The following is a 140,000-nucleotide window of genomic DNA, read 5'->3' as shown; positions in this document are numbered from 1 at the left end:
TCACTCTTAATTGGATAAACTTGGCTTCGGCTGGAATAGAATACTAGAGTTGCCTTGATCGTGAAAGGGTTAAATGACAGAAAAAAATTGATCCGTCTACTGCAATGAGTTTTTTTTATATGCACATTTTAACTATGTCATCTCCAGGTGATTTTATTCACTTTAGAAAAACTTTACGAACTGGGGAGGATATACACATAACAGCAGAAGTTAAAAAAGAAGAGAAAGCCTTGGGGAAAAGAAAGAACAGTGAAGTAGTAGGAAAATGTTGGAGAGAATGCAATAGACGAAGAGAGAGAGAAAAGGCGGGAGGAAAAGGAAAGAGGGAAAGCAATAGGAAAAGAAATGAAAATAAATCAGGGGAAAAAGAAAGAAGAATGTTATTAAATAGTGCAGGTGGAAAAACAGAAAAAAAGGTAAAACAGAAGAGTGAAGAAGGGATCAAGGAAAAGAAAAGTCAGAGATCGAAAAAATAAGAAGAAGAGATAAAAGAAGATATAATATGGATTAACAAAAAGAAACAAGAAAGCACGAGAAAAAAGTTATAGAAGAGGGAGGATAAAAGGAGAGAATATCAGAGAAGGAAAGAAAGATAGGAAAAGGAAAGGAGGGGAAAGAAAAAAAGGAAGGGAGAGAGAGTGTTAATGAGGACGAGAGGGAGGAAAGAAGAGAAAGACATGTGGGAAACAGGGGAAGGGAGAGACTATATGAGGGAGGTAAGAAAGAAGGGAGAGGATTCATGAAGGAATTGAGGAAAGAAAATATACTAAGACAAGAAAGGGTGCGAGGGAGAAACAGAAGAGGGAGGGAGGGGGGAATGGTAGGAAGAAAGACGGAGGGAGGGAGAGAGGAAAAGACAATAGCAAGACAAAAGGAAAACAAAGAGGGACGAAGGGAGAAAAATGAAATGAAGAAAAAGAAAAGGAAAGTAAAGGAGAGAGAGAGAGAGAGAGAGAGGAATGGAGGAAAGACGGGAGAAAATAAATGGAGACAGAGTGAAAGGAAGGGAGAAAATAAATGAAGGAGGGAGGGAGAAAGAGAGAGAATTAAGTAAGGGAGGAAGAAAAGGAAAGTACGGGAGGAAGGGAGAGAGAGAGAAGGGAGGAAGGGAGGGAACTTCATAATTACCATAAATAGGGGAATAAATCAATATGTTTATCCTGTTCATCAAGGTCCCTGCACCTGACCCCCTCACACACCTGCTCCCCCCACACACACCTGCCTACGTGTGCATTACTTCACTCACCTCACATCCAGTCCTCCTTTTAACCTCTCACCTCACACTTATCCACTTCATAGTTCACACACCTCACGCTTATCTCTCATTTCAGTCCTACGCCTTACGCTTATCCACTTCACACTTCACTTCACACTTGTCTCTTGTATCCTCCTCACACTTACTCGTATCTCTCCTATTCGCGCACATCGCACTCATCCACTTCACACTTCACATTCATCTCTCATCTCATCCTCTCATTTTACACATATTCATCTCGCACTCCACTCACTTCACACCTACCTCCCGTCTTATCCTTGCATCTCGTCCCTATCCACTCTACACTTCACTCACCTCGCACTCATTCCCATCTCATCCTCACACTTAACAATTATTCACTTCACACTTTACCATCATCATACCTACCTCTTTCCATCATCACATCCCTTCCACCTGCCTATCCATGCTTGCCTAACCATACCCGTCTTTTCACACCTGTTTGTGGGTTCCTAACTATTCATACCTGCCTGTCTGCATCTGCCTGTCTGTCTATATGTGTTTGTGGCTATTCGTACCTGTCTATCTGCACCTACCCTCCATATACACCGTGTCTGCCTACCCATGTCTGCTTCACATCTCCATTATTTCCTCTCTCTCTCTCTCTCTCTCTCTCTCTCTCTCTCTCTCTCTCTCTCTCACACACACACACACACACACACACACACACACACACAACTACCTCATACACATACAGCCTCACAACTTCCTTACACTTGTCTCTCTCACATCTGCCTCACCAGTATTCCCCTTTACACCAGACATACCTGTATTATACTTACCTTCCTTACACCTACTTATACCTACCTACCTCACATCTGTCAAACTAGTATACCTCCCTCACCAGACTTATACCTACTTACCTCACACCTGCCTCACCAATATCCCCCTCACACATGCCTTATCCACACCTGTCATGCACCTGCCTAGCTAATACCTTCCTTACACCTATCTCATACCTGCCTAACAATACCCTTTTCACCTTAACTCGATCCACATATTTGTCTCGGCTTACTGAACGTAGCTTAGTGGCAGAGAAAGACAACACTCCGGTTCGTCACCCTTTCTGCAGTTATCCTTTATAGAGCCACATTTTAGAATTAATCGATTGTTAAAACTCGGTCCTCAAGATTTGGAGATAGCAGAGTTGGGCCAAGTTACAGTAAAAAGAGCACAGAATCCCTCTTACGCCTGATATACGCCTACCTAACACACACCTGCTTCACACATGACCTACCTTGCACCTTCGTAACACATGTTTTACTTACGCCTGCCACAAACATGTCTCACCCGTACCATAAACCTGCCTCACACCTGACATAAACCTGTCTCACCCGTACCATAAACCTGCCTCACGCCTACCACAAACCTGCCTCACACCTGACGTAAACCTGCCTCACACCTGACATAGACCTGCCTCACACCTGACATAAACCTGCCTCACACCTACCATAAATCAACCTCACACCTACCATAAACCTGCCTCACACCTACCATAAATCAACCTCACACCTACCATAAACCTGGCTCACACCTACCATAAACCAACCTCACACCTACCATAAACCTGGCTCACACCTATCATACATCTGCCTCAGCATTACTATAAACCTGCCTTACCCCTACCATCATCCTGCCTCACATTTACCACACACCTGCTTCACACCTGCCATAAACCTTCCTCACATTTATCATACATTTATTTTTTCATTTTTGGTTGATTCTGGGCATAGGCATCCGAACCCATTCTCACAGACCCAGCAGTCCCTCTACGTACAACACACCTTCACATACCACCACTTCGACAGTAACACCCACAGTAATGGTGAGTGTTGTGGATAATGAGTAAAGTTTGTTCTGGCGAAATTCAACTAAGATTGTTTCCTGCCCCAACCTGCTATCGAACTTCCATCAGTAAAATAAAAATAAAAAAAAGTCTTATCATTTGGCCATCACTTCCTCTATATCAGCCTCATAATACCAAACATCTACCACACCAAGATCCCCTCAATCCTGCCTCACACCTGCTTGCCTACCCCACTCCTGCCTGGCATCCTCCTAAGCACCACCATCTGGTTCACCCCCTTGCTATTACAGGCAGCCGGTCCTTTCATTACACTTGCCTCATTCATATCCCGTTGCTTACACCTGACACATACCTGCTTACCACACATCTGCCTTCCTACATCTGTCTGCTACAACTCTCTTTCATCGGCCTTCCTACACCTGTCTCCTTACATCTGTCCTCTATACTTGTCTACCTACACCTGTCTTCCTACAGTTGAGTTATACCTGCCTCCATACATCAGTCTCCCTACACCTGTCATCCTACACCTGTCCCCCTGCACCTCTCCCTACACATGTCCTCCCACAACTGTTCCCCTACACCTGTCAGTCTACACCTGTCACTCTGCATGTTTCCTTACACCTGTTGTCATACACCTGTCTCCCTATATTTATCTCTCCACATGTGACTCACTACACCTGTCTCCTTACACCTGCCTCTATACTTGCCCCTTTACCATTGTCTTCCTACACCTGTCCCCCTACACCTGTCCCCCTATTTCGCAGCACCTGCCGTCCTTCTCAATATACCTGTGACACCTGCCTTTAATTCCTCCCGCCTGCCTTACCTCACACCTGCCACCACCACCATCTGCCTCTCCTCGCTACAGTTACAGGTCCCTCCCGTTACAGCCACCACAAATTACAAAACACACTCTCATTCGCCACAGTCAAGGCTGCAATAATTGTACCAGTTACGAGATGCAGTGCAATTGACAGCGGTCCTTGTTTTCAGTAACGAGGCAAGTAAAGCAGGTATAAAAGTGAAATGACAAGGTTCCTTTTAGATGGTTCGATGATGGCAAGGATGAAGTACTGAAGTCGTCACCGCACTGAAAGGGTAGGAAATGAAGTCGATAGTGAAAATAAAATATGATAGAAATGAATAACTTACATCAACTCCTTCACACTGAGGTCTCTCCTAGAATGAATAAAAAGTCTGCCCGTATCAAGCACCTATAAAGACGTTATCGTACTGAGTGAGGTCGTAGTGAAAGTTGTAACTTAATATGCACAAAATCGTATACGACGGTGGTAGAGGTAGAAGTAAACTACATCATCGTATTGAAGGAATTAATAGTGAAATTGGCATGAAAAGCGAAACTTATGAACTAACGCAGCTACTCCTTTCAAGCCCTTCGCTACGCTGACTAATTTATTTCCGTTGTATTTGCAGTACCTCCAGACGATTTCATTCAATTTAGGGGGAATTTTATTAACGCGTTCACACTACAAGTCCTTCCAAAACTCAATAAACTCTCCTGGTGGCAGTGTGATTAAATTAATTATATCATCTTGGTGAAAGGGTTGTGTAATATATAAGTGAACATCCAAAGAAATTTACTATGAAACACATATCTCCATTAAATAACGATCTGATTGAAGAAAAGTCATTAAAAAAATATAAATCATAATAAATAATGGAGATCGGACCCAAATATCCGAAGACTTCATATATATATATATATATATATATATATATATATATATATATATATATATATATATATATATATATATATATATATATATATATAAATGAACGAATTAAGAAGGCCAAGGAGTATTATGAGGATGTTATGTGTTATTGTAGCGATGCTGTAAATTACTTAGTGTGAGATGTTGCTTGTGTAATTTTTTTTGTGTAATTGTCTTGGAGACGATGCGAGAGAGAGAGAGAGAGAGAGAGAGAGAGAGAGAGAGAGAGAGAGAGAGACAGACAGACAGACAGACAGAGACAGACAGACAGACAGACAGACAGACAGACAGTGTGTGTGTGTGTGTGTGTGTGTGTGTGTGTGTGTGTGTGTGTGTGTACGTACATAAGATCACGTACCAATAGGACATAATAGTGAGTCACATGATACCTGTACCAATCCTATGCTGTAACTCCTTCTCGTCCTTCCTCCTGTCCCTCTCAATTCTTCTGTCTTTTCTTCCCCCGTTTCTCTCTCCTTTGTTCCTCTTTCTCTCTCCCTCCTTCTATCTTTTTTTTTCCTCTCTCTTTCTCCCTCCTTCTCTCCTTTCTGTCCCCTCCCTCCAGCTCTTCTTTCCTCTTCTCTCTCTCTCTCTCTTTCCTTATATCTTTGCAGTCGTTATTATCCCTTCCCTATCTCCCTTCTCCTTCACTTTCTACTTCCTTCCTTCCTTGTCACACCTCTTCCTTCCTCTTTCCTTTTCCTTCCTTTCTTCCTTATTTCTTCTTTCTGTACCTCCCTTCCTTCTGCCTTTCTTTTTTCCCTCTCCTTCCTTACCTCCCTTCTTCCTTCCTTCCTTGTTTCTTTCTTTCTCCTTCCTTACGTCCCTTCTTCCTTCCTTTTTTCTTTCCATCTCTTTCTTTTCTTCCTTCCTTCTCCATCCTTACATCGTTGCGTCCTTCCTTTCTTCTGTCCTTACCTTCCATCTTTCTGCCTTTCTTCTATCCTTCTTCTACTTTACCTCAATCTTCCTTCCTTTCTTCCTTCCTTCTCCTTCCTTACCTCCCTTCCTAAAGTCCTTTCATACTGCCTTCTTCTTCTTTCCTCCTCTCTCACTCTATCCATCATCATTAATCCCTTTTTACCTCCCTTTCCATCTTCCCTCCTTTCTTTTTCCCTCCCTCCATCCCTCATCAGTCCCCCCCCTTTCTTCCACTTTCCCTCCATTCCTCAGCATTCCCTCTCCTCTTCCACACTTCATTAACGATCATTCCCTCCTTTCCTCCTTTCTCTCCCCTTCTCCAACATTCCCTCCTTTCCTCTTTTCTCTCTCCCTCCATCACTTATTATTCCAAACTTTTCTCCTTTATACATTATCCCCCTTCATTCTTCCTTTATCCTCGTCATCTCTCTCTTCTTTTGCCTTTCTGCAAAGAGAGAGAGAGAGAGAGAGAGAGAGAGAGACGTGGACAGAAATACGTGGGAAAGAGAAACACGAGAAGATCGGGTAAACAGGAAAAGGACGAGTTAGATAAGGGAGAGGGAGATGAAGGGAGGGGGGGGGAAGAGGCAAGTGAGGGAGAGGATGTAGGGGGGGAGGATGAAAGGATAATTAAGCTGTAAGAGAGAGAGAGAGAGAGAATATACTTTTCCCATTAGCTAAAGAACAAAGTAACTTTCTCTTCAAAACACGTAGTTAGGATAAAAGCAGCGATACAGCAAAAGGGCAATGAAGTGCATGAGCCATTTGCATAATACCCATGCCACATAAACTAGTCTTTAGGTATATGTGTCTGTAGCAAGAGGTGTAATCCTTTTTTTTTTTTTTTTCTTTTATATACTGTACACTTACTAGCATTTTTCTCGTTAAAGAAAATAATAATAATAATAATAAAATCCAGTCTCGTATAGCCCATCCATGGTGTAGGGGTCCAAGGTTAGGTTTTCGTTGTCCAGAACACGTATGGGCAGGTGACTAGCCTCTTCTTCCTCTCTCTCTCTCTCTCTCTCTCTGGTGGCATTACACGGACGAAAAACCTCCAGTCGCCACTTGGGGACTCGAACCGAAGGCAAAACTTATCACTCTCAATCCTACGGGCATCTCAGACCACCAGACCACAAAACCGTAAGTCATGTACATCGTGTAGTCATGTAGATTTACCCGGTAATGTGTAAAACGTACATACACTTTCATATACATGTAGTTTTTTATATGTGTGTGTTGTCAGGACATAGTTCGCTCCATACGTTCATCTGTATTACATCTATGATCATACATATTTAGCAGACAACCCTAAATATACACATTCTCATGCATATATTCATCAGAACACACACACACACACACACTCTCACACACAACCTACTTACTCAGCCACCCGACGTCACCTCACCCACACCTCAGCATACCAACATACCTTACATAAACAAAGCTGCACATACATACCTGTCCGGTCATGTATCCATGCCACCCGTAGGCCTAATCAAGTCTACACATACTCACACATCCAGAAATATTTGCGGAGCTCGATAAATCCAAAGTTTCCAGTTATATCCTTGCATATTTGTGAATCCCGACTGTTTCACAATTTTCCAGGAAAATACATAATACCTTGGTCCAGTGTCTCGTCTTCTGAAAATAATTATTCATTAACACACAAATATATATATATATATATATATATATATATATATATATATATATATATATATATACACACACACACACACACACACGCACACGAATACCTGTGAGTGCTGATGACTGCAGATATTCCCAGCGAAGTGCTTTAAAAAGCTTCATTGTTTCCCGTCGTCCGAAACAGAAATAATTCGTTTAAAAAAAAATTCCACAGATCCGTGAAAACTGTGAATACCAGCTGTTCCCGAATATTCCACCTGTGCGCCAAAAACTTGTCATTTTCCCGGTCATTCGGAGGGGAAAAATAGTGCACAAAAGCTCAAAAATACTTTTAACTACTGGTACTTCCAATATTTTGCGCAGATGTGACAATAAGCTTCTTCGAACTTTCCCGTCTTTCGCGAAAAAGTATAAAAAAGTTCAGTGGTCGAGAAATCCGACATTGCCCGACCAATGAGCTTTCATTTTCACCTCGTTTCCCCGTCAGTCGCCGTGACGGAATTCCTTCACGTTCGTACATAAAAGAAAAAATAAAATTGAAAGCAAACATTCACTTTTCTTGGCCAGGATTTCCCACCTCATTTTCACACGAATTCACTCGACATAACTTGATTTGGGTGAGATCTTGTTGATATGCACTAAATTTTTAAGTTACTTAATATGTTGGTTAGTTTTCAATGCACCAGATGTTTATTTTGTGAGGTAAACACGAACTAGAAATTAAAGTACATTTACCCCTTGACATTAGCCATGAAGTTTGCATGCCGAATCTAACAGCAAAAAGTTACCCAAATTTCACACTTCACTGGGGAAAGGGGTTAAATGACGCCCACAGTCTTTGCAATGCTGTAGAAGGGCACATGAAGCCAGAAACCAAAATACATTTACCCCCTGACATTAGCATCCAAGTTTGTCTAGTAAATTCCATAGCACAAAGTTAGCTAGATTTCATTCTTGGGAGGAATAAAGCACCGAGTCTGAGCTAAGGTGTGTAAGTGAATAATTTGTTAACGGGATTCCAGGTAAGACAGACTGGAATCAGGTATTTGGGTTGAGGGATAGACTGGAAAGCGAGAGAGGGGGAGGCGCTGAACCTGAGACGACACCACCACTCAGTCCCACGGTCTGACCAATACTGCCTACCTCTCTCCGTCCCTCGGTCCCTTCCTCCCTACCTCCCTCTCTCCTGTCTCTTTTCTCCCACCCTTCCCCCTCCTGTCTGTCTGTTTATGTGTTTTCCCGTCTCTCCTGTTTCTTTGTTCATCGTATGTCTTTCTCCGTCCTCCCTCTGCTTCTCTCTCTCTCCAATCTCCTTTTCTTCCACCTTTTCATCTCTCATTTTGTTCATCTCCTGCCTTCCAACTCACCTATCTTCTTCCCTCTTGTGTCTCTCTACTGCTCCACTTCGATCACCAGTCTGTGTGTTTCTCTCTCTCTCTCTCTCTCTCTCTCTCTCTCTCTCTCTCTCTCTCTCTCTCTCTCTCTCTCTCTCCTAATTCTTCATTCATCTTGTCTCCATTCATCTTTTCTATCTCTGTCCTGTCTCCCTTGTTTCCTCCCTACCTCTCTCCTTCCAATTCCTTGCTCACTCTTCTCTCCCTGTCTGCCTTCTCTCTCGCTTCCCCCCTCCCCACCTAATCCTTACTGTGTCTTCATTCATCTTGTGCCTCTTCGTCCTTCCTCTCCTCTCTGTCTCACTTTTCCCCGCCTTCGTCTCTTGTATCTCTCAAACTTCTCACTTGTCTCATCGCTCCCCTTAATGCATCTCCCCCCTCTCTCTCTCTCTCTCTCTCTCTCTTTCTCTCTAAATCCTCCAGTCTTGCCACATACTAGGCAACTGCAACTGCTTCCAGAATGTTAAAGCTTGCAACGATTTCCTCACGAATTGCAATGGAGAGAGAGAGAGAGAGAGAGAGAGAGAGAGAGAGAATTGCAATCAAAAATTAACCATACGGAAACGCAAGGTGTGATGACACAAATATCAGGTTAGCGTTAATCATGCTTAACCTGCCCCTTCAGAGAGAGAGAGAGAGAGAGAGAGAGAGACTAAATTCGATGCAGATATCAACTTAGCATTAACCTCAGCTTCGATGACGTAACATTTGTATTTTTGCTTCTCGAAGATAGTTTTATTTACCACACGGCAGCTTCTTATTGGTAAATGGGAAAATAAAAAACACAATTAAGCTCTCTAGCTCATAAAGTCTCTCCCAAACTGAAATGAATCGCCTGGAGATATTCATAATTATAATACACTAAGAATACGTCATGCAGTTGAATAGTTGGCCAGTCTTTTAGCTCCTTCTGACTTGCATCCTTCACACTCTTTGACGAGGGAGAACGTGACCCGACGCTTCTGACAGACAATTGCAGAACAGAACTTAAAAACTCGTTACAATAATCTCTCTCTCTCTCTCTCTCTCTCTCTCTCTCTCTCTTCTACGTTGTGAGCCGTCAAGCATAAAAATGAGCGGCGCGTGTTTCTCTCTTGTTACTGGGGAAAACTTTGAATTAAACCATCACGTCTCCCACACCAGCTATCCGACAGCATCCATCTCCATAGGATATGATGCACCCGTCCCACCCTGCCACCCATCACCTTTTCCGCCCATCCCGCCTACTCCTCTCCACCGGCCTCATCCTTTTTTCTATCCTCACGCAGAATTTCCGTGACTAACACCTTCCATCCATCGACGCCTTCCCCTCTGCAACATTAAATTTCACAGTTTGTACTTGCCCCTCCCTGCCCCACCACACACCACCATCTTCTCCTACTCCATCCACGCCATGCACTCTTTTTGTCCACCATACCAAATTTTTGCCCTCCCCCCCACCTTTTTACTTACACCTTAGCTATCTGTCTACATCACCACTTTCACAGCACAACCTCCACCCCCCACCACAAACCCAGTCCATCCCACCTGATGCTCACCACACCACTCCCCCATGATTTCTGTTTTGATCAATGTCCACCCCGATAATCAGCCGACCTACAGCGCCTACATTCACAGGGTGTACTTTCTCCTTTGTGACCCGCCTCCTATGCTATCTCATCCTATCTAGTCCACTCGTCTCCATCCACCCCACCCATCCCTGGAAGACCCTAAATTGACGTACCAGCAACCATGTCACTCACAGGGCTGATTATGGACACACACCGCTATAGCCGTGACCTGAAATAAACTGACTTGATCATATACCCAGAATGGTAAGTGATTCTATGCTGCTATGAAAGGACGTGACTAGACTTTAACTGATATGACTGAGTCCGCTTTGACGCGACTGCTCGGACTGGACCAACTGGACCAGCTGGACCTAAATGGCGCTGACCGTACTTCAATAGATATAAAGGACTTGAATGGAACTGGCGTAACTGTATGGACTTAACTGAATCTAAAGGGACCTAACTGGACCTGTCTTGCCCCCCCAAAAAAGCCCCAACGTCCTAAAATAACCTTGCATCGATGTATCTAGGTCTGACTTTTGGCAAGAAATGTAACACCCTTTTCTTGCCTGTTTATTTCTGTAACTGGTATGTCAGTATTTTCTTATGCACTCCCTGTTGATATGAAGAAGATGAATAACATGCAGGAGAACTGTAAGATGTAATACGCAAAATATACCGTTAAGGAAGAGATGCTGGAACTTTGTAAATTCCGTAACACCTCATCCTTAGTTATTTATTCTGTAGATTACCCCATTGGTATCCTCTAGAATGTTTTTGATGCAAACTAAGGCAGAATTAAAATGATATCGATAGCATACAGTAAAAGATTAACCTTTAAGTTGTAAAATGAATCGCTAAGGAAAAGGTGTTAGGAAATCTCCAAACATAGAATACGGGGATGTGGGGAAGTCTGGTCTACGCTGCCAGATTCTCACTTTCACTCCGGCTGGGCACGCTGTTACCCACTTCCTCCGCCCATGCCCACACCGCTCTCACTTTCACTGCACTGCTCTTTCCTCACCTCTGCAACTACCCTCACTCTCACACTCATATACTTTCCTCACCACCACTACCCTCACTCTCACACTCATATACTTTCCTCACCACCACTACCCTCAGTTTCACATTGATGCACTTTCCTCACTTCAGCCGTTTCCCTCACTTTCATATTCAGACTCTCCTCATCACATCCACTAGCCTCACTTTCACATTCTCACACTTCACAGCCTCCACCACTACCCTCATTTTCACGTTCATACACTTTTCACCTCTATAACCACCTTTATTATCAACATCTTCACCAGTACCTTAGTTATCATATTTCAGCATTGCAACTTTGCACTACATGCTCTTTCCTTACCACTGTCTCCACCCTCACTTTCAAATCTACACAATTGCACTCCACACTGCTATTTCTTTACGTATACTGCCACCTTCACTCTCATGTTCACACACTTTCACCCCACACAAGCTGCTCTTCCCTTACCTCTGTCACAAGCCTTAATTTCAGGTTTGCTCTTGGGATTCTCACCACCCTCATTTTCATTCCATAGATCTTTAACTGCCTACACTCAGTTTTACTCTGAAAGCGCATTTCGTCATCTTCCCCGCTCTCCTTGTATTCACGTTCACTAAAGACTTGTCGTTTCTCACCTTCACCGCCCTTCCCATTTAGACACACCGTTCTACACTTTCTCCATATTATCACTTTCAAGCACGTTTTTCACCTTCTTCGCTTTTCTCCCCCTTCGCATTCACTCTCTTCACCTTCCCTTCTATTCTCAACACACTCACGTTCACCCAGATTACGCCATTCCTCATTTTCCTCGTCCTTGCCCAAATTCTCACCTTCTCCCAACAGATACGTTCACTCTTACAACACACTTACTTCAGTCACTTCACTCACAACACACTTACTTCATTGACCTCACACTTACAACACACTTACCTCATGGACCTCACTCCTATAACACACATACCTCATGGACCTCACTCTTATAACACACATACCTCATGGACCTTACTCTCACAACACACTTAAACCAACGACATATTGCAGGTTGTCCGCGTATATGTCTTTTATGCGCCTGGGCAAGAAATTTCAAGATCATTTTTCACCTCCCCTACTCCCTGGCCCTCATTCTCACCTTCATTCCAGGCACGTCGAGTCACTAATCTTTTCCATGTGCGTCACACCGCCAAGTCACCATACCGGGAATATATTCAGAAAGGATTTTAGTCAGTTTCTGCAATTAACAAGTCTCCGGATGAAATAACTTAAGAAATCACGTAGCTTTGCCATCCTTTCACGTTATTTTTCATTCTGATTTATTTTCAAGTGTCCGATAACTTTATGAAATAAAAGCGATAAACAAGTGTAAGCAAGTTAGCGAAAACGGCTCCATCACTGGCCTTATTAGCAGGTTGTGTGGGAGTGTCGCCAAGGGAAGGCAAGTGAAGGTCGCTGTGTTTCTCATTTCTAAATCTTGAGTCCATTGTGACCGTAATGCAGCCCCTCACACCACAGCACACTCACTCACCTCATGCACCTCCACTCACTTCATGCACCTCACTTTTACCACACACTTGCCTCATGCGCTTCACTCTTACCAATCACTTAGCTCATGCACCTCACTCTCACAACACATTTGCCCCATGCACCTCACTCTTGTATTCACTCACCTCATGCACCTCACTCACACACTTACTCACCCCATGCACCTCACTTTTACAACACACTTACTCGCCTCATAAACTTCACTCTCACACTCACTCACCCCATACACCTCACTCTGACATTTACTCCCCCCATACACCTCACCCTCACACTCACTCACCCCATGCACCTCACTCTCACATTTACTCACCTCATGCACCTCACTCACAACACACGCACTCACCTAGCTCACCTCAAACCACAACACACCTACCTACGCTATGCAGCTCACTCTCATAACAATTATTTCGTCAGCATAAGTTCAACAAAAGTTCTCTGGGAGCGCCCGGCTTAAGTGCTCAGTTTTCTACAGTCCACCGAGTTTACGTCCAGATGAGCTTCTGACCACAACAACAACAACAGCAACAACAACACCTACTACTACTACTACTACTACTACTACCTCATGAATCAAATGGCTTATTCTACTGATTTATTCTTGCTAATTATGACGATTATACTCTTGTAGTGAAAGGGTTAGAGAAGGCTGCATCTATCCATCAGTTATAAACGTCCTTTCAATCTAAAAAAAAATAAAAAATACCTGGAGATAGTAAGAAAAAAATTAAACAGTACATCACAGGGCTGAAGTGGTTAATTGTTTTAGATATAAAGAAAACTACACTACTTTTTATTTTTGCTTCCATGTAGTTATAATACGCAGTTATAAGTGGCTCTGTGTCCTCAAGAGCGTTAAATCAGGAGTCCAGTAACCTTTCCATATGATCAGAAATTTTAACCTTTGTAATTATCTCAAAGTCAGATGATTACATTCAGCTTGGGCGTGGTTTTCCGCCTCTGAGGATTGATATGTCTTGTTTGTGTCGAGATGGTAAGCATAACGCATCGTCCACAATCGCTGCTCACTGTACCGTTCCCATAAATGTGTTTCTTTTTTCATCTCATTTTTCTGATTTTATTCATACCTCTCTCTCTCTCTCTCTCTCTCTCTCTCTCTCTCTCTCTCTCTGATATTTTCCTAGTTTTCCGTTACTGTCAAAACCGCGTCGAGTTCTTCATTAACTTCTCGCTGATCAAGTCTGCCCTTCTATTAACACCCTTAGTTTCCTAGACTCACTTGTAGCTGAATGAAATCGTCTGGCATTACGTGGAATAGAATGCGGAGTTGTCCCGACCATGAGAGGGCTGATGGTACTGTACACGTATCATCTCTGTCCCCTACGACCCACTTTCTGGTGAATAAAATAGTCTGTTGTTAGCTGGACAAACATACCAGAACTGTACCGAGCATGACAGGGTTAACAGAAGAGAAAGAATAATCAAATCTGAAAAAGTTACACGAGAGAGACGGAAAGAATTTTATGGAAACTCTGACGAAAAGGAGAACGCAGAACACAGGTTAAACCCTTCACTGCCAGCTTTCTCTCCTATCCTGAAAAAAACCGTATGACAGCAGCAGAGGAGTACATAGAAGCTTTTCTGCTGAAGATGGTAAAACGCAAAGTATTTATAACCCCTTCGCCATGAGTTGTTTCCTTTAAGCGTAAGAAAATCATCCAGGATAATGATAGCACGAATTTATACAAACACACACACACACACACACACACACACACACACACACACACACACACACACACACACACACACACACACACACACACACACACACACACACACACACACACACACACACACACACACACACACACACACACACACACACACACACACACACACACACACACACACACACACACACACACACACGCCATCGGCAAATTAACCCTTGCACTTCGATTATATCTTTTATTTGTTTGTGCGCTTAACTTCCGGATGATTTTATTCAGCTTAGGAAATCCCACTACTTGTAAATAAGTTAATGAAAGCTATTTTCATCCTCTTCGATGAAAAGAAAGTCCAAATTCAATAAACTTATTTTTTAAAAGCAGAAAAAAAAAAAAGTCATCATGCTGATATATTTAATAATTATCATGAATTAGATGTACATAAAAAAAGTACTTGTTGGTTTGCATATATATTCACTTCACTCTGAGGACATACATTTCACCATGCTTTTGATACCATTAGACGATTTTATTCAGTTTAATAAGTATCAAACCTGGGGGGTTAGATACAGCCTTCCTTAACCCCTTCACAGCTAGATGTCTTCTCAGAGTTGAAGAAAATCGTCTTGCGAGAGATCGAATTAAATAAAAAAAAAATACGTCACCGGGTTGCTGATGAACGGTAAAGCAGAAAAAAGAAAATGTGAAAAAAAAAAAAAAATGAAATGCCTGTCTCTTCTTACCTGACTGTCTTTCTACCTGTTTCTCATGCTACGAATCACAGGTCTCCCTTGTCTATCTTCCTACTAGTCTCATATTTTCATACTTCTCCATCTTCCTGTCGCTCTTTTTACCAGTTATATTTCTTTTAACCTGTCAATCTTTCTAACTATATCTCCCCTAAACAATCATATATCTTACCTGCCTATCTTCCTATCTGTCTCTTCCTACGAATGTATTTATTTTACCTGTCCGTCTCCTTACCTGTCTTTCCTCCCACTAGTTATATTTTTTCTAACTTGTACATCTTCTTACCTACCTCTCCTCCAACCAGTCTTATACCTTTTCTTAACCTTCCATCTTCCTAACTCATCCTTACTCCAAGCGAAGACTTTACGAGAATGATAGTGACCCAGTGTTGACATGGTAAACGCCACGTCAGAGTCAACAACAGTTCATTCTCACTCCCTCCAGCAATGATGACATACCCAAGTAAAAAACAGGGTTTGTAAATTAGTAAGATAACTAATTACTACAAGTTAGCACTCTCTTTTCTTTCTTTCTTTCTTTTTTGCTAAGCAATTTGGAGAAAGACAAAAAAATTTTGATACTGAATGTCTTGCGTTCGTATTTCTGTACGATTTTCTGTTAAGTAATTCAATAATCCCTTTAATAGAATGACCAACTTAAGAGTTATTTTTCCTGCTGATATAAATTTGGGGAATATATCTTACAGTGAGTATGTTAACTAATACTATATGTAATCCTTCCAGTTCAAACCGTTGCCCCTAAAGTAAAAAAATGACGGTAGATAGCAAGAACAAAATAAAAAATGTGTAATCGGATTTAAAATTTTAAAGTTAATGTCACATAATCTTGATGTTAGAGTTATTCAGAATTACCAGCCAAACCAAAGCACATGGAGAAACATCGATCAGGCACAGTACAGTACCGTGAAACCTATGAGTAATTATACTTATTTACGCTATTTTCTCTGGCTGTAAATCCCTATATTGTCTTGATTTTAACTTGGCCTGCTATTACTATCTCTCCATCTTCAAAGCCGAGTTACAAAAATAGATTAACATTAATATATGGTGCTGAAATTTACTTCCAGCTGTTTTAGTCCTTGCGGACCTATAACATATAGTTTAATTTATTATTGCTATTTTTCTAAACGATTTTATTCGGCTCAGGAGAGATTTTTTTCCAACTGCAGTGGATAGAGACAGCCTTCCATAACCCCACCAGTACTGAACATTATTTTGAAACTGAGTAAAATCATTTGGAGGTGGCAGGGAGATGCTACAAAATACATCACCCGATTCACTCTTGAATTCCTTGACGTCATATTATATTTATTCTTATTACCTCCAGACGATTCTACTTTTTTTAAGAAACTCCTCATATGCAAGGGATTAATGGAGACTATACCTAACTCCTCCAGCTCGAAAAGTCTTCCCTAATCTTGAGAGAGAGAGAGAGAGAGAGAGAGAGAGAGAGAGAGAGAGAGAGACTGATGCTCGCAATAATAGACTAAATATACCTAATAGTACTGAAGGGCTTAGTGGGGCAGTTTGAGATATTCTTGTCCATAAAACAGTTTCGATCATCCGCCATCATGTCCATCAGCATATTATCAGAATTATCCGCTAATACCGTGACTCCAGTAATCAAGGCAATTTTCCTGATTCAATGACGGGACAGACGGTGAAATGTCCACTGAGTCATGTACAGTATGTGAATATGACGTGCAGTTGTTGGCGTGTAAGCAGAACACCGGACCTTCGAGATGATCTGCACACACACACACACACACACACACACACACACACACACACAATGATGCTGCATTGACGACTAACACACAAAAACTAGATGACAGGCCAAGGTAACCATACTGATACTTTAGCTGCAAGTTTTTATCCCACTAGCCGTAAGGAAATTCCCTCATCTGAGTAAAGTCATTTGTAGTTATCCAAAATGATGGATCAAGTTTAGCACAATGCACTGAGAGTTAAATAAAGCTATGTAGGCTGTTTCCTTCATTCACAGTTCTTTGACGAATACATTAATACCATAATATTAGGTGGTCCACAGTAGCTGAAGTCCGAGGCCTGGTTTGGAAATATTGTTCACATAATACCACTCGCGGTGAAGCGACTGGTCACTTTTGCTCTCTGAATATCATGGCCTGGTAGCCTAACCCTGGGCCCTTACGCTCTAGATGAAGTAATATGGGCGAGATAATAAAAGATGTATGAAATTAAAAACCAACCTGAGAGTAAGTTGACAGTATCCGTAATTGAAGGGGTGATTCGAAACGGCAACCAGGAATTTGTGTTATACTCAAGACTGACGATCCTGCAGCCCCAGTGACCACCATCCTTGCCGACCACCGTCCACTCTGTCCACTCTGTGCATACATAGTCAAACAATGACCCACCAACTTTCACTTGTGTGTTTGTGAGTTTAGCGAGTGCTGAAGCAATACGACCACTGCTGCCAACATAATATGCTAACTCACTCTCTCTCTCTCTCTCTCTCTCTCTCTCTCTCTCTCATGGGTACAAACTAGACAACACGTCTGACCACTAAACCATTGGTAAATTGCCAAAGATTCTGCAGGTAAATTGAACAGCAAAATATAACAAAAAAGCTAGAATTGAAATCAGTTCATTTCGAGAAGCTTAGACATATTGCGTAAAATAAGGACGTTCTTCGATCGTGTGGCTTGCGTCGCGCCCGAAAGACGTCATGTGGGGAGGAGTGGGGATAAACAAACATGTGTGGTAAAGTATACCCTGTGAAAATGGGTATTGTAGGACTGGCAGATCTGAATGCAATGAAAGGTTTAATATATGATACCTTCCAAGAGGGAAGGTATGGTGAGGGAGGTGAGGAAGAAATGGGCGTGGAGGACAAAGAAATAGGTGGGATTTGCCGGAAATGAGATGGAGGTGGGAAGGGGTCATGAGAACATACCCAGCGCAAATGGGGGCTATAGGATTAATAGTTTGAGAGCTGTTTCAAAGTTTTCTTCACTAACAACAAGAAAAGTTCACACTGCTCTCATTCGGATGCCTTTTTGCGACGCAGGCAAAAAAAATAGACGTCATGGGCTGAAGGATTTTTTTTTTTTTTTTTTTAGTCACCGCATTTTCCTTATATTAAAGCACTGTATAAACTCAGAATAAGAGACGGAAGCAAAGAGAAAGATCGCTCATACTAAATTTCGTGAAACCTATTGCCAACGGTGCCGCTTTGTTGATCGCACAGTTGCAGTTGGTAATTCCTTTACACGCATCGATACAATGTCAGGGGATAATGAGATCTTAGTAACCTTTGGACGACGGGAGTTTTGCACGTGGCTAGTAAGATCTTGCAACGTTAGCCAGGGAAAAATACAGAAGCTGTCGATCGCCGTTTTAAGGTTAAATTAATCACTACTAATCTACGTGACTGGAGTCTCGTTTTTTGAGTTTTGAATCCCGGAAGTATTACTGAACTACTGATCAAGACTACGTTATACTCAACTGTGTTAGTTATAACTGTCACCAACCTAAGTATTCATCATCCCTGCACGCAGCATTGGTAGTAAGAAGGAATGTTTGCTGTCTCTTTCCATGTAGACACTTCAACATACCGTTCACCCACTCCAACAACGGGACGCACAGAGTAAGATGTCTGCAGGGAAGTGGTAGTTCCCTTTATACCCACAGACGATGTTGGTGCGGAGAATGGAAGAACTCAAGGACGAGGATTAGCCAAGAGTAGGCTGCTGAAGGGGGGAGTGGGTTAAAGGCACGTGTGTACCCATACGAATCGAAGTGTACCTACAAAAATCAGTGTTTTTACAAGATATTGCTCAGTCTGTACATCGTCAAATTGATGATAAAACGCAATTGTGGGCAACCTCCAGGTGTCTCTTAACTGAGCTACGAGGCAAATATTCTCGTATCCAAGGAAACCATTTACTGCATCTAGTGGTAACCATAAAATCAGATGAGCACCTGATGGGTTAGTGGGTTAAGTCGCCCCAACCTAACGTGACTCGAATGTGGCTCCAAGTAGTTGGTGTTTGTTGCTCAGCTACTTCTGTTTATGGGTGGCGACTTACCACTCTTGCCTGAAATGTCTGGAAAGTAGCCTAGCTAAAATGCCCGCGGCAGGACCTTCCGCCCCGCCACCCCCCACACCACCACCGGGCCACCACCACCCCACCACCCGAGGAGGAGATAACGGACAGGTTAATGACCCAGGACAAGTGGGTCATCCAACCACCACTGACCTGAGCCCCTTCTTCCCGCAACTGCCCCAACGCCAGGTGAGCCTAGATCCGCAACAACTTACACGGCGGGTTGACCATCGTAGTCTTGTGGTGACGACCACAGCTTCACCCCAACGGGACAGGAGGTCCCTAGGTGAGCCACGAGGTGTTTACACCTACTGCCACCGCGAGCCACGGGGAAGTACCATCCTCTGCCACAACCACAGTGTTTGAGTCTCTACACTGTGGCCGCAACAACCCTGGTGAGCCACGAGGGCGTAATACCCTCTGCCACAACCAGGACAGGAGGTCCTTTGACAAGGGAGGAGAACCCTCTATAACAAATAGGGCAGGAGGCCCAATAGTGGATTGTACGGGGCTCACGCCCCTAGCCACTCTAAGGGTAAGAGACCCTCACACACAGCCACAAGTGGATCCCAGGACCGATCAACCTGGTGCCACGGCAATTGTAAAGACAAGAGAGAGAGTCGCCTCTGTGCTACCCTCCATAAGTGCAAGAGAGACCACGGCCTCCGTGTGTCCTCTAGAGTCAGCTAACTCCTGCAGGAGTAGCTGGACACCACCCGGGGGAGTTGCCCCTAAAGTGTCACCTGAACAGAGGCCCGGTCCCAGTCGGGACCTACCTCCCACCCCCGGGAAATTCTTGTCTTCCCCAGGTACCAGCAGGAGACGAGGCCGCAGCCCACACCTGACGGCGCGTCCCCCAGCAGACCTCCGCAGCCCTCGGACCCCCAGGCGAGCCCAGCAACCCGTCGACGCCGACCTCCCCCTGCCGCAGATCCTACGATGTCAGGCCCGTCTGCTACACTTGTTTGGCCCCAGTCCCTAGGGCCAACACAGACAGGCCTCCCTTCACAGTGACCAGAGGAGGGCCTACAACAGGTCGAGACCCCAGGCAAGAGGGTCTCCCTGCACCGTGACCAGAGGAGGGCCTACAACAGGTCGAGACCCCAGGCAAGAGGGTCTCCCTGCACCGTGACCAGAGGAGGGTCTACAACAGGTCGAGACCCCAGGCAAGAGGGTCTCCCTGCACCGTGACCAGAGTGAGGACCTACACCTTATAGCGACAAAGTGATATCGCCCCAGAAACTCGGGCAAGAATAGTGACTTTCCCCTTTCCTGTAGTGAGACAGAGATAGTGACACAGTGACAGAGTGAACCAGCGGGATTACACCAAAAGTGTCCGTAAATACCTTCCCCTGGAAAAGACTATAAGTTCTGGGTTCATACGACTAGTGCTATCCCCAAGTCCAGTCTAGAGTAGTCCCCCCCTTGTCAGTGTACGCGCGGGCGAGAGTTGCCGCGCCGAGCCCAAACAGTGAATTATAGTGCTCTACTCCCCTTGTTATTTTATAGTAATAATCCCTCCTCGGCTCATCAAGCCCAGACGTCTCTATTGCCCCAGCACACTAAGACCTTTTGGACTTTAATGCAAGTTAGTCTCATCCACTTATGGACTCTTAACCTATGGTAAAGCATAATTATAGAGTGTGTGAACACCACGTGTTGTACTAACGTAACTTTGTATATCTGTATCCTCTGCCCATAATATCATTCTATGTAATATTGTCAAGGTGTTAGAATTAAGGTAATAGATGTGTTAAAGGTGGACTGCCTAGTTTTTATGTCCTGTTCCTTTGTTAGTGCATTACTTCCGGTCCGGAAAGAGGACCCCGCTCAGTAGCTAGTGTCTTTAGCACGAGGAGTCGGCCTAAAAACACTCAGCATAACACTGGTGGCAAGCGGTGGTTCTGGATCCGAGTAACGCACGGAGGAACGTAAAAGGAAACTTGTACAATGGCAGCTAAACCGCACATTCAATTACCAAAATTCAACCCGGACCAATGTGACATGGATGTTTATTTGGACATGATCAAACCCCTTTTAGACATAGGGTTTGACTCAGATAAGGAGAAAATTGCAGTCACACTACCGAATCTGGGGAAAATTATCACCAATGTCATACCAAAAGTAGTCCCAGAACTGTCATGGGACCAGTTCACACAAATTGTGAAACAGGCAGTGACGCCATCTCTGGGCACAGTTGTAGCCTTATCGCAACTAGACGCCCTCACATACGACGGAAGCCTCAATGACACCTTCATCCAGGCTAGGCGGCTCTTCACCGCTGCGTACCCGGGCACAGACGCAAAAACCCGGGAACAACTCATATTCCACAAACTCCTCAGGATCCTCCCCAGTTTCATTAAAGACCACTTCACAATACATGAACCGACGGGAGACCTGGATAAAGAAATCAACCAAATAAGGCGCCTTCTAGCCGTCCACTCCTCCCCCAAACGCATCGGCGACATCACACAATTCCCCAAGGACCTCATCCCTGTAAATCCGTGGGAATTTTCTCCTTGCTGCCCGGAGTGCCCAATCCACGACATTTGTGAACAGCTAAAAGCTGCCAGGCACAGCACAGCAACACAAGAGCGCCTACAGGCCTCCCCACAATGCGCCGATTGCCCCAAGCCTCACAGCAGGAAAGCGGAACGAGGAAAGCACAGAAGGCGCTCCTTCACTGCCCCCGTGTCCCGCCGTAATGACGGGGGCCACCTCACATCTCTCCCAGTCTATGACAGGGAAAAACATCATCTTTCCTTTTCCTCTCCTCTCACTGCCTCTTCTATTCTGCCCTCCCCTATTCCTAACCTTCCCACCTCACACACCACTTTCTCCACTACTACCGCCTCCCCCCTGCCTATTCCTCCCAACACAAAGCCTGCCTCCCCCTTCACAGACCTCCTAGAACCCTTACCTCATCTTCCCCTAACCTACTTCCCAAAACCGCCTCCTCCTGTCTACTCCCTCCCACCTACCACCCCACACCACCCGCCACCATCACTTCCCCGCCAACACAGCCAACTCATTCGCCTTCCCTATCACACCATCCTCCTCCTCACTCTCACCTGCCTCTCCTCGCTCACCTCCCCCACCCCACCCTCAACCTCACCATACCCACAAACCCCTTCCCCCACTTCACTCTTACCTGACCCACCACCACCTTCCTCCGATTCTAATCCTTCACCAACCTCACCTCCGCCTGCATCTCCTCCGGCTACCCCACCTCCTCCAACCCACCACTCTCAATCACCGCCCGCTACGCCCACCACCAACACTGCACCACACCATCCATCACCAACTCCCACCTTCACCGAGGCGGAAACAACCACCACCACCGTACCACCACAACCAGAGACGAAAATTGAGAGGGTGCTATAGCGCCACCACGACCGCCCACCTGTCAGAATCCGAGGGACCCCCCACCTTCTCCGCCTCCTACGCCCATCCTCCCTTCGGCTCACTCTCAACCCCCATCAGGAGCCCAACACCACCACCCACTGGGTCAGCCTCCTCCAACACCTCACCCCGGCCCACCAGACATCCACCTCCACCACCTACCACCTCCAGTCACAGGGTCGTGACTTTTACAAAGCGGAGGGTGGTAAAATGCCCGCCGTGCCCGCCGCCGGACCTCCCACCTCACCACCCCCCACCCCACCACCGGGCCGCCAACGCACCACCACCCCAGGAGGATACAACATTGGGGTTAGTGACCCCGATCAAGAGGGTCACCAGGACACTAAAATCCTGGGCCCCTGTTCCCCGCAACCGCCCCAACACCAGGTGACCAGGGAAAGGCAACTACTTTGCGGGCGGGACAACCATCATCAGAAAAGGGGTGGGACTGAACTAGCTTCAGTCCCAGGTAACACCGTATTGACGGCAATTGTTACACCCTCTAGGGAAGGAGGCCCAAGACTACGGCCTAATAAAGTGTACGAGGGTAAGGCGACCCAAGGCTCCGGCCTTAGTACACCCCAGAGAGAGAGTTGCCCCAGTGCATCCCTCTCCTGCTGTTCTCCCCTACAGGAGCAACACCGCGCCTACAGTCTCTATATGTGGCGGGGAAGGAGCGGCCTTGTACGCCCTTCAGTTGCTTCTGGTCGGAAAGATCAGCTCCCGGCTACGGCCAGAGTACGTACCAGGGAAAAGAGCCCCTGCTATCGTACGTGTAGCTTTTCCCTACCACGGGAGCAACACCGCGCCACATTAACACTTTTTTCGATTTTCATCTTTCTTCCTCCAGACGATTTTCTTCAACTCTGGAGAGAAATTTCGTACTGGAGGGGTTAGATACAGTCACCATCAACCCCTTCACTACGTGGGGATCTCCTAAGCTGAATAAAATCGTCCGGTTACCTAGAACAAAGTAACTAAGTCATTCTCTGTCTGAAGGGGTTATTGTGTCTGTCCCATCATCCCGAGAGGGTTTCTTTAAGCTCCAGGAAATCGTCTAAAGGTAGCAAAGTGTAAACATGACGTCAGCACTTGGTCTAGGCGCCACAGATCGAGTCCCGGAGGTGAACAAAGGTTTTTATATCATATAGACGTTTTATATTTTATATTTTGCAACTTTCAGAGTCATTTACTCAGCTTTAGGAGTCTTATGGATAGGCTTAATCAAACGTATCGAACCTTCCATGTTAGAAAAAATAACTTACAGAAATGCGTCCTCGTACTGAAGGGACGGAATGGACAGATCGAGTGACTAAGATATTGAATTATGTATATGACTGGTTTTGTTGTTATTTCTATTATTATTATTATTATTATTATTTCAGGCAAATGTCCCAGGCTTCTAGACTGGCTGACTAGCGAATATTATTAAGTCTCCCGTGGCTCCGTGCTCCTTCCACTCAAGAGCCTGCACTTCACGCATTCCACGCACAAGATGGCGCCACCGCTGCATTCCTGCGAAGACGAGAGATCAAGAGGACGACACTTGCTTTTTGTTTGTTTGTTTACTGTAATTGCTTAAAGTTGTGATCCCTCCAACTTGAATGCTCAGTTGTAACTATAGATAACTAGAATACGATGCTAGACACGAAGAAGGGCTATGAAAAGATAAAGAGCTCGTAGTATTGGCTGGATGAATCACTCTTGCGTGATAATCAAAGACGGTGAATAAAACCCACACTTGTAGACGAAGAATATAATTACCAAACAGTTTCGGTGGACACTGCCACCATCTTCAGTGGTCAAGATAATGAGAGGGAGTGACTTACTGAATATACAAGGGTTCCTTTTTATGCGTGTGTGTGTGGAAGGGTGGGGTAATGGTGAGGTGGGGTGGGGTAGATTGTAAGCGGGGATTAACCCAAGGGGGATTTTGGGGGGGACATTACCGGACAGGTCAGGTGTAATTCCTGTCTGACCCTACACAGGTAAGGTCAGATAGGAATTACACCTGACCTGTCCGGTAATGTCCCCCCCAAAATCCCCCTTGGGTTAATCCCCGTTTACAATCTACCCCACCCCACCTCACCTTTACCCCACCCTTCCACACACACACGCATAAAAAGGAACCCTTGTATATTCAATAAGTCACTCCCTCTCAGTCTCTCACTATCTTGACCACTGAAGATGGTGGCAGTGTCCACCGAAACTGTTTGGTAATTATATTCTTCGTCTACAAGTGTGGGTTTTATTCACCGGCTCGTAGTATTTTTTCTTTTAACTAAGATACATGAAATAAGCTGCAAAAATACGAAAATACGAGCTTGCTTAATGTAAATGAATTATAGTACGTTCAAGATGGAGGGAAGGCATTTTGTATTTTGTTTATGATGTTATAGTGTCTCTCAGGATCCTAGGATCCTCTCTCGGCTGAACCAAATTGTCTGGCGTCAGCTGGAACATGATGCTAGAGTTATGTCGGTCGTGAGGGGGTTAATGGTGACGGTATTGACACTGTCAGGCTCCTATGACTCACTCAGTCGAATAAAATCGTCTGAGTCAGCTGAAATGGGGTACTAGAGTTGTCCCGAGCATCACTCAGGGGGTTAAGATTCTTAACCCTCTGGTGCTTGGGACAACTCTAGTATTCCATTCCAGCTGACAGACGATTTTGTTCGGCTGAGTGAGTCATAGGAGCCTGACAGTTACTACACTGTCACCATTAACCCCTGCATGACCGGCATAACTCTGGTATATCATGTTCCAGCTGACGCCAGACAATTTGGTTCAGCCGAGTGGGTCTGGGGCCTGGGGGGCACTAAATGAAAATATCCAAAAAATATTAAAGGGGGGGCTATCAATTTTGCCACAGGAGTTATACCGAAATTGGACTTTTTTAATAAAACCCCCTCCTCTCTCACTCCCTGTGTTTTGTATATGTCCCTCACTGTCTGGTGTCTGCCTGTGGTGTGTCTGTCCCACCCTCTCTGTGTGTGTGGTGTGTCTACTGTGTGAAAGTGGCTGTGTACGTGTCGTGTGTGTGTGTGTCTTGATGTGTGTAGTGGTGTGTGTTTACGTCTTGATGTGTGTATGTATGTAGTAGTGTGTGTGTGTAAGTGTCTTGATGTGTGTAAGCTGAAGTGTCAGTATGGGGCCTTGTGGTTTTAAGGAAAGCCTGCTACGCAAACTTCCCTCAACCACATTTTAAAGAAACCTCTATTACACCGGGATTTGAACCCGGGTCTTCCTGATCATCAAGCCAGCACCATGCTGACCATGCCACTGCGCCCCCATCAGTTTACCGGCTAAAACTTCTACTGTATTTTATTTCTTTACATGTTACAAAAAATGGTAAATTGAACAACATGCACAGACTAAACTAAATTGTCATGTACCTATTAATGTCGCTTTAGGAGGAGATATCTCGAAATTTCCTGAGCTACTTGGAATACCTAAGCCTGCAGTTTAATGCTAATCATGAATAAGTGCTATGGAAAGAATATAGAGCAGTTGCTACTTATATAAAGGGAGAAAGTAAAAACTGCAACTTAGACTGCTATCCAACGGCAGGACTTAAACGATTAACCATATATTACATAAACTTAACACACTGAGTGACACAGAAACTAAACATATGATACAAATTCTTTAATGAAACTTATAATAAGAGTACAAATGACAAAATATACACTGCACAGGAAGACAGTACAGTACTCAGTGGTAGGCCTACCTTCTGTGAGAACTCTGAGAATGAAAGCCTATCTGTTGTACCGATTTATAAACGGAAGAGATGAATCGCTAAATTTGATCCACAGTAAAAAATAATAATAATAATAATAATGAATACATAAAACAATAAAGACAAACCATATAGACTACATGTCCACCCTAAACTGACAAAAACCTGGCATCTCTCCACCTTGAATGCTGAGCTGTTTCTAGAGATAAAGACTAGATTATCATGCAAATCGCAATGAAGATCTATGGGGAGGATGCAAAACCATAATACTGTCTTATTCTGCCACTTAGATACAGGAACTAAGCAGCAGAAGGACTTAAATTTGTCAAGGTGAGCCAACTACAATGACACAGATGAAGTCTGAGATTATAAAATGTGTAATCATGAACTGATTGCATCATTCAGTAAAGATTACAAAAGGAAACGCTATCAAATCTGAAAGTGTAAGTACTGTACAAGATATGATTAACCTTGTACATCCATATTCTGATATATGCTTCCTATATCAAAGCCTACACACAAATTCATCCCCCTCAACTGTAATGGTATATTCCTGCTGTCTCCTGACTTCCAATCAACTTATGAAACCTCTCTCCTATTTACAGTATAGTAATATGTTAATGAAGGCTGCTAGTAATTACCTTCAGTATGATAATTCTTATTTAAAGGTAGCAGCAATGGTTAATGAAGGATGTAAGGTATGCAGTCCTTCCAGTTCAATATACTATATCTCCAATCAGGCTTTATCCAGTGTCTCTCCTACACATGTTAAAGAATGTCATATGGGACTCTAAGTTTGAAAAGTCTCTCCTATGCTGATTAACATAGTTTAAAGGTAACAAGAATGGCTTAATGAAGCCTGTCCCTAACCCCTTCAGTCCAAAAGCTCTCCTATCAACCTTTAATTTCTTTCCTACTGAACAGGTTCCTGAAGGTTGTAATGTGACCCTTCCAGTTTGAAAAGTCTTACCCAAGCTGAATAACAGTCTTAAATTACCAAGAATAAAGGCTAATCATTGGAGCAGTTTGTGCCCTGTAATCCAAAAAATGTAGTTATATTCTCATTTTACTATCTATTTCTACCACCAGACCATCATATCTAACTTGAGACAGACATATAGTACTGTATTAAAGGGATTAATGGAGGAAGAACATGACTGAAGAGTATTGTATTGGTGCTGTAATAAGAAGGGGTAGATTGAATGATGGGGCATGTTGAAAGGATGGAGGATGGCAACTGGACACAGAAAATGGCTTGGAACAAGGTCATAGAGTGTGACATCAGGGATAGGAGGCTGATCACAGAGGTTGCCAGAGGACTAATCCCAACCAGCTAGGACCAATGGACCACATAGCTCTAAAGGGCAAGGAGAGACCTCGTATACGCTACCCTGGTGGGGGCTCGAACTGTCAACTTTATGGTTGTGAAGAGCAAGCGCTACTACTGAGCTACTGCAATCGAGCAGCATGGAAAGTCACCATTAGGTGACCAAAGCCAATGCATGCAAGCATGTTGGAACCTTCATAAATGATACGATGTAACCCCTCCAGTTCAAAGTCTTTCCCATGCTGAATATCATCTGAAGGAAGCATGAATAAAATCAGTTCATCTTTCAAGTGTTTGGTTAAAACTGAAATCCATCCATCCATCCATCATCCAATCCTATGTTGCCTCATGAGGCGCATAGGAGCCCGGGGCTAGGCAGTTGGTCCTGACATTTAAGATGAGAGAGACCAACCTCACTCATTCCTGAGAAGCATTACGTGAGCAATAAACCCCAATCATCCCTTGGATATGAACCTTCACCGGCTTATGGTTTCCTGGTGTACAGGAAACCACTTGGCTTGTCACTCAGTGTAAAGTCACCCACAGGCAGAAGGAAGAGGAAAGAATGAAGGAATGCAAGACAGAATTGGGAGTGTAAAGTCATCCGTAGGCAGAAAGACGAGGAAAGAATGAAGGGGCAAAAACTGAAATAAAATACTTAATCCATGGGTCTTTGCATCTGGTATTGTATTTTAATCCTGTTAATTCTAAGTAATATCATTCAGCTTAGGAAAGAGTACATGAACTGGAGTGGCTAAAGCCTTGATCAACTTCTTTACTACTTGGAGACTCTTCCAAAGGAGATTAAACTTGCTTACTGGCCTAGTTCTACCAGAGGAAACAATGGCTAATGGGGTCTCTGAAGATTATTAAAACTGTCTACAAGTTATTTTTTCTAGCCTGAGAGATCTCCAACCCTTTCAGATTAGTTGATGGCAAGTGTGGCAAGACTGCACAGATGATAAGACTAGTAACCAAGGAGATATCATATGAAGAGAGACTGTGTGAAGGGAACTCCTAAGGTGATCAAAATTGCCTACAGAGCATTAATTCTATCCTAACATAAATTCCTAATCTCTTGTAATTGAGCTGATGGCCAATTGTTGTTAGACTGGGTGTCAGTATGAATGGTAACCCAGGAGACTTACTCCTTCCTTACAACTATGACTCATTCTAAGCAACCACAAACTGGTATTTGAATTGTATGAGTGTCCCAGGTCCCTCATATTAAAACAAGTTATGTAATTACAACCGTCTGAATGTATATGTGTGGGCCATTTCACTAACCATGATGTACTGTTGATAGTCCTTTATATTTTTTCATTTTCATTTATTTATTTTTTCTTACCTGTTGCTGAATCATATCTCACCCTTCTTTTTTATTGAGAATTAGGTTCTGGTTGATACTGGAGAGGGATGCCTTCACATGGTGGCACCAATATCACCAGGCAATAGAGCTGGCTATATTCTATCTATCTATTGCCAGACGCCTCAATCCCGTTTGGGGTGGCCACAAACAAATCGCCTCCTACAATAAAACCTTCTCCTCTCCATATCGACTATTGAGCCAGAAGGGTCATATCAACCACACATACGCTTTGAGGTAAAACAGGGTGAATTTCATGAATATTAGTAACTCAGTCAGTACTATGATTATCTGATTAAATGCTGGAAGTTTTATGCAGGGGTTCATTGGCAAATTTTGAGGTGCAAGATTTTCAGGAAAATGATGGCCAATATTATATTTAATCTACCATTATCAAATTACGCCATGGCCCCCCAAAAATGAACTACACAACAAACTCCAATCGCCAAGTAATACAGGCCATGACACTGAATTATATAATGAAATGGAATCAAGAAGAAATGGCAATAAAAAGGAAACAGCAGCATGAAGAAATGTTACATAAAAGACATTACTAAAAGACCTTAAAATTGAACAGTAAGTGAAATACAGTCAGGAGGTAGAATGATTGCCTCAAAAATGTCAAAACTTCTGAAAATTGATATAGCTCCAAAATACAGTAATTCTGAAGGGCTTATGAGAAAATTCTCCTGTGGCCACAGGGAACGGGGTACAAGATTTATTTAACTCCTTCAGTATGATGGGACCCTCACTCTGATGGGTCAAGTCTCAAAGCCAATGCCTGGCAGATCTGATCTTCTGAATCACAGTGGCTTAATGAACTCTACTTGATTTAACATAATAGAATTAATATACTCATTCTAACTTATTTGCTTTAACCTACAACACTCAACTTACTGTACTTAGTTTAACCTACTAGATTTAACTTACTACATATAACATTTAATTTAACCAGCTCAATATTACCTCAGTTTAACCAATTCCAAATTACTTTAATTCTTATGGGGTACATGGGGTTGAGGGCTATAAATCTTATGAGGGATTCACAACAGCCTTAGGATCAATTTCATCTCATAACTAAGAGACGGGTTAAATTCAGTTCTCTCTTCTCCTCGTCCAACTTGAAAATAAGAAATCACAGCTATGGCAGAAAACTGATCATAAATCCATCTGAAAGTATATACTGTACAATTTTTTTTATACTGTTTCATACATTTAGCCAGTCCTCTCATAAGTCAGGGATCACGCTAAATTATCAGAACTTTTCCCATATCAGGCAGCAATGTTTGAAAATATTACAAACTTTTCCATTCAACTCATACTGTAAATCAGGAGAAACAAGATCAGATCAGATATACATGAACCAATGGTCACTCTGCCATTAAATGTCTGGACTGAAAACACTAGCCTCGTACTCCTACGCTTCTGAAGGGGTACTAAAGGACTGCATAAGATTTTTTTTTTTTTTTACTGTCATGAAACAGACTGATGTACCAATTTTGTTTCCTTGAAAACTTTCAAAATACACTACTGATAAATAACACCTTTTTTCCTGTTAAAATTGCTTGTCATTCTTCATAAAGTTGCTTTGTTCTGTTGTTTTAGATTTGCCTTTGGCTTTTTAGCCTTCCTCATGAATCTAACACATCTCTAAGGTACTTCACTTAAAGCAGAAATTTGCCTGCATGCATCCCAGACTTATAAAGAGGATTTATGGCCATATTATTAAAACTAAGAGTGCAATGTTATGGATAAGGATCATCAAATGATAATTTCCAAGCCATGTCATGGTGACATAACATATCCGATCCTTCTGTACTAATGCTGACTACACTCTGTAATGTGGGCTGCAAGTTGATTATCTAACAAGTACAGGTGATCTATACTGTACATGTCTATTTATGGCCAGATACCTTAATCCCAAAAGGGGTGGCCACAAATGAACTGCCTTCATGTCACCCTGTCCTCTGCCATCAGGCTGCCCTTTCTCCAGCAGATACCCCATCACTCATACAAATTTTGGGTTTTCTGATGCTTCTGTACTTTCAGTTTTAATAATATGGCTCTGACTGCATAAAATTACTTAAACATTAGTACATATGTCATGTGGTGTAAAATTTTAATAAAACCACATCTAGGCTAACTCTTCCTGACCCCCCAACCCCTCACAGCATATATGGTTCCCAATAAATATCTGACATCTGTGCAAAAAATGTACATAGGGTTAACAATTAGTATAATTCTTATTATTTCAATGGCTGAACCTAGTACTGCTTTCTAGTTAACTCCTGATGATTAATGTGAACCTTAGGCCATTTTCCCTAAGGCATTAAAAAAGATTTGGCAAAAGACCAGCACAAAATATTCATGATCATCATCCCAACCCTAATTCCCACACAGAAGCAAGGTAGGATCCAGAACCAAGGAAATTGAAACTATCACACAAGTATGTGAGCTGTTGTCATCATCATCATCATCATCATCATCATCATCACCATATTCATCCTCACTATAATTTCCACCTAATAGATAAGGTGGGCTGCATTAATAATAAAAATAATAATAAAAGTACAAAACTAGAAGAACTATCAACAGTATTACATTTGCTTTTATCATTTTGAGGGACTTGGCTATGCCTCCACATGCAAGCCTTTAATAACCTGTTGATGGCATCTACAGTATACATGTACTGTAATGTGTTTAACCTAACAAAGATCCCTAAACCTTTTCAGCTCAGTTGATGCTTGAATGTTGTCTCTTCCCAAACTATGACAACTGCATAAATTTGGTTGAGTTCCTATAGTGTGTTTAGCCTAACAAAGATCTCTCAACCTTTTCAGCTCAGTTGATGCCTAACTGTTGTCTCTGCCTAAACTACGACAACTGCGTACATTTGATTGAGTTTCCTGCCTGAGTGTCGTGTTCAGTTAACAAATCCAACCTATCCCTAATGAACAGATTTTAGTTTTGTACAAGAGACATACATGTATAGCAGTCTTATCAAGTACTCTGACAACTGTGTAACTGTGGCTGAGGTCTCCATCTGGGATTGTTGTGCAAGGCCAGGTACCAGGATTCTGTTCCCACACCACTCACATGGTAGCACCTACCAGGGATAATGTTCCCAACCATCTACCACCTAACAAACTACCAAGTGGATGTCTAGTGGAATGGAACTATTATTCAAGCATTCAAAATCTTAGCTTCACCTTACAGTACAAAAACCTATAACTAAGACCTAACTGAACAACACTTATTAACTATCAACATCATGCCCAGTACAATGGGACAATCATTCAAGCATCCAAACTCCTAACTTCACCATACAATGCAAAAACCTATAACTCAACCTAACCCCTTCACCATCAGGCTATTCTTCTAAGATGAATTAAATAGTTTGGAAGCAGTAAGAAAAAATAAAATAGTAAATTTTACAAATGAATATACCTTTCAAGTACAGTATAAAGGCTGTGGAGAATTCCTAACACCTCTTCTTTAGCAATTTATTCTATACACCTTAACACCCTCTTAAATTAGTTGATAAATTTTATGTGGAAAAAAATAATAATATAAAATATACATAAGAATGTTTATATGTACTGTACCATCATCCACTCACTTGATGTAGTGCTGCCTACTTCTTCCTTAGCCTTTATGATTCTTTTTCTGTGCCTCCCCTCCTCTCTTCCTATTTCTCCCATCTTTCCTGTCACTTCTTATTGCTTTTCTTTCCTTTACAGGTGGCTTTACATTGAGTGACAAGCCAAATGGTTTCCTGTAAGCCAAGAAACCATTTACAACGCTGGGTGGTAACCATATAACCAAACCATACGCGCTCCCTACGTGTGAACAAGTGGGTTGGTGGAGGGTTAGCGCCCCTCCCCTTAAAACAAATAACTCAAAGTCAAATGGCCACCCCTTAAGGGATTATGGTGTCTGGCAATAGACAGATAGAGAGACTGTGCTATAATAAAGAATAATAATATAATAATTTGGTTTTACGCCAGGTATCCCCGAAGGGCTAAGGTGTTGCCCCTGGGTAGAGGACTTTTGGACTGGAGCGTGTAGCATTTTATGACCGGATGCCCTTCCTGATGTCTACCAATGACCCTTGGGTGGATTCGATCCTCCGACCCTTCGGTCAGTGCGGAGCATTCTAACGCACTGAGCCATGGCTGGTAGCAATATGTAAAGTAAATGAGTAAGGTAGAGGTGCCAAGAAATCTCGTATGCACTAGTGTCCCCCAGTGCACTGAATTAGTTAGTTGAAGAACATGGTGCAAACAGCCTAACTGCTTATTTACACATACAAATATTCATCATAACATATTCTAACATCCTAGTACACTGTACAATTGCAGCATTGATATTTTATACCAGTAATGTGATCCTTCCAAGGATAAGAGACTGAATAGGGAGGCTTCCAGACATTGAGAAGTGTGGAGAGCCACCATTAATTGGCCAAGGACAATGCATGCAAGCATGATGTAGCCTTAATATATGATATGAAAGGACCAGGTGCCTGGTGGTTTAGTGGTTAATTATTGTGCTCCAGTCGGATTGAGCCAGTGAAGGTTTATATCCTAGGGGTGGTTGGGGTTGATTGCTCATGTAATGCCACTCAGGGATGAGTGAGGCTGGTCACTCTCATCTTAAATGTCGGGACCAACTGCCTAGCCCCGGGCTCCTATGCTCCTTATTGGGCAATGTAGGATTGGATGATAGATGGATGGATGAAAGGACTTTGGGCTATGTTTGGTGTCCACTGTTTAGTAACTCTGCAAGTGTATTCTGATCATTACTTGTTCGCTTTAACACAAGTCTGCCTAAGGAGTCTTTCGTACTGTACACATGGTGCTAAGAGGGACTCCTTCGTGTGGTGGGACTGATATAATCATGTGGCTTAACTACAGTACAAGGTAATACAAAATTATGTCCCTCACCACCCTCTTTTTCCCCCAGACCAGTTTTGGCGCCAGCAGTCCACCAAATTCACAATCAGATAAGCCTACGGTTACTACTGCTGGTTCAGTACAACCTGCCAAATCCGAACATCCAATTTCCAAAATATTTTTTCATGATATAGAGGGGTGTTGATATCATGTCCTCACACATTCAAGGTATAACTGAAGCCTGAGTTCTTTTGTGGACATGTTTAAGAGCAGATAATAAGTTACTAATGCAAGTGCTTCAGTGTACTTATTGTTCTCAATTGCCTTGACTACATTATTTGTTTCACAAGTTCATTTCTCACAGCTGCCATTATGATTCCACTTTCCAAAATGTTCCATTTTGCATAATGCCTTTGGACCTAGGCATTTTGGATCTGAAAGGTTGTACTGTACACCTACTACTACTGTTCTTCTTAGATGGATACAATAGTTTACATATCTTTTATCATTATCATAAAAAATACAGTCTCATCATACTTCTTTCACGGTGTAGGATCCTGTGGCTAGGCTAACCTAGTCCAATACATGTAAGGGCAGATGACCTGTCTACATCCCTTGGTGGTGTTATAAAAAAAAAAAATCCAATTGCTTCTCGGGGACAAAGCCATGCATGGATGTCATTCTGACTGGGCGTTCTAACCCCTAGATGTCCTTTTCCGGCCACATGCCCTTACTGGCACCAACCTGTGTCATTGTAGGGTATGGGGTATGACGCATAAAGTGCATGTATGATAGTGAAGAGCAGGTAGTTATAAAAATGTTTGGCAGGGTATGCTGGCCTACCCTCTATGTTAGTGACACTGAAAAATGTCAAGGGGGAGCTCCAGCTCTCCCTATCACCAGCTTTTCCACCTTCCTTGAGAGTACAGTACTGCCCTCACAGGCTGGTACCATACTACAGCCTGCTCCCGATAATAATTATTTAATAAAAATACTAATACTAATAATAATAATAATAATAATGCAGGTGGGGAAGGCACCAGGTGTGTCTGGGTTGACTGTTGAAACACTGAAAGCCTCAGGAGATACAGAAGCAAGGTTAGTAACTGACCTGATAAATACGATTATAACTGAGTGTGTTCTCCCAGATGATTGGCTGAAGAGTGTACAGTAATTGTAAATGTCTACAAGGGGAAGGGTGATGCCCTGGAAAGAAGAAATTATAGAGGCATAAAGTTTTAGACCAGAAAATGAAGGTAATGGAGAGAGTTCTAGAAGGTATGTACTGTCACCTCTGCGATCCAGACTTTTACATGGTCAAAAGGGGTAGAAAACAAGTCACTATTGATGACCAATCTGTGCTGAAACGATCAGGAACTCAGATTGATGGAGACTCTCTCCCATTAACGGCCTCTTCAGTTGCGTTTATTACATTTCAAGTGGCCAAGTTAAGAGTGATAGCATGCCAAGATGACTGGGCCAGTCTCCAACTAGGCCAACCCAAGCCCAACCTTTGCAGTTTCCCAGAATGCTTCTAAGTTGTACATCAATAAACTACTAGGTAAGCTCTACACCACCAGTTCTCAAGGATTATACAAACAATAAGGTTCGAGTGGGAGGGAATGTGTATTAACAAGACCAAAAAGTAGAAATCTTCCCCAGCTACTTGCTTTACAGATTAAACATGAATCAGCTGGAACAATGTTCAAAAAATATATACCTATATGGTCCTAATATCAAATGCACAAACCTTAGCTCCTCTGTCCCAGTCCAATGTGTTTATTCACAATTGTCCCTCTGAGCACAAATTTCACTGGTACAGTCCTCTGCCACTGCCGACCTTGACCCCCACACTTGGGACCTTGACTCACTCACTGGTGCATAGACCTCCACACTTGAACTTTGACTCCCTCAGGTACTTCGACCTCCACACTGGGACCCGATAGAAGTTAATATGAATAATGAATAACTATTCCTCCCAATGCAAGTAATCCCTTCACATGATCAGGAAGGTCTCACAATAAAGAAACATGAGTTACAACACTCAGCATCTCAAGTAATAACAGAATAACACATGGCACTACAGACACATAGGTCTGCTCAAAATAATACTTATTGTAGGAATAACATGGAAGAAAAAGTACTGTAACAAATACAGTAAGCATGAATAACCGTAAAGGCTCAAAGTAAATGCAGATATTACTAAAGTGATGGTGTATAGGGCTGGTGGCAGTACTGTCAAAGAAGAGGGAGAGTGGCCATGTGAGATCTGCCACAAGGGCGTGGAAAGTAATTCCATCTTGTGCAGTCTGTGATAAGTCAGTGCATAAGATACGTAGTGGTACTAGAGGTAGACGCAAGATAATGCTGATTTCATGTGTGCCGTGTGTTGGGGAGAGCAGGTGAAGCTTGTCAGGCATGGAGGGACTGACCTTGTTGGTGAGTCTCTCGAGTATGTGGAAGAGTTTTGTTATTTGGAAGACATGTTATGTGCTGGAGGTGGGGCTGAAGCTAGCTCTGTGGCTAGAGTGAGGAGTTGTTGGAAGAAATTCAGTGAGCTGTTGCCTCTCCTGACACTGAGAGAGCTTTCCCTCTGTGCTAAGGACCTCTGTATGTGTCATGTGCCAGGAGTGCAATACTGTATGGTAGTGACACTTGGGCAGCAAAGGAAGAGGATATTTGCAGACTTAAACATACAGAAATGACAATGAGTGGGTGGATGTGCAGTGCGTCCTTGAACGCGAGGCCTTGGGGGGCTAGGTTTATGACTGAAGAGTTGAGAGCAAGGATGGGACTGGAGTGTGTTGTTGTGATGAGGAGGTGCTGACTGAGATTGTCTGGACATGTGGAAAGGATAGGAGCTGACAACTGGGCGCAGAAAGGGATGTGTAAACGTTGGGGGTAGGGTTGCGAGCGGCAGACCAAAGAAGAGCTGGGATGAGGTCAAAAGAGTGTGACCTCAGGGATAGGGGACTGCATAGGGAAGTTGCCAAAGATCTAGCAGCATGGATATCACTATACTCCTTTCGCAGCAAGAAGTCCGTTCAGGGTGTGGCAGAAGTTGGAATTCCCCCGAGTGCGACGTTGCCAATTTGACCACCAATTATCGGATTATCACTCTGTCTCCCTACCTACCCCCATCTCACCTGTTTCTCTCTCTCTCTCTCTCTATATATATATATATATATGTATATTGTATATATTTATTATTTATTTTCAACTTTTTTTCCACACCACCTATGAGGTAAAAGTCTAGGCGCGTTTTATTTTTAAGAGGTTTCCCCTATAGGCCTAATCCTCTCTCTGATCTTTAATCATAATCTTCTTCGTCATCAGAACTTTCTGTTATATTGACGAAGAATGACTCTACGAAATGTTCAGCTGCTATGTCTTGTTGTGCTAGACAGGGAGTGACACTGGGTCCCTTGCCGACCTCGGCGTGGCAACATGGGAAATAAGTGCTGCCACGTGTCATATAATTCATTCAAATCATTGTTATAATTCTAAAAAGTGATACTCAATGTACTATATAGCTTCCTTTACTATATACAGAATATAAAAAACAATTTCAAATAGCACATAGATGGGAAATAAGAGAGAGAGAGGCATGTACTACGGTTGATTTGGCAGCATCGCTAGAGGTGATTCACCAGGTGGGCCCCACCCTGAACGGACTTCTTGCGGTGAAAGGACTATAGCACTCAGAAATTTTATGCTATCCTTAACCATGCTATACCTAGATCTAGGTTTGGCTGCAATTATTTGGAGAGGGAACAAAATGATGAAAATTCCAAACCTCAACACTGACAGAAGAGCCAAACCCTCCTGTTTTGTGCCCATTTTGGGCCTGTCTGAACCTGAATCCCTGGGTTACCCACAGCACACCCTACCAACTCAGTTGCCTGGCCAAAGCTACAATTCCCTACATCGTCATCTGGGATCCACTCGCACATGGCTCTGGTACACCACCTGCTCCAATGTGCCATTTCACTCAACCTGTAAAAAAAAATATCATTAATATCATCATCAGCATTTGGGATTCATCTGCTTAAGGTTTTGGAATAACAGGTACTCCTAACGTGCCACAGCAACAATAATAACAACTATGAGGTATTGACATCCTTGTAATAAGGTTTGCTAAAATTACAAGCAAATTCATGAGCAACACCAAATGATAAAGTGAAAGGAAGTTGTGGTGCTAATGATGATGTGCATGAAAGCATTAGGAGGAATACTCTTGAGATGGTCTGGCCATATGGAGGAGCAGAAAGTAAGAGACTGGCTGGAAATGTGCATGTGTGGGAGGGGAAGGGGCAGACTGATGATGAGATGGAAGGAGGGAATGGAGAGAGATTTCAGAAAAGGTGTAAACTGGATGAAGGGCAACCAAAAGCCAGAGGATATGGTAACACAGAGGTGATCCATTTGTGGTGATCATTTACAGTATTAAGATATCTCAAGACAGACAAATAGATAAACAGCTAAACTGATAAATAAACAGAGAGACAGACTGACAGGCATACAGATTCATAGTCTTGCTTACCTCACCTAAACTATGTACAGTCGCCAAACTTTCCACCTGGGCCACCCCGCCACGAGAGGTGGGTAAGGGGTGCTGGCAACAGTGTAGGCTATCTGTTTGTTAGTGTGTACATGCTTGATGAAAGTTCGGATCATCAACTCTCGTTTTCCTTAGTGAACCTCAGTCAAAGTTCATCCCAGTAATCAGTCAACAATTTTTAGGCGATAGAATTTCAAAGGAGCTTCTTGAAAGTGTTGGATAATGCAAGTATTGAAAACAATAAGTAAACTAATTCAAAAGGCCGCATCTTTACATATATTATATATTTAAAAAAGTATTCTTTTTCATTATTACATGATAAACCCATGGCTAAAAAATGTCTACTGCATATTGGGGGGGAAGAACCGTCATGTGACCGGCTCTTATGGTTGAAAAGTAGATACCTGTGTCTGACTGTTTGTTTTGCATTTAGCCAGTCCTGGGCCGGTCTCGATTAAACCTACTGAAATACCATTCTTGATCCGAGACATGATTAGACAAGTTAGGTCATTACTCATTGGGAGGATATTGGGAGGATATTAATTTAAACTAAGTAGGAGAGTTAGGAGCTGTAGATGTCGGAGGTTGAAACTTGTTCGTTGAGGCAGAATACTGCCTTGAGTCAGCTAGTCATGAGTCAACCTTTCGTTAACAATAGAAAACCTAAGCATCTCATCACTTAATCATTACGTGGATCTCTGTGCTTGCAGTGCAAACATGGCAATTGTTTTAATAGTTGATATATATTAAATATCTGAAACAGTACTGTGGGTGACGTGGTAGTTAACGCTTCCGCCAGGTGATCCGTGTGACGTGGTTCCACCCCCGTCAGGAGAGATGGGTTTCTCCTATTAAACACCAAGCCCTTGTCTTAAGACCTAGGTCTTGGTAGCAGCCAGTCAGCAACCAACATCACATATCCTCGCACTCCGGACCTCAGTGATGGGGGCTAAAGCGAGGTTTGCGGGATATATATATATATATATATATAAAAAAAAAAAAAAAAAAAAAAAAAAAAAGTGTTCCAGCCTGTAATGATAATTTCATGTTCGTTATGTTGCATTTACCAATCACATAAGTAATATCACAGGCAATGGTGATATAAATGTCCAAACAATTCATGAATCAATAAAATTGAGCTTAAAATGACTGGAAGCTTTTGCATACTGTGGTGAAGAGATGGTGTCTTCATCTTGCTATAATGTGAGATAATGTTGTTCGGTGAATAGTCGATGAGCATGTAAATGTGTGACTGCACACATAAGCGGCACCGCTCACAATCAGTTTTCCTTGCAATGTGTAATTCAGTCATACATTAGACGAATGGACTATAAAGATGTGCTGTAATGATCATAGTCATATGAAAAATGGTACGGTAAATCATTATCATAGCTGATATAATAACCACATTCGACAAAAGTATGCATAAATTCTCTGCCTGCTGAGGTGACAGTATTTTAATCTCCTACCTCTTCGTGGTGCACCACAGAACACATGAACACATCTGCCTGAAGTACTACCAACGAGGAAATAAGCAACCGTTAACAGTGTCTGAACATCATCCTAATGTTTATTGGTCAGTGTCATTCATGATGTGAATATGGCAGGCAATCTTTCTTGTAACTGGACGTAGATGTTAGGTAAATGCATTCATCTTCAACCTATACTGATAATGGTATCAAGTGATAACCCTATGAAATGGAATTACTGATATAATAAGAGAGTGTGAGAGAAAGGCTTGGAGTGATTCCAGTATTTAGTGCATTAACATGTTATTGTAACAATGTAAAAACAACATAGAAAATAACATGTTTAGTATTGTTAAAAATGTAAATATTTGGTAGATTGCCAATGGATCTCAAAAACTAGTTCGGCAGCTATTGTCACTGGCGGTATGAATAATGTAACCCCCTCCCCTCAACGTCCTGCACCTGCCCTGGACTTCACTATGCCAAGCTCCCCCCTTAAGCAGCTCTCCGACCGGCTCGACCAGTTGCAGGACACCGGTTGCATGGAATTGTTGCATGTCACAGGTTGCACGGACCAAGGCCAAATATGTATAGTATAATATATATTATTGTATTATAAATAAAAGTTTATATTTATATAAGAATATTATTTATGTTACTTTATTATAAAATTTATATAGTCATATATCTTTGGCCTTGGTCAGCGCGACCTGTGGCACACAATAATTTTCCATGCGACCAGTTTCATGCAACTGGCTGAGCCGATGGGAGAGGCGCGTTACTCCTGAGACATTTTTCTCACCACCTAACTCCGTACCCAGCCATCTATGGGATGAACTCTGACTCTGACAGAGGTTCACTATGGACGAAGAGAGTTGATGATCCGAACTTTCGTCGAGCACGTACACACGAACAAACATATACACTGTTGCCAGCACCCGTTACCCACCTCTCGCGGCTAGGTGGCCCAGGTGGAAAGTTTGGCGACTGTACATTTGGTGCCCTCTCCCCCACCCATCCCACAGCCTACTGATGATTTCTCTAGCACTGCACTAAGCTCACTTTAACCTGACCCAAAATTGCCCTCTCCCCACTCTCAATGCTGTTTTAACAATAAGAGGAAACTTCAAAATTACACTAGTCATGAAGAAATGCTGTGAGAGAGAGTGTGGGGCTGTAGCAATGTCCTACTTTGCCACTTAGCTTCACAAAACAGGCCCAGGGCTAGGCTACTGCAGTCCAGTACATTTAAGGGTAGATAACCAGCTAGCTTCCCTTGGTGGCATTACATGACTAAAAAGCCTCCAGTCACCACTTGGGGATAGAACTTATGCAATTCTGTCACTCCATATGGGGCATTCTAACCTCTAAACCACCACATACCATAACTACAAATAAACCATGCTTAACCCATTGATTACGCATTTACCTTTCTTTATCCCACCCATGGCGTGAAAAAAAAAAAAAAAAATTGTTTATTATAAACTTGGAGATGAACATCCAGGGCATCATCTGGTGAAAAAAAAATCTCTCTCTCTCTCTTTCCATTTTTGCATAGCACCATGCATAAGTCTGCATAGGGGGAGTGCAGTGAAAAAATTTAAAAAAAAAATTGTTAGTTTTTGTTTATTATAAACTTGAAGAGAAACATCCAGGCCATCATCCGGTGAAAAAGAAAAACTCTCTCTCTCTTCGTCTTTGCATAGCGCCATGCGCAAGTCTGCATGGGGGTGGAGTAGTTAGCACTGATGCACGGCCACTGGAAGGTTAGCACAGCCTGAGCTGTGGCTTGCAATCCATGGGTTAATTATACTATACACTTTTACTCTAACTCAGTCTAAAATTTCCATCATTCCATCTTAAGCACTGACCTGTAACAAGATATCAATACTAAAAGATGATGCTAGTCACAAAGAAGTGCTATGGAAAGGATGCAAAGCTGTAACATTGTCTTACTGTGCTGGTATGTTATGTGAAGTAAGTTGCAAAAGGACAAAAATCTGGGCCAAGCTATGCTAAAAGGACTGGCTTTAATACAGGTCAATACATTTTGAAAGGAAATTTATAAAGACCACAATACCTTCCTGATCTGATGCTTGAAGAGAAGATGAATAATGTGCATGTCTTTGTATTCCAGTGGAGGGATGGACCTCTCCAATTTACTGGGTTGCACTTTGGAAACCAACACTAGTCTCGCACAGCACACTGGTACAGTCCTCTAACCCTCTTATCCTCAAGCTTTAACATCCAAGTACAGATCTGTAAGGAAAAATACCATAAGGTACTTAAACCCTTTCACCTCTATGACATATTTCAATTTGAGATTATTTTATTCAGCACGATTAATATAGCCTTCATCAATACAGTCCCTCATACCACCTCAGCATAGTCCTGTAATCCTCAGGTTTTAGCTTCTGATATGATGTCAACATGGAAAGGTAACAAACTTTAACTCTTTCTGTTTTACCAAATATTTAAATTTGTCTTGAGAGACTGGTACAACCCTGCACAATAGTCTCCCACAGGACACTATTACAATCCTCTAACCCTCTTCTCAAGCTTTAACATTCACCCTCAGATCAGTAAACAAAAGACAGCATATCAAACCTAACCCTATCAGCTCCACCACATCTTTTGATTCAGTAAGATTTTATTCAACTTGATTCGTATACCCATCAACAATGCAGTCTCTCAACAGCTTCTTATTCAATCCTCTAATCCTCTAATCCTAAGACTTTACCTCTGAAGCTTCACATACGTAGAAAAATCATTCAAATTTAACCCTATCAACTCTATTACATCTTTTAATTCAAGATTACTTTATTCAGTGTGAGAGACTGATATAACTTTCGACAATACAGTCTCTCACAAAACACTGGTTAAGTCTTTTTACCTCTAATTCCTCAAGGCATTACCTTCTAAGATCAGACCAGTAGTAAAGCAATAAAACTTAACACATTCTACTCCACCACACTGATTAATTCAAAATTATTTACTCTGCTTGAATGAGTATTATAACCTTCCAATAATACCATCACTCAATAGCACCTTGACATACTTCTCAAGCTCTCTAATCCTCAGGCTTTGCCTTTGAAGACCACAACTATAAGGAAAAATAATCAGGGGAAAGATTTATGAAAAGTTGAGATCGAATGGGATACAAGGGTTTGAGAGTAAATACGGATTAAACAAAAGTGATGACGTCTAGGGCTACTGGTGGTACCGTCAAATCGGAGGGAGTGGCCAGGTTCGGCTCACCACAAGGGTATGGGAAGTAACTTCATCTTGTGCAGTATTTGTAATAAGTGGATGCACAGATGTGGTGGTATTTGAGGTCGACTGCGAGATAATGCTGATTTTGTGTGTTTGGTGTGTAAGGGAGAGCATGTAAATTGTCAGGTATGAAACGATTGATCTTGCTGGGGATTTTTGAGTGTGTGGAAGAGTTTTGTCATTTGGGGGACATGTCATGTGCTGAACATGGGGCTGGAGAGCTAAGGCAAGGAGTGGCTGGAGGAAGTTCAGGGAGTTGTTACCTCTCCTGCCATTGAGAGGGTTCTCCCTCCACACTAAAGGATCTCCGCATGCAGCATGAATTAGAAGCATAATGCTATATGGGAGCAAGACCTGAGCAGTAAAGGAAAAAAGGGGATTACTCCCTGAGCTAGACCTCATCAGATCATATACTGTAGCCCTGCTAGGGTTACAGGAGAGCGCTACCCCTCCCAGCACAGCAGCCACTAGGCGGGGTGCAAACTCGCAGCCTCACGATTACGAGCCCAACACCCTACCACCGAGCTACCGCGCTCCCCGAGCAGTAAAGGAAGAGGGCAATGATTAGATGGATGTGTAATGCATCACTGAATATGAGGCATGGGGGGACTAGATTTAAGATTGAAGAATCGACCAGATGGTATATTGTGAACTGCCATTCTGCATATATTTGTCAAACATTATGGCTATATTAACTTAAATTCACTGTCATACCCACTGCAATTGACCTGGGTGTGGTAATCCAAAAGGAAACCCACCTTTTAGACCCGCAGCAGCAAGGTGGCTATGAGGCCTCACTCATAGAGGTGTTTAATTGACCAGTTGGTACTCTGCAGGCTGAAAGAAATTAAATACATTACTTCCTCAAGTTTTTCTTTTATACCATATTACATGAAAAACAAAATGTGGCAGGTGTTAGGGATGAAATTCATGCATTACAGTACAGTCATGCCTACATAATACCCAATCCTCTAGCATGAAACTCACATAACACAGGAGGCAAAATTTTATTTCCAAATTTAGTCACAACATGAAAATGATAGACATTATGCAGACAGAGGAAGCTGCCCAATTATTCTAACACTTTACTATGTGGTGAGAATTGACATGTTGCGGCAAGAGGCCCCAAATTATCGTTCATATGGTCATAACACGGCAAACTTGGGTCATGACATGGTGGGAACAGACACAACGTGGCCAGTGATCATCACAGCACAGGTTGCATCAGCCTATGACATATAGCTGTCATGTGTCTGCGTGGGGTGTCGTCACAGGCGACTGATCATTCCTACCCCAGTTGAGCCTACCCTCTCCCCACACTCTGGCTGCACTCATGCTCTGTGTGATCATTATGACCAGTAAGAGTCCTTACTATGCAGTACTATTGATGTCACTAGTGAAGGTGTCACTCCAGTACCAAGATAAACTAACATATTAATACTTGTTCAGTGAAGGGGGTTAATAAATTGTGATTCCCTGGTTCCTTACACCTAGAGGGGCAGTCTGTGAACTCAGAGGGTGAGCGTGGGCGTTATACAGCATGTGTCTGGGAGGATGGCAACTGTCACATGAAAGCCAACAGTGTGGCTGGATATCGCACCACCTCAGACCCAACACCCACACCAGCAGGATTTCAGGTGAAATGGACTCCTCACACACACACACACACACACACACACACACACACACACACACACACACACTGTACCCATCTACAGTATATAACCTTTATTATATATTCTTACTGTCAAACTGAACGTTTTACTGACTTATCCGTATGTTATTTCCTGTCCTTATTGTCAGGCACAGTGTAAGGCTGTCTTTATTTTTATTCCATGATTTCTGAAGCCACAAGTACTTTATTAATGTTTTTCTCTTGAACTCTTCTCAAATTCCACATGTTTTACATAATATTAATTTTAATCCCCGTGTTGGCAGAATGAATATTAGGTAATACAGAAATGTGCATACAGTACTTCTTTCCATGCATGAACTTCCATTTTTTTCTGTTAAAGAAGTAATCTCTCAGAAATGTTAGCAATACTGTAGATGTAAACGTAATACAGTAGATGTAAACATAAGCAGTTAGGTAGATTATTTTCTGGTCAGGAGGGCTGATAGGAGGTTAGTGAGGGATGTTAAAGTTATAGGTGAGGAGTGTGTGCAGCAGCACAAACTATTGATTTGTGATATGGTGCTTAAAGAGTGAGTGATGAAAAAGAGGACTTATGTACCTAGGAGGAAAATATGGAAGCAGGGAAACCAAGCAGTAAGGGATGCCGTCTATAGCGAGATGAGGAGAGTGGTGGCTGAACAGGGAGCTGTGGATAGAGGCGTTAATGAACAGTACAGTGCCCTCAAGAACAACCTCTTCAGAGTTACTGATGAAGTATGCGGTTGGACAAGAGGCCCACCAAGACATAAAGTAACTTGGTGGTGTGATGAGGGTGTAGAAGCTGCAGTTAAGGAGAAAAGAAGGCTTTTCCGGGAATGGAAGAAGGGTGGTAACAAGGAGGAATACTTGGCTGCCAAGCATAGGGCTAGAAGAGAGATATGCAGGGTGAAGTCTGAGTCACAAAGACTTGATAACCTAAATCATGAGGAAGGGAAAAATATGATATTTAAGGTGGCAAATCAGATGAAGAGGGATAATTGGGATATTATAGGTGAGCAGTGTGTGAAGAATGATGATCGAAGGGTTGTGGTGAACAGTGGGAATATTAAAGGTGCAGTTTCCTGTAAGCCAAGAAACCATTTACAACACTGGGTGGTAACCATATAACCAAACCATACGTGCTCCCTACGTGTCAAGTGGGTTGGTGGAAGGTTAGTGCCCCTCCCTGTACAACAAATAACTCAGAGTCAAGTGGCCACCCCGTACGGGATTATGGCGTCTGGCAACAGATAGATAGATAGATAGAAGAGTCCTGCCCTGCCTCAGGACCCCGTTCCACTTCCCTCTAGCAAGCCCACAACCTCTTCCATTCAAGGCAAGGAATCCTCCAGTGTTTATATGTACAGTAATCCCTCAATTAGCTTGATGTCCATTATCCAGACCCTGTGATCTGGTTATTCAAAACCAATAATCGTACATTTTCCATTTTATTTGGACAAAATGCTTGCATCCAGGTGGACATTATGGCTGAGCAAACATTTTCCCCTGGCAGAGCCATTTCTTTTTCATGTAACTGCAAGGTATGTCCCTGCAGTGGTGATTGCTTGTCTGCTTGATGAGTCTGTTTGACCACAGTAATTGCTTGGCTGTGGTTTATAGGTCTCCTTTACCAGACAAAGTAATGTAAAAAAACAGAAATTAGTGCTGTACAATTTTTTTTTTTTTTTTTTATGCGAGGAAGAAGGAACCAAAGGCCATGAGCCCGCAGTAACAGTTCCCTCCAAGAGAAAAACAAAATACAATAGAGAGCCAAATTCAAGATCCGATCATTTTGAGATGCCTGGACACACTGCGTTTGAAAGACTGGAGATCATAGGCAGCAGGAAATACAGACAGAGGGAAACAGTTCCAGAGCTGACCTGTTGCATAAATGAAAGACTGGGAGTAACGGTTAACTCTTGCATTAGAGAGTTGGACAGAAAAGGGATGAGAGTTTGCTGCCAGACGGGTGCTATGCGCCCGTCGTAGAGGTGGAGGAATGCAAGCAGACAGTTCAGAGGAGCAGTGACCATTAAAGTAGCGATAGAAAAAGAGATAAAGATGCAACAGTGCGGCGAAGAGACAGAGGTTGAAGGGAGTCAGTAAGAGGAGGAGAGTTAATGAGACAAAAAGCCTTTGACTCCACCCTATTGAGAAGAGCTGTATGTGGGGAGCCTCCCCACACATGAGAGTTGTACTCCACACAGGGGCGGATAAAACCCCTGTATAGAGTCAACAATTGTGCAGGGGTAAAGAAAGAGAGGAGTCGGCTTAGCACACCCAATCTCTTGGAAGCAGATTTTACTATCTATCTATCTATTGCCAGACGCCTCAATCCCGTTTAGGGTGGCCACAAACAAATCGCCTCCAAGTCACCGTGTCCCCCGCCATTTCACTCCCCTGCTCCCAACTCACACCCCCCTCTCTCATATACCTCTCCACCCCATCCCTCCATCTCATCCTCGGCCTCCCCCTCCCTCTTTCCCCCTCCACCTCACTCACATACACTCTCTTCGTCAGTCTATCACCCTCCATCCTCTCCACATGGCCAAACCACCTCAGTGTGTTCCTCATAACGGTTCCTATCACATCCACATCAACACCACAACGCTCCTTTATATCCTCATTCGTCAGCCACCATAGTGTTTTTAGTAAGAGGAGTCGGCCTAAAAACACTCAGCATAACACTAGCCTTTGGCCCCTACGCTGCTGACAGGGTAAAAAAAAGGACTGGGTGATAGTTACAGATATAACATTTAAAAAAATATTTTTGATTAAATACTGTTATGATCAGTTACTTCATTCTCATATCTGATTTAATAGTTTGGATTTGAAGAAAGCATATGACACAGTGGATAGACAAGGCATGTGAAAAATTATGGAGAATAGGTTTTAGGAAAGGAAGAGGTTGAGTTGATCAGATAATCATTCTTAGGTCTTTAGTGAAGAAGTTTCTATAGAAGGGAAAGAAGCTGTATGCGGCCTTCATGGATTCGGAGAAAGCATATGAAAGGGAGGGCAGACAAGAAATGTGGAAAATTGTGGAGTAAATGAGAAGTTGTAGCATGCCATGAAGAGTATGTATGACGGGGATAAGGATGCAGTGCGTGTGGATAGTGAATTGAGTGACTTTTTCTATTTGAATGTTGGACAGAAAAAGGGATGTGTCATATCTCCATGGTTGTTCAGTCTGTATATGGATGGGGTTATAAAAGAGATACAAGGTAGGGCAGTGGATGCTGGAGCGGCTGTCTTGAGAACAACGTTTGAAAACTCCTTGTACTATTGTTTGCAGTTGATCCTGTACTGTTAAAGCCGCATTTTGGCGGCCCAAGCTACAGCTTCGGATTCGAAGCTCGTCTAGGGGCGCTTGGTTTCTGTCTGCCAAAACAGAAAGCCGAAAAATTACACTTGCCCATTGCAGTGTAAACAGACCACAATCTCTTCTTAACATGAACTGGTCATTTTCCATAGAGCACAGGACAAGTATTTTACCACCATAAATATGCATTTAGACCGAAAAACCTATGATGAAAACCCCGCTCACTTAAAAACTTATAAAAGGGTGGGAAAAAAGGTACACAACTGTGTTGAACTTAACAATTACCTGTTGCTTTACCCAAATTTTTCTCTTTTACCATGTTAATAATTGGAGTGAATTCCCCTTCCTGTCCTTTTTTATATCTACCAAACTTTTGGTGTTTTCATTAGACGTCCACCCAGCCATAACAATGTTTCACCTATTCTTACCTGTACTTTCATTCTAGAGATTACACCAGACCTGCATTAGGCAAGACCATCACAGAGAGTTTCTACAAATCAAAATTGTTTTTCATTCCCCTGCAAGAGTGGAAATATCTCGAGAATTAACCTGCTTGATGTGATATTAATTCACAATTCACAGTCTGCCCTTTTAATTATATCAACTGAACCTGAATCGGTAGAGAAGCGGCCTGCAGTCCTAATGGACCCAGGATCGAATCCCGGCTGGGGCAGGGAACAGTTTAAGGATTTGAATTTCCTAAAAAGCAGACTTTCCTGATCTACCTGATGACTCGCCGACATGTAAAAATACCCCCGCTAATACCAATACACCAGTCCTGTATGAGACAGCCCTAGCATGTATTCAATATGGACGGTGGGTGTTAGCGCCGAAGTGGTGACATGTGGAGGTGTAGGAGGACTACTGGGCCTTGGGATAGGTGACTGCCCCCAAGAAATAGGCCCTGAGCCTTTGCCCAGAGTCGGACACGTAAAAAAAAAAAAAAAATGTTGGTATTTGTCACCAGCAACCAGATGTAAGTATGGATAATTTCATGATATATTTACTTGTCATTGCTGGCCATTGTGAATTGCTACACCAGAGTCTTCTCCTTCTTGTTTGTCCACCAAGACTGCTCCCAATCACGCTTCGGTGAGATACGAAGACGCGCTTGGTTTCTATGGCCTTGGATTGGGCCGAGCTTCGTATCCTTTGGTCCGCCAAAACGGGGTAGCTTGGTTTCACCGTAGACCAGCTTCGAATCCGATCCGCCGCTTGGTCCGCCAAAATAGAGCATAAGTGAAGACGAAGGGGATCTGCAAGGCTTGGAGGATGAGTCTGGAAGTAAGAAACGTAATCTGATGGTGAATGTAGGGAAGAGCAAAGTTATGGTCTTCGAGAGAACTGAAGTCACTGGATGTACAGTGAGCGCCAATAGTCGTGTCGTGAAATTTGAAGAAAACATAAGCTGACGGGCTAAACATGGTGCATTCCGTCGTCTGTCATACGGAAGGTGCATAATGTTTCACGAGTTACATTTAATCTTCGGACAAAACTGCGACACGACTATTATTGCTCACTGTACACCATGAGGATGGATGATGAGGAAATGGAAAATGTGAGTGTATTTTAAGAACTTAGGTAGTGTGATGAGTAAGGATAGAAGTTTGGAGAGTGAAGTGCTTGAAATGGTACAGCAAGGAAGAAAAGTTGCTGGTTCTTCGAAAGCTGTGATAAAATACAAGGAAGCGAGCATGGAAGTAAAAAAGTCGCTGCATGCAAGTAGTGTGATACAAACTCTAACGTATGGAAGTGAAGCTTGGACCTTTGTTGGATGGAACAAGTCAAGAATTAAGAGCGAAATTACCATCCATTTCAGACCCTATGAGGCATCGTTTTTCGCAAATATGTTCTAAACAAACAGTTGGATCAATATGACATTTTGGCACAGCTTGTTTGACACCGTCCCCTAATTTATGGCACTACAGTGCATTGCCAAGTGTGTTTCATTAAGGAGTTTACTCTTGGCTTTGAAGGCGAAGCTGGCAAGAGCCGAGAAGATATTCGGACAGGGGAAGACGGGAGTGGAGGGAGAGGTGGTGGAGTGATACACGTCATACGTCACGTAAAACCTTCCCCTGTCCGAATGTCTTCTCGGCTCTTGCCAGCTTCGCCTTCAAAGCCAAGAGTAAACTCCTTAATGAAACATACTTGGCAATGCACTGTAGTGCCATAAATTAAGGGACGGTGTCAAACAAGCTGTGCCAAAATGTCATATTGATCCAACTGTTTGTTAAGAACATATTTGCGAAAAACGATGCCTCATGGGGTCTGAAATGGATAGTAATTATAGGCCAGTTATAGAAACTAATATATCTCCAATAATTAAGAGCAAGTCGCATTAATACTGCAAAATAATGATAAGTAATGGTAGCATCTCCAACTAACGTTTTATCTATGGATTGACGCGAATGAGGACGTCGACCGTGACGTCACCATCAGCTGAGCAACCAAAACAACAACACGGCGCCGGGTCCCATCCAATGTTTGACGTGGCTTGTGAACATATTTTAAAACAAAAGGACAGCTTACAGCAACTGCATGCCCGTTCCATACCCATTGTTCCTGAAACGACGGTCCAATGAACCTTTCGTAGGGCTTGTGTTGGCGAAATTGGAGACACAATACCCCCAAACTGTTTAATAAGGCCTACGGATTTTTCATCATGAAGGGTGTGTTGCTGTCTTTAAGAAGAATGTTTACTTGTTTCATAACACATTATAAATGGTAAAGATGGAGAGTGTGATTGCCTCGAGGTCTATGTTTATGAAAAAATAAACTACAAGGGCGTGGGTCTTCCATATATACTAGGGTATTGTAATGGAACTTTCACAGGATGTGTTATGTTTCATAAATTATCCTAGATCCTAGGCAGTTTTAACATTTTCCTGTGAAATACATGGATTTTAAAATTTTACCTGGGAAATCCATAGACTTGTTATATCACACATAGCGCCGCACCGATGAAGTTACATCAGAAACTACAAGTACACTTTCTGCCAAGCTCATACTGCATATATTACAGTACTTTTGTCATAATTTCATATAACTTACTGATAGGTTTGGTTATTTTGGTTGATTAAATTAGGTTTTTAGGATGGGATCCATTAGGGAAGATAAGCTAAGGTTTAGTAAGTTAACTTGGTAGACATGGTACCATAGGTGAGTTGGTAGGTTCCTTAAATACTCAAAATATAGTCATATTTTGTATTTCTATCTATCTTCTCTCGCTAGACGCCTCAGTTCCGGAAGGGGTGGCCACAAACAAATCACCTCCATGTCACCCTGTCCATTGCCACTTCACTGCCTTGCTCCCAGCTCACATCCCCCTCTCTCATTTACCTCTCCACTTCATCCCTCCACCTCATCTTTGGTCTCCCCCCCTCCACCTAACTTGCATACACTTTCCTCGTTAGTCTCTTGCTCTCTTTCCTCTCCACGTGGCCAAATCATCTCAGTGTATTTCTGCTACCGCTTTCTGTCACATCTACGTCCACACCACAGTGCTCCCTCACTTCCACATTTGTCAGTCTGTTTCCAATTCACATTTTGTAGTCTGAAATGAACAGGTAACTATCTGTGTAGCATACTATATATACTAAAATTACTTTCCTAAAGATTGTGAGACTGTAAAAAGCCTGTTGGAGTCACTGCACCTATGTGATAAGTTTTGGCCAAATCTTTTAAAACTTACTTTAAGACATCAAACAGGAATAACCTGCATATTATATGACAGCTTTCACAGTGAGAATTATTGATATTTATATAATGATTATATACAGTAAGATATGGAAAAGACTACCTACAGTACATAATTACTTCATTACTCTTTTACCACATTGTCACTGGTTTTCCAAAGTTCAAGTGAAGTCGAAGTTAAGAGTCATCATCCAAAGGAGCTTACCAATAATTCCTTTTTTTTTTCTTTCTTTTTTTTTCCATAAGTAGTTGTAACAGTATTTTTTGTTTGTGAGAAGTTAATTATTTAATAATACTTGTATCTGACCTCTGCTACCGTACCACACTGTGGTACCAGTAGGCTGTTCTTGCATCCACTGCAGGCACTGTAGTTGAATGAAGCTGTTACATCCCTGTCAACAAAAGAGCATTGCAGCACCATGGGATAATCATTTACTCATTCAAGTCTTTCTATCTTGACAGTTGTTTCAGGTATTAACCATTTGGAAAACCAACTCATTCTAATCTGACCTAACCTAGCTTAATCTGGCCTGTCACAAGAAAGAAAGGATACAAATACAACACATGAATTCTGTAACTTAAAACAATGCTCTTCTGTTTTATGAAAGCATAATAACCATAGAGAATCTCTCGTCTGTGATATGTCATAGAGGCTGTGAGAAAAACGTGGTGAGAAAGGTCAGTTATGATTATTGTAGAAAATAATCTTCTCTTAAACAAGAAGGAATCAGCAGTAGCTACAAAATATGGTACCTGTACTCAGAAAGACACAAGAAGAAACCAGTAAAGAGATTAAAATGATCAGTATGTTATGCATCTGGCTATGCCTCTAAGCTAATATTGTACCAGTTTCCTATAGAAATGGGTCTTCCATAGGTTATTTGCCGTTACATTGATTATCACAGATATTAGCATTTTAAAGTTTTCAGAAATTGTGTGTGTGTGTGTGTGTGTGTGTGTGTGTGTGTGTGTAATGTCATTTATTTTGTACTGGTGTGTTTAAAGTAGCCGGATGAATAAAGTAGACTTTGGAGTGATCTGCAAAAGGAAGAGCTATAATGGTAGAGATTAGGAAGGAGCTGCATTCTTGATGTCCAATAGAGTGAGAAAGTGAGTTTCATTATTTATATTTGTTAATGCCAGGCTTGTGTGATATGGTCATGATTGTTAATGTCTTCTGAAAATTTTCCAGTGAGGATTTTACATCTCAGATGTTTCATATTTTCTCCTAAGTTAATGGTCGGTGGAGAGTCAGTGCCTCTCCCTGGAAAGCAACTACAGTAACCCAAAGACAAATGCCTACCCCTTATGGGATTATGGGATCTGGCTATAGATAGATGGATAAATAGATAGCTAATGGTTATGGTATCTTTTCTTCCTATTCACCCAGATACCATGAGCCCGAGTAAGAGTACCAGCATCAACATTGGAGAGGCTGGTAATGCATCATCTAGCAATAATACCATCAACCTCTTTGGGCTGCCAATATCACACCTCCCTGCCACGATTCGCTTTTTATTACTGGCCGTGGCAGTCTTTGTTTTCTACCTTGTCTATGGATATATTTTGGTGAGTTGTTGTGGAATTTGGTGTATTTATTTATTAAGGATACATATTGAAATTGTAGTTTTTTTTTTACACCTGGTGGTCTAGCAGTTAGAGTGTCCCCATTGGTTATCTACCTTAAATGTAGTGCACTGCAGTAGTGTAACTGTGGCCTCTTACACTGTGAGGGAGATAGTGTGGTATTGGCTTTAGCTATTTGCTGATGTAATTGTTCACCTCTAGGTGGGATCAAACACAGGACAAGAAGATTGATACATGCATGGATAATCACCCTGACTTCTAGAGGCACAAGTCATCATATTCACAATGTAATTTTTTGTATGAACAATTTTCACTCAGTCTTCCTTGAGCATTTGGTTATTGATACAAGGTCTCTCCAGCATTCCCTTTTTATTATAATAAATACAGCATCTAATGCCCGCCATTTCTGCTTTCTCTAGCCATTGTCAAAAGACCATGCTTTATTTGTACATTTATCTTCTACATGAGCTCCATATCCTCAAAAGCAAAGTGTAATGCTGTTTGGTGGCAAAATATGGGCAATACAAGAGAGAAATTTTTGCAGACATGATTACAGTGAAAAGAGGTAAAGAGAGTTAGACAGGGTGATAAAGAATAAGTCAGGGAGTGAAAGATAAAAATGGTATATTGCTAGTGGAGAAGGGTGAAAAAGTGAGCAGGTGGAGAAAACCTTTCAGAAATTGTTGAATATAGAGAATGAAATTAATGTGAGTGCAAGTGGCTGGGGAATGGCTGGGAGGGGGAGGGAGGTGAGAAGACAAGAAGGAAGCAGTAGGATGGCAGTAGTGGAAGCAATGAACAAAGTCGAAATGGAGAGGCCCCAGGAATTGATGGAATGTGTGATGAAGGGCTGAAGTGTGGGGGAGAGATAGTAGTAGAATGGATATGGAAGATATGCAGATTGGCCTTGGAGGAAAGTAGAGTCCTGGAGGATTTGAAGTCAGGTATAATTATTCCCTTGTACAAAGGAGTTGAGAGGTATATGAGGGAGGGGGGAGTGAGTTGGGGGAAGGGTAGTCAAATGGTGGGTGGCATAGCGACTTGGAGGCATTTTGTCTGCGGCCACCCTTTGTGGGATTAGGGCGTCAGGCTATAGATTGATAGATAGACAAAGGAAAAGGAAGTGTGTGGTAATAATAGGGGCATTTATCTTCTTAGTGTAGCTATTAGGAAAAGTATATGGCCGAATACTTGTTGACTGAGTTGGGGAAATAACAGAGGAATTAGTTGGAGAAGAACAGAGAGGTTTTAGGAAGGGAAGAGGTTGTGTAGATCAGATATTCATTCTTAGGTCCTTAGTGGAAAAGTTCCTAGAGAAGGGAAAGAAATTGTATATGGCCTTCATGGGTTTGAAGAAAGCATATGATAGGGTGGATAGACAAGGAATGTGGAAAGTATTAAGGGTGCATGGAGTAAATGGGAAGTTGCTGAATGCCATGAAGATTATGTATGAGGGTGCTAAAGCTGCAGTGCATGTGGATAGTGAACTGAGTGAATTTTTCTATCTGAATGTTGGATTGAAACAGGGATGTGTCATGTCCCCATGGTTGTTCAGTCTGTATATGGATGAGGTTATAAAAGAGATACAAGGTAGGGCAGTGGACGTTGGAGCGACCCTAATATGAGAGGGCAGTGTTTGGAAACTCCCTGTACTGTTGTTTGCAAATGATTCAGTACTGTTAAGTGAAGATGAAGGGGAACTGCAAGGATTGGTGAATAAGTTTGGGAGTGTGTGTAAGAAATGGACTCCAAAGGTGGATGTAGGGAAGTGTAAAGTATGGTCTTTGAGAGAAATGAAGTCACTGAATGTAAAGTGAGGCTGGATGGGGAGGAAATGGAAAAATTGAGTACATTTAAGTACTTGGGTAGTGTGATGACCAAGGATGGAAGTTTAGAGGGTGAAGTGCTTGAAAAGGTACAACAGGGAAGAAAGGTTGCTGGTTCTTTGAAAGCAGTGTTAAGGAACAGGGAAGTGAGCATGGAAGTAAAAAAGTCAATGCACGACAGTATTATGATAATTCTAATGTATGGAAGTGAAGCTTTGACCTTGTTGGAAGGACGCAAGAGTGAGAGCAATGGAAATGAGTTATTTTAGAGGAGCATGTGGAGTTACATGGAGAGAGAGACTGACCAATGAGGTAGTGAAGGAGTGCCGTGGTGTGGATGTGGATATAAGTGTGATAGAAAGCGTTAGGAGAAATACATTAAGGTGGTTTGGCTATGTGAAAAGGATGGAGAGCGAGAGACTAACAAGGAGGGTGTTTGCAAGTGAAGTGGAGGGGGAGAGAGGGAGGGGGAGGCCAAGGATGAGATGGAAGGATGGAGTGGATAGGTATATGAGAGAGGGGGGATGAGCTGGGAGCAAGGCAGTGAAGTGGCATTGGACAGGGCGATATGGAGACGATTTGTTTGTGGCCACCCCTTACGGGATTGAGGCATCTTGCAGTAGAGAGATAGATAGAATGCAGTGAAGTTAGAATAGTGATATAAGAATGTACAATAGTGTCTGTCTGAGGGGCAGAACAACATTCACAGATATTTAAAAACACTGGGAACTGAAAATGTTTGTGAGGCGATCTGCATGGGTTGAATGAGATGGTTTGGAAATGTGGAGAGAATATATAGAGTAACTAGGTGGATTACTGCTCATACATGAACATTGAAATCCAAGTCCCTTTGAGCAGAATTTAAAAAAAAACAAAATGAGATGGAGTCCTGAAAGGAGACCTCAAGATTATGTGATATAACTTCAGTGTTGCAGGAAACCTTGAAACTTGATAAGAAGCCAACAAATGCACAATAACTGATTTACGCAAGCATGGAATATTACCTTTACAAATATTTTGTAACTGTGTATTGTCTAGAGTGTGTGTGTGTGTGTGTGTGTGTGTGTGTGTGTGTGTGTATTTCCATTTCCATTATCTTACATGTTTATTTATTCACAGGAACTGATATTCACACTGAAAGGGATGAAGCCATATGGATGGTACCTCACACTGGTCCAGTTTGCCTACTACTCAGTGTTCGGTGTTCTCCAGATATTCTTTAGTGGAGAGAATATTGGTAGGAAGTAAGTACTCTGAAATATTTCAGTTATTTTTTTATGCACACAGAAATTATACCAGTACAAGAACCTTCGTTACTATATCTGACCTGTTGTGTTCCCTTACAACCAGTCACTGGATTAGATATTGAAGCATACATAGGTATGATCACCAAGAAGTTATTATTTTTGGTCATGCCACCAAGGGAAGTAGGCTAGGTATCTACCCATAAATGTACTAGACTGCAGTAGCCTAGTTTTAAGCTGTTGCGCTTCAAAGGCAGTAAAGTGGTATGGTCTTTGTGTGTGTGTGTGTGTGTGTGTGTGTGTGTGTGTGTGTGTGTGTGTGTGTGTGCAGGTGTGTGTGTGCTTGTGCATGTGTGTGTGCATTTGCATGTGTGTGTGTGCATGAACAGAGAGAGAGAGAGATTCATGCTGTGTATCTGGAACAGCAGAAAGGGATTCCTTAGGTGTGTTTATTTATACAAGTACAGGTGTACCTTGATATACCCCACCCTTAGATGCGATACCCCAGCTTAGAGATGAGGGTAGAACTATCACCTTACCCTGCTGGATGATGGCTGCGCCCTGTTTTAACAATGGGCCCTCCGAGGTCGTGTCCACGGGTGATAGGCTGAAATTTTGAATCACACATGGAGCAAATGGGAAGTTGTTGAATGCCGTGGAGAATATGTGTGAGGGTGCTAAGGCTGCAGTGCGTGTGGACAGTGAACAGCGTGAATTTTCCTACTTGAAATGGATTGAAACAGGGATGTGTCATGTCTCCATTGTTGTTCAATCTGTATATGAATGGAGTTATAAAAGAGGTACAAGGTAGGGCAGTGGATGTTGGAGCAGCCCTAATGAGAGAGGGCAGTGTTAGAAACTCTCTGTACTGTTGTTTGTAGATGATACTGTGTTGTTAAGTGAAGACAAAAGGGAGCTGCAGGGCTTGGTGAATGAGTTTGGGAGTGTGTGTAAGAAACGGAATCAAAAGTTGAATGTAGGGAAGGGTAAAGTTATGGTCTTCAAGAGAAATGAAGTCACTGAATGTACAGTGAGGTTGGATGAGGAGGAAATGGAAAATGTGAGTGCATTTAAGGATGGAAGTTTAGAGGGTGAAATGCTCAAAAGGAAGAAACGTTGCTGGTGCTTTGAAGGCAGTGATAAGAAACAGGGAAGTGACCATGGATGTGAAAAAGTTACTGCATGACAGTATTGTGATACCAACTCTAACATATGGAAGTGAAGCTTGGACCTTGTTGGGGGAACGCAAGTCAAGAGTGAGAGCAATGGAAATGAGTTACAGGACCATGTGGAGTCACATGGAGAGACAGACTGACAAATGAGGAAGTGAAGGAGCGTTGTGGTGTGGATGTGGATATGATAGGAAACATTAGGAGAAACGCATTGAGGTGGTTTGGCCATATGGAGAGGATGGAGAGCGAGAGACTGATGAGGAGAGTCTATGTGAGTGATGTGGAAGGGGTTGGAGAGGGAGGGGAAGGCCAAGGATGAGGTGAAGGGATGGAGTGGAGAGGTATATGGGAGAGGGGGGTGTGAGCTGGGAGCAGGGCGGTGAAATAGCGGGGGACAGGGTGACATAGAGGCAATTTGTTATTGACCACCCCAAATGGAATTAAAGCATCTGCAAATGAATAGATACTGGTAGCTAGGATACTGGAGTATGGAAGCTCAACTTACTACTGGTATAGTGCGATTAAGAACATAACACACTGGACCATAATAGATGCACCACAGGTATACTATAATTTAACAGGTTTTGCAGATAAACTTCATCAACATGCTTTGGTGCATTTATGATGTATGGCCAGACTTTATTTATTTATTTTTTTCTAATTGATCTGATATCCTTCTACAGAATTCCAATAAAGACATACTTCGTCATCGCCATACTAACTGTGGGCACTATGGGCTTCTCTAATTCATCTGTTGGTTACCTGAATTATCCAACTCAGGTGGGATGGAACTGTGATTTTTAATAGTGAGATCAGTACTTGTTACAGCAAATAACAAGTGATTACAAAATTTTTGTACAAGCTTATGTATTGATCAGTTTATACAGTTCTAGAATTTTAGTGCATATATATATATGTGTGTGTGTGATTCTGTATATGGTACGTTTATCCTAGGCATTGTTAAATTTCCATTCACCAGAGATGGTGAGGGGGGGGGTGGTTATGATTTCATCTTTTTGCTTCTATGTCTTTCCCCAGGATTGTTGAAAATATATACAACGTGAAGGCGCACTTGCAGGGTGTCCCTGTAGCTGTCCTGGCAGGGTGCCCTGAGGTCACTGCCACAGCCACTGACCACGGCTGATGGGCTATGGGTCCCTAATCCCCTGCCTGGATGTGGGACTATGTGGGCAAGTGGGGCCTGTGGCCCATCTCCTTTTTTTTTAGCCGACTTTACAAAAATTAAAAACAAAAGCCCAATCAAACCTGTGGGAACCTAATCACATAAGGAATTCAGAGTGGTATCGTGGAATGTGAGTACTGTAGTTTGAAGGGTAGAAGGGGGGAAGTGGTGGTGACTCTGAGTTGGAGGGGGGGTAGATGTTTAATGCCTACCAGAATTCAGGTTCAAGGGAGGGTCAGGATGGATGATTGTTGTGAATTACTGTAAATATAATCTATTTTGGTAGGGAAGTGTAAACGGATATGGTGGTGTGGGTGTGCTGGTCAGGGAGAAACGGTTGGAATGTGCCATGAGTGTAATGATAGTAAATGAAAGAATAATAACAGTGAAAATATTGTTTGATAAATTCATAGTTTCAGTTATATCAGTGTTTGCTCCACAGGTGGGCTTGGATGATGAAGAAAAAGGATGATTCTGGGATGACTTGATACATGTGGATGGCAATATGGACGATGATACTGTATTGTAGTTTTGGATCGAGATTTATATGGTCATGTGAGTGAAGCAGCTCAAGGATATGAAGGGGTGCATGAGGAATGTACACATGGTACAAGGAGTGCAGAAAGGGAAAGGATACTCATATTAGGAGAGGCAGTGAACATGATTGTGTGCAACATGCATTTTAGGAAACGAAGGAGTTGGCTGAATAAATGTGTTTGAGGGTAGTAGTAGCTAGACTTACCGTACTGTTTCCTGGTCAGGAGTGCTGATAGAAGGTTAGTGTAGGATGTTGAAGTTACAGGGAGTGAAGGATGTGTGCAGCAACATAAATTACTGATATGTGAAAAAGTGCTGAAAGAGTGGGTGGTGAAGAAAAGACCTATTCACCCGGTTGAAAAAACAAGCAGTAAGAGATGCCTTCTATAGCAAGATGAGTAGCGTGGTCACTGAACAGGAGACTGTAGGCAGAAGTATTGATGAGCAGTACAGTGCTTTCAAGAAAAATCTCATGAGAGTTATTGATTTAGTGTGTGAATGGACATTGGACCCTCCAAGTAATAAGGTAACATAGTGGTGGGATGAGGGTGTAGAAGCTGCAGCAAAGGAGAAAAGAAAAGTTATCTGGCAATGGAAAAAGGGTGGTAACAGAGAGAAATGTTTGGCTCCCAAGTATAAGACCAGAAAGGAAATACACAGAGAATTTTACAACATAACCGAAATGGTGTTGAAAGGAAGAATGTAGTATTTAAGGATTTAAGGTGGCATATCAGATGAAGAGGGAAAACAGGGATATCACAGATGAACAGTGTGTGAAGAACTATGAAGGAAAGGTAGAGGTTGACTTAAGGACACTAAAGACACCTAGAGGGAACATTATAACTGGCTGCTGAATGTGACCGGAACAGGGAAGGTTTGGAGTCAGTGGATCCAGTGTTTGGCCCTTGGCCTTTGTTTGATGTTGCTACTGTGAGCAGGGCAGTAGACAGGATGCAGTTGGGTAAGGTGGCAGGTGTGTCTGGGTTGACTGATGAAATGGTGAAGGCCTTAGGAGATATAGGAGTGGATTTAGTTACTGATTTAAGTTTTATTATGTTTGAATCTACTGTCCCAGATGACTGGCTGAAGAGTGCAATTGTAAATGTGTGCAAGGGGAAGGATGATGCCCTGAAAAGAGGAAATTATAAACCCATAAAACATTTGCACCAGATAATGAAAGTAATGGGGAGAGTTCTAGAAGGTGTGATTGGAGAAAGAGTGAATACTGATGAACTGCAGTTTTGGCTTATACCAGGCAAAGCGACCACTGATGCCATATTCATTGTTCAACAGCTTCAGGAAAAATATATAGGAAAGAAAAGGGATCTTTATACTCTGTTTTTGTTGATTCAGAGAAGGCCATTGACAGAGTCCCTTGGGAAATGGTGGAGTGGGCAGTGAGAAAGCTTGGGATTGTGGAGTGGCTTGTTAGAGTGGTTCTGTCTGTGTATATGGGTGCTTGCACCCAGGTGAGAGTGAATGGAGATTTAAGTGATGAGTTTACAGTGAATGTTTGCAAGCATCAAGGGTCATTCTTGAGCCCCTTACTGTTTTGTCATGGTGCTGGAAGCTCTCACATGACTTCATAAATGGGCTTCCATGGGAAATGTTTTATACTGATGACTTTGTGTTGACTGCAGAAGACGAAAGGGAGGTGGAGGAAAGATTTAGGAAGTGGAGAGATGGACAGGGCACAAGTTTGAGAGTAAATGTGGATAAAGCAAAGATGAATATAGGGCTGATGGTGGTACTTTCAGGGCAGAGGGAGTGTGGCTATGTGCAGTTTGCCACAAGGGAATGGGAAGTAACTCCATTTTGTGCAGTGTTTGTGATAAGCGGGTGCCTAAGAGATGTAATGGTATTAGAATTAGGCTGCAAAATAATACTGATTTCATGTGTGTGGGGAGAGCCTGTAGAGATTGACAAGTGTGAAAATATTGTCCGTGCTGGAGAGTCTCTTGCATGTGTGGGGTTTTTGCATTGGGGAACTTGTTATGCTCTGGAAGTGAGGCTGGAGTTAGCCTTGTGGCAATGGTAAGAAGTGGTTGGAGGAAGTTCAGGGAGCTGTTGCCACTCCTACCATTTTAAGGGCTTTCCCTCCGTGCTGAGGGATCCTTGTATGTGGCATGAGTTACGTGTGTAATTCTGTGTGGTAGTGAGACCTGGGCACTACAAGAAGAGGATATTCATCGGCTCAGATGTAGAGAAATGACGATGATTAGGTGGATGTGTAGTGCTTCCTTGAATGCAGTGCCTTGGGGGAGTTAGGCTTGTGATTGAAGAGTTGAGAAGGATGGGGCTTGAAAGTATTTGTGTTGTGATGAGGAGGGGTAGAAGGAGATTGTTTGAGCATATTGAAAGGATGTAGGATGACAGTTGGGTGCAGAAGATGGGAGGTATGAATGTCAAGGGTAAGGTTGTGAGAGGCAGAACCAAAAAGATTTAGAATGAGGTCATAGTGTGACCTCAGGGATAAGGAACTAAACAGGTAGGCCGCCAGAGATTGAGCTGTGTGGAGGCCCACCATTAGGTGACTACGGCTGATGCTTGCAAGCACGTAGGAACCTTTATAAATGCTGTGATACGAACATGGATGATAGAATTGACATTGTTCCTGTAAATGATATAATGGGTCATTACTGAGTACCAGGAGAGAATTATAATGGAGGGCCATTGAAGGACATGTGGCAGGATAGGAGTTTATGCATTTGCATTTCATATTTTAAGCATAAAGATGCACATAAATATACATGGTAGAGAGGGAATAGAGACAATGCTGAAAAGAACCTGATTGCAACTTATACAGAGAGAGATGCATGGGAGTACGAGGGTGTTGAAAGGATAATGCAGTGGTTTTATAAAGTTAAGCTGAGAGTAGTGGGATGCGTAAAGAGAGGGAGGAACAGTCAAAGTGAAAAATTGATACTGAGGTTAAAATTATAACTGGAGGGATAATGTACAGTTCAGTGTCTGCATGCTGTGCTCTCTCCCTTATTGTTGATTTATCCAATTTTCTTTCTATGATTCAGTGAAAACTTATTATTTTTTTTTTTACTGATTATCACATTCCCACTCTTTATTGGCCGCAGGTTATTTTCAAGTCATGCAAGTTGATCCCAGTAATGATTGGGTCGATGGTGATTCTGGGCAAGAGGTACTCAGCAGCAGAAGTGGTGGCCTGCCTGTGTATGTGTGTGGGACTTATATGGTTTACCCTTGCAGACTCTACTATCCAGCCAAATTTCTCCTTCACGGGTAATATTGGTGTTCTCTCATATTAATTTCTTGATGTACTATTCCCGGTAGGACCTGGCAGTGTGTTATCTAGAATCCTAAACCCATCCTGTGATTTGCTGTGATTCACAGAAAAATTCATCAAATGACTGTGTACTGTACCAGCTAGCGACATGTAAACCAGTGGATATAATGTGTGAGATAAAGTGACTGCCCGAGTGCTTGGGATAATAGAGTAGGTTCGTATAAACATACCACAGACCTTTGTCCCCTTCCCATAATTGTTTGCAATTTTTTATAGATTGTGCTTATTTGATGCCTACGCACTGGTATTGAATGGCATTGTTCAATGCCGGCGGCCATTAAGGGGTTAAGGCGAGAGTGACTATCCTTTATTCCCTGAGTGGTGATATGTAAGCAGTAAGCCCAAGCTATCCTTCAAATGGAAACTCTTACAGGCTTCATGTAGTTGAAGCACCTTAGTTCACTACATCACCAGGTGTCATTTGGTTATGTGGTAACTACACAACATAGTAAATGGTCTCCTGAGTTACCAGAAACGATTTGGCCTGTCATTCAAGTGTAGAGTCGCCTGGAGAGAGAGAGAGAGAGACAGAGACAAAGACTGAATGATTGATCCATCCAGCCATTCTTCATTTAAACCTGTGTCGCCCTATGAGGAGCATAAGAGCCAGGGGCTAGGCAAGTTGATCCTGACATTGAAGTTGAGAGTGACCAGCTTCACTCATCTCTGAGTGTCATTACATGAGCAATAAACCCCAACCACCCCTTGGATATGAACTGACGGGCTTAATCCGGTTGGCATGCCTTTATTACCCACTAAACCACCAGGCGCCATAGTTTGGTTAGCTATATGGTTACCACTCATCGTTGTAAATAGTTGTATACAGGAAACGATTTGGCTTGTCATTCATGCAGTTGATTAATTGATTGAATAAATGATTCAGATGGAAAACACATACATTATTGAGGTAGGACATTGTATATCTGATGTTTTTCATCGAGCAGAAACTGAACAAGTCCCAAAACCAGTTAACTGCTTGTGAACCATTGTTATAAACTGTTGGAAAAAATGAAATTAGATGTATGTAGCAAAAGTTATAATAGTAAGAAGTGCTGAGAGATCGCAACACCCACGCTGTATAATTAAAAGCTTGTCCACGTGGTCACTGGGCACCTCTGGTTTTGGATGGTAATGAAAAATTATTGGAAAATGATGATGTCTATGCGATAAACTGAAGCAACTTTCCTGCTGCTGATGCACAAGTAATGGTGTGATTCATTACCATGCACTGAAACTGATGAATGTGCATAGACATGACTGGGACCCACTGATTGTGTGGGTGAACCATGTGTCCAAACCATTGACTCTCTCCTGTACCCCTGACCTTTGACTGATTACTCTCAACATCAAACCAGTTTATCCTTACTTGACTCTAAATTCATCCACCATGTTTAATTCAAATTGTATCAGAAGTGTTTAAATTGATCTTACTCTGTACGAGAGAGCATTGATGCATCTGCCATTGTCTAAAAAAAATGTTTATCAAAAAATTGCCATTTTAAGAGCAACTGTAGTTGCTTAGAGCCAATTGTTGTTGTTGTTTAAAGATATCTCCCTCCTATAGAGGGAGCCAGGCCATACATTAGCCTGGTCAGTGGGGATGGCTTTTGCCAGGAGCAAGCAATGTTGGGTCTGGTTAGTACTTGGATGGGTGACCGCCTGGGAACACCAGATGCTGTTGGCATCCCTATGTGTCAAGTGGGGTTGGTGGAGGATTAGTGCCCCTCCCTGTAAAACAATTAACTCTAAGCCGTTGGCCACCCCGTTTGGGATACATGGCGTCTGGCAATGAATGATGAATGAATGATCTCCTGGTGGGCAATTGCCACCCACCAGTGTCTGCTGGTGGGCCACCCAGCTGTCCACGAGGGCAACCTGGCAGCCCATCAGAGGGCTCTCTGCGCGTGGCGAGCAATCTTAGAACCAAATTGTAGTCCTGTTATTTGGCTTTTAAATGAAGATGTTTACAGTAGGTGGGGGCACTCACCATCCATTCGTTTGATGTAGTGCTGTTCTTGGATGCCTGCCCTTTCCTCTCTTCCTTCATTCCTGGCTGGTTACCAAACTTGTAGCTACACTTCTGTTATGGTAGTACCTTCTAGGGTCAGTGGTAGCCAACCAGCCACTAAATTTGTAAAAACAAAATAGCCTGGAAACAGCCCTGTCATACTCATCCCTTGTTGTGGAGTTCCCAAGAGGGAGCAAAATGTAAGAAATGATATTGTTGGTGATATGATGATCATCTTCATAATCACTGTAATTATCATTAATGTTGTCAGTGTCATCATCACCACTAACTCTAGCTCCATTTCCTCCTTAGGCGTGGTATTAGTGAGTCTGGCACTGCTGTGCGATGCTATTATAGGCAATGTGCAGGAAGGGGCCATGAAGCGTTACAATGAGGGCCCAACACATGTTGTCCTATATTCCTACAGTCTGGGATTTGCTCTCATCTTGGTTGGACTCATACTAACCGGACAGCTGATTCCAGCTGCTTTGTTTGCTGCTGAGGTAAGTTTGAGTTTCAGTAAAACCACTAATACCTATGATGACCAATATAACAGCACTTGTAATATGGTGTCACATTTAGTACTACAAGTTTTGGTGCACCAAATATAACATTGGCTTTAATCACTAGACATTTTCCAGTTTTGTTCAGTCACTGTATGAAAATATTGAATTATTAAATGAGGTATAAAAAGTTTATGCACATTGGAAACTAACTACAGACATACCATATATAGTGAAATGCTCTGATTATGAGAATAGGCTGTATACAGTACAGTAGTTCTAGAATATGTAAGGTACAGTTATGAGGTCAACTCTTTCCACTTTTGCAACTCTGCATAACATTAGGTTGGTTAGCCTTTTACCTAACACAGTAAAACCTGCCTAATGTGGACTTGTTTGTGTATCATGACCCCCACTTAATATGGACTGGCTAACCATTCCAGAATAAACCTGCTTAAATAACCTGAGTTCCGGTGCAGTTCGACGAACCCACGTGTTTATGCTTATAATAATACCCTTTGAAATCACAAACCTGCATCATAATATTGTACATTGTATGGAATGAGAGTACAGGTATTTATGCACTTAACTGATATTCACAGGTTGTGAAATGTAGTCATGGAACTCATAGAATCCACATGCGAAGTGTGGTTATAACTTGAGTCTTGTAAACATATGCTTGAGCAGTCTATCATACAGTACTCTACAGTATTTTTTTTTTTTTTCCCCTCTGCTGATGCTTTTACTCTAATGCACAGCATCCATCATCCAATCCTACGTTGCCCCATGAGGAGCGTAGGAGCCCGGGGTTAGGCAAATTGGTCCTGACATTTACAGTATGGTGAGAGTGACCAGCCTCACTCATCCTTGAGTGCATGTAAACCTTCACTGGCTCAATCCGATTGGAGTGCCTTAATTACCCACTAAACCACCAGGCACCAAAATTTGGTTACATGGTTACCACCCACCATAGTAAATGGTTTCCTGGTGTACAGGAAACCATGTGGCTTGTCACACAGTGTAGAGTCACCCACAGGCAGAACGAAGAGTAAAGAACGAAGGAAAGAAAGACAGAAGATGGAGTGTAAAGTCACCCATAGGCAGAAGGACGAGGAAAGAATCAAAGAAAGAAAGACAAACGAAGGTGGAAGGAAAGATGGATTGAGGAGAGGAAAGGGCAGAAACCTGAGAGCAGCACTACATCAAGTGAGTGGATGGTGAGTGCCCCCACCTACCACATAATGCACAACATACGCCATACACCATGAAAAATCTTAATAGGAGTGTCTGTGCGGAGTGGAAAATCTGCCAGACTCCACCAGAAACTATGTTTCATTTTTGTTTCTACAGGCTAAGGAGGTCTTAGTTAAACTTCAGTGTTATTTTTTTTTTATATCGATAATTACAATATTGGTTAAGCAAATAACTTTTAAAAATGTAAATCACACTTATGCTATTTCACCCAAAATGGTATATTTATATATTCTTCCCCAAGAAGGTTAGGACAGTATCTGCCAATAAGACCGTTTTTGGACAGTAAGAAAAGTGTATGAATATTGACATTCGATTATAATCTGACTTGTACAAAAAATGGCACATATGGTCTATCCATAGTTTAATATTTATTAGACTCTAAAATGTTAGGGTGTATCGAATCCTAGCGCTGCCAGACGTACGAAGCAAGCATACACAGCCATCTGACGGAGTAGATCAGTGCGATTCAAGACAGACGGCTGTTTTGGTTTGCTCGGAAAACTTGTTGTACCTGAGGCAGCATCTAAATGCTGTATTGACATGCTTTCTAGAAGTGAATTAAGTTTTATTCTTACAGGGAGTTTAATTTGTTTCTATAAATTATAACTAACTTCTGTTATTGATTAAAGATATACATATATATTTCTATGCATGCATAAACCAGGCTGCAACCACTGTGGAATATTTTTATTATTTTTTTTTTTTTTCATGCTGCATTGACACAATACTGTTTCAGAGAGAAGAAATAGAATATTTATATATTTGTACTATATGTAAGATGCATGAGAAAGGACATTGAGGTATTGCCTGACGTGGGGTTGGTGGAGGATTAGTGTGCCTCCCTGTAAAACAATTAACTCTAAGCCCATGGCCACCCCGTTTGGGATACATGGGGTCTGGCAATGAATGATGATGACATCTGAAAAATTAAAATATTTGTGACATCTGGCATTTCTCTGAGTGCATGAACTCCTGTTCTTTTTAAATTTACTGTTCTGTACTGTGAAGAAATTATCAGAACAACAGTTATGTACAAACCACAGATGTTGAGATGAAGCATGTCTGTACAGTAGGTGGCTTGAGAGGTGGGTTTTGGCAAGAACTGCAAGTCAAAATCAGTTCTGACCAATTTTGACAACAATATTGAATATGGAGTTACAGTCCACAGATGTTGAGATGAAGCATGCCTGTAGGTGGCTTCAGAGGTGGGTTTTGGTAAGAACAATGGGTCATAATCAGTTGTGACCAATTTTGACAACAATATTGAATATAGAAAGGGTGTCCAATACAGAAAGTCAGCTGAATGTGTATCATGCCATGGTAACTGTGCCATCCATTCCACTTACATAAAGCTAATCCAACTGAACTGTTTTACTTCACCATAGAAGGCTATATTTCAATAGAGAAAGTGACACCCTGTATGTGTTTATACTATGGAGAAGTCAATATCAAGTCAATAACAGTCAAAATACATGGGGAACAACATCAGCTAACCATGATCAAGATTCAGTTTTGTGTTGAGTTTCAGTGTTCTGGAAAACAGCATCAGCCTAATAGTCAATATGCAGTATCAGGATTACAGTAGTCAAAGTATCGACTTTTAATGTCGCAAAAGCCAACCGTAGCTACATCTCGGATTTGTCATGTTTACATAATTGCCGTTTTGGTAATTTCGTCACTGTCTCTATGGTAAATATATACAAGAATTAAGACAGTTTGTAGCACTGACTATGCATTGCATGAAAATCACAAGCAAAGAGAATAAAATGTTCAGTACTGTACTCTCTTCAGTCCAAGACTGTTTGCAAGACTTCTTCAGTCATCTGGTTGGTGATATATGTTTCCCTCCCTCTGGAACTCAGCTTATCTTGAAAGTCAGTGAATATGGGCTGTCTTTCTCCAGTTAGTCCAGATTAATGAGGTTTTACTGTATGTATGACACTGATGAGAAGCCTACACGTGTAGACACTGTATATTGTGGGTGGAGCAAAGCAGTTGTGGTGTCCACCCTGGAGCCAAGCATCTTCATTTTTCCCTGTGCCTCACTGTGGGGTGGGACTCTGGTCTGACCCTGGCAAGGTGCTGTCTACCACTAGGAGACACCAGCTCCCTACACTGTGTATATATTATACTGTACTTGTAGGATGGCCCCACAGAAGCAGTTGCTGGCTTGTGGTCAGTGGGTCTACTCGGACAAAGAAACCATGGCTTAGGAACAACTACTGTATGGATCTCCTTCTGTAAAAAAAATAAAATAAAATGAGGTAACCAGTGTAGAATCCTAAAATAAGTTCTTTGCCCTGAGAAGTGTTAATGGGCCCTACACCTTATAAGGATATCCCATCTATCTATCTATCTATCTATCTATAGCCCGACGCCCCAATCCCGCAAAGGGTGGCCGCAGACAAAACGCCTCCAAGTCACTCTGTCACCCACCATTTGACTCCCCTCCCCCCAACTCACCCCCCCCTCCCTCATATACCTCTCAACTCCATCCCTCCACCTCATCCTCGGTCTACCCCTCCCTCTCCCTCCCTCCACCTCACCTACATACACCCTCTTAGTCAGTCTTTCATTCTCCATCCTCTCCACATGTCCAAACCACCTCAGTGTATTTCTCCTAATCTTTTCAACCACATCCACATCTACCCCACAACGTTCCTTCACTTCTTCATTCGTCAACCTGTTCCTCCATGTCACTCCACATGCTCCTCTCAAGTAACTCATTTCCACTGCTCTCACTCTTGACTTGTTCCCCTCTTGCAAGGTCCACGCCTCGCTTCCATACGTCAGGGTAGGGATCACAATACCATCATGCAGTGACTTCTTAACTTCCATACTCACCTCCCTATTTCTCATCACTGCTTTCAGTGTGCCAACAACCTTCCTTCCCTGCTGTACCCTTTCACGTACTTCATCCCCCAAAGTTCCATCCTTACTCATCACACTACCCAAGTACTTGAATGCACTCACATTCTCCATATCCTCACCATCCAACCTCACTGCACACTCTGTGACTTCATTCCTCTCAAACACCATAACTTTACTTTTGTTTACATTAACTTTCAGCTTCCTCCTCCTACACACTGTCCCAAATTCATTCACCAAACCTTGCAACTCCCATTCATCTTCACTCAACAATACTGTATCATCAGCAAACAGCAACACCAGAAGCTTCCAAATCTCACCCTCATTCATTAGGGCCACCCCCACATCTACTGCCCTACCTTGTACCTCCTTTACGACCCCATCCATATATATATTAAACAGCCATGGAGACATTACACAACCCTGTTTCAGTCCCACATTGAGATCAAAGAACTCACTCAACTCACCATCCACTCGCACCGTAGCCCTAGCTCCCTCGTACATACTCTTCACAGCACTCAACAATTTCCCCTCCACTCCATATATTCTTAGTACCTTCCACATACCTTTCCTATCTATTCTGTCATAAGCTTTCTCCAAGTCCATGAAGGCAGCGTACACTTTCCTTCCCTTCTCTAGATACTTCTCCACTAAACATCTTAGAACAAATATCTGATCTACACACCCTTTTCCCTTCCTAAATCCCCCTTGTTCTTCTCCAACTAGCTCCTCTGTCATATGCCTAACCCTATCAATGAGTATTCTACCATATATTTTACCAGTCACACTAAGAAGGCAAATACCCCTATGGTTACCACATACTTCTCTCTCCCCTTTTCCTTTGTACAGAGGAACAATTATACCTGATTTCCAGTCCTCTGGAACCCTTCCCTCTTCCCAAGCCAATCTACACAACTTCCATATCCACTCCACAACAATCTCACCCCCATACCTAAGCATTTCACCACACACTCCATCAATTCCTGGGGCCTTTCCCAGCTTAATCTTCTTCATTGCTTCCACTACTTCCGACCTACTGATCTCTTCCTCCCTCCTCTCATCACTTCTTCTCCCAGCCATTCCCCAACCACTTATACTCACACTGCTCTCACTCTCTACATTCAACAAATCCTCAAAGTGCTCCTTCCATCTCCTCAATTTCTCTCTCTTCTCCACCAACAATCTGTTATTCCTATCTTTCACTCCCCTACTATTTCCCCTTTCACACTGCCTTACTTTCTTTACCTCCTTCCAAAACAATTTCTTACTCTCCCTCCATTTCACACTCAGATTCCTCCCAAACTCTTCATCCACTTTCTTCTTACTCTCCTTCACCAGTCTCTTAACGTCCCTTCTCCTGCTCACATATACCTCTCTCTTCTCTCTCTCATCTTCTCCCCTACCTCTACTCGCCAACCATTCACCATATGCCTTCTTCTTTTGTTCCACAGCTCGTTTCACCTCATCATTCCACCATGCTGTCCCTTGCACACCCTTGCATCTCCTCCTCACTCCACAAACCGCCTCACACGCTGCGCTTATCTCTTCCGTGAATATCTTACATACGTCTTCCACCCCTTCCATCTGCTCTAGCTCATACCTTCCCAATCTTTCTTCCACTATGCTCTTATACTCTGTCCTCTTCTCACTATCTTGCAATTTCTCCACTCTTCTCACAGGAGCTGCTTCCTCCTGTCTTCCCCTTCGCCTCCTCAACCACTTTCTTTGCAGCTCTACCTTGGCCATCACTAAGTGATGGTCCGAGACTCCATTCCCCCACCCTCTCCACACCCTTGCATCCAACACTTGTCTTCTCATTCGCTCATCCACACACACGTAGTCTATCATTGCCTTTCGTTCAACAAGTTCACCATCCATCCTCCTCATTACTCTCCATGTATACCGGTGGATCATCTTATGACGAAAGTAGGTGTTGGCTATTGCCAACCCCTTACCAGCACAGATGTCCACCAAAGCACTACCATTCCCATCTACTTCCGCTGGCACACCCCACTGACCAACCACTCCATCCACTCGTACATTCCCGACTTTGCCATTCATGTCTCCAATCAACAGCACTCTCTCGCTCCTCTCAAACTTGTCCATACATGCTTCTACTCTCGCCCAAAACTCATCTTTCACTCTTGCCACTCGATCCTCTGTTGGAGCATACACACATACAATCGCCCATGCTTGTATACCTACTTTCATCCTCACCCATACAATCCTTGCACCCACTGTTCCATACTCTCTTATATTCTCCTTCCACTTCTTGCTTATCATCAGACATACTCCCTCTCTTGCCCTCTCATTCTCACTGACTCCCGCACATATACCTACACCGTATTCCCATTCTCTCATCCTTTCACCTTTCCACTTAGTTTCAGTCAATCCACATATATCCACTTTTGCATCCTCAAGCACCTGGACAATCTCTCTCTCTTTCACTTCATCATTCACTCCTCTCACATTCCACGTTCCCACCCTCAGAATGTCCTTTGTCCGTTCCTTAGTCGTCAACGTATGGTCCGTCCGGGTCCGAGGCGCTTTATTTGCTTTTTTAGTTAGTTCTTTTTACGGGGTGGGGCACTAACCCACCACCAACCCTTTTAGTCGCCTCGTACGACAAGCAGGGATACTGGGGGAGTATTCTTGAAACCCCCCTACCCCCAGGGAGAAGGTGAAGTAGAAAGGAAGGAAGGGAGGGAGAGTGTGCGTGGTAGGGCATAGGGTTGAACTGGGTACACCTGTGGTAGTCTCAGGCCGCTACACCTTACTCCATCTTGTCTCCCATCTGCTGAATGTAATTGTTTGACAGCAATAAATTACACAGCTCTGGAATACTCATCTTAGTGATACTGTGGATGGGGAGAGTGTTCATGTTTGTGAAACTGAGGTTAATGCTTTTTTGTTCAATCAGTAATTGCTTTCTTGGCTTTTTGAGTTCCACTGGGGTATGTAAACTGCTTATTCAGTAGCCTTGTCAGTGGGGCATACACTTAGTGTCTTATAATGATAATAGTTAATAATAATAATAATATTAACAGTATTACTAGTACAAAAATTTGATAGTTCTTAAAATGTCTCATAATGGTTATTGTCTTTAACCCCGTTGCTTTGATGATGCCATTTGTGTTTTATTCTACCAGTTTCCAGATGATGTCATTCAGATGAGGAATGATTTTTTATAGTAGATGTAATGAATCCTAGCAATATTGTATCTAACCTTTTCAGTTAAAAAACCTCACCATAGCTGAATAAAATAATTTGAATGTTGCAAGAATAAAATATTCGTGCTGTACTCTACAAGTGATGTCATTGTTGTAAAGTGCTTGATGTTTGAATCTCTCTCTTACTGCCACTCTTACCCTGCAGCACCCATGGGAAGTGTATGTGCGAGGTGCAATGATGTCAGTGGCAGGGTTCTGTGGGGTGCAGGTGGTGCTGACAGTGGTGAGCCTCCACGGGGCACTGGTGGCAGTCACGCTTACCACCGCACGCAAAGCTGTCACCATATGTCTTTCCTTTTTCCTGTTTTCTAAACCATTCACATTACAGTAAGTTTCATATTTATTTTTTATGTTACTGTATTAATATTACAGGTATTTCTCTTCCTGGTATGTGTGGTTTTCTGTTAATCTAGTGAATTTGGAGGATCAGTTGACTTTGAAGAACATAGTATATCTTTTTTTTATAACTTCTGAATGTAGTAGTAAAATACTTTGCTACATCACGAGGAGAGGAGAGAATTGAACACGTTAGTAAGAGAGATTCAGAAGAGAGTGGATGAGGAGTTTGGAAGGAATTTGTAAAGTGGAGGGAATTTAAGAAAATGTTCTGGAAGGAGGTTAAGAGAGTAAGACAAGGTGCAGCCAAGCGTACTGAATGCCATCTGGCAAAAAGTATGGCCAGAGTATATCCACTGCTTCATGGGGTTCCTGGTGGAGGACATGTCATGAAATCCTCTACCTCTCACGTGAGGCAGGTTTTGGGAAAGTCGACAGGGATCTTCAAGAGGTCCTGTGCAGCCACACTGAGCAACTCTGTGCAGAGGAACTCATTGAGTTAAGGGAAATGGGTGGCTGAAACACAAGAAAGTGGCAAGGAGAGTGGGTAGGACGAGCCCCTTTGTGTTCTTGACTTCAAGACCTTGAAGGAGTTCCTAGCAAAATGGATGAAGCAATATCATACATGCAGGTTAAGGACCTGAACCTGATGAGGAGTGACTTGGTAACGTATGGTATAAAGCAACTCCCCAGACCATACAGAGAGCTTCTGTCAGCTAAGAAAAAGGCAGCATGGCTGACAACCATCACCTCCTTCTTTCCCCTTGCCACCAGCACTGAGGAAGAGCCAAGGCCATCAACAAGTGAAGTGTAAATGTAACGTCCTGTGTCACCTGTCCATCATGTTTGTCTTGTCTTCATCGCCGCCTGGTTCACATTTACACTTCACCACCACCACACCCTCCCTCGGCCTCACTGCTACACCCTCCCTCGGCCTCACTGCTACACCCTCCATCGCCCTTACCTCATTGCTCACCCTCATTCACCACATCACTCTCCCTTGGCCTTACCGCTTTGCTCTCTCCATCTTTCTTCACCTCCTCCTGAGGACCTGGAGTGATCATACTCCAGCAGTCCCCAAGCCTCAGGGGGACCCTCGGTGATGACTTAGACGGTCCTGGGACATCTTGGTGGCAGATTTTTTTTTTTTTTTTTTTTTTTTTTTTTTTTTTTTCATAGGTCTCCCCCCAGCCCTGATTGAACTCATGTTATATCGGCCTTTCTATTTGGTAACTTGCTGTGCGGTACGTTTCCATTTGTGCATTATCATTGCACAGACGGTCACCACTTTACAAACATTCAACTTAAGAATTTTCGACTTTACAATCTTGCACTTCCAGTAGAGTATTCAATAAATTACATGAGATATTCAGCCCTTTATTATAAAATAGGCATTGTGTTAATGATTTTGCCCAACTGTAGGTTAATGTAAGTGTTCTAAGCACATTTAAAAGGTTTGGTAGGCTTGACAGGGCAATGATGTTCGGTTGGTTAGGTGTATCGAGTGCATTTTCGACTTACGGAAAATTCAGTTTACGGTCAGTTTCTCAGAACGTAGCCCAGTCACAAGTCAGGGACCACCTGTATAGTGAGACATGACTATTTGTTAGCTTAGAGCAGGGCTTCATTATCAATTTCTTTGGAAGTCTAGTCACTCTGCTGCCCCATGTGCCAGAGATCCAGATGAAATGTATCATTTTATTCTATCTATAGGCAGACGCCATAATCACATAAGGGGTGGCCATTTGACATTGAGTTAGTTGTTTTACAAGGAGGAGCACCTACTCTTTGCCAACTCACTTGTTGACACATCAGGGAGGAGGTATGTGTTGGTTATTTGGTTACCACCCAGCATTGTAAATGGTTTCCCGACTTATAGGAAACCGTTTGGCTTGTCACTCAGTATAAAGCCACCTGTGGAAAGAAGAATAAGAAAAAGTTATTAATGTAATAAAATACACACATAAGATCTCACTTCAATTTATTATTTCAGAATGCTTTTGTAATTAGACTTCTAAAACATAATGAGAGGATTAAAGTATATAATTTGCATAAGGTAGATATACTCCTTTCCTGTCAGGAAAATGATGGTGTTAGGTGGTTAAACCAGTCATGTGAAGCCATTCTCCACATTGCCAATCTTTCTCTCTTATCAGAAAAGGGGGGGGGGGGGGAATTATTAGGCTAAACCACATTTACTTTAACTGCATAATGACATTCACATTACCTCCACTACTTTGCCAGCACTGTACACTGTCCACCCATAACTCTGGAAACACTAGTCAGTTCACCTTTTAAGCCACCTAATGGCAAAAACCAGTGGGTACTTGCAGTGCAGCATGCTACATAGGCTTACAGCATTCTCATGGCCGGAAGTACTGTACTGTTCATAAGTCACCAATATTGAATTCTGACGAGATCACAGGGGTAATATGCCTCAGTAATTAAGCATTAATTTGAGAGATGTGAGTACCAGGAGTAGCCAGAAAAATTAGTGACTTCTCTTAATCAGTTGTATCACTTGTCTGCTTAGTAAACACGTTGTGAACTTGATATTTTTTCACATCATTGATTCCTGAAAGAAAATTGTATATATGGTATATAATACATGTCTTAATTCAGAACTACAATAGCTGAGTGTCAGTCAGGTAGAGAACTAAAATGCTGTGAATTCGAGCTCTGTTGTGAAGGAAATTCATCCAGTATCCAAAATAATATTATAACATATTTTTTGAGCAAGTCACTAGGGTTCATACCGCAGCTCATTGCGTCTGGTGGTCCAAATGAAAGCAGCAGTCTGCCATTTGGGTGCCACTGGCGTAGAGGATTGTGGATGTTTGTTAAAGAGCTGGTAATGGGATATTTTAAATTAGTTTTTCCCAGTTTAGCATTACCATGCTTGGATTTATAGTCCTTGGAGAATTCATAGCAGATTGTAGATGACTCTGGGGGTTTGCCAGTAAATTTATCACATTTTTTCTATTCTGTGCACTTATATAAGATAAGCTAAGAGAGATTTCACATTTTTAGCCAGATTATGTCATTCTGATTCTTCTTTTTTGCTACCTCTCTGTTTTACATTTAGGAGAGACTTCTCATGAACAGGCTAATAAAAGATCATGTTGAACCCCATTTTAAAGAATATACCTCTATAGCAAAATAAAAGCATCAGAAGAGAGAACAAATAAAGTACTGTAGAAACTGCATCCTGTAGCGAAAGGGATTAAGAAAGTGTAGACACACTTATCAGAATTGTAATCTCTGCAATTATCATCTTCATCATGATCATGATGATCATCATCATCATCATCTTATCCATTGTCCCCACATAAGAATGGGGTGAGTTAGGATCAGGAAAACAAGGAAAAAGAAAGTCAGAAGGAGAGTGAATTTTTAATAGCTGTGCCCAGTGAAAAAGCCAGACATTTATACATCATTCAAGTTTGCAGGTTTGCAGAATACTGTCTCCACCCCACAAACTTAACCATCTTCACATATTTTGGAAGGGTAATATTCATTATAGATGTGCTTCACCTACACCTGCCAGATATAGTCATCTCCTTTACTGTTTACTTCTGTTTCAGGTATGTGTGGGGTGGGCTGCTGGTGGTGGTCGGGATATACCTCAATATATACGGGAAGAAGAGCAAGGGTGTCTCATTCCTGGTTCTGGCACAACAGCTATACATCAACATCCAGAGACATTTTGCACCCAAGCTAAGTAGTATACCAGAAGATGTTGCCTTGCTCAATGTCTGAACTGCTAATGATCTCAGCTTTGTCATTGTATGTTTTATTGATAAATAATTTATAATTTTCATGTAATAACCATTTTGTTGTATATCACAGCAATTCTGTGTGGAATAAGACTTTACTGTATCTTGTGTTATGGACTAGATGCTTTATCATTCATTCTTATCCCTGAAATATATTTGTATTGTAAGGCCAGTTAAGCATTTTGTTTTGTGACTGCTTAAGTGTATTATTCACCTTGCATTTAAGGTGTAAAGCAGATCACTATTTGAAGAGTACTGGTCATGAATGTCATTCTTTAATTAGATCAACATTTTGTTCTTAACCCATACCACACTTGGGGGAAAAAAAGAAAACTGATACCCCTCTATGCTGGTTATTTATTTTTTTTTTTTTCCTGGCTAAATGGGCTTAATACATCAATATAAGATCCTTGGCAGTAATAAAAGTATTGTAATCACCAAAGCCAGAAAGTTGGTTGAATCTAGTTGGGTTAGTGCCACTCGACTTCTGAAATCTTTGAGGTTACTGAGAGAGCAGAGTGGCCATGAGCCTCCGAAGACTGTCGGCCATCTCGTGCACACCTAAATCAGTGTTGTAAGTGCAGTGGAGAAATGTCTGAAATTAGTGAGATACACTGCTACCTTTAATTTTTGTTCGCTTTCGTGCAATGATGTCTGAATGCTGCAGGATGTAGATCTACGTCGCTGACGTTTTATCTGCGTCCCAAGTGCCGTATGGGTTGAAAGGTAATTCATTACAATCCCAGTTATCTGGTATCCAAACAATTGGGATTATCAGGCAACCAGAAAAATTCACGGACTGGCAAATATGTAAATAAAAATACAACAGTTTGTGTTACCATGCCTGCCCTTGCATGGGATAGTCATGTCATGTGAGGCTGGTTGAAGTCAAGTGAAGTGAAGTTAGGGTATTGCTGGTCAAAGTTGTTTCCTAGTTAATCCTTTTTCCAGCCCTCTTACCCCTGCTTTCCCCTCCTCTAATTCAGTCACCCTCCATACCTCCACAAGTCAACTGTCTGCTTACTGCCACCAGTCAGTAAATAAGCACTCATGCTGTTGTATTTTCATGGCGTGATACTGAAGTGTACACTCCGTGATGACTAAAATGCAAACCAATCTTAAGCGCATTGTGCTTACCTTGAAATAGAGGTTGGACAAATGCAGTAAACTTGATAATGGTGAATATTAAAAAACTCTGATAAAAGAGTTTAATGTAGGAAATAACACAATTTGTGATATCAAGTCCCAAGCTCAAGGAATTTTTGTGATCTCTCATTCTTTCCACTTCCTTCAGCCTGTGGGTGACTCTACACTGAGTGACAGGGCAAATGGTTTCCTGTGCACCAGGAAACCATTTACTATGCTGGGTGGTAACCATATATCCAATTTTGGCGCCTGGTGGTTTAGTGGGTAATTATTGCACTCCAATCGGATTGAGCCGGTGAAGGTTTAAATCCAAGGGATGGTTGGGGTTGATTGCTCATGTAATGCCACTCAGGGATGAGTGAGGCTGGTCACTCTCATCTTAAATATCGGGACCAACCGCCTAGCCCCGGGCTCCTACGCTCCTCATGGGGCAACATAGGATTGGATGATGATGATGATGATGATGAAAAAAAGGTGTACTCTTCATTAGACAGAAATGTGTGATACCAGTACGGTTTTCTACCATATGAACCAGCTCTTAACTACTCACCTGCATGCAGTATCTTACAGTACCTTGGCCAGTCCATTCTGTTAAATATTATTCATTATTTTATTCATAAAAACATAATTCTTAAGTATATTTTGGTGAACTGATGATTTGGAATGAAGTGTTGTATAGCAGAAGTATCACATCTCCCATGCACGTAGTTGTGTGTGTATACAGCCATAGCCCACTCATTTATTTTTCATCTGACTGCTGTCACTGCACCCCTCACCCACCACTCAGCTGTTTTGCAGATAATACGATAAATACGTTGGGAATTTCAAGCACATAAGTTGGAATTGCAAGCCATGTGCACAGCTTGATTTTATCTTTTCTGCCAGTGCATGTGCATTCTAAGATGTACTTATACATCATCATAAAATGCATATGCACAGCTAGAAAAGATAAAATCTAGCTGATAGAAATCAAGGTTTGTGCTTGTAGTTCCTGTGTATATATTGTATTATCTGCAAAACAGCTGAGTGGTAAATGGGAGATGGAGTGCTGGCAGTCAGGTCGAGAAAAAAATGAGTGGGCCGTGGCAGTATACACAACCGTGAGCAAAGGAGTCATGATAATTCTACCATACAACACTTCTGTCCAAATCATTAGCTCGCTAAAAAATGCTTAAGGTTTATTTCTTTTGTTTATTTTTTCATGTTTGATGAATAAAATAATGAATAATATTTAACAAAATGGACATACCATTTGCATTTTGCACTACCTGTACTGCAAGATGCTGCAGTCACTTGTGTTATGTTTATGGGTTGTGTTTAAAAGGTTTAAATGGAAAATATTAGTGTGGTCCTGGATATGAGTGGTACTGTATATACTGTACTGCAGTGCTATAGCCTGTGTATAAGAGTATACAGTGTTTCTGATATTCAGGAAAAATTGGTAACCGGGGAGGTAAAGTCCCCAAACTTCCTAGTTGACTGGGATTGTACTGTGCTATTTATTAACCTTGTAAGGCATGTTTTATATATGATAATACTGTACAAGTGCTTCAGAGTAAATACAGGTAGAACAGTTGATGGTATCTAGGGTTTGTGGCAGAACTGTCAAAAGGAGGGAAGGGAAAGTGGCTATGTGCAGTTTGCTACAAGGGTGTGGGAAGTAATTCCATCTTGTGCAGTGTTTGTGGTAAGTGGTTACATTGAGAGATGTAGTGGTATTAGAGGTAGATTGCGAGATAACATTGATTTTATGTGTGCGGTATGTCGGGGAGAGTATGTGGAGATTGTCAGGAGTAAGAGGATTGATCTTGCTAGTTAGTCCCTTGAGTGTGTGGAAGAGTTTTGTTACCTGGGAGACATGTTATGTGCTGGAGGTGGGGCTGAAACTAGTTCTGTGGCCAGAGTGAGGAGTGGTTGGAAGAAGTTCATGGAACTGTTGCCTCACTCCAAACATGGAGAGGGCTCTCCCTCCATACTAAGGGATCTTTGTATGTGGCACGTGTTAGGAGTGTAATGTTGTATCGTTGTGAGACCTGAGCTACATAGGACTGTGTACAGTAATACAGAATAGAAAACAAATACCTTATAGACCATGAGAAAATCGAGTCTGTTGGTTTATAGTGTTCATGTACTTTCTTAATCTCTTCCTCTTTCATGAATTGGTGTCAGATGATTGAAGCAACTATTAGAGGGTTAATTTTTAGACCATTTATCTTATTTTAACATCTGGTACAGTATTAGCATGTTGCAGGAGTAGAGACTTTTTTTTTTCCCCATGACATTTGTCTTAGTTAAATGTAATTTGCATATTAATTTTATTGTCTCTAAGAGGAGGCTACCTAGAAAGACATTCTGATATGTTGTTGTGAATGTGGAAGTTGGTTCAGTGTAAATTTCCTCTTTGTTTGCTGTGATAGTGGGGTATCCTGTATTCAACGCCAACCAACTTGTCTGTAGAACCACACCCTCTCATTCACCACCCAACTTTCATTGAAGGTCAGTGTGTAATTTATGAGTGACTATGAACATGCTGTGTGACACAGATCATTGTTTTATTTAAAAAAAATAGAAGAAAATTACCTGAACCAGTTTGAGTCTACGGACAAGTTGGCTTGTGTGAAGGTTTGTTTTGAATATCTGTCTAGTGATTTTATTGTCTTATTCATGTGCAGTTTGTTGTTCCAGTTCAAAATATCCATGGTGCAGTACTGACCTCCTTTTATTGGCATTACAATTGAATATCTTGATTCCAAATCTTACCTATCTGATATTCACTTATTCTCTTATTCACAGTAAAGTACCATACCACAATTCAGATTTTCATTTATTTTTTTATCTGTTGATTGCATGTCTGCAATCTCATTGCTGGTAAATTCTGTTATCATTTATATTTTATCTATCTATCTGTCATCTGTTTATCTATCTATCATTCTCTCTCTCTCTCTCTCTCTCTCTGTCTCTCTCCATCCATCCATCCATCCATCCGTCATCCAATCCTATGCCGCCCCATGAACATAGGAACCCGGGGCTAGGTAAGTTGGTCCTAACACTTAAGATGAGAATGACCAGCCTCACTCTTCCCTGAGAGGCATTATGCGATTAATAAACCCCAACCACCCCTTGGTTATAAATCTACACAGTCTCAATCCGATTGGAGTGCCATAATTACCCACTAAACCACCAGGTGCCATAGTTTGGGGTTATGTTTACCACCCAGCATTGTAACCAGTGAAGTAGTTTCCTGGTGTACAGGAAGCCATTTGGTTTATTGCTCATGTAATGCCACTCAGGGATGAGTGAGGCTGGTTACTCTCATCTTATATGTCAGGACCAACTTGCCTAGCCCTGGTCTCCTGTTCCTCATGGGGCGGCATAGAATTGGATGGTGGATGGATAGACGGATGGATATATATATATATATATATATATATATATATATATATATACAATACATATACAGTATAGAGAGAGAGAGAGAGAGAGAGAGAGGATAGATAGATATAGATATGTTTGTATAACTGTACTTTTATGTAGTTATTTATTCCAGGTGCAGTCAAGTATCCTGATTCTGGGTAGCCTTTAATCACCATTTTGTTCTCTTTTTTCCCTGGAGATTTTTTTTTCACCTGGTGCCCCAGCTTTAAATTCTAGAGTATTGTTAACTGCTGCACAGTATATTTTATTTATTCTGAGTATAGATGAGTATCCAAGTTGTGTCCCAAAGTTCATCATCCATATGCAGTACAGTATTTTAGAACACTGCTAAAATACTGTGCTTTAGATTAATTATTAAGATATTGTGGATATCTATGATAATAGGACAACAATCACTTGAGGGAAACACCATTGCCCCAAATGGTCAAGGATACTGAGGGCTTAACACCTGTTTTTAATGATGATGATGATTCACATAAATTGTTTATGTTGCACAAGAAGGTTGTATATAAGCAAGGAATGATTGAAACATGTCATCCTTGAGCTAGACACTCTTGTCTCACTCAGGGGTGTTTCACCAAAATAACATTCTGCCTTTTTCCATTTCCATGTTGAGGAATTCCATACCTGTATATATGCTGTATCATTGCCAACACATCTGTAATCTTGCCATTCATCAATTGTAAGGGGTTTGTCTATAAGATACTTGGCTGATACTTGAAAGTTTCGTATATGTAATGTAAAATGAATTGATGGTACATTTTTTGTGTGAATATGCTACTTATTCTTTATGAACAGTTGTTTTGTGCTACTATGAAGTCTAATGTTGATAGTCTTGTTGATTTAGTTGTTGTTCCTTATCCTGATGTTAATTTATTCAGACTGGCAGCCTTGCCATGCTTGCAGCTTACCCTGGAGTGTTGACAGATGGGACTGAAAGCAAAATGCTGTGACCAGTGCAATGCACAAAAAAAAGCAAAGTAGAACAAAGCAAATTAGTGACACTATCAGTGCCTTGCTAATTCTACTTTGATCCAAGCTAGATGCCAGTTTTCATTATGAAGTGGGAAATTGGGTTATGCTGATGGTAATGAATGTGTTTCTTATTTTTGAGATTCTTAGTGATGTTAGTAATCACTGTATACCTCTGTGCTTCTTTGTACTGAATTTGATGGTCATGAGCTAGATGGTGCTGTCACCAATAATCCTTTGTATTGTTTGTAAATAAGTAACATATATATATATATATATATATATATATATATATATATATGTATAGACATACTTATACTGTATATACATATACATACATAATGTATATGTATATATTTTTTTAAGACATATACTACAGATAAAGCTAAAATAACAAAAATTTGTGGAGTCACGTGGAGAGACAGGCTGACGAATGAGGATATAAAGGAGCGTTTTGGTGTGGATGTGGATGTGATAGGAAGCGTTATGAGGAACACACTGAGGTGGTTTGGCCATGTGGAGAGGATGGAGGGTGAAAGACTGACGAAGAGAGTGTATGTGAGTGAGGTGGAGGGGGGAAGAGGGAGGGGGAGGCCGAGGATGAGATGGAGGGATGGGGTGGAGAGGTATATGAGAGAGGGGGGTGTGAGTTGGGAGCAGGGCAGTGAAATGGCAGGGGACAGGGCGACTTGGAGGCGATTTGTTTGTGGCCACCCCAAACGGGATTGAGGCGTCTGGCAATAGATAGATAGATAGATAGACCTTAAAAACAGTAGACGATAGGCCTGATGGACTTAACCCGCCCCATCCCGACGTTTTTGGACCTTTTTTTTTTTTTTTGGCTCAAACATCCGCTTTTGGTGAGAAACATCGAAAATTCATAGAGAAATCGTTCACCTGAGGTTTAAAATACCGGATTTAGGTGCGAGTACTTCCTTACCTGACTGGGTTTTCTAACAGGCTGGCACCAAAGAAAATGAGTTCTGTGGGAGGGTAACTATTTTATCCACTCATAAACAGTATTTATTTACTTGGTACGAATTTATATGTAGTACAAGAGTATATTGGTTTTCAAACAGTAATATAGGCATTATAAGCATTGTTTCACTCACTAACTCATCACCATTCACGACCTTTTTTTTCCCACATTACTTGATCATCATTTCTGACTGTTTCTTCCTCTAAACTTTGTCCTCCACATTGTCATCGACTGGGGAATCACTCTGGCCCTGAATGTCTTTATCGGCCAGGTCACTGGTAACAGGTGAATTGTCGAGACAATGGCGTGCAGGGGGGGGGGGAGGTTATGCTGTGTAAAGCATTGTTCCTGCTTGGCATCTTGTAGAGGAATAGAGGAAGGTGTCCTGTGTATACGTGCCAAGAATCACTCGCGAAAATTGAAAATTGTGCAAATTAGGGACCTTGCAATGTTGCCGCATTAATTCACGTCGCCGGGACGGTGCGGGTTAAATAGCAGGGGCTCCGAGGCGTGGCAACACACTTAGAGTGCCCCTGCCTCACCAGCTGCTGCACCACCCACTGCACCGACACTTTCCATCTCAAAACAGCTGAGCACCTTTCCCACGAGCCTCTAACTCAGTCAGTTTGGCCAAAAACCCTGTGAAGTCCAATGTTGACAAAACTGACGTTGCATCCTCTTCTTCTTCTACAGGAACTGGATCAGACTATGTAGCTGGTTCCCCATTTTCACTTTCATGAGGCTGCTGTGTGTAACTTGCTATGAGCTTCTGCTTCCTCCTGTTAATTTCTTGCCTGTGCCTATCTGCGTAGAAGCAGAAGGCTCCTCCATTCTTTGGTGGCAGATTTCCTCTTCCTTCAGTTCTTCTTTGAGCTTATCCGCTGCCGCAAGGATCTTGCTAATCCATGACATAGACAGTTCTCTGCCGCCCTCCATCACACTAGGCTCCTCTACTTGACTCAGCCTGGCCTTGGACTCATTTGGCTTGACACTGAGTGACAAGCTAAATGGTTTCCTGTACACCAGGAAATCATTTACTATGCTGGGTGGTAACCACATAACCAAATTTTTGCGCCTGGTGGTTTAGTGGGTAATTATTGCGCTCCAGTCAGATTGAACCAGTGACGGTTTATATCCAAGGGGTGATTGGGGTTTATTGCTCACGTAATGCCACTCAGGGATGAGTGAGGCTGGTCACTCTAATCTTAAATGTCAGGACCAACTGCCTGGCCATGGGCTTCTACGCTCCTCATGGGGCAACGTAAGATTGGATGATGGATGGATTTTTTTTTTATTTTTTTTTATGCCCAGCAACAAATATTTATGAATGCAATGAATTTCTTTTTATGATGACAGTTTCTCTTTTTATACTTAAGTGTGCAGCTGCTTAACTGAACAGTTATATTAGCAGCAGTACAGATCTCCATTTTCTGTCATAGATTTTAGTGACTTCCTTTGTTCCAGAAGTATTGTTGAAATAGGTCATTCCAAGTATTTTTCCAAACATGTAGATTATAGATTTAGATGTTCATATGCACAAACATTTCTAAGGTTGTTTTCCAGTACTATAGTTTTTTTTTTTTTCTTTTTCAGGAAATTCAAGTCTAGTACAAATTGTTTTTATGGCTTTTTACATTGTTCATTATTTACACAGGTTCATACTTGAAGGATTTGTCTCGTACACTTTACCTGATGCCTTATATTGTTATAACTTTTTTACCTTTCAGATTTTTTAATATACAGATTTACACACACACACACACACACACACACACACACACACACACACACACACACACACACACACCGCTCGCTGGTGCAGTGGTAACGTTCCCGCTTGCCAACTGGTGGACGGGAGTTCGCGCCTCGCTCAGGTTGCGAAAAGTTTCACTGACGAAGTGGGTGGTTACTGTCCCCCTTGAGCAAGGGGACGGGTGTGTGCATGTGTGAAGGTCACAGCCTTGCCCTTAGATCGGACTATATGAGCTCTCAGCTCCCTTCTGGGAGGGTAAAAGCTGACAATCACGACCATCAAGTGATCCTGACCGACCCGGTGAATTACACACACACACACACACACACACACACACACACAGATTATTATTTGGGATGTCAGTGTGATATGATATTGCATGTAAAGGTACCAATAAAATACTGATGCAAACTTAAGCCTGTTTTATTCCACATATTACGAACAAATCGTTTGAAAAAGAAACTGATAATTTTTTTTTTAACAATAACAGAACAGAGGAGGGAAAAACATAAGAATGAGGATAATAAGTACTAGAAGGTTTTGTTACAGTTTAAAGGAAAATGTAAGTGGTGTATTGCTGTTGCTTAGAGGAAAGGTGTAAATTCATCATTTATTTTCCCCACCTAATTGTTCATAATACAGCAGACTGCCCACAGCTGTTTAAAAGGCAGCACCGTTAATTCATTCATTCATTCAGCCTTCCTTCACCACCGTTCCATACACACACGTACACACACGAGATATTATCTTAAAAGTGGAAATTAATAGCGAGACTACTCTACCCATAAGTGGTCTAATCACAGATCCCTGAAGAATGTAATGTTTTAGGAGTGATAAAGAATTTTACAAATTCAGCAAGAGGGCTGTATTACTTTACCTGAAAATTTTCAAATTTTTTAACATTCATGTCAGTTTAATGCATTTTGTCCCTTATCGCTCAGCATTCTGGTTAAGCACATGTAATGCACTGATGTGATCCGAGATCATTACAGCCAACCAGTGGATTTGTTGGTATGATAGCAGACTGTACCAACCAGCTGTTATTTTCCAATCACATATGCTTTTTTTGTTGTAACTGCAGATCACCCATGGGACTAGCATGCTGTTCTGCACTGTTGCTTCTGTGACCAGTTATTGATAAGATATCGAGATACAGTGTCAGGCAGCATGCAGGTTTACAGATACATAGGTGATACTAATGTATGGAAGTTTACAGACAGATACATAGATGATAGACAGATGTATGGAAGTTTACATACAGATATGTCAGTGACAGAGAGATGTATGAAGATTAATTATCCTGATTTTTTTTTTTTTTTCATGAGTGGTATTTACCTCTGGAAGATAAGATAGGGAAGATAAGCATGGGTGTTGATCACTGGAAATAAAAAGGAAAGTGGGGGGGGGCAAATGAAGGCAACCCAAACAGCTTTGGAGGGGGATGGGCATACATAATTTTCCCCTCAGGATTTTTTTTTTCTTCTTTTTACTTTGGGGTTAAGGAGCTCCAAACAGATTGTGCCCCATGAAGATTTTTATCTTAGGGGTGGGGAATTAAGGAGCTCCAAACAGATGTGACCCATGAAGATCTTTATCTTAGGGGTGGTTAAGCTTTGTTCCCCACATAATGCCTCTGAGGGACAAGCAACTGGTCACTTATCAAATGTCGGGACTAAGTGGCTTAACCTGAGCATCCTATACTTCTGATGGGATAGTTAAATATTAGGTGATAAGGATAATGATGATGACTGCAATTTTAAGAGACATTTTGAGGTATTAAGTGTGCAGTGGGACATACCTGTATTCTGGCCCGGTTGATATGCACAGAAAATACTTTTTCTGCTGTAACTACACACGAGTACAGTATATTATATATAAAGCTACTATATTTTATACAATTTTTAAATTTGAATGTAATGTCAGCACATCTATTATCCCATATGTAGTGGAACCCAGGATGAATAATGAAACATAAAATTTAAGTAGGTAACTTTGTTCATATTAAGATACACTGAACCTGGTGTGTGGACATAGTAGGTGGGGGTGCTCACCATCCACTCACTTGATGTAATGCTGCTCTCGGGTGACTGCCCCTTCCTCTCTTCCCCCATTCCTTCCTCTTCTGTCTTTCTTTCTTTCATTCTTTCCTCTTCTGTCTATGGGTGGCTGTACACTGAGTGACAAACTAAATGGTTTCCTGTACACCAGGAAACCATTTGCCACACTGGGTGGTAACCATATACTGTAACCAAATTATGGCAATTGGTGGTATAGTGGGTAATTAAGGCTCTCCAATCAGATTGAGCTAGTGCAGGTTTACATCCAAGGGGTGGTTGGGGTCTGTTGCTCACATAATGCCACTCAGGGATGAGTGTGGCTGGTCACTCTCATATGTCAAGACCAACTTGCCTAGCCCCGGGCTTCTATGCTTCTTATGGGGCAACACTGGATTAGATGAAGAATGAATGAAAAAAAATGACTGACTTGTCATAATCCTTACCAGTACTGTACTGTACTACAGTTATAATTCTGATTTGTAAATAGGGCTAGTTAAATAACACACTAAACCATTTTTTCATGCTTGATTCAGTTGTCTATAATTACTTCATTGCATAAACAGTAAGTAGACCATAGGCATATACTGTACAATGAATGAAATATACTGGTGTCAGTGAGGCCAAGATAGCTTTAGGATGAAAGTTATCTATTCTAGTTCTCAGGAGCAACCTTGCAGTTGCTGTGTCACAGTTTATTATTTTCTGACATAGACAATCCTTCAGCATTATCTTACCATAAGATCACTGGGAATGCCCATCTGAAGTGGCCAGGTTGTGGCAGTCTTCCAATGTAATGTCCAGAAGAGACTGGGTCCACAACAACATTCCCTCATTTTTAACAACTTGTACTTACATAAATGCAGTACTTGAACAGCAGTTCATTTTATGTAAAAAAAAAAAAAAAGTTGCTCCCTTCCTCCAACTGACACTCATGAAAATGAGGACTTTGGTGTTTGTATGGGTACTCTGCTTACTTAAATATCACAGTCCAGCCAACACAGTACTATGACTTCAAAATTTTCCTTAAAGTAAAAAACATGCATGGGTCTGTGTGTAGTGTGACTAAGCCTTTTCACAGAGAAAATTTATGCAGTTCTAAATACATAATGGATATTCATGAGATCTGAGAATGCTTACAGTACAGTAACTTCATTAATAACTTTAGTCCAACAAAATTAATGATTATTATCTTGCCCCTTTCAGATGTGTTTATTTAGTCCAGTAAAGACTTTCGATCATGGGGAATTAGCTGTAGTACCGTTAACCTCTTCACCACTAAGGATCATTTTTAGGTTGAATAAAAAAAAAGAAAAAACAAATCAGTGAACTAACAGGTAAATGAGAGGGTAATGAACTCTTGGGAATACAATGAAGGAAGGAAAGACTACCATAAAGATGCATAACAATTCACTAGCTGTTCTTTGGATCCATATGTATTGTATGTCAATACTCAAAGCAAAAGAGCTTCATGCTACAGAACATCATTATAGTGTATTATAAAAGGGACTTACCTATGATTTCAACTCACCCCTATGCCCATACAGTACCTCTTAGGGAGACTGAAATCTTGTGAAACTGTACAGACCTCATTCTAAAGATACTAAAGGAAAGGATGCTTTTCTTAAAGTTTATAAACCAGTTATGTTCACCTCTCACGAAAGAAAATTTTCACTTTGCAGGTACATATTTCTACATCACATTGCTACATCTACTGTAATGTTATTTACTGTTGAAAGCACGTACAAACATAATATATTTTAAGTATGATGAGATCAGATACAGCCATTTTTATTTTGTACACAATATCCTTAATGTGTAAGCATATGCTTTAGAATATCTTGTACACAACTGTGAACCATTTATTAAGTAGATAACAAGCTTTGTTTCCATGAGTACCAGTAGAGATACTGTACTTAAGATAAATACAGTACTTCTTAAGCAAATATTTTAGTACTTTAGTTTGTAATTTCATACTGACTAGATGTTCTTACTTGATATTCACTGTTTCTCCAGATTAAGATGCTACACCAAAGTGGCAGAAATGACATTTCCACAAGTGTAATTTCGAGCTGCCATTATGTGAAAACCACCATACTTAATGCTGAGATTAACAGTGCCAGATCCTTGAGTATGATAAAGTAAGAAATCTGGTCATCCATTTTTTGAATGAACTAGTGTCATTTGTCCCCAGCTTTGTTTTGATGGATGCATCAACTGCAACTTGTGAAGACATCTGAGCATTTCATGAGTTCAGATGAAACCAAGAATTATGAGTCTCATGCTTTACTTTTTTCTTTGTTTGGGTTTTTTTGCCTATACAAATCATCAATCTGCTCAAGGGAGAGACCCCGTGTCTCAGGCAGAACCACAGCCACAACCACAGCCATGACAATGCAACAGCAACTGTATGTCCAGAAGGCACCATGTTCTCCAATCACCCCCAGCATCAGTGGGAATGTCTGTGTTGCAGCATACATTCCCAGGAAGAAGAATATATAGCATATGGCTGCACCCACTGACCTCACGGATGTTGGCAGCAGTTCTGGTCGTAGCAGACTGGTTGCCGCTTGGGCTGCAGAAACAAATGAAGAGAACAACAGAAGAGATGTCAGTGGGAGCCACCCAATATTGGTTACATCTTGACCAATATTTTGCAATAGGAAACAAACTCCAAGAACTAGCAGGGTAGCAGCACAAGTAAGGCAAGGAATGATGGTTATTTTTCTTCGGCCGAGGTGGTCTACAACCATCATGAAGGCAATGGTACCAAGGACCCTGAGACTGCCCACCAAGACTGCGCTGGCATAAGGATTTATGCCAGTATTTACCGCCTCAAAGATTGGCACAATGTAGGTGGCAGTAGGTATGTTACCTGTAAACTGCACTATGACCATGAGAAAACACAAGAACACCATTCGGCGCCACACTGAAGGTTCAGTCATCTGCCTTAGTTGATCCATGACTTGCACATTGTTCTTTGTTGCCTGTTGATTCTGTAGCACAATGGCTTTAAGTTCAGCTTCTGTGTCATAATGTGAACCTCTAAAGAAGACAAGGGCCTTGCGAGCCTCCTCTTCTCGTCCCATGGTCACAAGCCATCGAGGGGAGTCAGGCATAAAGAGGAGCCCTAGGAAGGGTGGGATGGTGGTAATGCAGCCACATACCACCATCACTTCTCGCCAAGTCAGGTCCAGGCTGCCCACAACATACACCAGTAGGAATCCTGTTTGTCTCCCTACGTCTGTCAGACCAGTGAGGCGGCCCCTGAGGCTGCTGTGTGTTGCTTCTACCACATAGTTCCCTGAAGCTGCCCCCACTAGTCCCATGGCAATCCCCTGCAGAACACGCAACACCTGGAGGACCCACACTGATGGAGTAAAGGACAGGCTCACCCACAATACCAGTGAGCATGGCATGGTCAGCAGAAGGGTCACACGCTGTCCCAGGTACGTGTTGCCAAACCCGCCCACAATGGAACCAACAATGGCTCCAAGATGCAGCAGACTTCCTGCAGACACAAAGACCAATGTTATTATGTCTAACAAATTAATATACAGTACTTCATTGAACTTAACGCATAGATAAATGATAATTTTAAGAATACACAAATGGATAAATTATATATACTGTATAATACACCCTGGCTATGAAGGACCTTGATAGATCAGATATTGGATCTAACGGACACAACTAAGGCCACCAAACTTTCGCTGGCTATAACAAACAATGTCCGTTAAGTGGGATGCAATACATGTCTTTCCTACCCATTTTACTCCAAAAGGGCCTGAAACCGCCCTCTCCCCATTGTGATTGCTAAGTTGTAATAACAGACCGTGGTAATACCATTTCTGGAGAAGGGGAAGAAGTTGTTTGCAGCCTTCATGGATTTGGGGAAAGCATATGACAGAATGAATAGACAAGAAATGTGGAAAATATTAAGAATACTGTATATGATGTCAACGAGAAGCTGTTGAATGCTGTGATTTTTTATGTATGAAGGCGCTATAGTTGCAGTGCATGTGAATGGTGAACTGAGTGGATAATTCTACATGAAATGGACTGAAACAGGGATGTGCCATGTCTGCATGGTTGTTCAATCTGTATAGGGATGGAGTTATAAATGAGATACAAGGTAGGGCCGTGGATGTTGGGGCGGGCCATAATGAGAGAGGGCAGCATTTGGAAATGACCTGTTCTGCTGTTTGCAGATGATTCTGTATTGTTAAGTGAAGATAAAGGGGAACTGCACAACTTGGTGAATGAGTTTGGGAGAGTGTGAAAGAAACAGAATCTAAAGGTAAATGTATTGAAGAGTAAAATTATGGTCCTTGAAAGAAATGAAGTCACTGAATGTACAGTGAAGTTGGATGATGAGGAAATGGAAAATGTAAGTGCATTTAAGTATCTGGGTAGTGTGATGAGTAAGGATGGAAGTCTGGAGGACAAAGTGCTTGAAAGAGTACAACTGGGAAGAAACATTGCTGGTTCTTTGAAAGCTGTGATAAACAAGGAGTGAGCATGAAAGTAAAAAAGTTGCTGCATGATAGAATTGTGATACCAACTCTAATGATGGAAATGAAGCTTGGACCCTGTTGGAAGGACACAAGTCATGAGTGAGAGCAGTGGAAATGAATTACTGTATTTGAGAGGAACATGTGGAGTTACATGGAGAGACAGACTGACAAATGAGGAAGGGAAGGAACAATGTGGTGTGGATGTGAATGTGATAGAAAGCATTAGGAGAAATACACTGAGGTGGTTTGGTCATGTGGAGAGGATGGAGAGTGAGAGACTAAAGAGGCGAATGTTTGTGAGTGAATTAGAGAGGGAGGAGGAGGCCGAGGATGATGTGGAGGGATGGAGTGGAGAGGTACAGTATATGAGAGAGGGGTGTGTGAGCTGGGGGGAGGGCAGTGAAATGGAGGGGGACAGGGCGATATGGAGGAGATTTGTTTGTAGCCACCCCTTTCAGGATTGGGGCATCTGGCAAAAGATAGATGGATAGATAGATAATTTGTTTGACGTAGTTAATTTCTTACCATTTCTCTAAAGAAAGCCCCATAACTAGACCCTAACAGAACACAGCAGATGAGCTCAGTCTGGCTCCTTTCCTTTCAGCCTGCTTTAAACAACTACCCAGACCTTAGACAACACTTGCTACCTAGTCATGTGCCATGACTCAATCTTTGTAAATCCTTGAAAAAATAATATATAGTAGTTACTGCATGATAGTACAGTATTGTGATCCCTACCCTGACGTATGGAAGCGAGGCGTGGACCTTGCTAGAGGGGAACAGGACAAAAGTGAGAGCAGTGGAAATGAGTTACTGGAGAGGAGCATGTGGAGTGATATAGAGGGTCAGGTTGACGAATTAAGTGAAGGAACACTGTGGGGTCAATGTGGATGCGGTTGAGAAAATTAGGAGGAATAAACTGAGGTAGTTTGAACATTTGGAGAGAAGGAAAGACTGACTAAGAGGGTGTATGTAGGTGAAGTTGGGGGAGGGAGAGGGAGGGGAAGACTGAGGATGAGGTGGAGGGATGAAGTTGAGAGGTATATGAAGGAGGGGGGAGTGAGCTGGAGGGAGGGCAGTCAAATGGTGGGTGACAGAGTGACTTGGAGGCATTTTGCTGCAGTCACCCTTTGTGGGATTACGGCATCCGGCTATAGATAGATATATAGATAGATAGATAAACATTCCTCCAGACTCCAACTTTGATCCCTAAAGTGCCTCTATGTTTTTTGTTAGTTTTCCATCCTGGTTTAGCCTTTTTTTCACCAGAGGGATGCTTTCCATGCTGCATAGTCTCTTGCAGTATTCTGGTTAAGTCCTCTAACCCTGATGTCTCTTCACAAGATCTCAATGCATGTTTTCCTTGGTCTGTCAGCAGAGACTGTCCAAAGTGCTTCACCCAGTTGCTCTCACATTCTCTCCAAATGTCCATATCTCCTCCACCTACCTGTATCAAGCATTCATTTAAATCCAGTCATGTTGAACCATTTTTCAGTGTGACACTGCACATCCACTCCACAATTTTCTTTTCTGTATTTATTTTTATACACACCTCACTCCTGTACTACCCATGTTTCATTACCAGCATTTCATACATAAAAAGAGTCCATTTATTGTCTGTACAGGCAACATATCTTTAAGCTTCTTGCAGCCATTTCTGATCCTTGCTAGTTTCTGCAACATACTTTGCACTAATCATATCTCCTAAGTTGCAAAATTCATCAACACAGTTAGGAGCCTTATCTTTAACATTAATCTCCTTCCGTATTGGCTAAAAATAAGTAAATAAATAAATTAATAAATAAATAAGAAAAATATTTAGAATCAGACTCCATGTGAAATTCTCTTAATCTCTTCTCAGGTCCATATACAACTCTATCAAACTCCAACAACCACTCACATACCAAAGAGTGCTGCCTGAGTTGGATGTAAGAAGAGATCCTCAGTGTCTGGATCAGTGAGGCTAGGCAGTGTCACACCAGGAAGACCCACAATACAGCCCAGGAGGACGTGGGTGAAAGCAGTTAGAACTGCCGCCACAATCTGTTTTGGGAAAGTAAAAAGAAGGAGGCTTAAACTAATGTCTATCAATTACATGAGGGTTATTAAGGCAGGAATTAAATTTTTGTCAAGCTCCAGTTTTCCCACATATCATAACATGTGTCTACTGAATTTACAGTTTGGATGCCTATTTCAGTTCTAGGTACTGTACAGCACAAACAGCCTTGGGTAAAGAAGATCTCAGCCAAAGATCTCATGGGCAGACCAATTATCCAACACGGGACTTCTCAGTTGTGTCCCTAGTGTGCTTTCATTTACACCACCACCACCCCAGAGCCAGAGGGAAGGTGGAGAATTAATTAGTGAGAAAGTTGGAGTAGGAAAAGAGAGGAACACGAGATGCAAGGAAAGTTACAGGAGCATCAGGGAGTAGATTACCAACCAAAATGCAATATCTTATCCTTATAAGGAAGTTTGTTTGCAAAGTAGGAAATGGCACTGGTGACAGTAATTAGTCTAATATATTTATATGGAAAAAGTAATGCTTCCTCCCCACATACTAGTGACTAATTTTAATGTATAGTTTGTATTTGTTCTTGAGTACCTTATCCCTGGTCTGTCTGACTGAGCAGACCCATCAACCACAGGCTAGCAACTGTCCCTCCAGGGCCATTCCATGCAATGGACTGATGTTCTCTTGCGGAAGACAGTGCCTCACCACAGCCAGATGTGGGAAAGAGTGTGAAGGTTTGGTTCCTGGATGGATGCCTCATTTGTGCCTCTCCATCCAGTTAATAGGGGCACCATAGCAGGCTCCACATCACCTCCATTATCTGGTTATATGGTTACCACCCAGCACTGTAAATGGTGTAGAGCCACCGGAGGTAGAAAGAAAAGTAATAAAAAGTGACAGTCATGAAGGACAGGAGAATTAGGAAGCAAGGAAGGCAGGTACAGAAAAAGAATGATAAAGGCAAAGAAAGAAGTAGGCAGCGCTATATTAAATGAGTGGATGATGATTTCCACCACCTACCACCGTTATAGTTTATGCAAACGAGATATATGAGGACTGCCATGAATTATGAAAAACTAATGAAAATTATATAGAAAAAACGAGAGGAAAACAGTATTCTGTTGAAGTGTATCAGAAGATACAGAAAATTTTCAATATAAGCCTACTTTTTTTCTGTTGTCTTATTCTTTGTCATCTGTGTTTGGGAAATAAAAATATAAAAAAATAAAATAAATTCATGGCTTATTTTCACTTCATCTGGAAGTTGCTCGTATTCTGACATAAGCATGTCAATCATTATCATAATATAAAATCCATCTGATATTAATAGTTTGAGTATGTGTGAGTATGAGACAGATAGGCCTACAGGAAAAGAGACAAAAAACACCAAATGAAGAGCACTATCATAAGAATGCCCAGTAAAACTGCTCACACATCCCTTCACTCATTTTTGAATTCTCAGTTCCATCCGACAGACAAAATCATCAACATCTGACAAGTGAGTCACTTTCAACTTTATTAATCCAGCTAGGCAGCATGGTATCATTATCAGCAACACGCCCTTTACCGTAGTGCTATACTCAGGCTGTGTGTGATGTATTTAAGTAGATGTAATATACGGGAAATGAGCCATGCTCGTGGGGTCCCATCACTGTTTCTCAGTATATAAGTCAAATTTTGCTTTGAACTAGTTAAGTTTTTAGACTGGACGATCTCTTTGTCCAGGCTATTCCACAAGTCGACAGTGCATCTATATATAAAACTATATTTCTTGATTATCCTTCAGGCAACTTGGCTTTTTGAGTTTCATTCCGCGTCCTCTTGTTACTTTCCCATCCCATACAAACAGATCTTCTCTATCATTTTGTTCTGCTCCTATCATGGCCCTGAACACTGTAATCATGTCGTCCATGTGTGTGTGTGTGTGTGTGTGTCTTTTTATTTACTTCTGCCTATGGTCTCCAGTCTTTTCAGCGCCATGTGTCCAGACATCTTAAAATGAACGGCTGCTGAATCTGGCTCTCTTTGATGATGATGATGATTATTATTATTATTTGAGGGAACAATATTGCAGACTTTTACTCTTTGGTTTATTCTTCCTTGCATAAAAAAGTTGACTTAAGCAACCTCTGCCATTTGCAAATCAGCAACTATTTGATAGCTGTTTTTATTCTTCGTCAGTTCTTATGCTTTTTCTCCAGATTCACTAACCATATCAGGCCATAGTCTATTTTCCACACCCTCTTAGGGCCTGGCTAAGAAAAGACGATGTCACTATATTACTTACTGAATCACATAGAGATCAATCTGAAATTAGCCCTTTACCCCTCCTAGGACGGTTACAGGTTCCATCCTCGTACCTCCGTAAATAAGGGACTGAGTCATTCATGAAGATTATCATAATAATTTGTATGTATTAAGATTTTTATGAATATTAAATCAAGTTAGTGACTGCTTTAGGGTCATTCAGGCCTTTTTGAACAATGAATTCAGGGGGTCCGGCAGTAAACGGCTTGGCTGGTCTAGTTTGTCTTCCATGTCCCCTACCACCATCAAACCCGTTCAGAGAGGCAAAAGTTCACCCAGTGTTTCGCCATTTCTTTCTGTTTTATTTTATTTTTTCTGAAAAGTTAGGGGAGATTCATTGGTTATCATTTTTTTTCTTTTTTTGTTTTTTCCGTAGTGGATGGAGTGGGAAAGATTGTAGGTCAAGGAAGGTGCAAAAATATGGAGGAAAAACAAAGGAAGAAAGGAACGATGGGTGGAGAAACATGATAAAAGGGATGAGAGAGAGAGAGTGTGAGTCACTAGCTTCACATGATAAAAGGGATGAGAGAGAGAGAGAGAGAGAGAGAGAGAGAGAGAGAGAGAGTGTGAGTCACTAGCTTCCTCGCCTCACTTCATATGGATAGACCAGAGAGAATGACTAGGCGAAACAGTAGGTTATTGCACTAACTACTGATTGTTTATGATCATGATTCTCTACATATGATAACCTAATAACTCTCCCTTCCTTTTAACCCCCGTCCCCACTGCTTGGTCCTCGAAGACGAGCATGATTTTAGTGAAACCTCTCCCTACTCGGGTATGCCCATGGTACTGTGGTGGTCACTACTAGATGGCAAACCGGTCAGAAACAAATAAATATTTGCTATAGTGTATCCCAATTCCACATTAAAATATACGGCTATCGTGACAGCATAATGTGATAAACTTGTAAAATGATAGTGCAGTAGGCTTTCACATTATGCACTGGATCTCTGATGAGTGTTGTGCTGTTGCTGCTATCTACCGGCTAGCATCCAAGTTAGTTTTTGTTTACTCCCGGAGTGGGTAGCCTGATGCTGCTAAATCAGTTGCAGCACAGCAGTTTAGGATAATCTGTGGTGTCAAGAGGTTTTGTTGTAGTGTTGAGGGAAAAATGTAAGTGACGATAAAGAGATAAGTTAGGTATTCTGTAAGTCTCTTTTAATATCAATAAGTTTTACAAGCTTACAAACTATATAGACATGCGTTGCAGTTGTGAGAATACTGGATCTTAGTGTATGAATATGGCATGCCGTTATGTATTTGCCCCATATACTATCATTTTTGGAGCTTGCAACATGTCTATTAAGCCTGTTGTTTGGTATTTATCTCAGTCCGTCCTATAAAGAGTGTCCTCGAAGGTAGGACCTGTGGTCATATGCTGCCAACTCAGACAATAAGAGAAAAGAAATAAGTAAAAAATATATTATGTATCAACCGTAAATGCGCCATGAATTGACATAAACACACGTGTAAACACGAGGTGTGATTTCATTTTCAGCCGCAGAAATCTGTTGGAGAGTCGTGTTACCCCAAATCACCATGAAAACCGTGAATGCATCGAGACGGCTGCATAATCACCACCACTATCTTCACCACAATCAAAACAGCAGCAACAACAAGAACATAGGATTTAGCAGAACCAGCATCAGTACAGTGCATAATGATCACCTGATGACTTTAGTGCATTTCCGAACCACTTCACTGGAGAGTACTTAGGACGGCTTGACAAGAGGGCTAGCAAATGATAAGAAACAATAGACCTTATTTCAGTTACCACACTAGACTCAAACCTAACTATACTGTACTATCTAGACTCACACACACACACACACACACACACACACAAAATAAGTATATAAAAAGAAATAGTAATACCGCGATACTATTAATTTTCGTGTGTGGTCCAAAGGTGTATATGAGATTGTCCTAATTTTCCACTGTCTGCAATGCCGTGGTAACTAAAAAAAAAAAATATCATGTATTATACCATTACCAGTACCCGAAACTCAGATCACATGCAGTGAGTTGTTACCTGTGGCGTCACATATCGGAAAAAAAAAAAAAAGCTCCATTGGACATTCATCCCTAAATTCGGTGTCTGCCTAGAAATCATGAGATGAAGGAGAGCCGTGAGAATGAGCCCAGGACGAGGCTTGTGAGTGACTGGAGCAACTTCTGCCATCATTTCAGCCATTTGTGAATCACCACTACGACCGTCTCAGTTGACGTACCGGTAAGATAAATAGTTGTCTTTTTTATTATTTCTTATTTATTTATCATACATATCCCATTTCACTAATGCTGTATATTCCTTGTGCAATATTTCAATTACGGGTTTACCTATGTTATTTAACCATTACCCCAACTGAAGAATATGAGTCATTTTGCAGTGTTTTTCTTTTATTATTATTATTATTATTATTTGTCGCGATCTGGTTAAACTCGACGCCTCGTTAGACAGATTGGCTTGAGTAAGTGATACGGTAAAAAAAAAAAAAAAAAATCCAACTGGCTTCTTGCGATCGCTTTACATTTCATGATAACGACCGACGGTGACCGTGTCGGTAGAGAGGTGGTATGCAGTCCTAACTGGCCTTGGTTTGAATTCTTTCTAGGGCAAGAATCAGTTTAAGAATCTGAATTTCGTTAGACTTAGTATCATAAGACCCGCCTTGTAAAAACACCAGAGCCAATAGCCTACCAATATACCAGTCCTGTATGAGACACTCCTAGCTTGTATTCAACATGACGGTGGGTGTTAGCGTCCAAGAGGTGACAAGTGAAGGTGCATAGCATGTAGGATGACTAATTGACTACTTGGCCTTGGGAACTGACTGTGAACCCTATACCCTCCCCCACCCCACACACACACATAATAACAAGCCTTTAGCAAAGACATCCCCACCATGTGGTAAAGAATATAGATATGAACAAATAAGTATGGAAATTTCATATTTAGAAGGATACACAAGGACTCGTACACTATCTTTCTTTAAGATGTGAAGATCCAGCAGGTAATTCCCAAGATTAGCTATTTACAGATTACTTTCCTTACCGTATATAGAAATAGCTCGTGAAATACTTACAATGTGGCTATTTCGTATATAAAGACAGGACTCATACTCTTATCTTCCTGTAAGATATGAAGTGAATCCAGCAAGAAGTTTCCAATATATAACACGAGACAGATTTTTCCTTAAATAGTCATAGCTCGTAAAGTACAGCCAATATGGCAATTTTACACATACATGTATCAACTACGACACATACTCTATCTTTTTGTGTGATATGAAGCCAATCCACCTGGTAGTTTCCGAAATACAGGCCCGGACGGAAAGACGGCCAGACGGACAGACATGGGCGATTCCTATACTCGCATTCCCACCGTATGGAAGAATGGTGGATATAATAATAAAGTAGACGGGCAGTTTCTTCATGTACGGTACATTTAGAGAAAACGTTGAACTGCATACCCTGTCCTGCGATATGCATGTCGATTTGGCTGAAGTCCGTGTGCTCACTTTTCCCTACTTCTGATCGTTTTTAATTTTGGGAAGGGCCTGATCCCCAAGAATCACTGGGAGGGTCACGCTCTCCAAATATCGGATTCAGATGAGTGTCCATTGTCTTCCATGTGCTAAGATATCAAAACCGTATCTGCAGTCCTTTTCATAGATTCTTAAAGGTTTGAATTTGCTGAAGAGGGCTGACCCCCCCCCCTCCTGGTTGGGTAACTATACAGAAACTACTATACAGAAACCAGACGAACTCACCTGGGATATGTCATTCATATCTTTCCCTTGTTTCTGATAGTTTTTATGTATTTTATATCACATAACGGATAAGAGTCCATTGTACAACACTTGCTAATATAGCAAATCCATAGCTGCCTTACTTTCGCTGAGTTCGAAATTTTTTTAATTTGCTGAGTGAGCCGACCCTTCTAAAAATAATGGTTGGGAAACTGTAAATAGTGGATGACCTTCGATGTAAGCAGACGAACTCACATGGGAAGTTTTATTCAAATGTTTCTCACATTTTTTTTTTTTTTTTGGTGGGGGGCTGACCCCCAAAATCATGGGGGGGGGTGGAAGTCATGCTCCCCAATTATCGATGAGCCGTTTCTTCCTGAGCATTCAGAGAAGACATGGAGGCTGCACATCTAATCCTGCAATATGTAAGCTGATTTCGTTGATATCCATGTGCTCACATTCCCTCATTTCTGATCTTTTTTTTTTGGGGGGGGGAGGGTGGTGGTGGTGGTGTGATGATGGTGGTGATGGTGGTCGTTTTGGTTGGATAATTTGTAATGAAAATGAGGAATCTGGCTGACTATAGTACGTTCAAAGTAAAAAAATATATTTAAGCATAATAATGTCAATAATAATAATAATAATAATAATAATGAACTGACAATCCTACTTCTGACACTATCCATACCGTATCTTGTTTTATTTATTTATTTTTTCGTTCCGTATCTCAAGGCCATGTCAAACAATTTTGGTAAACGCTACAAATTCTTAAAAGACTTCCTGAGATTACTGCTAAAAATAAGACAAGAAAATAGGCTACCAGGAAGAGATTGGTGAGTAAAGTCAGTGTCTGAGAAAACCTGTACTGTAATTTGGCTTTGTGCTCGACCACAAATTGTCACCTCATTACAGGTGTGTTTGGTGTGTGTGGGGGGGGGGGTAGGTGGATGGGTGGGAGAGCTGGTGGGCGGATGGGCCTCTTGGTGGGTGAGTGGGGAGGCGGGTCAGACTCAGCAACCAGTTCCGACTTGTGGTTTTCCCTATTACAGGAGTGGTTTCCATGGGGAGAGAGAGAGAGAGAGAGGGGGGGGAAGAGAATGTAATAACAACGATAATAATAATAATAATAAAAATAATAATGATGATGATGATGATGATAAGTGATAATAATAATAATAATAATAATAATAGCAATAATTATTATTGCTCCTCAGCGAATGAGGTCTTTCACAGAGGGTAACTGATATAAGAACAGAGAATAACAATACTCGTACATTAAAATTATATCATAAAACTACAATCACAGCTTTGACACTCCATTACACATTGACATTTATTATATTCTTTTAATAATTTTAATTCTAGACAGGACTAATCGCAAGTATATGCATATCTATCCAGAAATGCCATAAATACAAACCTACACGCCGGCTAATGTATGGCCCGGCCTTCACTACAGGTGAAGGATATCTTAAAACGAACGAACGCACACACACACAGTCGCGAGAAAAGCTACAAATCACGTACACGCCAAAGTATGCAAACACGACGACGCTCGCAGGTGCAAACACAAACATACGACACACTCATACCTCTTACTCTGACCAGCAGAGTAGCTGTTTTCTATATCTGTTTGTATGTTTCCGAAAGGATTTTTTATTTTCGACCCTGTCATGGTGTGTTTGTTTTTATCAGCGTTTGTTTCCATGGTCTGACTCCTTTATTTCGTGGCTGATTGGCCTGAAAACTGATAAGCTTGTACCTAGACCTGGTATCTCAAGACACCTCTCTCAGATTTTTAGTTCATGCCATTCTCCAAAGGAGAATAATGAACTGTGTAGGAGGAGGACATCAGCCCTGCAGTCCACTGGGTTTGCATTCAGATGACCCTGGAGTTGCAGTTAGGCTACTGCTGCTACTCTGATATGTGCTTTCTACTCGTCTAAGCTTATCTGTAAGCATCATTTGGCGGATACACATGATATAATTAAGATCAGATAATGGAATATTATGGTGTAGTTTTTTGTGAATGAAGTAGAGGAAAGTACTTGGCGTAATGCGTTCCTCATAATAATAATAATAATAATAATAATAATAATAATAATAACTCACTGTTCGTTTGCAAAATAGAGAAACACCGATGTGGAACTGTGTATTGACGTTGGCCCTCTCGGAAGTAGAGATGCGAAACGTCAGTACACAATATGTTCCCTTCGGTGTTTCTTTCTCTAATAATAATAATAATAATAATAATAATAATAAAAATAATAATAGTCAACATCGTCATCAGCAGCAGCAGAAGCAGCAGTTCCAAGTAAGGCAATTCCAAGGTGCCCAGTTCTTTCCAAATCTTTCAACTCCTGTAAAAAAATTTTTTTCCTCCACACTCCTCTTCAGACATACCGGAACTCCACCTCCTTTCATTGTATTTATTTATTTATTTTTTTACAATTTCCTTCCTCTTTTTTTTCATGTTTTCACTCCCCTTTCCATCCATCTCTTTGCCTCCTTTCTCTTTCCCGTTTGTCCTCCCTTTCCTGTTTGGTACCGTTTTTTTTCCTTTCTTGTACACTCTACACTGTTCTCTCTACCTTTTCTTCCTCGCCTTTTTCCACATATTTTCATTCTATCTTGCTTTTCTGTATCCTCTATTCAATGTCATTTCACTCTTGGCACTCTATGATTTTGCCTGTCTGTCTGTCGATTTCTTAGTTTTTCTGTCTGTCTGTCTGTCTGTCTGTCTGGAAACCCCACTTGTAAAGGACACCAAGAACTAATAACCGGTTGCCTGCGTCACGGCTTCGTGAATGTGTACATGTAAAATTGTAAACTCTGTGTGTGTGTGTGTGTGTGTGTGTGTGAGAGAGAGAGAGAGAGAGAGAGTAGGTGACTTGCGTGTCTGTGGTGTTTGTGAATAATTGGCCTTCCTCAGCTTCACCCCTCAAGTAATCACTCTTGCAACACCTCTCACTATCTCCAGATTAACTACGTTCTCTCTCTCTCTCTCTCTCTCTCTCTCTCATTCTGTCTTTGCATCTATGTATCCGTCTATATATCCGTATCTATGTAGCGATCCAGCTATCTATCTACCTCCCTCCATCCGTGTCTGAGTGAATGAAGTTGTGAAAGTATGTGTCATTGTGTAGGCGGCAGACTAAAAAAAAAAAAAAAAAAAAAAAAAACCGTATTAGGAGGCACCTGACCCCTGGCGTACGACCTAAACTCCCACAATGAACAATCCACTCCCTCACGTCCCACCTCGCTTTTTATAATAGTTTGTCCTCTTTTTTTTGTTGTTGTTCATCGCCCGTAGTGTATGAGAACAACGCGTGCTTAGTCATTTGAGATAAATTCTTGCTACATAATTCCCTCTCGCAAATATTGAAGAATCTGTGACAAGGATTTCGTGATAATGTAACTTATTTCTGTAAATGGATGTGAATGAACATAAGGTGGCCCTGGAATGAAGTAAATTAATATGAACGGACCCAAATATTCCAGACTATCCTAGAATGCTTCTGATACGTAGCCCTTACAAATTACAGTTGACAAATTGAACACTGACCTGTTACAATAACCACAGATCAGACTGGAAAACACTGAGCCGCTAGGAATGTTGCACTGCTGGCAAGCTAACACCCATGATGCAGGGAGGCTGCCAAACAACGCGCTTACTTAAATTTTAAAAATATACGAGTAGAAGAGTAACATATGTTATAGATTCGGTAGTGTAGCCTGAGGCTGCTTGAGAGAGACGTGTTTATGGCCAGTTGAAGGACACACACACACACACACACACACACACACAGTATATATATATATATATATATATATATATATATATATATATATATATATATATATATATATATATATGCTGATATCCACAAGGAAAGGGAAACCCGAGATATCCCGAGCGCTTTCGTTTATTCACATCTTTAGAGTAGAGCAAAATGCCTGTGTCTCTGGAAACCCCACTTGGGTACCAAGAACTGTTAACCGGTTGATTGCTGCCCTGAAGCTGTGAGTATACCTGAGCGCTAGGGCTATTTCGTGTTTCCCTTTCCTTGTGGATATCAGCGTATTCATGAATCCTGTGTTATTGATTTCATTGCATCTATCTGTCTATTTATATCTGTAATATAGATCTATCTATCTATCTATCTATCTATATGTCTACAGTATCTATATCGAATACTTGATAATATATGCGTATATAATTGTGTGTGTGTGTGTGTGTGTGTGTGTGTGTGTGTGTGTGTGTGTGTGTGTGTGTTGTGTGTGTGTGTGTGTGTACAACACTAGTTGCTATCTTAGTTTTACTTTAATTAGCATAAAATTACCATCTCTTCACCTTAAATACTGAGTTTTGGCAATAGATTAACACTAGAACAAGATGCTAGTGATGAAAAGGGGCTGCGGGAAGAAGTTAGAGCCGTAGCATTGCCTTTTTCTGCCACTGATCTCCGTGAAGTAAATTGCACAAGGACGAAAAATTGTGCCAAGTTAAAAACAGTACTATATCCTTGTTCATAGGATTATGATGATGATGATGATGAGTGATGATGATGATTAATGATGATGAGTGATGATTAGTGATGATGATTGATGAGTGATGACTGATGATTGATGATGACGATGATGAGGACGATGATGCTGGTGGTGATGATGATCTGATTTGCACGATGAGTCCATTGCTTGCCTAAGTAACCCCAGAAGCTTATCAGTAACCATGTACAATCCAATCTAACTGACAAATTAAGAAAGACTTATGAGTGGGATGTGGACAGGGTAACTTAGGAAATAACTGAAAACAGAAATATTTCCAAATATTATCATTACAAAAAGGAGTCTCTGAGAAAATGCCTGGAACGAAACTAAAATGGTGTCAGCCTCACCTTAATGGCTAGTGTGTGTGTGTGTGTGTGTGTGTGTGTGTGTGTGTGTGTGTGTGTGTGTGTGTGTGTGTGTGTGTGTGTGTGTGTGTGTGTGTGTGTGTGTGTGTGTGTGTGTGTGTGTGTGTGTGTGTTAAGGTCAGACCATCTAGGAATGACAAAAAGGTCTGCGTGGTCTGTATATCTACATAACTCTCTCTCTCCTTTGTTTCTCCATAAGTACGAGGAAAGGATGTGCTAGGAGCGTCCCAGTGTTACCAATTTGGGTTTTTCCGATTTTGAGAGAGAGAGAAAGAGAGAGAGACTTTGTGTGTGTGTGTGTGTGTGTGTGTGTGTGTGTGTTCCGGTAGTGTATGTGCATATATATGTGTATGTGCAAAAAAAAAAAAAAAAAAGCATATATGAATGAGGGCTGCACACAAGAGAGTAACGTAGAAGTGAGGTATAGATTCCGTAAATGAGTCCTGTAAGGTAACAAGATATGACAGATTACAAACCAGTGATGGTGTGAGGCGTGTGTACTGCTCATGGTGTGGGTGTGAGCTTAAGATTCCAACCTGTATTCTCCACCGAGGACCCAAAATCCCTGAGTTTCTGTTTATTACTTTTTTATTTTTTTTATCTTCATGGGCCAACCGATGCTTCATCCTTTCGTCGCCTTCAAGCTACGTAAAATCGATTGGCGGTAGCAACAATATAATAAAAAGACGTCTTTTCTTAGAATGGGCTAAATGAAAATGTTGCCGATCACTCCGTCAGGAAAGACTCCAAAGCTAAACAAAATCATCTGGTGGCAGAAAGAAAAATTAATGTCTGTGTTCTAAAGGTATTAATTGAAACTGTCTCGTTCTTTGTTAGGGCTTTTACCTAGCTGAAAATAATACAGTACACATGCTAACATGGTTCTCGAGGAGTCATTGGAGACAGTTTATAATCTTGTCACTATAAGGGGTCTCTCATAAGCTGAGTATAATCGACTAGCGGTAGAGAGAATGAAGTAAAGAGACATCATCATGCTCATAGGTTTTACGATAGCAGAGGACAGCTAAGCAAGACATGTGAGAAGCAAGGTCTAATGAGCAGTGGTGGCTTTAAGGATGGCAACTGGGGCAATCGCCCAGGGGCCTCTCACAAAAGAGGCTCCAAAATTTATCTAATATCATAGTATTAATGAAAAACATTTAATAAGATTTGTTTTTATTCTTTCACTTAACATTATAGATAAGTGGTAATATTTTAGAACCTGGATTATTCTGTAGAAAAGCTACTGGCATTTTACTGTCAGGCTATGAAAATGACAAGTTATGCTTGAGGGTTCCACGTGACTTTCCTGCCCAGTTGCCCCCCAAAGTGTAATGCCATCGCTGCTGCTGATGTACTCCCTCATTAGACTCTGGTGACAAGGACCCATCCGTAGTGTGATTCAAGCTTGTGTTGTCCTAGTCCTCATGACCGGTGTGTGGCATAGTACAAACCATATCACGGTCACCCCTCCCCACCTGATACTGGTTGGTAATGTACACTAAGCGGCTTTGATGACTTCGTGACGCTTTTTCCATATATATTTATTCGGCACATAGCGTCTTAGTATCACCACTTTTATCACTGATGCAAACCATGCCGATAGTAAAACGATATAAATAACATACACGACGATGTTACGATAGGGGCTAATACAATGGAAGAGGTGCTGCGAATCTTTTTGTGCCACTTGGAATACATCCCCCTATTATATTTTGCGTGTCACGAGAGAGAGGGAGGGAGGGAGGGATAGTGACCTGTGAGGTGCGGTCATGTGGGTAGCAAGGACTTCACCACCTACGCCCAGAGTCAGATACATGGAATTTAAACATATATACTGACAGTAATGCGCAAAAAAAGTAGATGGCAACGTGCTTAAAGTATGACAGGTTTACAGACAAAAGTGTATTAATAAAATAGACTCTCGGGAAATATTAAGATGACAAAAAAGGCAGGAATAAATATAAAAATGAAGTGCTGAATCAGACGGAATAACAAAGGAAAAGAAATTTGCTAAAAGTACAAAGAGACTTGCCTAAATTAAGTAATAAAATGCCAGAAAAAGAACAAGAGATGATAAGGAAATAATGATGCGCTAAAAATAGGTAGGAAATATAAAGGAAATTTTAAATGTGCTGAAAACAGGAACAGGATACGGGAGGAAATGAATTTTTACCTGAAAATATAAAAAAAAAGGCTTACCAAGAAAAAGAAATAGAAAATGCTATAAAACAATCATGATTACAGAGATAATGAGCTATAAATAAAGAGACGGATTTATAGAGGGAATATAAATTATGTGGTAACAAAAGGGAACAAGGTTACAGAGAAAATTAATAAAAGTCATGATTATGGAGAATACAGCAATAAAAACGCAAGACAAAGGTCAATCAAACAGATCCAATAACAACGGGTCAGGTATAAAATTTACGTCAGACAAAGGCAGAAGAGTGGCAACGACAAAAACAACGAAAGCTTTTCAGGGACACGTGAACCATTCAAAAAATAAATAAATAAATGAAACAATAAAATAACGATGAGGTATAACAAAGACTTAGAAAGTGTAAGATAAAAAAAATAAAAAAAACATTACGACTCACTAGACAGAGACGCTGGAACATTAATGGAACACAAGTGGACAAGCAAGAGTCTGGCAGTCACAAGTCTCCTTAAACGCTCCCTCATCTTGACAAAAGTCACCATTAACGAGAGAGAGAGAGAGAGAGAGAGAGAGAGAGAGAGAGAGAGAGAGAGGTTGCTATGCGAGTCTCCATAAATAAAAACGCCAAGAATGAGGGTCGGCATCTCTTATGAGAATTAGAAGGAGTTGCAAGAACAGTTAGCACTTCTGAAGGTATCACGACCTATACCAAGGAGGTTCTGTAAATGAAGCTGCCAGGTACAAGAGAGAGAGAGAGAGAGAGAGAGAGGCAGAGAGCGTGAGTCACTTTTACGCTAGAAACTCCGAAATCAGTGCGAAATAAAATGCTCTGAAGAAAACGAACGCCCAGTCACCCACTCTGACGCAACGTTGTCAAACTCTTGCCCCCCGAAAGCCAAGCGAGTAAAGAAAAAAAACAATGAGGGAGACAATAGGAGATAAAACGAGATAATGAAGCAGAAAGACAGGAAAACAAGAAGATTAAAGGATAAAAGCAAAGACATGAAAATATTAATAAACAATATATACGGTAATTATACTTATATGTAAAGGTAACAAAAAAAAAAATACAATTAATTCAGTAATACAAAGAAATTTGAGATACAAAGAAATATTTAGGATAGGACAAGAGAGGCAAGAGGATAGTACGGAAAATAAGGGAAGTGGGGAAATAAACAGAATATAAAAGAAAACAAGAGCAAGAAAACTGAAATATGTGAAATATGGACAAAATGAGAGATGAGAGAATCATTACCCAAAAACTGTGGCCACACGAGGACGTCTTATTCCAACAACAACAATTCGAAGCACAGTAGGATGGGGAATGAATTTCTTTTCAACTTGGTTACGCGAGCTGTTCTGAAGCCCCTCCTCCCCCCAAAAAAAAGAAGTACCATGAGAGTCACCTTCTTCCGTACTGAAACCTACTGATACACGTGCAAGTACCGCAGCAACAGTAGTGCAAACAAAGGCTGACGAGGTTACTGCAGTTCTGACTATAATGGTAACTTACAAGGAGCGGAATGCCAGTAGAAAAAGTTTATGGACGTAAGAAGTGGCTTTCCAGAAGGGTAGTTATAATAAACTGATCAGAGAGCTTAGTTTGGAAGATCTAAAAACCACAAGTAGATACAGCTGAGCAAAAATCAATATCATCTTTTGCTGAGTCTTGTTTCTCCTAATATTGAGACGAAGGATAAGAACAGAAGAAAACCTGTGGCTGCTTGTGGATGGTCATTCTGAACTGTGGCGGGTTCGTATATAAACAAATGGTAGTCAAACCAACATTATATACTACCCCTGTGAGTGCAGAAGTATCTGAGTGTTCTGTCTTTTAAGACTTCGGTACAGTATATAATAATTGAACAAACCGAATATTATAATTTGTATAGTAAAATCTTACATTGGCATGCATTTGACCTCGATTACTGCTGGACGTCTCCCGAACAAAGACAAACATGGTCGTCTTCAAATCTTTTCTCAAAAACTGACCGCACGACCCTGGAATTCTTTCTCTTCGAAGGCCTGTTCACAGTGAGGCTGGATTCGGACACTGGTGTATTCAAGGTGACATAGGAGACTCGCTGTACCTTCTATTGGATATTTTACAGCATGATTTATCGTCTGCGCTATTTACGTAATTGTAGGATCGGCGTAATTCCCCTCAGTAACGTACAAGAGGATAAGGTGGTGTAACATACAAAATAAATTGCTCAGGAAGAGGTGCTCCGAAGTCTCCCATGCCGCCTAAAATACGGCTCATCATGGCGCAGATTAACTGATCGTGTAGGTCGGAGTTCAGATGAAAAAAAAAAAAAAATGCTTTTCCTGGTTCACATTCCGGGCCCTCCGTTTCTCACTCTCGCTTTCGTGTGCGTGTCGATCAGGTACGGTTTGCCCAGAACGTGGCGGAGCGAAAGGGGGTACACTTTTACTTTTCCCGAGTATGAAGTTTATCGCTGACGTGGTATAGATTGTATTAGTCTTATCTTTAGAGGGTCACCAGAACCTCCCCCTTACCAGTGTACATCCACGTATGGCTCTTCAGGATTATCAAACAGTGTCGATAAAATGCACACAAGAAGATAAGTTGTAATATGAGAGAGAGAGAGACAGACAGACAGAGAAGTGCTCGGGAGTCTCCTAAGCCCATGAGAATAAACTAATGGAGATTATGGAGAAGGTTGTTTTGTTCTGAATTTCCGGGGCGTGAATCACTGGGAGGAGGAAATCCCAATTCGGTCTCCCTCCTCACCCATGTGGCAAGGACTAGCAGGTTGGCCGCACCGGAGTCAGTGGGCGGCGAGGTCATGACATCCCCACATCAGTACAAAAGGCAGAGGGTTTCCCAGTTGCCCGCTTCCGACCCTTGTAGGCTTCTTTTACGACACGCAGGAGTTACGTGGGTGGTTTTCCTCTATCCTTATGAAATCAGGTGGGGTATATTTATTGGTCTGTTCTTGCCACTTCCAGGAAATGTTATCAAATCAGGGAAAGGCCTCACTTGCTGAAGATGGTAATGGTGGGTACATCTGACCATTCCAGTTGGTAAAGTTCGTCCTCAGCCGAATCCGGATTAATGGTGATAAAGGGCATCGTGTCTGAAATATGTCATCGGGCTGAAGGGGTTTATATAGATCCTTTCTAGCCGCTTCACTACGAGGGGTCGTTCCTAAGCTAAACAAAACCGTCAGTCGATGGCAATAATAAAACGTAAAAGACAAAACTGCAGTTGAGATTTTGGTCTTCCTAGAGATAGGGGTGGAAATGAAATAGCAGGAGGAAAGTAAAAAAAAAAAAAGTGGAAGGGAAAAGAACAGGGATGAGGTGAACCGTAAAAAAACAGTAAAGATTTAACTAGCTCGCAAAAAAGACGTGTAAAAAATAAATAAATAAAAAAAACAGGGGAGTAGTAGTACTCAAAAATAAAGCAAGGAACTGTCATACACACACACACACACAAAAAAAAAAAAAGCGGAAACGCATCGCTTAAAATATATATGTAAAATAAAAAACACTAAAACTGTTCAGTGTCAAGTGTACGGGAAAAGAATAAATGTATAAGAATTTGAGGACATTTTCTCTCTCTCTCTCTCAGGTAGTGTAGATCTGCCAAGTAGAATGACTCGGATCCAGGACGAAAGAAAGTGGTACATTTGAGGTAAACGGTTGTAAACACTCTTTGATCCCAAGGTTTCCTCTCTCTCTCTCTCTCTCTCTCTCTCTCTCTCTCAGTTAGTGTAGATCTGCCAAGGGAATGACTCGGATCCAGGACGAAAGAAAGTGGTACATTTGAGTTAAACGGTTGTAAACTCTCTCTGATCCCAAGGTTTCCTCTCTCTCTCTCTCTCTCTCTCTCTGTTCTTCTTTTCATCCTTTTCATTGCTTGTATTTCCTTCAGTTTTGTATTTTAATTCATAATATTGATTTTCTATTCTCGTCTGTTTTGTCTTATTTTGTCTTCCTTCCGTCTTTCCTTTTACACTCCCTTTCTTTTCCTTTTCCTTCTACTCTTTTCCTTTTTTTTCATATTGCCTATTGCCTTTTTTTTTTCTTTAGTCATCCACTTCCCCACGCGAGTTAAGCCAACATGGAGATAGATTGACAGATAGATAGATAGATAGATAGAGAGAGAGAGAGAGAGAGAGAGAGAGAGTGTGTGTGTGTGTGTGTGTGTGTGTGTGTGTGTGTGTGTGTGTGTGTGTGTGTGTGTGTGTGTGTGTGCACGCGCGTACGTGCGTGCATGCGTGCGCGCGCACTGTGGGAAGGTCATTCACTGCAAGGTCTTTAGACCCTGATTTAATGCTGCTTCCCTCTCCCTGCCCCACCTACCGGTACCTTTAAAAACTCAGTGCTACCTGCTGAGTTTACCGTTAATCCCCTGTACCTGATGCTTCCCCCCCCCCTCCATTTTCTTTATCTTGCTACCCCCAGATAATATTCTTCAGCTCTGGTGATACCTCTCAGATTGTAAAGGCTAATTAAGCCTATATATAACCTATCCAGTCTGAGAAAAGCACCCTTCATAAGCAGGATATATGCGCCTCGAGATGGCAGAAATAAAATGTAAACAGTGTCCTCGGGCTGAATGGTGTTTAATCTACCTGATGACTTAATGCTAAGCTGATGCTTAGCTTCTCGACTTCCAAGACATGTTTCAACTGAACAGAATCGTCCGATGTTAGCCTAGATATACCCTATTATTTAAGCTAATCAGTAGCAGAAAAGGGTCTTTAACTCTAGGTCCTCTCAGTTATATCACTTTTTCTGGTATTAGCGTAAGTACAACGCAAATGCACAAAGGCATCGAAAGGGTTAAACTACGAGAGGTTACGCTAAGCTGAAGCAAAACCGTTTGGCGGTATCAAACATAACAAACAGGAGCATCCAGTGAGTGCAGCACCCACGCCCACCAACTGTTCTAAATGCCCAACATTTAAATTTCCCCTCTATTTTTGATCGTCGACTGCTTGCTCTTAAAATCGAATCACTTCATTCTTGACTGACCCTTAGCACTTCCACGAAATTTGGTTCAAATCAGGTCAAAATTCTTGGAGCTGACCTTGTCCTGTGACCTTGATTTTTGATCCAACCCTCTGTCCTTGCCCTGTGATAGTTCTCAAAATCAGATACCATTTTTCTCTTTGTATCCTGGACCCTTCTACAAAGTTCAGTGTAAATCGGACACAAATTGTTAGTTAACCTGGCCATGTTACCCTGACTTTTTACCAATTGTCCTTGAAAACAGTTGGTCAGCCCTTACCTGATCCTCAACTTTTTCACCAAATTTGGTCCAAATCAGATCAAAATTGTTTTAGGTAATTTGCTCACACACACACACACACACACACACACACACACACACACACACACACACACACACACACACGTCTAGCAAAATATAACACCCATTCTTGTTTCGCGAGCGCGGATATATGGAAAAGAAATGAAAGTGCTCCAATCAGAGGCTTAGTGAAGGTTGTTTTTAATCCTTGGACGGCGACAGACAATTACTAAGTTGAATGAAATCATATGGCGGTAGAAGGAGCAAATTAGCAATGGTGACCGCATCGCCTAGGTACGCTTGGTAAAATGGTCTGGCGGGGACAGAAATTGGAGAAAAAAAAATGTACGAGTTCTTCTGTTTAGGGGAGAATAATCAAGCTGCAGAGTTTGAATGTAACCTTTATCAGCTCCCTCGCCACAATACCATCTCCCTTAAGTACCATAAAGTAGATTGGTGGTGCTTTGATAGTAGAAGTAGAAGGAATAAGAAGAGAAAAGAAAAGGATAAAAGAAGAAGCATGCACGGCTAAAATCTTCCTACTGCCGCTAACTTCACCTTTGAGTGTACTTGCTCACCTTAGGCGTCTCTCTCCTCCTGATAACCTCGCTTGCGTAATCAACTTTTGCAGTCCCGCTTACCTGAGTATCTGCCTCGGCGCCGTCTTCCGTGTCACAAGAGAAAAAGCTTTGATTGTGGAATTTCTTGGGCAAGTGCGAGGTATTTTTGTGGTTTCTGTGTGTGTGTGTGTGTGTGTGTGTGTGTGTGTGTGTGTGTGTGTGTGTGTGTGTGTGTGTGTGTGTGTGTGATTTTTTTGTCTCTGTGGGTCGTTATGTGTGTATGTTTTTTTCCTGTTACAAGGTGTACATGTATTTTTGCTTGATATGTGTGTGCGTGATTTTGTGCTCTGTCACTGGGTTTACCTGTAACTCGGTGCACATTAATAATTGTTGTTGTTGTGTGTGTGTGTGTGTGTGTGTGTGTGTGTGTGTGTGTGTGTGTGTGATTTTTGATGTATCATTCTGTTTACTTGTGTTTTAGGCTTCTGTGTCAACTGTGATATTTCTCTCTCTCTCTCTATCTCTGCATCTGTGTGTATGTGCGCGCGCGTGTGCGTGTGTGCGTGTGTGTTTGTGTGTGTGTGTGTGTGTGTGTGTGTGTGTGTGTGTGTGTGTGTGTGTGTGTATTTGTGCGTGTGCGCGTGCGTGTGCGTGTGCCTGGGAGTGTGCGTGTGGGAAATGCGGAGTCACCTGGGGCCACGGGGGGTCGCTGCAAGGTTAGGTGGGGACGGAGGAGGGAAAAAAAGAGAGGGAGGGGGAGAAGGTGAGATTATGAGATGGAGGAAAGGAGAGGAGAGAAAAGGGAGAGAGGGGGAATGAGGGACGGGAGAGGGGAAGAGAGAGAAGAGAAGGAGGTGGTGGAGAGGCAGGGCTGGGGTGAGGAGAGGCAAGGGGTGGGATGAACGCGGAGAAAGGCATATGTGGGAAGAAGAAGTAAGCAGAGAGGGGGATGAGAGAAGTGTAGGGGGAGGGGAGGAGGAGGGAGAGAAGAGAGAATGGAGCTGGATAAGGGAGAGAGGGAGGAAGATAGGAAGGAGGAGCGGAGGGAAAAGAGGGAGATGGGGAAGAAGGGGGAGAGGAAGTACGGTAGAACTCAAACCGATCCATTACCCTACATACCAACACCGCAGTTTGGTTTTGTTACCTAAGCCTCAGACACACTGACATTACATTCCCAGAGAGAGAGAGACAGACAGACAGACAGACAGACAGACATTGACAGAGACAGAGAGACAGACAGACAGAGCGGGGGGATCGATGTAGAAAATGGAATTGGAATAGAAGAAGAGAAATAGGTAAAAGTAAGGAAAGAAGATTGGGGGAGGGAAAAAGACAAGGGACGAATGATACAGGTCAGAGAGGGAGGACAGGCGGAGGAAGGGTGACTGATGGGAGAGAGGAGGGGAGTAAGAGAACGAGGGGGGTATGAGAGAGAGGAGGTAGCAGGGAGAAAGATAGGAGAGGGGTGGAGGATGTAGGAGAGGGAGGGGGATAGGAGAGGGAAGAGAAAGAGAAGGAAAGACGTAGGAGAGGAGGACGGTAGGACAAGGAGGGGATAGGAGGGGAGATGGGAGAGAGAAGGAAGGGATAGAAGAGGGAGAGAGGAGGTAGAAGGAAAGAGATGGGAGGGAAGGAGGGGGTGGAAGAAGGAGGGAAAAGGTGGGGGTGAAGGATAGGGCAGGACTGGGAGACGGTATGAGAGAGGGAGACATGAGAGGGGAGGGAGGGAAATGAAAGGCTACGAGACAGGAGGAAGTAACAGGGTGTGGGGTGGGGCTTGGTAGAAACAAAAAAGGGATGGGAGAGGGACACAAGAGTTAAGGCTTGAGGAAGGTTGAAGTCTGTATCATGACAGGAGGGATGGAGGGGGTGACTGAGTGAGAGTTTGACAGAGGAGAGGCAGGAAAAAGAGAGAGAGAGAGAGAGAGACAGACAGACAGACAGACTGACAGACAGACAGACTGGAGGAAGAGGAGGGAAAACTGCCTGGGAGAGGAAAGGACAGGACGAAGTGAGGCAGGAGTGACCAGTTAACAGAGGCTGAATTAAGCACGAAGGAGGAGAGTGTGAAAGAGAGACGGGAGGCAGCGGAAAAAAAAGGAGTTAAGGAAAAGCAGGGAATGGAAGGTAGAGAAAAAGGAGAGAGGGAGTAAGAGACAGGATGAAGGGAGGCAGCTGGGATTCAGAAAAGCAGAGAAAGGTGAGGCAAGAGGGAGAACGGGAGGACAAGGAAGAGGAGGGGAGGGAGGGAAAAAGAGTGGCAGAATGGAGGGAGATGTGGAGGAGAGAGAAAGGGGGGCTAAGCAGAAGGGAGACAGGTGGTGAAGGAAAATGGAGGAAGGGAGGAAGACAGACATGAGGGAGAGCGGGAGGGAAGAGAGGGAGAAAGGAAGAGAGGTAGGAGGAGAGGCAGAAAGGAGGACGGAAGATGTGTGAGAGAGTGAGCTACGGTACAGTTAAAAGAGGTTAAAAAACAGACACTGAGACATACAGTATATAAGACATGAATGGAAACAGAAAACTGCAAGACAATAGGTAGTCAGAGAGAGAGAGAGAGAGAGAGAGAGAGAGAGAGAGACACACACACACACACACACACACACACACACACACACACACACACACACACACAGCGTGAGACCAGTGTGGCAAAGTGACAATTCCATGACTTTCTCCTTTGTCCGTTACGGTTGGTTCTCGGTCTGTTTCTCTCTCTCTCTCTCTCTCTCTCTCACACACACACACACACACACACACACACACACACACACACACACACACACACACATTCCTCCTGGTCACCGCCAGTACAAGTATAACAAATTTTCATTGCAGTGCCACCTCGTATACTGTATATATCTTGCAAGGTATACATACTCCCCAGCGCGTGAAGTTACATAACCCGTCTGCACACCTTGCCTCTCATGTTCAGTCTCGATCTAAAATGACTTGTCTTGGGAACAGAGCTATAAGGTCAAGACTACATCACCCTTATTTGTGTGTGTGTGTGTGTGTGTGTGTGTGTGTGTGTGTGTGTGTGTGTGTGTGTGTGTGTGTGTGTGTGTGTGTGTTATTATTTTCGATATATTGCTAAGGAAGTAATGAAATCTACTGCATGTACCTGTATTTTTGGTATGAGATTAGTCCTGAATTTCATTAAAAACGGTAGGGATGGGAACAAATAATAAACGATTCATGTAATAACAGAGAAGAGACCGTTTAATCAAGTTCATTATCATCACCATCACCAGCATCATCTTTTATTCCTCGGTGCGTTTCACTTGATTGTTGAAAGAAGGAGTGTATCCCGTGCTATAAATGTTCAGGATTATGACATAGTTTCATATATAAATTCCTTACTTGACTACTTATGCATTACAGATTCAGGCATTTTAAGTGTTCAGAAAAAATGGATTCGGTCCTGGGTGAACGATTATGTGGAAATTAGGCTAAGCAGAAAATAAATAAACAAGCAAGTAAGCACAAAGTAAGAGATATTTCAATAAGATGATAAAGAAGTGAATAAGAAAATGAGAAAAATGAAAACAGTAAAAAAAAAAAAAAATAAGCTAGCAATGCAAAGCCACCAAATCCCTTACCTGGTTCCTTATCTGTGGCTGAACCTCATCCTTTTTGCCGTCCCCTGCTTCGGTCTTCCTTTCAACCTCTGTCTCCTTCAGATCCTTGGCGACCACTGACGGAGGCTCATGTTGTTGTGTTGGCGGAGATGGAGATGAGGCGTCATCCTCAGGGCCGCTTATAAAGGCTGGGTTATCTTGGCCTACCTCTCCTCCTTCTCTACCTGCTTCTCTTGAGGGGGGCGGCGTCTTAGGGCAGGCCACTGACGGAGGATCTGTTGATGTTGAGTGTGGTGGTGATAGATCGGGGACGTCATCCTCAGGGCCGCTTATGAAGGCAGGATTATCGTGGCATACTTCACCTTCCACGTCCCTGGCTTGGCTAGAGAGGGGCGACATCTTTAAGGTCGGAAATGAGTAGTTACTTTCGTCTCTTATTTTATACTTCTTCTCTGTCTTGTTAATGTCTTGAAATTTTTTAGTTCTCTATTGTCTGTTATTTTGTTCTTATTCTTTGTTTAGTTCTGTTGCTTCTTGCTTTCCGTTTGCTCTTATTTTATCTCCCGCGTCGCTCTTAGCACTCGCTGTTATTTAGGCCTTGTTCTTTTTCCTCTCGGGACTGGCCTGTCTTCCATAGGATCCTTCTTGTCTTTCCTCTGCGTCTTCTTTTTTTCTTATTCACACCGTATTTAGAACATTCGTCTCTGTCTTACTGTCCTTGATTCTCTCGTTCCTGTCTTTCCTGTGGGTCGTCCTTTCTCGCCCCCACTGTTCCGTCTCTTTCTTGTCTTTTTCTCTGGCTACGTTGTTTCTTGTCTTTTGTTTTCTCTCTCGTGCAGTTCCTATCTCTTTTGTTTCCTTCTGTCCCTGCCACGCCGTTTTTCTTAGCACTTTAGTGTTATCTTAGTAACAGAAAAATAATAGTAATATCAGCTGACATGTTGTTGCTAGGCGAATGGTGTTGCTACGTGGATTTACTGGTGATCCAGATGACACGTTGAACAAGCAAATTTCCTCCTGAAGTTCAAATCGACCAACAGAACTAGGCCAGTTAAAAAACTAAATTTACCACCAGTGAAGTTCACATGAAGAATCAGAAGTTAGGTAGAGCTAGCTGAGACGAAGCTGAGTTAGTAGACAGTTCCAGAAGAATCAGACTTTGTAGGTAGCGGTGGTAAAGATGAGGTCGGCACAACGAAACCTAATTAAGCAACGGCAAGTTCAGGTAGCACAATGACAAGCTAAAAGAAACAAGGCCACTGGAAGAATCAGACGTTGTTGGTAGTAGTGATGAAGGTGGGTAAAACAGAGGAGTCCAAGGCAGGCAGGTGGAGGTAGCAGACTAAAGGGACATCAGAAGACACAGACGCAACGGGTTAGTTGAGTCAGATCCGAGTTAAGGGAGAGCCAGGTGGAGGCAACAGACACCAGCGCACTTGAAGGCTGCCGTGGCGTGAATGACTCGTGTGCCTTGGCTTCCGCTCACCTGGACCTGACTGACTCGGTGTGGCCGTGAAGGAAGGAAGCGCCTCATTGGTTGCTCCTCTACTGACACTATCATTGGCTGACTGTCCCCATTCCCACCTCTCATCTCCCCTATCCCTTCCCTCCACGCCTCCCCTCCCCTTCCCTTCTCTCTTTCCTCCTCCCCTCTCCCCTGAGAAGGAGAATATGTTAGACGCTCATGAACTTGGGAGTATCGTCGATGTAACTGATACACACACACACACACACACACACACACACACACACACACACACACACACACACACACAGAAAATTGTACTTGTAATTATTTGGGGCGACTATTGCGGTAGGTGCGTCAGCGTATTAACACAAAGAATTGCAGCAAAACAGTAATTATTTCTTTTTTGACAATTGATCCTTTGGTTTTATTATTTTATTGACAAAAATTGGAAATTAAAACTGTCGTCGGTTATTCTTGGTTGTTCGGGTTTGGTGGTAAAACATTAGGTAACAGTCGCAGGAAAACAGTGTGTTGAAATATCTTCTAAAATGAATATGGTTCTATGTGGAATGTTATTCCTGTATGGTAGCCTATCGTAGAAGAAATTCATGCACCTTTTAGAGTATAACTGTCTTTCTAATCAATGTTTCTGTGGTCGTATAAGTTCTTTTGAAAATATAGTATTTCACATCTTCTTTAATGTAACTATACAGTGTTTTGGGGAATTATTCCTGTGTGTATATAAACATATTGATGGATAAAGTTATACGGCACATCTTAAAAATGCAACTGGTTGTGTTGTCATTTATTGCTGTAGTCGTTTTACTTTATTGTATCATAAAATTATATAAATATTTAACATTCAGGATTATGATTGCTAGTGTCTTGGTGATTGCTCCTGTTGTTTTTGCAAGGTCATTGCAGCCAGGAATTTATGCATGTTGTCTCTAAAGACCAAAAATATTATAAATCGTTGTCGCAGCTCACTGTAAATAAATATTACATGGATGAGAAGATAATAATGTAACCAGTGTTTTTAGGCGGTTACTCTCTGCTTCACTCATACCGCCAGTGAGATTATCGATGTTATATCTTTGCAGTATGATGACGTCCTCTTTTGTGTCTCCACCTCTTGATTTTTTTCAGCTTAGAAGAACACCTTTGTAGGGAAGTGGTCATTGAAGGCTACATCAAATCCCTCCAGTTCATAATTTTTTTTTACGTTCGAAAAAATCGTCTGTAGATAGCAAGAACAGTAAGTTGCTTGAAAAATGGAAGATAATATGAAATCCTCTATTTGCTGGGTCAGAGGATATGGCGTTGATGCTGTGGCAGTAGGCTACCCCTCTGTAACGGGCATTTTTTTTAACATTTGCAACGTCCTGCACACCCTACTCAGAAATTTGTCTATCTTGATCTCCTTCACTGCAATATATATATATATATATATATATATATATATATATATATATATATATATATATATGCAGCTTTCATACCATTATTTTCAACTTAGGAGAGACTTTGAGCAGGAAGGATTAAATATTGGCACTACTATCCTTTTCACCTGGCAAGGTCCTTCAGGAGTTGACTAAGATCAACTGATTAATCCGGCATGCTATTGAATTAATTAATTAATATTTTCACTGCTCTTGGACGACCGTACTGAGTTCAGGAGAGTGCCATAGTAGTGGAAGAGTTAACGAAGACATTGTCCAACTCCTGCAGTTAGAAAAGTTTCGTCCAAGTTGAGAGTGTTTAAGGGTAGCAAGAAAACTGATACAAAAATAAGCCATCATGAAGGGGATATAAAAAGATCTCAAATGCACCGATTTTTTCTTTTCTCTCTGTTCCTGTCTGTACGTAAGTTCACTGGCGAAGAGTTAATGTACCGTTGTTGTTTTTTTTTTTTATAGAGATCTACTGTAAAATAGTCGTGGCGCAGGTGTAGAAAACGGATGCTGGGTACGCTGTAAATGGTGCACTGTTCTACACAACAAACAAATACACACTCTCTCTCTCTCTCTCTCTCTCTCTCACACACACACACACACACACACACACACACACACACACACCAAGAGAAATAAAGAAACAATACATTTCGTAAAAATCAGAATGCAGCTCCCGGACTGATACTAATATTACATGTTCTCTTGAATACTACAGAAAAATCCGAGAGAGAGAGAGAGAGAGAGAGAAAAAAAAAAGAACTTTTATTTTGTGAGAAGTGGATGCCCTTGGAACTGCAGTCATGACTCATTTAAGAATTATTACCGAAAGCATCATTAGGAGAATAGAATAGGACACACACACACACACACACACACACACACACACACACACACACACACACACATCTTGCTACGCTTGCACGATTTTATTCACCCTAGACAAACTTTCGTAGTAAAGAGCTCGAAATTGTTACAGTAAACCCTCCAGTATGATGAGATTTATTTATGTATTTATTTTTCAAATGGTTTCCTGTACACCAGGAAACCATTTACTACGCTGGGTGGTAACCATATGACCAAATTTTGGCGCCTGGTGGTTTAGTGGGTAATTATTGCGCTCCAATCGGATTGAGCCGGTGAAGGTTTATATCCAAGAGATGGTTGGGGTTGATTGCTCATGTAATGCCACTCAGGGATGAGTGAGGCTGGTCACTCTCATCTTAAATGTCAGGACCAACTTTCCTAGCCCCGGGTTCCTACGTTCCTCTGTGGGGCGACATAGGATTGGATGATGATGATGATTTATTTTTCATTCATGTTGCTGTCAGCGGATTTTTTTCAACTTCCTGGAGCCTTCAGTTCGTAAAGTCTGTCCATAGCTTAGTACAATCGGAGAGAGAGAGAGAGAGAGAGAATGTTATAACAAAAAACGTCATCTGACTGCAGGGACTAAGATAAAATATAGTCGCATTCGTTTCTGTATTTTCACCGAAGTACTTGAATTACGAAAATGAAAACATTTTCTTTAACCTCTTCAGTTTCTCCCTCCCTCCCTCTCTCTCTCTCTCTCTCTCTCTCTCTCTCTCTCTCTCTCTCTCTCTCATTCGGCTCTGGCAAACACCAAACGATTTTATTCCACTCGGGTTAATTTCACGCTTCGGATGGTGTCGGTAAAAACATAATCAGATGTTTTTATTCTTTTTAGGAGAGTTATCGACGTAGAGGGGTTATATAATTATAGTTTTTATAGACCCCTTTAATCTAGCACGTTTATTCTGACCTGATATAGGATCCGTAAACCCTTTAAGTTCGGGTAATGGTGAAATATATTTAGACTGAGGGTTGATTTTCTAGTAACCAAGGAGACTCGTTTCTTCCTACCAATGGTCTTTAAATGTCATGAATCACGTCTTGGTATTCAGGTTACCGGTATTAGAGCGGCTCAGATGCCTCAGATAAAAGCAAACAGACTATTTTAAGAGGCAAGAAATTAGATACCGTACTGGAAGTTTTCAGGTGGGTAGTATATCCCCCCTCCTCTCTCTCTCTCTCTCTCTCTCTCTCTCTCTCTCTCTCTCTCTCTCTCTCATGGATAGCATATAAATTCTTAGAGTAAGGTATAAAAATTCAAGGATGAGGAAATCAGGCAAGAGATAAAAATGCAAGACAGAGGAAATTATGCCAAATATTAAGGGATAAGAACAGAAGACTATGATCTTTTTTAATTTCCATCTTAGGGGTCTGGGCCATTCTCAATACTCGAGTAGTTAGTCATGGTTACCTGAAATTCCATGAGCCTTGGTAGTGATGTAGGAATCAGCCTCCTTGGTTATTAGTCCAACCAACCCCCGGTCTGACTAACCTGCCCATTACCGAAACTGATAGATGTTAGAAATCTTTATCAGGCAAACGTAAGTCTACTATGAATAGGTTAGCGATAATCTCGGTAAAGGATCACAACAGCACATCAAGGGATAATAACATAATAAACGAAGACTGGGAAGACAGTTTAACTATTGTGAGGTCACACGTTAAGGGATGAAAATGAACGCAACGCAGAGTGACCATTATAATTTTCCCTATTCAGTATCCCTTATTAACCCACTGACTCCGGGTGATGTTATTCATTTTTTTTTTTTCTTCTGACAATTTTATTCAGCTTATGCTAGACTAACTACACTAGACAAAAATCTGGGTCGAACTAAGGTGAAAGAATTGTGGTCGTGCTAGATATAGGCTTAACTAAGGGGCACTCAATGGAGCGCATCTCTTCGACAAGGGCAATGTAATTTCCAGACCACTCTTCATACTGGGTTAGGGTTTCTCATCACTGATTAGGGTTTCGCAAAAAGTGTGTTCCGGATCCAGAATCTTTAATACGATCAGAATTGGTCCCAAACGTTAATCGACTGTTCCCTGGGACATGGGCTATCTACCTACCAAATTTGGTCTAAATCTCTCTTTTTCAATTTTTGAGTAATCCTGCTAACAGACAAATTAACAAACAAACAGGGGTGAAAACAAACACCTTGTCGGAGAGAATTAACCCCTTCATTTGCGAGAGGCTTCTCCCAAGTTAATAATTTTGCACGGAGAAGGCAAAAATATATTTAGGACTATAACCTCACATTGAAATAATTTAATCTGCTCCCTTCCGTCATTTTCATTCATCGCCTGTTCCACATATCGCACTGAACACCGTCCAATATTCAGCTCTCTGAATGGATGGGTGGGTGGGCAGGCGGGCGAGCGGGTGTATTGGTGGGTAGCGGGTGTGTGGGTGGTTGGGCGGGGTGGGACGGCAGGCAGGCGGGTAGATGGGCGGGTATGGGGTTCTTATTTGCCTCTGTTTATCTGTGTGCTGAGGGCGGGAGGGTTTCCTGTTTACCTGCCTGTTTATCTGTGTGGAGAGGAGGGTTTCTTATTTGCTTATCTGTGTATATATGGGTGGGTTTGTTTCTTTGCCTGTTTGTTTGCTGGCTGGAATGCATTCCATCCAGTGGCGATCAAGCATTTAGCTAAAATGATCTGCATTGCTTATACCGTTATTATGTATATTTATAACATTTCAGAAATAATTGTCATCGAATTCCCACCGATAAATGAGTTATATTTCTTGTCACACCGGAATAAAGACTCCTTGTGGTCGATTTATAGAGAACAAGAACAGACTACCCTTCAGCCTCATGGTGTATTTAGTATTGTATTCTTGCAGACACCAGACGATTTTACGAAGTTTGGGAACGATCTGCATTAGCGATATTGACCATAAGGCTATATCTAACTCTCCCCCCCCCTCCCCCGTTCAAAAAGTCTTTCTGTACCTCAATAAAACAGTTTGAGGGTAGCAAGAATAATCAGAAAAAGTCATCGGATCGAAAGGGTTAACTGGTTAATGACATATTCCTGGTAACAATATTAAATGATGTAAAAGCAGCTTCCGGTGCGTATTAATTAGCATGGTGTTTTCTGTTGTTCCTTTGGCTAATTCATGCGCGAATGACTAATGGATTCAAGGTGGTAACATGCTTAGAAAGTTCCCTGCACATATTTGCTCGGGGTTCCAGAGGTAATAGGCAGAGTGTAAAAGTAATGCAACTGCAATCTCTCTCTCTCTCTCTCTGAATTTACCCTGAAATTTACCGTACTAATCCTAATTATATTGCCTGACACTAATACGACTATCCCGCCTTAATGATATACGATAACTGCTCATATTGCAAAAACTGCTTGACCGAGTACAGCAGGGTTGCTCGCCATGCAAGTCTGGAGTATGGAAGCCGATCGTCCAGGTGCATTAATTTTTTTAATGTAGCCACTACCGTTGTGATACACTGGATATATGAGTGACTGAAATATTCGTGTTCTAGGACTGATAAGCCGATGTAGTTAACTTCTGAATAAAATTATGCAAGTTTTCATCCCATGTAAACACTTTTATTGAATAACTGACGGCAAAAAAATGTTAAGTCTGTTTTCAAGCTCCATTTTCGTCTACCCGGCAACTGTCTTGGCTGAAGTGACTTAACTGTAAGGTACAAAGGTGGCAATTTAGTTAGCTGGTTGGGCCGAGGCTCATCTCAACGTGAATCCGGCGGACTTCAGATTGAAAATTTTAGTTTCCTACTGTCCATCATCCTCCCTTCGAAGGATAGGGATGGCGTTACAAGGTCTATACAACCAACTAGCAGAGCTGCCCAGTTATGCAGGGGCCAATGACTGATGGTATCGATCTCCAGCAGTGGGTCACTAAGTAAATTACCTACTCTGTATGTCTTCTGTTTACTGTATATACATGCTGTACATACATACATACATACATACATACATACATACATATATATATATATATATATATATATATATATATATATATATATATATATATATATATATATATATATATATATTGCCAGACGCCTCAATCCCGTTTGGGGTGGCCACAAACAAATCGCTTCCAAGTCGCCCTGTCCCCCGCCATTTCACGCCCCTGCTCCCAACTCACACCCCCTCTCTCATATACCTCTCCACCCCATTTCTCCACCTCATCCTCGGCCTCCCCCTCCCTCTTTCCCCCTCCACCTCACTCACATACACTCTCTTCGCCAGTCTTTGACCCTCCATCCTCTCCACATGGCCAAACCACCTCAGTGTGTTCCTCATAACGCTTCCTATCACATCCACATCAACACCACAACGCTCCTTTATATATATATATATATATATATATATATATATATATATATATATATATATATATATATATATATATATATATATATATATATATATACACAGATAGGCAGATAGATACATAAGTACTTTGGCCAGCGCAGTGCTGGTTGCATTTGTCTCGTTTTTGCAAGTGAAGCTCGATCTCCAGCACTGGGTTACTAAGTAAATTACCTATTCTGTATGTCATCTCTATCTATCCATCTATCTATCTATCTGTCTATATAGATAGATAGATAGGTAGGTAGGTAGATAGATACATATATAGATACATAAGTACTTTGGCCAGAGCAGTGCTGGTTGCATTTGTCTCGTTTTTGTAAGGGAAGCTACAGGTATAACAGCTTGACTAGATCGTAACCTATTTACAGCCTACAATTGTGTGATATAAATCAGTATAAAACATAAAACAGCCTTGGATGCCATCATGGCTACACCACTACTGTAGTTAGTTTAGTATACTAGTTAAATTCATTAAACTTACCTGCAGAAATATTTAAACTGAACTTTGTTTTTTCATAACCAGTATTTACCTTGCTTAGTAGGCCATCACCAGTATTATCAACTTATGAACTTTGTGCCAAGTATAAGTTTGTCAATGGTCCCTTCAGTCCGACGATGCAGTTTATATTATATTCATATTATCATCGGAAGATATTCCACAGCTGAGGGGGCACGTTAGGCTGTGAACGGCATTAATGGAGATCGTTTCTAACCCAGTTAAAGAAGTTGATCTGTCCTTAGCTGAATAGCGTCGTCTGTAGACAGCTACAAAAAGAAAAAAATAATGTCACCGGATTCAAAGGGCTAAAAACTGTGATATCAGTACCAACATGGCAGGGTTGCATCATGACAGCATCTGCATAAAAACTAATGAAAGTGGTTAATCCGCAGTGACATGAAAGCTGAAAGACTGGTTACAGGTCTTGTGGCCTTTTCATTAATTAATTAATTTATTTAATCACTTTTTTTTTTTCGTATTCGGTACTGAATACATGAAATGCAAATAATGGAGCTTATCTTGAGCAGGAAGGAAGGAAGGAAGGCTTGGGACTTAATGTCAGTAAAATTCTCTAGGTAGTTTAGAAGATATGCAGTTTTTGTCAGGTCCCATTCTTCCCCTAGTATGCGATGTGCAGTAGTCAGTGTTCCATCCAGGCCCACAGTTATACCACTATTTTAACTGGGACAAGGACGACAAATGGCCAAGAGTATGATCGGTAACAGAATCGATCCAAGGTTTTACCGGTTCATGTCTGGATGTGCTAACCACTACACCACCGTCAGTAGGAAGGAAATGAGGTCTTGGGTCAGAAGAGGAGGTAGGGAGCGGGGTAGCGGGTGACCTTATATGAGGGGTTGAGGTCAAAGGTACAAATGAGGGCGGCAGGTGTGTGTGTGTGTGTGTGTGTGTGTGTGTGTGTGTGTGTGTGTGTGTGTGTGTGTCTGTGTGTGTGCATGTGTGTGTACGTGCGTATGAATGTGTGCATGTGTGTGTGTGTGTGTGTGTGTGTGTGTGTGTGTGTGTGTGTGTGTGTGTGTGTGTGTGTGTGTGTGTGTGTGTGTGTAAGGGAGGACAACCACTCAGCCAGGTTATACGAAGAGGTAGTTGTACGAGTCTGCATGAGAGAGAGTGAGAGAGAGAGAGAGAGAGTATGCTTGTGCATGCGTGTGTGTGCTTGTGTTTGTGCATGTGTGTGTTTGTACGCGTTTGCATTTGTGTGTGGGGGGGGGGAGGAAGGGAGGCGAGGGAGGCAGGAAGGGAGAAGAGTGAAGATGAGAAAGTGAGAAAACGTTAGAGTGATAGTGTGTTTGTGTGAGCACTTGTGTGTACACGAGCATTTGGGCGTCTGTATGCTTGTGTGTGTGTAAGAAAGAGAGAGAGAGAGAGAGAGAGAGAGAGAGAGAGAGAGAGAGACTACAAAGGAGTACAAAGGAAAGCAAAGAGACACAGCCCTGTTGGACCTTGCTTGATTGTTTGGCATAGGAAAGGTTAAAACTAACAAAACTAATCAACGAAAGACAAGGATAGAAAAGCAGGAAGGCTCCCCCCCTCCACCCACCAATCCCACCAGTCGAAGCCAGCAGGAAACAGTGAGAAAGACCCTGTGCAGCATAGAAAAGCTGTCGTGGAAATTTAATGGGAAAGAAAGGAAATTTTATTCTACATTACCTACCTGAAAAGGAGAGTAACAAATAATAAGTCAAAAATATGTTGTTCTGCAGCTGTTTTGCCCAAGCTCTGGAAAAAAAAAAGTTATATAATTTAGCAACTGCAGAAGGGTATTATTCGAGAGTGAGTCTGGCAATAGATAGATAGATAGATAGAATATAATTAACTTCGGGCATAGAAGACAGATACTTACGCAGGCGATTTTTAGAGGTTGGTACTGAATCACAGGTTACTTCATTGGAGGGTAATTTGTTCCATATATTTACAGTTCTGTTGAAGAAGTGATGCTAACCTTCATATGACTGGAATCGTTGGCCAGTAATTTTATGGTCATGATCTCCAGTGTAATTCGTATGCTCTACTGTGAAGTATTTATCGATAGCCATGTTATCATGTCTTTTGAATATTTTGAATGCTTGAATGAATCTCCCTGTAACCTGCGGTCACTTGCGGTAAACAGATTCAGGGATTCTAAGCGCCTCTCGTATGGTTTATTTCTCAGTCTAGGTGTCATGTATGTCACCCTTCCCTGTACTTTCTCAAGTTTCTTTGTACTTTTTTTTTTTTTTTTTAAGAAGGCGACCAGAACTGGACATACCGTAAGACTAAGTGTGGGCACATTTGATAATTATACAAGGTTAGGATGATATTATCTGATTTGTATTCGAATGCTCTCTCTCTCTCTCTCTCTCTCTCTCTCTCTCTCTCTCTCTCTCTCTCTCTCTCTCTCTCTCATCGATCGATCGAGAGAGAGAGAGGAGGAAGTGAGTCTATGTGTGTTTGCGAGTTTGTGTACGCACATGTGCTTACCCGTGTGCGCATGTGGTGTGAAGCTGGACCGTTTCCAGTTCATTCCTCTGAGACAGACGCAACTCGGACATGACTGGAGAAGGTGTTAACTGAAGCCGAGAGTGAAAGCACGAGTTTGTTGGTCAACACCCACCATCCCACGGTCTTGTGTTCAAGGGGGCGTGAACACAGGTCTAACCTGCCTGCTTACCAAGTCAATTATTGCAGCCAGTATCTCTGACGATCGTCAGAGTAATTCTGTTGCTCTCATTGTCACTTACGGTATATTCTAAGATACTCTACAGGACATCGCGATTGATTTTTATTTCCCGCCTTTAACATGGCGAGGCGATATGGTTTTTGTCTGTGTGTGTCTGTGTGTGTCTGTATGTGTCTGTGTGTGCATTTGTATGTGTCTGTGTAGTTTCCTGCTGTCAAAATATATCAAATAACTGTGGAAGAATTTTCACCAAACCTTAAGGAAATATGAACTATGTAGATGTGCAGAAGCCTGTTATTTTTGGTGAGGTTTGATCAACGATGACCGAATGCCAGCCACCACATATTCTTTAAGAGACTATATATATTAGAGGTCGGTCTGTGCTTAAGGGACCTTCCTATATAAGCGATCCCTTCATATATAAGGAACTCTCTCTGGATTTAGTAAGCAGCCTCTTTATATTGAAGGTTTCTCTGTATCAATTGGGTTTCTCTATATATAAGGAGTCTGTATATTCAAGGGGTCCCGCCAGGTGTATTAGGTCCCTGAGCAGTTATAGAAATGCTCCTTATTTCTGGGTGCCTTAATTTTTTATGATGTTTGTAATAATTCTGCATTCCCTCTGTTTTGGGTCAATGTTTATTTTTGTGTATCTTTGTCTTTGGGGTTTTATCGTGTGCATCCTAACACACACACACACACACACACACACACGTATACAAACTCGCACGCACGCACGCACTCACAAATGCAGAGAGAGAGAGAGAGAGAGAGAGAGAGAGAGAGAGAGAGAGAGAGAGAGACTGACAGTGACAGTGACCGAGACAGAAACAGAGACAGAGACAGTGACAGAGAGAGACAGAGACAGTGACAGTGACTGAGACCAAGACAGAGGCAGTGAGCGAGAGACATTCTTTTGTAGTCTAGGATGTGGAAGACTGTTAGATAGAACTGCAATAAATTTTTCACAATGACCGAGGACTATCAGAGAAACAGGTAATCAGTTTTTGGCCGAGAAAGGTCATAGGTCATTGGTCAACAGCAATGTCAACTCAAGCAAGAGCTGTTGCAGAAAGCGTACTCTCTGCTTTCTCTATAGCTATGAAGAGTCATATTAATCAGGGTTCTATTCTTTCACCTATCATTCATAAATAACTTCTTGAGACCATACTATCCTCATCAGCTTAAGGTGTAACACCTCTTCCTCTCTTTGGCGCATTACGGCGTAGTCTCATTGCTTTGGGTGTTAACTGCATAGATCAGCTGAACTCTGTGCTTATGTGCTTCCCTTTTTAAGTCAGGTATGCAGCATCCTTTAGTCTACACAGACTACAATTTTATGTCCTGTTCCCTAACGCAAGAATCTGTTGAAAGTATCAGTCTTTCATATGCACAAGATGCCACCACTGAAAAAGCTTTCATCAGTCTGTTTTTATCCACCCATGACTTCCAGTCCGTCAGATGTGCGGGCGTCTCGAAATGAACCGATGAATATTTTGTTCTCTCTTTTTGGTATTTCTTCGGAAAAAAAAAAAAAAAACTATTTTTACTAAGATTATCGAATTTTGGTCGCTCCGATTTGGAAAAAATAAAATCCTCGACGCTGTACCCCACGTATGAACAGAACAAGACAGTTGTGCCAACAAAATAACAAGAAGGGAATGACTAATGGGAAATTACCGTACGTAAGACTGATCATGTAACAAATTTTTTTTTATGTAATTCAGCCTCGTAACCAATGAGCCAAGGGCGACAAAAGGGGGAGGAGTGGATGGGGTGGGGGAGGGGTAGGGGGGTGGGAGCGTAACAGGTGTGGGTGGGCGTGCGGAACGAAAACAATACCTTCCGCCCCGTTCTCGTTTCATCCAATGAGGGAGGAAAACGAGGAGGGAGGGTGACGGTGAGAACAAGAGGAGGTGAGGGAAGGGTGTGGTTACAACAGGAGAGTTAGCATCGGTTAGGTTAGCTTGGGTTGGATTGGGTTATATGACATCAGATCATATCGCGTCTGAGCACACAGGAAAATTAGACTTCAGAAGGTTGCCTATTGAGTGTAATGAAATTGTCCGATAGGGTGGGCTAGATCTAAATGCTCAAGGAGAAAAAAGAACAAAAAATTACTCCCTCAATAGTACCCTATTTCCTCCACCCCACCCCATTGCCACCATTCCTTGATATCAAGAAACCGACAGGGAAAAAGAGAAGAAGTAAACGACTTTGACTGGAGAACCCAAACCAGGAAATTTATGTGGGAGAGAATGACTGGAGTGGGATGCGCTGTATTATGCTGCCGACTCTGAAGTCATATTGGGATTTTCTGTCTGCAGTTAAACCGGTGTTCATTCGCTTCTGTGTATATTTCGATATGACATAAACGAATTCATATTAATCCTGTTGTGATGAATGTATTACCAAACGAAGTGTTATAGGTATAAGGAGTTTTCGAATTTACTGCTGATTCCCAAGTGTTACATCAGTCACCACCACCACCACCATGACCGAAACCACCCTTCCTCCCACTGGTACACAGAGTGGGTGGGGTTCAGAAATAAGAATAACAAAGCACAAAAACAGAGCCATCAACAGAGACTCCAGTAAAATGAGCCATACATCCAGTCACTCATCATTCAAGCCGTAGGATACTTCGGCTCCCCTTCACTGGCCAGACAATCAACACGACTGTGCTTCATAATGTTTATGGGAGAAAAATTTTTCGTCGATTAATAAGTTTTGAAGAAGGTTACGCTCCTATATACTCTTCACCTTAACATGGCCTAGATTTTCGTCCTTTTGCAGCTTATTCCACGTAGTTCAAGTGGTAGAACAAAACAGTGCTATGGTCCAACATTCTTTTAATGGCAAATTTCCGTGACTAGCATCATACTTAAGTGTTATTTTATTGTCATTGATAGGACTTGGTATTCAGGATGGAGAGAGAGAGAACAATTTTAGGCCAAGTTAGAGTAAAAAGAGTAGTCATGTGCACCTGCATAAACGGTTAATCCAATCACTTCTCTTCCTCTTAAGTTCTTTTCTTCTATAACGTCCATACGTTGCTTATTCACACACTCACTCACAGTATCCATCCTATTTCTTCCTGGGCTTCAACACTTCCTGCCCTCAAACTTACTCACGTTCTATAACCTTATTCACATCCATTCTGTCTGTATTGCCGTGCCTTCATAATCAACAGATATCTTTATTCCAGATCTCTCAAGAATCTCAACATTTCTTGTTATACTAAATTTTACACAACCCATAAGCAACATTGTTTTGGCATTCACTCTCTGATTTTTTTTTATACTTGTAAATTTGACTCCAGAAAAGATGGACCACCTGTTGTAGGGGGCATGAAGTCCGTGCCACCCTTACTGGACCGTGAGTCACTGTGTAGACGACTCTCAACATGTATATATAAGCACCGATGTAATTTATAGAAAATGGTTTCTTGGCACTGGTATCAAAATAAAATGTAAATTATGAAATGTTCCTGAAAGGGCATGAGTTTCAAGGTTTATAAAAAAAATGGCAATATGATAACGCGATCACTGAGGAGCAGAGTTTCGTCCCAGTTATTCATTGGGTCGGTGAAGTTGGTGAATCTATGACCAGTCGTGACTACGGCGATGACAACACTAGCTGATTTTGCCTTTTGATGACTTATAAGTTGATGATCCAAGAACCAGCATAAATGCCCTTTCCCCTCAGATGTAGAAAGAGACAAGAATGAAAAAGACAGTCAGACACAGAGGACACGCACAGATAGAGTGACAGATACAGGAACACACACACACACACACACACACACACACACACACACACACACACACACACACACACACACACACACACACACACACACACACACACACACACACACACACACAGGCTGTATTGCCTCGCCTTGTTAATGACGGACGAAAACTAGTTGCTCAAACATCTGCCTACTCCACATGCTTTATTACCATCGTAAAAACTCCGTGGAGGTTTCAACAGTTTTTCTTCTCTAAGTAGAGTTGAGTTAAGCTTGGCTAGGTTAGGTCAGGTGAGTTTAGGTTAGGGTAGGATAGGTTAGATGAGACTGGATTAGCGTAGGTTACATGAAAACATGTTAGGTTGGATTAGGTTTTGTTAAGTTAGGAGAGCTTGTCCTTAGGCTGAATTAAGTGGTTTGGTTAGATGAAATTATATCAGGTTGCGGTAGGGCATGTTGGGTTAGATAAGTTTATTTTAGTTTGAATTAGGTAGTTACGTTAGTTGAAATAAAATTAAGTTGAATTCGGGTAGGCTGGGTTAGGTGAGGTTAGGTTAGGCTGGACTGGATTGGGTTGGGTTGGATGAAATTATATTAGGCTGGATTAGGTTAGCTGAGACCAAGGTGATGAAAACATGACAGTGTGAGCAGTAGGAACTGAGGAGAAGAGTAAAACATGAGAATGCTGATATGACACTGATCGTAAGGTCCAAGGAATTCGATTGTCACAGCCACTCCACGAAAACACAGGCGCTGAGTAAAAGAAAGTAAATAAGAAATGACCGGACAATATGAACAGTATTTATTATTACATCCTCCAGAATTAGTATCTGTGGGCGGAATTCTGTTATGATTTCAGTGGAGCGGCTTTTATTTCAGTTTAATATTTGCTGCCTTCAGGAGATTCTTTTAGCTTAGAAAGGCCTCTTAAACTGAAATGGTTATAGAGTCTTCATGAACTCTTTCAGTATGACGAATCCCGTTTTTAGTGTATTCTTCCTATTTTCAAACGACTTCTTAATCATAGGTGAGACCACTCGTAGGGCTTGAGTTTACTTCCATTGGGTTTAAAGATCGAAAAGTGCCATAGCAAGTTTTGGACGTGTTTATTATTCAACTATTGAGAGAAAATTCACAACGTAACCTAATATGTTCGAATATAAGCTAACCTAGGCTAAGTTGGCTAGTAAAATTATCCAAATTATGACACGTGTTCAGTATTTCGAGTTTGAGCCCGTGTACACTAACCTGAGCAGTAATAATTGGCGTGATATTTTGCTGTCATACTTACTAGGAACCAATCGCCCCTGCTGTTATAATGATACGTTCTGGTCATCATCATCATCATCACATTATTATTATTATTATTATTATTATTATTATTATTACCATTACCATTTCACTTTCAACCAGTCTGTTATTGATTTATTTTAGCAAGGTCTCATAACGTGTCTGACACTGTTCCGAAACTGCTGAAAAAAGAACTACAGTATTGGAGGCAACTGTACCTACATAAAATTTCTAGCGAGTTCTGCATAAACCTAACGGAACCGTGGCTAACAATGGCTCTCTGTCCTTAAGGCTTACAATGATAATAACTGTAAACATCGTAATTCTTGGGTTTATGTTCGGTAATTCATGTCCGGGTGACGAGTTCTCTGTATTGTCTCGAAGCCCACTCACTACGGTGATTTTTTTTTCTTTTCCTTCTCATTTAATTGTACCGTGTTTTACTTATCTGTTTTTTTGTGTGTGTCTGTGGGAGGGTTGCTACTACCAGACCATGTTACTTATACTATAGTTAGACGATTTTGTTTCAGCTGCTATTAGAAATTTTCGCTTTGCAGAGTAATGGACTTACGTTAGAAAAAAATTTGCCTTGGCAGTCGAATAAAAAAAAAATAGGGATGACCTTGTGTGTCCTAAAACTTAAAGATATTCTCCATTAACCCTGATCATATGGTATCAGATACTACATTATATATATATATCTATATATATATATATATATATATAATATATATATATATATATATATATATAATATATATATATATCCTTTATAAAGGCTCCAACATGCTTGCATACGTCAACCTTGGTCACCTAATGGCGGCTCTCAATGCTGATCGATCTCTGCCAGCCTCCCTGTTCAGTCCATTATTCCTGAGGTCACAGTCTATGGCCTCGTCTCATTTTTTTTTTTTTTTTCGGTCTGCCTCTGCTAACCCAACCCCCAGTGTTAACACTTCACACTTTTGCACCCAGTTGTCGTTCCCTATCCTCTCCATATGCCCAAACCATCTCAATCTACTTCTCCTCATCAAAATACCAGTATATATATATATATATATATATATATATATATATATATATATATATATAGAGAGATAGATAGATAGATAGATAGATAGATATATAGATATATATTCGTATGGTGGTTAAATGGATGGATGGATGGATGGATGATGTATCTCAGTGTATTTAAACATTTTACCCAGTTAGCATGAGGGAGTTTTATTTTAAGCAGAAATAAAATAGTCTGGTTGTAACAATTATAAGCAAGAATATGTAATTAAATTGTCTTATCTTAACTCAGTCTTCTTCACTGTGTGTGTGTGTGTGCGTGTGTGTGTGTGTGTGTGTGTGTGTGTGTGTGTGTGTGTGTGTGTGTGTGTGTGTGTGTGTGTGTGTGTGTGTGTGTGCGCTTGTTTGCTTTAATCTGTTACCAGCAAACTGTAATTGCTGTTTTTCCCATCATCCCCGTTATTGTCATCAATTTCATCACCACATAATTGTCGTTATCATTATACTGTAATTCTCGTCATTCATCGTTCATCATCACTGTCTTTACCACTTGTATATCGTTGTTATTGTTACTATTTTCGCCGCCACATCCTGTCCCTCGCCAACACTACCACAAGCATTATCAGTCTAACCACTTCCTGCTGTCATGAATTTCATATATTCTCTGTTTCCATTTTTGTGACTCGTATTTTATGTTAGACCAGCGGTTCCCAACCTGGGAGCCATGGCCCCCAAGGGGGCCATGGGACATTGACTGGGGGGCCATGGGCCTTATTGGTAATATAAGATATTATAAGGTATTTGGTCTGGGTAAAACCTGACAGAAATCAAGTATGAAATATACCTTACTGTGCTAGTTTAGCCTTAAGTATATTGGGGTAATTACCGTTTTCTGCACAATATCAAATATTAAAAATATATAAATATACGATCTGAGTTATATTGGGGGCATGGAGCTTCTCATAATTTTCTTGGGGGGCCACAGGACCAAAAAGGTTGGGAACCACTGTGTTAGACTGATCCTTTTATTCGGAGGCATGTTTCTTTTTACAATTTTTTCCCACCCCCTCTCCTTCCTGGCGCCTATTTTCCCATTAGAGTGGCCACCGATACTTCCGCTTTCATTAGCTCAATTCTCTCGACTCACAGGCCACTCAACCATCCATTAATTTAAGTCTGTCCTCTGGCCTCCCATTTTCTTTCTTCAACGTTGTTCTTCTTCACTGCATCTTTAATCTTGTTTCTCGCCATCATCATCATCATCTTATTCTGATCCTGTTGTATTTTTTTTTATAAGATGTTAGGCTTTCATGCACTCGTTATCATCTAGCGTTCTTTTTGTTTCCTGTCGGCTTTGTTCTCCTTCATCTTAACTTTTTCCCTAGACATTCTTCAAATACAAAGCTTCTTCTTCTTCTTCTTCTTCTTCTCCTCCTCCTCTTGCTAGCCTTAATTATCGCCCGCCTTTAGCAAGGCGAGGGAATATAGTTTTTTTTCGGTGTATGTGGGGGGGGGGGGAGGGTGCCAAAATATCTGAAAAAGTTGTGGGCGAATTTTCACCAAACCTTCAAGAAATAGCAACTATGTGGATGTGCAGAAATGTTTTGCTTTTGGTGAGGATTTGAACAAAGACGATTGCATGCCAGCCCAATGTTTTCATCCATGCCTAATTTTCAACATCTGAGTCTTTTCTTTCACCTCCCCTGTCCTTCATTTTCTTTGTTCTTTCATCTTCTACGCCTGTTCTTTCATCTTCTGTGCCTCTAGTCTCATCTTTTGTGCTTGTTCTTTCAACTTTTGTTCCTGGTCTTTCATCCATTGTGCCAGTTCTTTCATTTTCTATTCCTGCTCTTTCATCTATTTCTTCTTTTTTTTTTCCTGTCTTTCCCTTTTACTTTGTGTCCCTGTTCTTTCAGTTCTACACATATCCTTTGAAATACACACAATCTTTCACACTGCGTGTTTTTACGCCTTCATCGCGTGTTCTTTTATATATGGCTGCCCTATCATCTTCTACGCCTGATCTTTCCCCTTCAGTGTCTGATCATATCGTCTTCTACTGTATGGATGTTCTTTCACCTTCTTTGCATCTTCTTCCATGTTGTATGCCGTTTCATTACCATTCCAGCCTGTTGTTATTATTATTATTATTATTATTATTTATTATTATTATTATTATTATTATTTTTATTTTTATGTCTCTCTTGTGTTTTTTTTTTTCTGACACCCGTTCTTTCACCATATATGTCAGTTCCTTATTCTACTATATTTGTACTTCCATCTTGCGTGTCTGCATTTTCATCCTCTAGGTCTTTTCTTCCTTCTGTGTCTGTTCTGTAACTCTCTCATGATGGGAGCAACTCTAGTTTCAGCTTAACCCAGACGATTTTCTTCAGCTGAGGGAAAACTGAAGCCTGAGAGTATGTAAGTGTTCGTTCATCTTCTAAACATTTTTTTTTTTTACATCCCTTTCTTTTAAACTATGCTTAATCTTTTATACTTTTTTTTTCAGTGTGTGTTTTAGAGGTATTTTCACCTTGCATGTCTTCTCTTGTTTGCCATACTGTCCTCGTTTTATGTTTATGGTGTGTAAGGAATTTGTCTTGCCTCCTTTGTTATGCGTTCAGTTTTATGTACCGTTGTACTGGAGGCCTTTGTTGTATTTTTTTTTTTCCTTTTTCTTATCCTCACTATTGTCCTTTGAGTTTTTGCTTTTAATGTTTTTTTGTTGCTGTCCTCCCCTCTCTGCCTACTTACCTCTCTCTCTCTCTCTCTCTCTCTCTCTCTCTCTCTCTCTCTCGTCCTTTTCCTTTAATTTTTCTCACATTCTCTCCCCACCTCTTCTTTCTGTCTTTGTTTTTTTTTTTTTTTTCCTCTGTCCCCTTACTTCCTTTTCCGTTTACCATGACCTTTCCACTTTTCTCGTCTCCCCTTATCCTCTCCTCGCCTCTCCCTTCTCCATCTCGACTATTCCTTCTCCTCTTGTTCCTCCCCATTCATCTTAGCCTCTCCACCCTTCTTCTCTTTATGTCTCTCCTCGCCTCTTCCTCCTCACCTGCGGTCTCCCTTCCCTAACCTACCCCACGTGAGACAGTCAAGTCCCTGGGACTCACCCTAAAGTGATTTAAGTGAGGCTAATACAAGGACGCTACCGCCAAGGGCGCGCGCACACACACACACACACACACACACACACACACACACACACACACACACACACACACACACACACACACACACACACACACACACACACACACACACACACACACACACACACACACACACACACACACACACACACACACACACACACACACACACACACACACACACACACACACACACACACACACACACACACACACACACACACACACACACACACACACACACACACACACACACACACACACACACACACACACACACACACACACACACACACACACACACACACACACACACACACACACACACACACACACACACACACACACACACACACACACACACACACACACACACACACACACACACACACACACACACACACACACACACACACACACACACACACACACACACACACACACACACACACACACACACACACACACACACACACACACACACACACACACACACACACACACACACACACACACACACACACACACACACACACACACACACACACACACACACACACACACACACAAAGATTTTACCTGCACATCAATTATATATCTTCATGCACAGTTACATATGCACATTCCTGCATTCACACGCATAATTAAGCATGCACATACGGTCAAACGCATAGATAAGCACACACACTTATATGCATACCTTACTTACTGATATACACACATAAATAAATTCCCACCACAGATACTCACACTAACGCATACATACTCGCATACACACATTTACTTATGCTCATACTCATCCACAAACAAAAAATATGCATAAAACACAACTCTATAACAGGCATACATACATATACACATTCCCATGCTCACTAGCACATATATTACGCCTACTAATACACAAAAATCTACGGTATATTAATGCACATAAGGAACTTGAGAGCTTCATGCTTCGAATTGCACTGATAACCAGAATCATATTACAAGTACCAGTGGTCATGAAATGTGATATGTTTAATATTTTTTTTTTTTTATAGATTCTCACATTATGGACACTAGACAATAGGAATAGATTTTATTTATAAGATTAAAGATCTCAGTTGTAAAATTTCGATTAACATCCGGAATGTATAGACACAGTTTGTGCCTAATGTACTTGACTTTTATGAATTCAGTTACGTTTTTGATTAACTTATGACTAATTTCTGTATTTTGTTTTCCCGATTAAAACAATTTTCAGAGACGAAGTAAATATTTAAGGTACAGTAATAGTTATATGATATATCCTTGATATTTCATTATACCAGATATCATTTTATTACATACCTTGATTTTCCTGCTTGTAATTCAGTAGCCTAATACTTATGTTATATGTCTGTAACTCAATTTCAAGCTTGTTGGTTCGGAACCGTACGTTCATCGGGTGAAAAAGGCAGTTCATCAAAAGATACTCTTCCGAATATTTCAGGCACAGTAATTTACGGAACATGCTAAACTCACTCGCTTTTCTACGCATTGTGACACTGTAGATGCATGGAAATGAGTAGACTTCCTTCCCCCCAAAAAAAAAAAAAAAAAAAATCTTGGCTAAACTCGGGCGTCAAGGATGATCGTGTCGAGGTTGTATATACTGTAGTTGGTAGAAAGAAGTTTTTATAAGAGTACTGACAACAACTGCAGCAACACAAAATTAGTACAATACATTCAGCCATTCGTTTGGAATTATATAAATTATGCATGTTCAGGTGTGCAATACGGATAAACTGCAGGTTGCGTGCACACGTGCTTACATAACCTTGCTTATGTGCATGAATAAGTGTGTCCAGATGTATCTTGTTCTCTGTTTCTTTATAATTTTTTTTTCCTATGTCGTGATTGCGCTTTTCATGAATATGTGTCGACACTAAAATTTGTTTAGATGTGTATGTACGGTTATCATAGTCTCATTTCTAATTCATGTAATATTTTATGTAGATAATCACCCAAAGGCTGCTTTCTTTAGCAAGTCGATAATAGTAACTAGAACGCTGTAAAATTGTCCAAGGACAATTTTGATATAGAATTTCCCCCAGCCATTGCCTACAGGAAGCCGAGCTATAGAGGGACCTTGAGGCCTAGGTCACTGATCTACATGTCACCTTAGGTCATCAAGATCTATAAGTCCACCAAGTTTGGTGGCTCAAGCTTTCTTCTTTCATGTAAAATCAGGTGACTTCTCTGTCTTCAGGGGTAGTCGAAAATGTTTGGACCGTAGACGATCTCAGTGAATAATAACCCTATCTGGAATGAATTGAGCACTGCATTCTGGCCATGTCCCAGGTATATGCTATAAAAATTTAATCCTCTGACTTGGGTAATTCTAGAGCTTCAAGGTCACTTTTTTTTTTCTTTCTTATTTATTCTGCATCCTGTCCGGGTTTCCTAAGTCGGATCAGGATGATATTTGGTCAGATGATGTGGCTAACCAACCAGTACTATAATATGACCAAGAACAAAGGCTGTTGCTCAAACGGTATGCGAATGGCAGCGATTAAGATCATCCCTAGGTTAATACTAATACTGGACTGACAAAAACAAGAAAACGTCCCACGGGGATGTGAGAAGTTTTAATAATAATAATAATAATAATAATGAATTATTATTATTATTATTATTATTATTATTATTATTATTATTGTTATTATCAGTCCTCCGATGCACTGTGGTAGAATTTTCGGCGACGCATCCGTACCTCTGCGCTATACTCAGGCTGTGTGTGTGTGTGTGTGTGTGTGTGTGTGTGTGTGTGTGTGTGTGTGTGTGTGTGTGTGTGTGTGACAAAGAAAACATTGAGCAGAACTGAATTCGGTACTTTCCACTAGGCTAAATGGCAAAATATTCAGCCAGGAGTCTCAGCAAACTTTTTTTTTTATCATAGTATTTTCAACTAAACACCTGTATCTCAATTAGTTTCTGAGATGTTTCAATTTCATATATGTAATTTTTGCACACAAGAAAATAGGCCAAGGTCATATATATTCGGCACAAGTA

The 140,000-nt window shown here is 41.6% G+C and overlaps 3 protein-coding genes across 5 annotated transcripts in view; 1 reads left to right on the top strand and 2 right to left on the bottom strand.

Moving 5' to 3' along the window:
- LOC145415109 (uncharacterized) overlaps nt 1–8,524 on the bottom strand; it is an 80,890-nt gene extending 72,366 nt beyond the window's left edge. For all 3 annotated transcript variants that reach the window (XR_013899994.1, XR_013899996.1, XM_080284527.1), the window contains exon 1: nt 8,491–8,524. The gene's annotated coding sequence lies outside the window, so the exon portion shown is untranslated. The remainder of the gene's footprint in view (nt 1–8,490) is intronic.
- A 45,021-nt stretch (nt 8,525–53,545) lies between these two features.
- Nucleotides 53,546–76,992, top strand: Papst2 (adenosine 3'-phospho 5'-phosphosulfate transporter 2). The gene is made up of 7 exons (XM_080284314.1): nt 53,546–53,719; nt 56,683–56,807; nt 58,663–58,759; nt 62,789–62,954; nt 65,339–65,529; nt 73,027–73,208; nt 76,802–76,992. Exons 1-7 carry the CDS (start codon nt 53,546–53,548, stop codon nt 76,974–76,976), a joined length of 1,110 nt encoding a protein of 369 aa, XP_080140440.1. The 3' UTR covers nt 76,977–76,992.
- Nucleotides 76,993–84,284: 7,292 nt separating this feature from the next.
- LOC145414896 (facilitated trehalose transporter Tret1-like) lies at nt 84,285–116,823 on the bottom strand. Its single transcript, XM_080284312.1, has 4 exons — nt 116,446–116,823; nt 93,754–93,892; nt 89,655–90,843; nt 84,285–84,516 (listed from the first exon to the last, which is right to left on the bottom strand). Exons 1-4 carry the CDS (start codon nt 116,821–116,823, stop codon nt 84,285–84,287), a joined length of 1,938 nt encoding a protein of 645 aa, XP_080140438.1.
- Nucleotides 116,824–140,000: the final 23,177 nt, after the last annotated feature.

The sequence above is a fragment of the Coenobita brevimanus genome, chromosome 101, assembly GCF_032717465.1.
Source record: "Coenobita brevimanus isolate Jiangsu-jjx chromosome 101, ASM3271746v2, whole genome shotgun sequence".
NCBI lineage: Eukaryota > Metazoa > Arthropoda > Malacostraca > Decapoda > Coenobitidae > Coenobita > Coenobita brevimanus.
This window is presented reverse-complemented; position numbering and strand designations above follow the sequence as displayed.

What these genes read in the sequence shown, in the direction of transcription:
- Papst2 (XM_080284314.1), top strand. Translation starts at nt 53,546, where the DNA reads ATGAGCCCGAGTAAGAGTACCAGCATCAACATTGGAGAGGCTGGTAAT. An exon ending in TTGTCTATGGATATATTTTG is followed by an intron (nt 53,720 to 56,682) that starts GTGAGTTGTTGT and finishes ATTTATTCACAG; the next exon opens with GAACTGATATTCACACTGAA. An exon ending in GGAGAGAATATTGGTAGGAA is followed by an intron (nt 56,808 to 58,662) that starts GTAAGTACTCTG and finishes ATCCTTCTACAG; the next exon opens with AATTCCAATAAAGACATACT.
- LOC145414896 (XM_080284312.1), bottom strand. Translation starts at nt 116,823, where the DNA reads ATGTCGCCCCTCTCTAGCCAAGCCAGGGACGTGGAAGGTGAAGTATGC. An exon ending in AACTCAGGCAGCACTCTTTG is followed by an intron (nt 90,844 to 93,753) that starts GTATGTGAGTGG and finishes TTGTGTCTGCAG; the next exon opens with GAAGTCTGCTGCATCTTGGA. An exon ending in CTTGAGCAGATTGATGATTT is followed by an intron (nt 84,517 to 89,654) that starts GTATAGGCAAAA and finishes CTTGTCACTCAG; the next exon opens with TGTCAAGCCAAATGAGTCCA.